General features: G+C 40.1%; 3 protein-coding genes across 4 annotated transcripts; 2 read left to right on the top strand and 1 right to left on the bottom strand.

The window, feature by feature from the left end:
* The first annotated feature begins 5,673 nt into the window (after nucleotides 1-5,673).
* On the top strand, nucleotides 5,674-51,737 carry RAB3B (RAB3B, member RAS oncogene family). The gene is made up of 5 exons (XM_010225002.2): nucleotides 5,674-5,757; nucleotides 11,177-11,404; nucleotides 42,572-42,690; nucleotides 50,686-50,810; nucleotides 51,055-51,737. The coding sequence occupies exons 1-5, from the start codon at nucleotides 5,737-5,739 to the stop codon at nucleotides 51,240-51,242; spliced, it is 681 nt and encodes a 226-aa protein (XP_010223304.2). The 5' UTR covers nucleotides 5,674-5,736; the 3' UTR covers nucleotides 51,243-51,737.
* A 3,779-nt stretch (nucleotides 51,738-55,516) lies between these two features.
* NRDC (nardilysin convertase) lies at nucleotides 55,517-81,574 on the top strand. Its single transcript, XM_088536627.1, has 31 exons — nucleotides 55,517-55,862; nucleotides 60,092-60,398; nucleotides 60,583-60,664; nucleotides 61,612-61,765; nucleotides 63,511-63,584; nucleotides 64,098-64,193; nucleotides 65,341-65,463; nucleotides 66,926-66,983; nucleotides 67,955-68,028; nucleotides 68,225-68,294; nucleotides 68,717-68,794; nucleotides 69,213-69,333; nucleotides 69,412-69,470; nucleotides 70,038-70,092; nucleotides 71,487-71,591; nucleotides 71,796-71,919; nucleotides 72,456-72,542; nucleotides 72,903-73,022; nucleotides 73,364-73,415; nucleotides 74,453-74,603; nucleotides 75,206-75,333; nucleotides 75,911-76,073; nucleotides 76,744-76,775; nucleotides 77,075-77,213; nucleotides 77,696-77,743; nucleotides 78,062-78,114; nucleotides 78,760-78,843; nucleotides 80,238-80,328; nucleotides 80,628-80,744; nucleotides 81,012-81,101; nucleotides 81,357-81,574. Exons 1-31 carry the CDS (start codon nucleotides 55,534-55,536, stop codon nucleotides 81,552-81,554), a joined length of 3,462 nt encoding a protein of 1,153 aa, XP_088392753.1. The 5' UTR covers nucleotides 55,517-55,533; the 3' UTR covers nucleotides 81,555-81,574.
* Nucleotides 81,575-82,383: 809 nt separating this feature from the next.
* OSBPL9 (oxysterol binding protein like 9) lies at nucleotides 82,384-139,366 on the bottom strand. Of its 2 annotated transcripts, XM_088536845.1 has the most exons (24): nucleotides 139,162-139,366; nucleotides 130,404-130,454; nucleotides 126,979-127,057; nucleotides 115,016-115,092; nucleotides 108,056-108,151; nucleotides 105,965-106,012; nucleotides 100,343-100,372; nucleotides 98,968-99,018; nucleotides 94,608-94,646; nucleotides 91,891-91,984; nucleotides 91,479-91,580; nucleotides 89,551-89,710; nucleotides 88,774-88,886; nucleotides 88,302-88,420; nucleotides 87,847-87,932; nucleotides 87,371-87,545; nucleotides 86,040-86,124; nucleotides 85,542-85,652; nucleotides 85,123-85,186; nucleotides 84,899-85,039; nucleotides 84,186-84,264; nucleotides 83,797-83,888; nucleotides 83,194-83,329; nucleotides 82,384-83,086 (listed from the first exon to the last, which is right to left on the bottom strand). In XM_088536845.1, exons 1-24 carry the CDS (start codon nucleotides 139,270-139,272, stop codon nucleotides 83,009-83,011), a joined length of 2,217 nt encoding a protein of 738 aa, XP_088392971.1. In that variant the 5' UTR covers nucleotides 139,273-139,366; the 3' UTR covers nucleotides 82,384-83,008. The 2 variants fall into 2 exon arrangements, with proteins under 2 accessions (XP_088392971.1, XP_088392981.1); XM_088536855.1 differs by lacking the exon at nucleotides 94,608-94,646.
* Nucleotides 139,367-144,179: the final 4,813 nt, after the last annotated feature.

Genomic DNA, 144,179 nt, shown 5'->3' with positions numbered 1-144,179 from the left:
CTGTCTGTGAAATAATTATTACAGTGAAGCTGGGGCTTCGTTCCAGTATTGAATATGTCAAGTTGCCTACACAAATTTGCTCCCTTGCTTAAGACATTAATCAGGACTGTTTAAATTCTTGACCACACAATGGTAATTTCAGCTGGAGTTTCAAGGGCAAATGTCATCATTTTAGGTGAAGGTGGAAAATCATTTGGGAACTGAAGTGTCCCCAGGGCTGCCAGTGGATGGCTCTGACCTGAACCAAGACGAGCAGCCATGTCCTACCTCTGATCCGCGATGCTCCCTAGAGATCCCTGAAGCTTCGCTGTGACTCTCCTGCAGCGACAGGCATTGGATATATCCCAGTTAAACCGAACTGCTGCCCTTGCCCACTTTCCACACACTCTCATTGCCACAGCTAGCCCATTGCCCTGGGGAAGATGTAGCAAAAAAAGTACGCCTCAAAATGTTGTAAAGGGAAAGGTTGTACTAAAGCTGGGTGAATCCACACCTAAGACAGTTGTTTAAGATCACCAGCTGTGCAAAAAGCTTTACAAGCAGAGAATGTGACTGTGTGCACCTGAGTTACGGTGACAAAACCAGCAGCCGCCACGATGCGTTTGATGCAGCCCCAAATGCCTGACTGTGGTTGCTGAGGGTGAGCCTGATCCATCACACTGGAGAGCCTTTTAAACACACACCCTTAATCTTGTTCTCTTTCTTGAGGGGATCACCTCTGAAAACAGCATTCTCAGCTCTTTCAATAGACTAGATTGGGGGTTTAGGTCCCTCATCTTGATCTTGGGATCTGTTTGTGGGATTTTGAAGCTGGGAGGATCAGCTGTGACCACTTCAGCTGATCTCCAGGCCAGCAGTTTAGAATAGTAGCTCATGATGCTAGCTCTGTCATCAGTAGGCTTCAGACTTAACAAAGCTATTGTAGAGAAATAAACTGCTACCGGCTGTGTGGAAACGGAGACGAAAACGGCCACGTTTGGAACAAACTTCCCGCAACCGGAACGGGGGGGGCCTCCACGGGCTCTGCCGGGCCCTGCGCGCCGCCCCCGCCCCGCCCTCGGGCCGCCCCAGGTGGCGGCGGGGGGGCGGCAAACGCCACGCGAGCGGCGGCCGCGGGACCGGTTCGGTTCGGCTCGGCTCGGCTCGACTGGGCTCCGCGCGATCGCTCGGCTCCTCCAGCGCCTCCGTCCCAGGTGAGGAGCCGCAGCAACTAACGGCGGAGACGGGAGCGGCGCGGCGGGTAACGGCCGGCGCGCGCCTCGCCTCAGGGCGCCGCGGCGGGAAGCGACAGGTGCGAGCAACGGCCGCCGCGCCTCAGCGCGCCGCGTCCCGCGGGCCGAGCGCCCCGGGAAGCCGGCGCCGGGAGGTGCCCTGGAAGAGGCTGTGCCTCGGGGGCAGCTGGGGAGAAACGCGTCAGGGAGCGCTTGTACGCACCTCCTCTGCAAAAAGAAAGGAGGGTTTACTGGGCGTGAAAGGTGAAATAGTGGTGTTTTATACTTAAAATAGACGGAGAGCCTGGGGGGATCATCAGACGGATCTGCCGGGCTGCCCTGCCGCTAGCGGGTGATTTTGGCCGGTCTCTATCGTTCTGTGGGATTGTTTGCTGCTCACCGAACAATGAAAAAAAATACAAGAAAGTAAAAAGCTCGGCACAGGTGAACGGTAGTGAAGCGAGCTCCTGGGACACGGGCGATTTTGGCTTTGGGCTGTTAAAGGGGGGAGAGCTGCCACGGCCGGCGAGGAGATCTCACCCGTGCCTCGCTGCCACGAGGTGAGGCCGAGCAGGTTCATCGTCCCCCTCTCATTTACAAAAAGCCTGAAACTGCCCGTTTCTCCAGCTTGTGCACTACGAGCATCGTTTCTGCCATGTGTTTTGAGGTGATGGATTCTCGTCTGTGCCAGCAGCACGGGGATGCCCTGCAGTAATGTGCCATACTGAGGGATCGCAGGCAGCCTCACCGAGACCAGCGTTTCCACTGTCCTTTGCCTCCCTTCTTGTCCCTGTGCAGCGTGTTGGGTAGATCTGACCTAGATTAGTGCCACTAACCTGACCACAAAAGAGATAAATTCCAACCTGTTTTTTTTTTTCCTTGGTATGAGACAATGTTTCATGTTTCTGTGCATGCTTTTTGATTCATTCCAGATTAAAATAATACTCCTGTATTTGGATTGCCTTTTTTTTTTTTTTCTTCCCCTCACTTCTTCTTTGTCTGTAGAAGTAGGAAATGTCAATGGAATGGCAGTTTTCACTTCAGTGTCTGATCATGAGGCTACTGGCATTAGGTTATAGTGGGTGAAAGATAAACGCATATGCCGCTGTATATGAGCGTATAATTTAAAAGCTTTTCCTTCTTACTCTTTGCACTTGCTATCTTGGAAGAGGTTATACATACATACATATATATATATATATATATATATATATATATGTAGATAAACATATACTGAAGCCTTGGTGTGATTGCTGTCTTCAAGAGTTGGTTCTGTCAGGACAATTTGTGATAGAAGTCAGATGAGAGGCAAATAAGGCAATCTTTAAATCAGACAGTTTTTGTAACTTTGACAAAAATGTACTGTCCTTTTGCAAGTCTGCTACATTTACAGGTAATAAAAACCACTGAACACTTCACAATTTATTTTCAATAGTTCTTCTTGATACATCTTACCTGTAGCAAGACAATGAGTGTGATGTATTTATCAGCACATGAGTTGTTAGCGTCCCTTAAGTTTTGTGTTAGTTGATGTGTGTTGCAAAGAGCTTTTCTTACTCTGACTTTTTTTTTCACCATAATCTGAACAGCATGGATCTTGCATCACACCAGCTAGTGGTAACACAAGGGAAGGAGACTCATGTCCTCCTAACCTCCCCCCAGGTCTGTGGCTGTTGCTAGTTAAAGGCTGAGGAAGTTTTTTTTGTTTTTTTTTTATATCAGGCTGACGTTGAGAAATGTCCTGACATGATAATTTCAACTATTCTCTATTCTGTAAAACTGTATCTTCTGCCTAAAGTTGTGCAGTGCTTAGAGAGCTCTTGTGCTTAACTTACTGCAGTGTGAGAGTACATGGTCTTTGGAATAAGCAGTAAGGCTTATGTTTGGGAATTTAAGCATGAGAATTGTCAAGGAGGGCACTTGCGTCCTAGTCCTGGTTAGCAGCTGGTTTACCTCACAGCAGGGAGAACATGGTAGCATGGAGATACTAAGTTCTTCACCATCAATTTTCTGCTTTGGAGATGAGGAAAAAAGGCAGCAAGATACAACTCCATCTGCCCTGCAGAGGCATCCTGAGCTGGTCATGGCTGCAAGCTGTTCAGATTTACAAATGGTTATTACAAGGCACTACTAATCTCCAGGTGCCTTGTTAGGTTGGGATGCCAACTTGTTTTTCTTATAAATGAAAGAATTCCGACCTCCTGGTCATACAGAGAAATCTGTAAATATTGTCTTGGGCATCCTGATGGGCTAGAGTCTACCTGAATCTGCATGTGACCTAAGTCAGTATCTCTGAATCGTGTGAATTTCGTCCTGTATCTGAGCTTTCTCTATCAACCACTGCATTGAGGGAGTGTGGTCACCGCTTCCTCTGCGCTGAGGCTCCCTCCCTGCACAGAAGTTAGCTAGTGCTTGCCCCCGGCTGGGGAGAGATCAGCACAGGGTTTAATGTGTTGCAGCAGAACTGAGAGGGGCTCGTCCTGTATTATTCTTTTTAAAATTTTATTTCATTATGCTACTTGAAGTACTTCATGCTACTTCAGTGTATTCAGTAATGAAATACTCGAGGTATTAAATCATTTCCGTTTTTATGCATGGGGAAACTGAGGCAGAAACATAAAGCCAGAGAGTTGATGTTTCGAATCCGTTATCTCTAACCATCGCTGCAGTGTCTGTAACAGGAAGCAAGTGCTTCAATGACTGTGTGTTTTGTAACAGGATCAACCTTTTCAGCTCCTGCTGTTCTCTGGGGACAAGGCTAGGCTCAGGGTCGGCCTTGGCAAGCCGGAGGTCCGTGACTCCCAAAAGTGGCTGTTTTCCCATGGTTTCCTGGCTCACTGGGATGTTAAGGCAGTTAAGGAAATCTACTCTGCTTTTGCTCTCCAGGGCAAAAAGAGGATATGAATCTCTATCATTCCCTGCATATGCTGGGAGGGCAGGGAACCTGGCTGTGTTAGAAGTCCTGCTTTGGAAAGAGAGGACTTTATGCAGTTAAATCTTTTTATCTCGTAGTGTAGCATGTTTGTCAACAGGTGTTAAACCAAGTGATAATAAAATGGCCACAATGAAATTGATCAAAAACAAGAGTGAAAATACAGAAACTTTTATTTCTTTACATTTTCGCCATTTTAAAAATAATGGAACTATGCCTTTCTTTGTGTGAGTTTTGCCATGGTCCCAAAATGGAGTGTAAGGATGTTGCCCATCTAGGCAGGAAATGGGAGAGGCATTGTTCCAGACATGGGAAGATCGATTTGATTCGAGGAAATCTTTCTAACAACAGTTCCAGCCTGCTGTGTGCCTAAATGTGAAGTCGGGGAGCTGATAGAAAGTGATGATATCCAAAGATTCTTGACTTGTTTTCTTCTACATCCAGCAAGTTGTAAAAAAAAAAAAAAAAAAAAAAATTCTCTCTCACACACACACGGAGATTTCCTTTTGTTTTTGCTCTTTGCTGTGTGTTGACTTTTTTTTTTTTTCTCTCTATGGAGCAGTTAATCTGTTGGGATGAAGCTTCAAAAACAAGTTTGCTGAAATGGTGGGCGCTGCTGAGGTGGGAGACAAAGGTTGTCACAAAAACCAATGAACTGTTTCAGAGAACAGGGTTGTGAAGACACAGAGAAATAGAATCAGAATTGAAAAATGTGGAATAATTTGTGCAAGAGCATGGAGCTGTTCTGTGTGCCAAGCAAGGCACACAGTTGTGTGGATTATGAGAAAGAGTTTGGTCCAAATTCTGGCCCAGGACAGGTAGCTACAGTTTATTACTCACACAAAGTCTGAATTTGTCCGAGTTTTTCAGCAGGCTCCATAAAGCCATGTAGTGCAAGTTGGGACAACGAAACAGCTGTTTGCCCTTTTTGACTGGAGAAGAAAAAGCACTTAGGGCAAAGTTAGCCTTTAGATTATATTAGCCATGAAGAGGAGGACTAAATGCTGTTAGATTTTTCTGCTCTAAACCTGGAATAACTATTACTTTAAGGCCTTTATTTTATATGGATGTTCTGCAAAGGGATCTGCAGTCATTTACATGTCCTGTTGTAGTTGGCTTTTGCAGCACAGTAACTGAGTAGACTTTGACCCAGGCTTAGCGCAAAACAAAAATACATAGAGATATGCTTCAGCTTCTCCTTGGTACCATTTGCTTTGCTGGCTTTCTGCAGGAAATGTGTAATGACTCATTTCTGAGGTTGTGTCCACTTCTAGAATTTACCTGGAAATTAAACATTAGATTAATCTCCATAATCTCTGATGGCTGCAGATATCTACTGTTAACTTAATATCTGTCAGTAACTCGAGCAGTGTTTCTATTCTTGTTGTATACTATGGGGTTTTGCCCCAGTGAAGCACATTCAGGCCCTTGCACGTTTTCACAATCTAACCTATCTGCTCATTAGTCCCCTATGTAATATTCTCATTATCCATCTTTATTGTAAACGCTGTAATCCTTTTGCTTCTACATCGCAGGTTCAACAGTGTGGCCACTCTTGATTCATATACTCACAGGAAAGCCTCCATCTGTCTCATGGATTATAGATCTAAATTGGTAACTATCTTTGCAATACTTATTAGCTGTTATGTTAGTTATTTGTAACGCATTTGCTACTTCTGCTGAATCTCTTTTGTAGTTCTAGCACTGTTTAAGTCTCCTTAAGGTCATGGCTGTGTTTTCTTTATGAGTTTCCTTTATTACATTTATTCTTAGGGCAGCATACATTGGCTGTAAAAAAAAAAAAATCCATTACTTGATAGAAATCTGATTTAAGTTTTAATTTAATTCCTGAAAAAAAAAAAAACAAACAGATGACAGAAGACATAAAGGAGTGAGATCTTATAACAGAGAAGTGCCGTAAATGTGTTGTTTGTGAACTAGGCTATTTTTGATATAGGTGCACTCCTTAAGATATTGTATGGAGGGAAAAAAAAGACAATATTAAGTCTTTTGAAAAGAGGATATGCTGCAAGTGAATAACATTTCTCACGGATTACTGCTAAGTAGTAAATATTAGAGATGAAAGGAATCTTTTGGTTTAGCCCTCTTTTTTCTTCCTCTTCTTCCCTACTCCCTAACTTACAGAGTAGTTCCCATAGTCTGTTCTATTTTCCAGAAGCATTTGCTGCTTTCCTATATTTCCAGAAGAGCCTGGGCAGGTCAATAATCTTTGACTTTAGGACTATATAGTTTTTCCTACTTCTGCCTTTACCGAGCCACATTATTTCTGTTTTTATGAAGTGACTGTATCTAATCTCCTGTTTTCCTTCCACATTTGCTAGTAACTATGGATATCCAAGGAGTCTAAAAGGTGCAGCTGCACCCTTCTCTTGTTGCCTGTGTTATCGCTAATTTACTTTAAACTGATGGTAATAACTTCATATTCTGTGTTTGGGTGTATTATTTATTTTGTTATCTAATCTTAATACCCGGAACATCAAAATAGTAAAATGGAAGTATGAAAAGAAAATTTTGACTATGCAACACAGGACTGCTCCCTATCCACAATAGCTTTGTCAGCCAGCAAAATAGCACGTCAGACAAACAGTGGAGGCTCAGTTGCTCAACATATGTAAAGCTAGGCTGGAGCTAATCTGAACTAGCATGCTATCATAAAAGCTTTGATGCTTAGAAATATGCAATGGTAATACTGAAATTTATTTTTATTTTTAGAAATACACAGAATTCATAACAGAGAACACATGGATTCAGTGCAAATATTACTTTATGTATAGCTTTAAGTTCCATCAGCATTGACTGCCTTTCCCTGTTGACTAAAGTGACTAAGAGCAGTCAGGAGGACCCTTTGCCAATGGTAATTTGGACTCCTTCCTTGCTATATTGTGAGAGAGAGTGGGACATGAAAACACCCATGCCTCTGAACAAGGATGTGTGGCTGTTACAGAAAAGGCTCAATATTGTTTGTTGCCTGTGAGCAGATCTAGAAGAACTATTAGCTTCTAGGCAAAATGCTAATGACTGGAAACATTTGAAGTCAATAGTTGTTTTTATAGAAGTGAATAGATGGCAAGATACGCCAGTTGATTTCCATCCGCTTCTTCCAACAGCATCAGTTTAGACAGTTTGTATATTGCTTTTCATAGGAGTTGGCTTAGGCACTAAATATTGAAGAGCTGGGGTAAGAGTTAACCAATGTTACTAATTTGTAAGAGCAGTAATATTTGGATGGTTCATGTTACCCTGCAAAACTATTTGGTTCTTTGCTACAGTGATAGTCACAAACCATAAAGAATGAAGCTGAGTGGAAGTATCTTGATGATGTATTTGAGCACTGGTTCCAGTGTAAGCTGATTTCCGTTGGAGGTATCTTAGGGCAACTGGCTGCTTCTTAAACTGCTTTAGACCAAAGTAGAAAACTAAGGCTGGAGAGACATCTTGACTGAGGAGCACGTTCTTGCGGGTCCAATAAGCTCTAAGTAAAATCTTTTATTGTTATTACAATATTCATAGAGTGGTCTTCCTATATGGATTCTTGGTCTAATAAAACATGAGCTCACACTATGGACTTTTTTTCCTTCAATATGTATCTTTTAGCTATGCAACAGCCAATTCTCACAAAACTAGAAGCAAATGGGTATGTTTGAGACTCTGATCCTGTTTCTAAAACATAGGGAGAATAAGTTGTCCGTATCAGCTTTTACCTACAGAGAAATGGGCTACCCAGGCAAACAACCAAAAGATGCAAGGGCTCATACTAAGGATTTCTCAGTGACATTCTCACTGGCAGCTTTTCTTCTTCCGCACAATGTGTTTTTTTTTGTGATGAAGTTAAATATTGTAGAGGAATTTCCTTGAGGGCTATTTCAAAACAGTCAAGATAGAAACCACTGCAAGCTTCTCTCTTGCATTATTTGGACGAGTTTGCAGGGAGCTGTCTGACATTTTCTCCGCTTCTCTCTCCGGCTCAGTGCAGGAGGCCGGCAGGAAGGGTGGTTACATGGACCTTTCTCTTGGTAGCACAGCGACTGCCATCCCTTCCCACTCTTTGGTCGCTCAGCTTTGCTTACTGGAGTAGACAACAGAACCAACTTAAGGAAAAAACTAGCCTGGAAAACTCGAAAAAATATTAGGAGGAATTATTTTTACCAGGAATCAGCTCACTGTGCAGTTATTAGCATTGGCATAAGCAGGAAACAGGGATGGGACAACAAGTGGGTGAGCAAAGGGAAGCATGAGAAGAGGAGACGGGTCTGCTCATTCCTTCCTCAAGGCTACAAGCACGTATGCTCATGCAGCCTTGTGAACCCTTCCAGACTAAATGCTTGTGGAGTACAACTTCACCAGCTATCTGCAGTCATTAGCACGGCTATCCTTCCAGTTTCACTCTACTGATCGGAGGAGGGAGAGGGAAAAGACAAATTGAAGCAAGGAGATAGAATTCGCCTTTGAAAATTCTGTGCTCTGACCCTGCCTCTAATAATTCAGTGAACCGAACTGCAGCATCTTCGCGTAGCACGGTCGTGAGCCCGCGGCAGCGACCGTTGTGCTTCTATGACAACAGCACTTTCTGTCCAACTGTCATTTGATCTTATTTGCTACATTGTGCTTCTAACAAAGCTGCTCTAGCTGGTCGTGTTCTGTAATTGCTTTTTTAACCGAGATTTGAAAGTAGCATTTGTAGCCAGGTTCTCTTTGGGTGACAGCAATGAGGGGGTTAATGGAGGCTGCGGTGTTTCAGTTAAAAGGCTGTCTTGAAGCATGTGAGTGCATTCCATGAGGGTAGTAGAAGAAAATGATATTGATTAGTGGGATACTTCTTCGTTAAAGGTCTACCTGTACATCTTCAAATGACCAGGTTTCAAGTGATGAGGACAAATCACTCTTCAAGCCCTGTGAGCAGAATGGAGAAGAATTTCTTTCCATGTTAGCAACTGCACGTGTGCGTTGGCATTTGTAGAAATCACATGTGGGTATGAGGAAGATAAATTACTCAAATATAGAACTTGTCTCTATCTTCTGCTTGGTGATGCCACAAATCAACGAATCATTTGGATTTATTATTTTTGCAGCTGAGTTTTCTATTTGAAACTGGCAGTGTATGCATATTTCCATGAGCATGTGCGTGTAAGTCAGTTGGTGTTGAATTCATCATTTTAAAAATTTCTAATAAGAACCACAAAGTACGAATAAAGACTTTTTTTTCTGATACACTAGTCAGAAGAAAAATTGTACTTGATTTTTTTGTAATGCTTGCAAAGGACCTTAATCTTATTTAATAGCAGTTGAAGTTAAGACCTGTATGTATCAGAATTTTAGTGTATCCTGTAGATACTCATTTGTGGGTAAATATTACCGTGTTCAGTGGAGCTATTGAGTCCTGAGCTATTGCTGAAGTTCTTCAGAAGCTGTCCTCATTAATGTGCAGGCTATGAACAACCTGTCTGCTGTACCAGGCCTTGTCTGTGTGAGAAAACTGCTTGTATTTACCAGAGCTGAACACTTGTACATACTGTACTGAAGTCTGGATTGAGATGGCTTTGGTTTGTTTCCCCTCTTTTGGGAACCTAGGTTAAATTGATATCCTATTTCAAATCAGTTTTGAACAGAATTTCGGTTTATAGACATTTAACTATATAGGATTTAAAAACTTCTTTGTCGTTTTGCATTTTTGTATTCCTTTTTTTCCCCATCCAGCAAGTGAGTGAAGTCCTGTATGTGGATGAGACTTGATAAAAAAAGGGAAGTATTCAGGTAAATGCTCAGAGTAGATGTTGATGGGAGTTTTGTTCCCAAAGATGCCTGTGAGTCCACGTTGAAGGAAATATTAACTTCTTTGAATGCTGACAGAGGAAAAGACTTCAGCCTCCTTCCAGATCTTGCATTCTGACATAGCAAGTCAATAACACATGTCCTAGTTTGGTGGGAGAGGCGCTGCTGTCATTGTCCTAGTTCACGCAACCTCCTGACTGATTCTTGGGGGCCAAGGCCGAGTTGTTTGACTTGGGCTAGGTTTTGAAAGGAACTTTAAAGATGAAAAGCTGGCATAGCTGTTACGGGGGAAATTCTTCCAAGCTTCTTTTTGCTCCTCTCTGTGATAAATCCAGTCTGTACCACAGCAGAAGGCAACGACACAAATATAGGGAAAAGGACACTGGCCTTTTCCTATCAAGTATCTGAGCTGTGTGCATTGAAGCAGATGGGTTGCTTGATGAGCTCCAGCTGACTCAGTATTTCAGATTCCCTGATTACTTTTCGGTTTCTGAAGTCACTTGCAGGGTCACCAGAGAAGGAGGGATCTTTGTGGCTACATCTTTTTTGTTTTTGTTGTTGTGGTGTTTTTTTTTTGTTTTTTTTTTGTTTTTTTTTTTTTTTTTTGCCACAGTCCTGAAAGTAGGTAAATGCTGGATGGATTCAAAGTTGTTAACTGAAGTTCTTTTTTGCCCACTGATGTTTTATCTCATCCTATGGCTAAGCTTTTTTTTTCTCTTTTTTCGTTTTTGAAGGAAGAGCTTTTATAAAAATCTAATTAGTGGTGCATGAGATAGCAATGCAGATTTCCTTTTATAGTTATAAAAGGTATAAAAGGAAATACCTGCCCCAGTGGCAGCTTACTACATTGTGTAATATGGTGCACTGTCGAAGACTTCGGTTTTTGGTTGCAGTACTTAAGTTTATCAGAGCAACAGAACTGGCATCCTGCCATTGGAGTAAAAATTGTTTTCCCACTAGTATATGAACCATTAGCAGTAGCCATCTGTTTTTCTTTTAAAAACAAAGCAGTGTAACGGGTGCATTTGTTGGGTTTGAAAATCTTACCAGTGCAAAGGAATAACAGAAATTAAAAGTCAGACTTTATGAAGAGGATTTCCAGATGCATTCCTCTTTCTTGAGTATATAATGCTTATGTTGTTAGAAAGCAGAGAGAGAAGCTAAACCCAGGATGTACAGTTAAGGAAAACAAACACTAACTGCTCTTAACTTTGTTCTGTTTCAATGTTTGTCATTTTCTTAGATGGCTTCAGTAACAGATGCCAGATACAGGCAGAAAGATACTTCAGATCAAAATTTTGATTACATGTTCAAACTCCTGATCATTGGCAACAGCAGTGTGGGTAAAACGTCCTTCCTCTTCAGATACGCGGATGACACGTTTACACCAGCCTTCGTTAGCACAGTAGGAATTGACTTCAAAGTGAAAACCGTTTATAGGAATGACAAGCGGGTGAAACTGCAGATTTGGGTAAGTACCAGCATTTTCAAAAAATGCTTTGTTTTAAACTAACAGAGGTGTGGTGGTAAAATATGGCTTCTTTGGAAATAGATTGTGGATTAGCATAGATTTATATTGCTCCTGTGGCTGAACTTGTACAGGTAAGCTGGAGGGTCCCTTTGCTCACAAAACCACCTTGGGACTTTCTCAGACTTCGAGTTACAGCATCCAAGGCTAGCAAAAAAAAGCAAACAAAACCTAATATCTCCTGAAGTGCAGAGCAGAAGACCAAAGGCAAGCAGTTTTGTGAATAGCTCGTGATGTTTATTTTTACAAAAAGCAAGTGATTTCTTTCACGACAGAAGTTGGCAAATTACTTAAATAGCCTTCGTGCTATGGGGTTGATCCTGGTAGTGCTTATCTCTCTGTGTCCCAGTGAATTATTAAATATGTTTTAAAAAGCTAGGCTAAGATTACCTTATTTTGAAGTACCAAAAAGCCTCAGCTGAATTCCTGAGCAAAACTCTCTTCTCTTTTGTAGAAAGATCTCAAAGAGTAGAGATTAGGCTATCATTCGCTTAAACAACTTCCAGAAGCTAGCTCAGTAACACAGAATATCTGTCTATTAATGGTTTCTCTCACAGGTTAGGTTCAGTATCGGAGGTGAGCACAGCATTCCATCCAACCCTTGCCGCAGCCAAGAGCACAGCCTTCTAATTGATCCATATGTAGCAGATTTAGAATTAATCTTTAATTATCAGATCTCAATGCAATAGTATAGCAATCACAACATTAATTCTCATTGTGACTGTCATGAATTCAGAGTGATAATCTAAAATGAGGATTTTTTTTTCCTCATTTTATATGTTTTTTTTTTCCTTCCTATGTGGCTGGGTGCCAGACACAACAAATGATTTAATGAAAGATCCTCTTTTTATTGCTAAATCCTGTCTTTGAAACCAGTGTAGATAACATGGCATGGAACTATTTGCTTCCATTAAGAGTTTGAGTTATGGAAATATTCAGACTTTAGGCTCACTAAGAAATGTAATATCTCTTTTATCCTATATTTGATTTTGTTAACCTCAGAACATGAAATTATCCAATGAATTGTGTAAAAGCAAGGCAAAAAGAACCATGAAAGATGCATGTTTTTTATAAAGGTACTGAAATTAAAATGAATTGGGAGAGTTTTACATAAATCTGTTTCAAAGGCTTTTTTGGGGAAAAATAGGCTTTAATAATGTTAAACTTTCCATGAAAAGGGATAGTTTGTCAGGCTGATTCTGCAGAGTGCACTAGCTAAAGTATCTGTAATACTGGAGTATCAACAAGATTGATTTGAACTTTTATTTTCAATAAAAGGTTCGTTTCAGTGCTTGACAGTTCCCGGGGAGACTTGTGCTCTTTATTTCTGTGCTCCTTGCAGGAATCCCTGATGATTTAAGAACCTTAACAAAAGCTTTAGGTGTGTACATCTTAAAACAAAAACAAGCATAAAGAAAAAGAAAACCAGAATATTTGGACTTGTTTACGTCCTACCTGTCATAAGCCTAAACATATAATGTCAATGTAGCTTCAGGTTACATGCAGTAGTGGAGCTATTAACGCACCGAAACTATGTGTAGGAAAGAAATTGTTTTTCTATCTACTTGTTTTCTAACTTTTTAAAATGATTTACAGTGTCTATTCTGACTACCAATGGAAGGTGGCAATGGCTCAATTTCAGCTGAGCCATATTCAGAGAAATATTTAATGGTAAAATGGGATTAAATTTACAACATTTAATGAAAAATGGTATATGTTGTGACTGTCACTTAACAAAAGCAAAATAGACTGTTGTAATTCTTTTTGCAAAACCAAGAAGTAAACAGTCATCTTTGAGAACAGCTGGAAGAATATTTATTTTTGTAAGCTATTGTGTACCAGGTAACACAAGTGTATTTTGGAATACTGGAAACTTATTTTGCAACGTGTTACAAGTGTGCCTTGCGTAACCCTTTCTGCTTCTGTAAAAAGCAAAGCCCCACATAGACACAGAGAAATGGACTCACTAATTATTAGTTTATCCTAGCAGCATGTGCTTGTAAATGGAAAGCAGTTACTGGATTGAAAGAGCTATAGGAAGGAACTTGCTACATTTCAGTATCTATTACTAGCAAGAATGGCATTGGAACTACATGTAGTGCGGTGGCACTGGTGGTGGCTGCTCTGCAGAGCTCCTTCCAGTGACAGACAAAATGGCTTGGGAACAGCTGAAGGGGGCTCAGTGGAGGTAAAATCAGAAGATAATTAAGCCTGAAACTACCTGGTTTTAGGGTGGGGTGCAGCTGTGAGAGAGCAGGGAAGAAGGCGGAGGTCAAGGGGAGCCTGCCAGAAGGTGATTGCTCCCCATTGTCTGCTGCTGATAACTGTTACCTCCAGCTGTGAGCATGGGACTCCCTGCTTCCATTTGTTCAACACTGTCACTTGACATTTAACACTTTGCCTTTACTTACAACTTTCCAGCCATGTTGATCTTTTTAATTTTGAGCATCGAAGATTCGTATTTGGATTAGGATTCATCCAGTTAGGATTGGGTTTAATATGATTTTTTTTCCCCTTAAGTGAGGAAGAAGGTGCAAGTGTTTAAATTAACCACTTGAAATTTCTATATAAAATCCAGAAAGTCACACTGTTAGAAACCTGTAATGTTCTTTGCACCGCAGACCTGCATCTCTTTCAGCACATCCATGCTTACACAGCTCAGTTAAGTGTGTGCAGCTGTGGCTGATGAGAATTGGCAGGCTGCAGATTTTGTACAAATAACCTTGATATAAGTTTCAAAGGAGGGAAAAAGATCTCCCAAATGGTTACCACTGAACTTTCTGAATCGCAATGACTTTCTGTGTCCACTTGCTTTGGCCTCTGTTGATAAGAAGAGCAGAATATCTTCCTTTGATTAAATAATCTTAAATAAATAAATTTAAGTTGATTTTTTTTTTTTAAGCTAAATAAATTCATACCCATTCAAGTGCTAGCCACCTGGCACGTAGACTCCTAACAGTGTGCTGATGTGTCAGCAAGTGTTGCAATCTGTCTGACCTGTCCTGCAGTTAGTATCTCTAGCAGAAGCTGATCTGTGCTTTTAAGATAGAGATCTAGTTGTTGTTTTTGTTGGGTTTGAGGGAGGCCTTTTTTGAATTGGGATATGATAAGCTGTCAGATGTAATGATCAAGAACAGAGTGCTGCTCTGTTCAGTTTTGATGTAATCAAAACCTGTTTGCTCTGTTGACATTAAAGCCTCAAGCACCCAAATTAGTATTTATAATAAGATTTCCTAACAGCTGTGCTAGGCACATAGCTGTCTGGGAAATGATCTACTCAAAAAAGACTTGAAAAGAATGTCTTTTCTCTAGAGTTCGGGGACATGGAGAAATAGGACATATCAAAGATATTCATAATGCTTTTAAGGAAGAATGTAGTTCCGCTGGCTAGAGAACAAAACAGTAAAGTGGTTCTGAGAGGGATCAAGTGAAATAATGTTTTTGCTTTTTTAAATGCTGTTTATATTACCATTTTTATTAACATGCAGTGAACAGATTCTGGAGTTTCTTCAATGTGGAATCTTCTAAAGCTTTTTCTTTTTGTCTTGTTTAAGAGTGGTGGCTGCATGTAAACTGAATAAATGACTTGTGAGTGAGAAAGTTCACTTTTTAATTAGATGATGTTTGGCAATTATCCTTTATCCTTTAACATATTTTATGTATACATTATTAATACTATGCAGATATTCTAATGTCTGCATAATGTAACTCTTAGAATTTTATAGCACTGCCATCTATAAAAATATATTTTTAGAAGTACTTCCTTATGGTAAAGTTATGAGGAGCTGATTTATAATCTCCCTCTGCATGTGTGGTGTACATGTGGATTATTTCCTGATCAACAGTTTTGTATTCCCATAGTTGCTAATTACTGATCAGAAAGGAAAGCTATTGTATTTTCAACTAAGTGTGTTTTCTTATTATGAGTAAATCTCAAAGGTAATATTTTATTCTTAGCAAATGCATACAGGTACAACTCAATACAGTGTTCAGGTTGCCTAGCAGCTGCACAAGGCTACCTGGTCCACATCCAAATAGAAGAACAAAAAATCAGAAAAAAAGGTTTTGATTTTAGGTGGGAATGATGCAAGCAGGGTGTTTGTTATGTTTTGTTTTCCTCTCCTGTGTGTATTGTGTGTCTCTTGGTAGTGAGTAATAATGGATAGGTACAGCAGATCTCCAGAGCGATGTATCAGTAAGATCAAATACTGAGGGGTGAGTTCTGGGCCTTCCTGCAGGCCCCATCCCAGCTAATTCTGTGAGTTCTTTGGATAACAGCACAGCCCGACTGATACAAAATCATTGGTAGTGGCCAGCCCCAAATCTTTGCATGCCAGAACACTTTGCACATCCCTCAATGCATAGTTCATGTGAGGAACTTTCAGAGGCCTGATGCAGTTTTCTTTTGTTCAAGCTAAAACATCAGGTAGAAGCAAGAGAAGTTTTTATTCCTCTCTAGACAACCCCGCGAGAGAAAAGCAGCCCACCCTTTGCCAGTGTGTTGCATGCTGGAAGGGTGCAGGATATTGGAGTTCCCAGTCTCTGTCATGTGTTTTACTTGCCTTGATTGTCCTGGGTTCTGAGCACCTCAGAATTAAAACTGTAACAAGTTTTTAGATGTGTTGTATTTCCATTTTTCCTCATAAGAGATGATGTATTTTTGTTCCAATTTTGCAGAGAATTGAAGCTCTTGGTGTCTGTGCTTTGGAGCATGTTGTCAAAGTCAAGGTTTGAGTCAGCTGAGTCCTCTTAAGTGACTGCATTTGAGCTCTTAACCCATCCCAGGTATAAGGTGAAGTCTTCAATGAGGCTTTGTGTGGTCAAATGAAATAACTTTAAATATTTTTGTGTTTTTTCTTTTTATTCCACATCTCATTCTGTAAGCACAGCTGGGAAGAATGTGCAAAGCAACATCATTCTGTTTTTGCAGGAAGCATCATGGCAAAGGGAAGTGTAGCAACTGCTACTTATGCTGAGTGGCAGCTGCCAATGAAAAACTGAAAAGCCTAAATGAAAGCAGACCCCAAGCTGTAGCTGCCCAGAAGGCAAAAATGCAATGTTTTAAAGAGCTTTTTGTGTCAGTTGTCACCTGAATGACAGGATGCTACTGCAAAACTCACCTGATAAGGGAGGGGATTCAAAGAAGTAATGCTGGAAGCTAAATTCATTTATTCATTTAAAGAAGGTAAGATTAGAACATCATCATACTTAATTGTAAATTTTAATGTTAATTGCACACTTAACCAAAAGCTAATTATGCATTTCAGATGAGAGAGTAATTTATTCCTCTGGCATCCCATTCGCATTATGTTTTTGATAAGTTCTTTATAAACAGTGACTTTAAATTTCTTTCTAAAAAAAAGAGATGAGTTCCGTAATTTCATAAATGGATGTGATGGTGATGGATATCTCTAAAGATAGGTCTCATTCTGCTCAGTAAATTTACACTTATTATGAGATCTTCTGGTTTGATATCTAGACCAAGAATTGAACTGGGCAAAGTCATGACTGTGAAAAGAGCAGGTGGATCCCTCTAAGGCAGACCAAGATTACTTCCTTCTAACAGCACTAAAGGTTTATTGGGTCCCAAAAATTACAGTCGTCGGAATGAGAGGCCATAAAGCCCTACTCTGATTAGATATTCTGCATTGTTTTCATACTGGAAAAGGAGATGCGCCCACTCCACATGGCGGCTCCGCTGCTTGGGCGCGGGGCGCAGCAGGGAGGATGATGCTGGCCTCTTTCCGGTGGTGGCCACTGACAGAGCTAGAGGAAACAGCCACAAACTGAAGCACCAAAAGTTCCACATGAACTTAAGGAAAAATTTATTAGCAGTGAGGGTGACGGAGCACTGGAACAGACTGCCCAGAGAGTGGTGGAGTCTCCTTCTCTGGAGATCTTCAAGGCCCGCTTGGATGCAGTCCTGTGCCACGTGCTCTAGGTGACCCTGCGTGTGCAGGGGGGTTGGACTAGGTGATCTCTAGAGGTCCCTTCCAACCTTAAGGATTATGTGATTCTATGATTCTATGCAGTAGCAGTGTTTGTAACTCAATGTCAGTCTTGACTATAGCTCAAGTAATAATTGTGTTCTAGGAAGAATGTGTGGTCATGCAACTCTGTTCGTAAGATTAGACTCGCAAGAGCAATAAAAGGGAGCAAAATAAAAATAATAATAAAAAAGTATGTTTTAAGAGGAAGGAAGAGGGGCACTAGGTAATTCTTCCAAAATAAAATACCAGCCAAAATGCTGGTGGACAAAACTTACCTAAGTTTTGTCTATCTACTTGCCTAAGTAGGTAGGCTTAGACTCTGTCAGGGCGGTGAGCCAGTGCATACTGAATATTTTGCAGCTCATTCAGCCGTTCCTTGTGAAATAATTAAGTATGGCCTGAGGGGTTGGTAATGGCAGAATCAAAATTATTGTTTTATCCTTATTTGTGCAGCGTTGTATGACATTGGCTTAAGCTAAATTTAGTGCTGCTTGCCACTGGAAGCAGTGGTCTGCCACTCTTAGGCACGTGTTTCCCTTCCCTCCTTTCTTCTTTGCCAACAGTCACGATTATTTGGTTGCAAAGCAGGCCATGCTTGCTCACTCATCTGACCAAAACTTGATCCTTTTGCTGCAGGGTTGGTTTTCAGGCTGGTGTAACTCACGCGCCTCCACGTCTTCCCTAGCAGTGACTCAAATCAAGGGGCAGGAGTGTGAAGTTCTTCCTTTCAATAACAGCTCAGAGGTAAATCCATTTAAGCCAGTACATAGAGATAGACAGAAAAAGTTAGAGTGGTATGAAAAAAAGTATGACTGGAAATAAATGTGTGTAAAGCCACCAGAGGAAATAAAAGAGCAAGGTTGAAAGAATGCCTGTGCTGATAACTAAGGACATGATTGATGGCAGTAAAGGTCTTAGACACTGGTAAATGTGTTGTTTGCATCAAGACCAGAAACCTGCGCTCCAGTAATGCCCCAGCACACCTGACTGGCCAGCATAGAAGGTGGTCAGTCACAAGCATCCAGTAAACTGATTTTTTTTTTTGTTTTGCCTTTTTGTTGTTGTTGCTGCTTCAAAAAGAAGGCAAACTGTACTCGTAAATGTATGTGAAGCAAGGAGGCAAAGACAAGGGGCAGCAACCTTGCTTAGGATGTAGGGGAGTTGGAGACAGATATTTTTTTTAATGCCATATGAGAGTCAGCAATTATTATGGCTTTTTTTCTTCCTTCTTTTTTTTTTTTTTTTTTTTTTTTTGCCTCAGATAATTCTTCAGTGCTTTGGAAATATTGGAAGTGCTGAATGAGTCAGTATGGAAGAAAAGGCTAAAAGATAAAGCAGGTGCTGTAAAACCTCTTTCATATAATCTCAGTTTTATGTCCAAGCTAGAACTGAAAACCAACACTCTAACTCGGCCTCAACCATTGATTTGTGCTTTTGTGGTATGCACATGTTCAATATTGCCAAAATTTTTCTCTGTTTAAAACATAAACACTTCGTACAGAGGTATCATTTAAAAAAATTGACAAAAGAAATCCTGTATTGCAGTTAGTGTATTTTCTCTCATATGTAACTGGATTTTTTTCCACCCTGCTGACTTGTGTACTCTGGAAAAAAAATATCTAGCTAGCAGAAAAGTTGGCATGTGCGCCAATGCAGAACCATTATCACCTTTGTGGCAGCAAAATCTGGATGGTTAGTTATACCATTATTCAAATGTTCTTCTCCTTATGTTTTGGGAGGCTGTCGAATTTATTTAGCAGCCTAAGCTTGCTGAGCCCTCCTAGATTGTCAGTTAAACAGTTGACATGGGAGGTTTATTTCTGTTTATAGTTAATCACCTCAATCCCATTGTTATCGCCTTATAACTGTGCATTAGAGTGAGGGCTGCTTTCAACTGCAGTCTCGGGTCTTATTTTGCTGGAGTTATTCCTTTTTGCAGGATTAAATTTGATTTCATTGCAAGGTGTAATCTCGTTGTGCTACATCTTTGCGAAATGATAGAATTATTGCCTGACTGCATCCAGAGGTACCACGTTGTATCCAAATCAGAGTGTATTTCTTTTAATTGCTCTAGAGCTTCTGATAGCTCAAAGATCTGAACCTATTCTAGCAAAATGGGCTAATGTCAGCTAGTTCAGTAAGGGAAAAAAACATTACATGGGAAAATTTCAAGGGGAATTCCTCTTGATGTAAGTCAGTGAGGCTTTGGAACAATAGCAGAGTTACTGGCCTCCTGACCTCTTGTAGGTCTTTTACAGCAGAAACCAGAACAGGTATTTTGGTACTTCCCAGTAGAAGACTTTCTTTCCCATTTTTCATAAGAAATTAGGCTGATGTGCCTCAATATGTTTTCCTGTTGTCAGGATCTTATCAGAATCACCCTGATGATAATTTTTTTTGCATTTCTTTCTACACTATGACTCGGTATATGCTGTATTTAAAGGTGTTTGGTTACACTGTGGTCAGTCAGAGGTTGATGCAGTGGCTGGTGTTTATGATTTTTTATCGCCTTTGACTGAAGAGAGCATGTGCATCTGTTGTATGTTTCTGGGCAAAGGGGATAATACAAGTCACATTTATAATTCTGTTGTTTACTACTGTGTCATTTTTATAAAAAACAAATAAACTGAATGACTGATTTTGAAACAGAACTAGTGACCTGAGACCACAAGAACAGGTTATCAGATGTTAGAAATTGTGCTTTAGGATCCTGGCAGTGGAGACTTCTTTCTTCTGTTTTCTAGCAATTTAACATTATCCTGATTTGGTGGCCACTGATTTTCTGTATTTCTGTCAGCAAGGAATGTTTTCAGCCTTGTGGAGGGAAGATTGTGCCAGTATCTATGAAGTATTCTTTGATTTTATTAGAATGGGAGGCTTGAGATGATCCTTCCAGGACAAGGAAAATTGTGACATTGCTCCTTATCCACAACAGAAGATTATGTTTTGTTTTGCTTCTTAACAAGATCCCCAAATTGATCTCGTAGCTGGTTATTGTGGTCAAATGCTGCTGAGGCAGTAGTGTAACCACAGTGCTGAGAGAGCGGCCTGGACACTGTGTAGTTGCATTGGAAGACAGCAACAGAAATCAGATTTGGGGCCAGATGCGTCATTAATTAGCAATGTAGCACCTTGCATTTTATAGTCGTTGGTGGATGCAACTCAAAAGTATATCCAAGGCTTCTCTGCCTTTGTTACAGTCTTGGCTTTGCTTCCTGCTTCCAAATGGAGCTGCTGGTCCCATGTGTTTTACCTAGGTTGCACATGGCACCCTGTGCTTCTGTCATGACTATATCTCATTTGAAAAATCCTCTGTTTCTTTGCTAATTCTACTTAAGATATGTTTCTTTGCTAATCATATCAGGTATTCATTGCTTTTCTGTTAGTTGCTGATGTGAGTAACTAAAAGCAGAGGAGGTGAGCGAGTTTGAAACTTCGGGGGAGCAGATGAATGCACTGTGTTATGAGCTGCTGTGCTTCCATAACAAAGCGATTGAACTTCATGTGTTGTTTAAGGAAGAGTTAATAAGGGTATATTTTCTCAACTAGCTTCTGCTTGGCTAGCCATGCTGACAAGCAATACTGACATTCGTCCCAGTGCTAGACTGTAAGGTCACAGAGGGAGAGTGGTGTATGAAGACACATGTGTGCACGTGTGTTACAGATATCTATCAAATAATACCATCTACATGCAATTGCTCTAGTTAGAGCAATAAAATAAAAGAGGATGTACAGGGGATCAGTGCATAGGATGTTTACTGGGCAGAATATTCGTCCTCATGCTGTTTTTGTATGGGTCTATTCAAAATTCCGGCTGCCGCTTCCCCTCCTTTGGTCTCCAGATCGGTGATAACGCTGCGGCCGCAGCGAAGCCGCTGGATGTTGGAGTGCCATGGTAACTGCATCGGCTGCGCTCGCCGCCAGTGCGCGCAGAGCCTCCCCAGCCCGCAAAGGCAGCAAGTGCTTTCAGTGCCAAATTGTGGGCGACTGGTGCGAGTCGGCTCTGATAAGTCCATGAAAAGTCCTTTACAAAAGAGTCCCAGATTCCGTTCTTCTAGGAGAGAAGAAAGATAAATGTGTCCTGTCAAATGTGTTTTGCATCTTCCACTCCTGCCTGCCCCCCCCAGTCTAAAATTGTCCTGTGTTATTGGAGGGCAGTTGGAATTACTGTCAAATACTGAATTGCTTCCTTACAGCACATCTCAACCACATGCCATATGTGTTTCTGTAAGGCTGTACCACTCTTTGTGTACTTTCCGCTCAGGTCCATATATTTGTTTTCTTTTTAGAGGGAAGAAATATTCTAATAGGATGCTGGTGCATCAGCTGATTGCATACAATAGTAACACTGGAAATTTTCAGCTGGAGCAAGGCTAATTAAGACCTTTTCTAAGTCTCTCCTGTATAACAGTAGAATGGCAGACCTTAACCCTTACGCTTCTGTTAACCAGCTAGTCTGACTTAGCCGGATTGTGAAACTGGCCAAAATGTGAAGAAAATCAGACCTTCCTGTGCCTATGTGTTTTTGTTTGTTTTTTTTTTCTAAACAAAGACTCTTAGTCACTTCTATTGTAATTATCAGCTTCAGTTCAATTATGGTCATGGTGAGCCAGCCCCTACAAAGGCTAACCGAGGCTAACTGTGATTTGGGACATGTATCATGCAACTTTTAGATAATTTGCAGACATAACTGTAAGAAGCAACTCTCAGTGGGTTACATCTCCATTATCTTCCTGGTAAACACTTTTGTTTGTATGGCGCAGTTGTAAAACAGAAGCTTTTTCAGCTGGAAGTCATTTCCACCCACGTGCTGCTCCCTTTGCACACAGAGCTGATGAAGGCAACGGAGTGGGGAAGCGAGGACAGAGCTGCTTGGGTTTGTGGATGGGAGGCTAAACTTCCTTGCAGTTACCCTGCTGCTGCGAGCTGCCTCCACAGCGGAATGCCACATGGTGGGTTTTGTCCCAGTTACTAACCGGACTGATAACCAAGCACTAGTTTCTTTTCTCTTTCCATGTGTCTAGTTTGTTCTCTTCTTATTTCTGAGGTGCCCAAGGCTGAAGGCTTGTCACGGTTAGGAATGTTGTGCTTTTTCAGACATCACTGCTTGCAGGAATGGAGGAAACTTATTTATGGTTGGCAGAGAGTGTATTCTGCCAGTGCGTAGAGAGAGCCTTAAGTGACAAGTTAAAGCTCAGAAGTTGAAATGCCACTGAGCATGTAGATTTACAGGTGGGTTTTGTTGTTGTTTGTTTTTCCACAGTGCTAACAGTTAACAGAAAAATAGAGGGCCTTTAGATATGCTTCCAATCTCTTACATCGATGTAAACGTGCGGGGCCTGCAGGACAGGCTAATGTCACGTGGAGGGTTTAACGCTGCACCAAGGCGGCCCCGTGCGTTCAGCTGCTTGGCACTGTCGCCCAGCACGGAGGGGAGATGCTTTGTGCACAAGCAGGAGCCTCGTGGCAAGTCTGGCTGAGCAGTTTTGTGCTCACACTGCTGTGGCATCTCAGCTTCTGGAGGCAGCAATGTCTCGGGTTAGGGCCCTTCGTGTGGTACTCTGCAGTGCTGACCTGCCCCAAAGCCACCAGGCTGGTGGAGGGAACTAGAGTAGAACCAAAGAAAGATCTTGATTTTTTTTTTTTTTTTGATCAGAATTCCTGATGAAGAGATCCAGAAAGAGGTAACAAGTGGGTAAATAGTAAGTAATAAACAGTGCCATTTTAATGGTTACATCAATTCAAATGGAAAGCAACACCCAAAGCAGTGCCTGTAAGTGTTGGCTTGCGAGGAACAAAGCGATTGGCCAGGGGTGGTGAGTTCAGAAGGGCTGAATTCTGCAGAGATGAAACTGCTATCACAGGAGTGTCAGTTTGTGTAAAAACAATGTAGAGCTTGCAGCTTCCCTGGCAGGTTGTTAGTGTCTGGACAAAAATCTTCCTGAGATGAGGAACATCAGACTTAGCAAAGCTCTTGACCCTCTTTTTATACACTCCTCCTGAGCAAGGATGTCTTCCTAGTTGTGAAACAAGGTCTAAAGCATGGAAGGGCATTGCATGGAGTAGTTTATAATAGAAATTCAGTGCTCCATTTAAGCAGGATTTCTATCCTGATGCTCATTTCAGCTGTTGTGCAGTAATTATGTGAGTGCCAAAAGTCCATACCTGTTTAAAGCTCCTTATCCTAGCTAAAATGGATCTCCTTTTTATTAGAATGCCTTCCTTCAAAAAAAGCATGCAGAAAAGGTCATTACTGGGGGGAAAAAAAAAAAAAAAAAAAAGGAGGTAAATTTGCTGAACTGCTTAGCTCCCCCTGAGGCTTCAAGGTTCGGAAGTGTAAAATTAATCATTTCCTTTCACTTATCTTCATTAACCATTTATTTAGGGACAAGAACAAACCCTTCAAAGAGGAAAAACCTACAGGAAATTCTGCCTTTGTGATATATTTTTTAAAATGTTCTGAATTGTATATGCACTTTTCACCCTGCTATGAAAGAGCTATAGCCCCCCTTCTCAAGTCTTATATACTTTTAAAATAACTTTAGATTATTTTCTACTAATTGTGCATAAGAATAACCTTAAGAATGTTGTTCTAAGAGACTGCAATAATTCCAAAGGGGACAAATGCAGCAAAGAAATATTCATATCATTGTCACATTAAAACTGTAATTTGAATAATTTTTCACTTAAATATGTAAATGGTCTGTACCTGATCTTTACTCTTTTAATAGCAAATTACGTCTGAATCAGTAGTACTTACAGCATCTAGCTGTAACTTGGACACAACAACGTATTTGTATCACTGCATTTTAGGCTGAAAGTCATTTGGCAGTTTTCCCAGCTGTAGAATTCGTCGTGGAAATGCTCTTTAAATGGCTGAGACCAGGAAGGGCAGCTGTTCCAGTTGCGTGTCAAAGCCTGACGTTGCTAAGTGATGGCAAGATAGTCACCTGTCCTACCGTTTACAAGACCCAAGTGCTTAAAAAGAAGGAAGCGAATAGCTTTATTTTCCACTAACTGCATACAAGATGTTTATTCACTCAGTGCTGAAAGTATCAAACCTATGCAGCCCTTTTAATCCAACTAAGACCTCCAAAGTTTTAAAGCTCCTGGAATGGCAGCTGTTTCTCTCAGCTGAGTGTACCCTCCAAATACAATATTATATTAACTGAGAAGGGAGATGGTAGAGTCAGTTAGTGATTAAAAAACAGTTTTTTTAGAAGGATAGCACTCTGTAACCTACTTTGAAGGCAGAGAAAGGGCAGTGTTTGTATTTAGTTATGTCAGAATATGTGAAATGTCCCCCTTTTTGATTATTCTTGACTTACCGTCTGCATATGTGAGAAGATTTACAGTATTTTTTGTTTTCTTTTTCTTTCTTGAAGAAGGAAAGAAAGATGAAATCTAGGCTATTGTATTTCCTAACTGTTCTGAGACTTACCGAAAATATGAGGAGCAGGGGATTTTCACTTCTAATTTGTCTACTTATTTTATGGATAGAAGAAATTTGATAAAGATTTAATTGCCCTTATATCACAGGTGAGTCATTTGTATTCGGCTGAGGTCTGTCTGCTTAATAAAGTATTTGTTCAAAATAGTCCCTCAAAGGGAGATGCTGAACAATTTATTCAGAGTCATGACTCACTGAATCTCTCTTTTTTTTTTTTATGAAAGAATTCCCAAGACATGTTAATTTTAAGATCTCATCTATTAAATTCTTGATTAATAACTATGAGTGCTGATTTGACAGCATATTGAGACTTGAGGGATTTGTGTAACTGGTGCTGTCTTTTCAGAGAAGGGAGTTTTCAGTAGAGGTGGACTTGCACAGATCCAGATTTGTAGCTGGGGACCACTGTGGGAAAGAGTAGAAATGCTGCAGTAGGTTGCCTTTCCATGAGATAACAAAAAAAGGCATGTCCCTGTTGGTATGGTCTGCCCTTCATCCAGAGAACGTAGGGTGGCTGCCTATCATCAGAGGAAGGGCAGGGTTTGCATGAATAATGAATAAAATTTGTATTGGCATCAGTGATTGTCCTACTTCTTACTCTTCAGAAATGAGCTTTTCTCAAGTTTCACATCTGTGCACAACACAAATTGCAAGTATGAATTCAAAGTGCAATTTGGGACTATTTCCAGCAGTGAATTCTGACTGTAGAAGCGCTTTCTCCTCGAGTCAGATGTTTCAGTTTTATGTAAAAAGTGTACGCTTTTGAGTTGCTTGATACTCTCGTTCTTTGCTTTGATGTTCCCAGACTATCTTTTGCAAGTTGCTGCAAAATTCTGTGCATTTAACATCGCTCTTTCGGATGACCTCTTCATTCACCATGAGTAATGAATGGAACAGAAAATTGAGTTTCTTTTATTTCATTGAGTAATGAATGAAAGAGAAAATTGTGCTGCTTTATTTTACAATACAGACTTTGCTGAAAATAGTACCTGACTATATTTTCTCTGGCTCTTTCTCTTTACTATTATTTTACTATATTAAATGTAATCTTTTTTTCCCCTTTGGATTTCGCTCCATCTATGTGCCCTGAAGCTTCAAACACCAAGTTTTGTGAGTCATATAAATGTTCTGAGACATTGAATTAAGTAGAAAGTGGAGAATGAGTTCTCAAAAGGTTGTGAATGCTGCTGACGTCAATCTTGGCTTGAAATATGGAAGAAGATATAGCTGAAAGATCTTGTGGGCAAGATTCTAAGGGCACTTATGCTAATTCTGTTGTTGGAGCAGAAATTGTGTTTTTATAAATGAAGGCAATAGTTCCAACCGAAGCTCTAATAGACATTCATCTTAATAACTAGATGATCTTGAGTTTTCATCTTTTACACGGAAATTTGCCTTCAGCAAATTCAAACAAAATTGCTTGGAAGTGACTAAAATTAATGGCATCATGCTTTCTACTTTTTCAGCTTGTGATACAATTCAGTTTTCTAGCTCTGCTTCTGCAGGATTCCTCAAATGGTGTAATTTGAAGTAGCATTGCAAAGCACGCTTTTTAGCAACAGCGGACTCTGAACATACTTAGAGATTTTTCTTGATTGTCTGCAAGAGAGAACTGGAGAGTGAAAGCAACAAGGAGTCATGAAGGTCAATATGTCTTAGGAATTATTTTGGTAACATAAAGCATTTAACTTTTAGAAAGCAGTAATGTAATTTTGTAAGTTAAATATATGCAGATTGCCTGTCTTTGACTTGATGCTACTGGATTTATCTTTCTATAAATTTAGTCGTAAGAGTTCTAAATGTAGCCTCGTCTTATAGGGACTAAGGGAAAAGGATGTATGTCTTCTGGAAACCTCAACTTTATTTGTTAACTTGTCATTAAAGAACTCTCCTGTGTGTATGTACACTTTGGCATTGATGAGTACGGCAGTTCAAGGCTGTCCAATGTTTGGCAGACTTGTTGAATTCTTTATCCTGAGTCCATTGGAACAGTTCATTGGAAGCCTGTGTCAAATGGTCAGTCCGTAGTGCTGCAGGGGTCACACTGAGTCTGGATGTGGGTCCATTGCTGGTGAAGAAAGAGGAGTTGAAGTTCTGCCCCTTGCAAAATCCAGCTCTGTGTTGGAGAGCATCTCACTGCAGCAGATGCAATAGGGTCGAGTTCAGAGATGCCGAACAACATCCTGAAGTGAACCCAGAGAAACGGACAGAGGAGAGTAATGTGATTGCTGGTTACCTAAACTGGGACAGCAAAGTGAATGCCTCTCCCAGGTCATCAGTACTGCTGTGTTCTGATACTGCCATAAAATCTCTCCACAGACTTTTCTGGGAATCCAGTTTTTGGCATTGGTGTCATAACATAATACGTACCTGTGCGTGAAGTATTGCAATCAAGGTCATTAAGAAAATATGAAATAATAGAGCTTAAAGTTTAGATATTAAATATAACCTAGACTTACATATGCAGGTAAAAGCTCAACTTGAAGGTAATGAAGAAGAGGCTGTCTAGTTGGGTACTAGTGCAAAATGTACTTTTGTTTTGAAGCTGAGAAGAAAATACTCTTTCTGAGTGCAAAGAAAGAAGTTCTAGCTCTTAAAGACTCCATATCTTGTGAACAGAAAAAGAAGAGGAGAGCGGCCCAGAGACCTGGAAGTGCTGCTAGGAATGGGATGTGGGAGACTGAGGTGAGTCGGTTCTCCAGAAGTGATAGTTCCCAGGTACTGGGGCACAAGCCATTCCTGATAAGAAGGAACCAATCCTCTATCATTTTTGTGGTCTTCTTTTTGTTCTAAATCCTTGGTTACCATTGGCAGGCTGTAATGATGGATAGTTCAAATGAAAATACCAGCAAATAGGATATGAGATAACTTGCTTGATGTGTATGATGGTAACAGATTTCCAGGCTTCTGACCAGGAGTGGTCCAGAAATGTCCTGGAGTTGCAGCAGAGAGTTTTACTAGTGAGGCAGGACCTGTGAGGGGCAAGTCTCTAAAATTATGTATTTAAGAAAAAGTTTTTAAATTGACAACAGGCTGCTGTAAAGAGAGTCTGTGGCACATTTTAATGGAAAATGTCTGATTCTGTGTGTCCAGCTGCATAATTAAGGGACATTTCAGCATCTCAGTTAGACAACCAGAGTCCTTGCAGGGAGGTCTACCACAAGCTGATTTATTGAAGATTGGCTGCTAAATTAGGAAGATTTCTCCCTGTTGGTGAGGCATTTTGTAATTGCACTTCACTGCCATTCTGTATCTATTCCAGAAACATCTATTTCTGATCACTGTCTCTGTAGTTCAGGACCAGACACTGATCTACTTCAACTGCTGACCCGAGGTGGCTGCCCCATGGTGTGGAGCACAGAGGCAGAGAAGAAGCTTTTGGCTTCCTGAAGCTACGCATTTCTGGTTAAACTGTATGAAAATGAATGTATGATGAAATGTGGCCTATCAGAAGTCCTAAACAACTCTTGTACCTCAGGCAGTGACACTCGATTATGATTCTCATTCCTAAGCTTCTTAAAGGTTTAGCATTTTTGAATCTCCTATAATGCTGTTTGCTTGACATGTTTAGTCAGGGATACGACGATGATCAGCTGAAGAGAAAAACAAGTTTTCTGATCAGGTACAAATTAAAGTTTCTTATAAAGAGAGCAGAGAGGCAAGGAAAGGTTTCCTGCTGTTCTGAAATCAAAATCATTAAAAATACTCAGATGGATTTAATATAAAAATGGGCTCCATGTCCACTTCCCAGTCAGCTTGAGACAATCCACTGTAGCTGGTTCTGCTGGCGGTTTGGGTACAGCAAGCTGAGCTCTCGGCTCTCAGCCTGTCCCCTGGGAGCAGTGAGCACACTGGTGCATGAGCTTGCACCTGATACTGGTTCTGCAGCTAAACTGTGGGATTAAATAGACAAACAGATCCCCGGCGTCTTGTGGGGGAGCAATGTGATCTTTGAAATCACAGCCTCTGCGCGTGGTGGGGAGCAGGTGGCTGCTGAGCCACCTGGGTGGCAGAGGGGACGTTGCTCAGCAGCCTCCGCTACCTTCTGCAGTGGGTTTGTGCTGAAGGGTCCAAAGTGTTCTCATAATACAAACGACGTTAAGAAATAGTTGGTATTGTAAGCAGGCACATCCCGGCTGGGCATATTGTGAAAATTTGACAGGAGCCAGATGTTTAACTAGGTAGAGTCCCTGATGAATCTAAATAATGTGATATAAATCACACAAGCATTACTAAAGCCGAGACTTCAGCTGTGCCTTATGAATTGCAATTTCTTGGAGGTCTTATTTGATCAGAAGGTAAATGTCTGTCTTTAATTGTAGATTTTTCCCAGAAAAGACACATATTCTGGTGGGTCGCAAATGACCCTTTTCAGCAAGTCAGATGATACTTTGGAGTAACACAGAACTGGTTGAAAATAGTTATAAAAAATATTTAAATCTCTCTCTCTCTCTTTTTTTTTTTCCCTTTCTTTTTCCCAGTGTTGCTATTAGAAAGCTGTTTTGTCTTGTACATCAAAACTTCTCAAGCAACACAATCTTGCTTTGGTTTACATTTCAGCTAACATATGGTATACATATCAACCCCACCAATGGGGAATTAATTTGATTTAAGTTGCTTGATGTTGATTACTAACCTGAGGATATGCTAATTAGAAACAATCCATCATGCCTAAAAGACAGTTTCGATTCCTAGCACAGCTGATGCATAATGTTAGTATGACATGCATGAAAGCTGTAATAGAAAATATGTTGGACTGTTCTGAAATTTTTCTCAGTGGTTAATCCTCAATGAACAGCAGCAGGAAACATTGTTGCTTGCAGCCCGACCATGCACTCTTCTGCATCAGTACGCTTTTCATGTCAGTACAAATGAAAACATTAAATACATCTAGCTAGGAAAGTACTTGGCCTTAGGAAATTGATAATTCTGGTAGCTGTTGTGATGGTGCTTTTATTTATTTATTTTGATTTCTATATTGCACAGGTATCAGAAGGAGGAAAGATTTGATGTGAGGGAGGAGAATTTTCACCTCAAATCAGGTTTCCATTCCACGTGGGAAGGGAATGAGTTTGTACATTCGATAGTATCATTGTCTGTAGGAATGGTGTCTGCAAGATGCAGACAGAGAGTGTTTTTAATGCTTGTGTTGGTTTTGTTCCTTTTATTAAAGTGTTTACTGCCGAAGAAAGCATATAAAATGTTTGACAAGTCAAAGAATTTGTCACCCTTTATTTTCCTCCATAACTTTTTTAACCAGTTTCATTACATACAGCAACATTCAAGCAAATTCAATTGCAAGGAACTTGCTGTCTTGATAGGAATGTGATGTTTATTCCTGTAGTTTCCTAGTTGTCTGATTCAGCTTTGGGCAGATTAGATGCTGGAAGACCCAACTTTGTTCTTAATCATTTTGTTCTTGTCGTCGAGCTTCTGTTTCAACTTTTCTGCTTCCTGTCCATGAGCTGCAGTTTTGGGACAGGACCCCTGTTTAATTCCACCCCTAAGTCTGCTCCTTCAGATGGTTTATCTGCAGCTGGAATTTGTTCTTCCTGTGAAATAGCTTGTCTGACTCCTTTGACATACACCAGGTTTTGGAATGAGGACTTGGTAGAAGAAATTTTATAGGTTTTTGCATATAGGAAATGACTTATTGGTATAAATTTATTCCTATTGATGTCAGGTGGCTTGGTAATAAGACTGTGTTGACAAATGACTTCATATATCACAGCATTGGTTCCTAAAAGGAGGAGACCTTAGTACAGGATCCTGGATGAATCACGAACCAGATTAAATGGGTTTTCACTGACCTTTCCCAGCACTACTGGAAGTGTAAACACCTGCTTGAGTTAAAATTTGTTGTCAGAGCTTGTGTGACCCCTTGTGCAGAGGTGTCCTCAGTCTGGGGGCATCCCTGCTTCCCACCCTCCTGCCGAGGTGTGAGATAACCTGTGGCTGCTGGATAATAACAGCCTTCATCTGCCCCCAGTCCTGTTGGGAGAGCATCACCAGCACTCCTTTTCAGCAAAACCTGTGATTATAGGTGGGGAGATTGTATTGCATGGGCAAAGTGCCAAGATAAATGATGCCTTCTATTCTGAAAGTTGAGGGAGACTGTTCAAATTCAGTGCTGAACTCCCACTAACAGTGTTTGATGGATAGACACCAACTTGGGCCATTGTCTTTTGAAACTGTTAAGTTTTTTAATTCACTGCTGTCTGTTCCTTTTAGATATATGGGTACATGTTGCTTAGAGAGGGGAAGCATAGTATTGTAGTGGAGAATTTTAAAAGAGGACAGATTTGGGGGTTCGTCTTTCCAAATTATCAGCAGCTTGAACCTGAACCTAAAAATTCATTTTGTTGGAGTATTCATTTACAGGTAGGAAGACTTGCTGTTGTACTGTATGGGTTTAGATCAGCATAGGCATGAAGTGCTGTTGTTCATAAAGTAAGTGATGACTCCCTACTTGATGTAGCTGTTCTTCACATGCTCCTAAATGATCACAGGGACTTATCCATGCTGTGATCCTGGCATCAATGAATGTGCTCAGCTTCAAATATGCAAGTTAGAATAACCAGCATCATTCTTCTTAGCTGTATGAATATGATATTGAAATAAAAATGAAAATCTCACCAAGTGGGCAGTAGATGAAGCGATGTTGTGTCATAGTTCTCTGTATGAGAGAACTGGCTAGGCCTGAAAGTATTTTCCTCCTAGCCAAAAATAACCCACCTCCTCAAGAAAATAAAAATCTAATGCACACAAGAGCATTAGGTAATAAACTACCATATAGTCATGAATAGCAACTGATCTGGGGAGCTCATGCAAGCAATCACTATAGACACAGCTGCTGCAGGAGAAGGGTGAGCTTTTTACAGCTATCTCTGCACTATGGTTTTGATACCACACCTGAGCAATTGCACTGCCTGTGCTATCGTGGTGAGCAGTGGAAGTAACAACAACATCTGTGGACTCCTGGGCAAAGGAGATCCAATTATGTATGTACAATTTTCTGTCTTGTATAAGAGCTTTTCTACAGAAGTGTATTAAGTGTACACAGCTATGCAGGGATCACTTTTGCCTCCCTCTTTTATGCCTGCTGCCTACCTGCCTAAGGGCAAGCCTACTGGGATCAAATACATACCTGGAAAAAAAGCAAGCAATTGTAAATTGTATTAGGTAGGTAAAAAATAAGGAGGTTATATTGGCCCACTCGTATTAATGAACAAATATCCACTGATGAATAAAATCAACTAACTGAACACCAGTGGTTGTTGCCCTTCTGGATAATTTTGCTGTTTCCTTCAACAAGCTTGCATGACAACAGTTAGGGGTACAAGCAGTGCTGAGGCAGCAAAAGCAGCCAGAAAAATAAAAGTAATTAATGGAGGCAGGAAGGCAATTGAATAGATGGGACAAAAACACTTGCTCATGGAAGGTCAGGAAGAAAAGGAGGGCCCTCACGAAGACTCAGTGGGAGTCCTTAAAGGATCTGGTCCTGTGTCCTTGTCTCTCTTTAGTACCATATGACATGCTTGCTTTTCATCATCTGAACTCCCTCTCTGGTGCTTTCACTCTGCAGTAGCTGAAATGTGCTTTGTAATTGGCATTTTTTGTCACTTTTCAGCAAATGAATTGGCTGCTAATCTCAACTGGGATCATACAAATCCAGAAAGCTCCATGTTTTTACAGCAGCATAATTGAGAGCAAAATCTGGTTCACATGCTTTGTCTGAGGTTACATTGGAAGGCTATGTCCATACACTATAGAAATGATTTCATTTTCAAATTGTGGAAACTGTAATGACTTTTGAAAAACAAGCTGGTGCCTTCTGTGAACAAAGAAATACTGTTAAAATCCTCTGCTGGTTATTGCAGCTTCCCACAAAAAAGAATCAAAGAGTGTGCAGTGCAGAAAGCACAGATCCACGTTGCCTTTAATGTGTTCGCTTCAGGTTGACAACATGAAGCTGGAAGGAACAATGGTGCCATGGAAACTTGTGTTCTTTTAAATCATTTTTACAAGATTGTTAAACTGTTTACCATGGCAATATCAAGCTATAATATAGCACATTCTTTCTGAATTTCTTGTTTTCGCTTTTAGTGTAATGATGTGTTTGAAAACTCTGGTGTTCAGCTATACTGCCATTGAAGCTTTCTGATACCTTCAGTAAAACAAAGCTGCTAATTATAAGCATTTTTTATTACTGTGCTTAGATTTTTTTTCACTTGTTCTTTGTCTTTTAGAGCTATTAACACCAGTAATTCTAATCTAAATGCAGTCTAATTGAGGCACAATGTGAAACCTGTACTCGATTTTCTGTTTTCATTAGATACTTTCATGAATTGTGTTTTCATCATTTGTTGCTCAAACTGAGAATCACGTCAGAAAAATAGCTTTTCAATAATCACTTCAATGTAGAAGTGGTAACAAGCCTGAAACAGGCTAACAATTCTCACTGCGGTCTGTGCAACTGCATCACTATACTCCAGAAATGCTCAAATTTCAGGTTGTCACAAACTGGTAAAATGGAAAGGCTCTGAGAGACTGTTGCTGCATACTGCAAGCTGTGTCATATGGCATCAAATTCCCATCTGCAAACATTTTTTTTTCATGGTTTCTGTGGATGCCTTTATAGCTGAGTTAAGCCAAACCCAGAACTGACAGAAGAAACTCTACACAGAGATGTATAGGTAAGATATCAGCAGAAACCCCAGCATAGTCGATAGTACTTCTGTCCTATTCCATGTGACCAAGATAAAATTACTTAACCATCATTAGTTACTAATGCTCCTTGGGAGCTGCTGAAGTGGAAGGTTATTCAGGTGGGAGGTAGAGATTACCTGAAGCCCTGGGCCCAGCTGACATCCCAGGTCTTGTTGATCCCAGGTCTGTAGCTGTAGAATCCAGCCCTGCATATATTGCCTCAGCCTGAAACAAGGCCTGTAAAATCTTGGGATGGCCCACAGGCACTTAGCTCATCCAAACATATCTCACCTTTATAGTTTTGAATAAACTAGCTCTCCCATTAGCTTTTGCTGTTTTTTAGGCTTGTGTCAGCTTGTCCCTTTTCTCTAGCTGTGCAGTCTCTGTAGCAGAAGCCATTCCTTTTTCAGAAGTCCCTGTGTATTTCCTGTACGATCCCTCCCATGTTCTTTTGTGGGCACAGAGATGAAGAATTCCTGTGTTTGCTGAATGCACTTTTAATTCTTGCTGGTTTACTTCCTTCCATGCTTGCAAATGTGGATGCAGTGAACGTATCACTGAACCAAAGATGGATGTGGTCTTGTTACAGTTGTTGCCATTAAGATTTTTTGAAAGGTAGGGCAGATATGGAAGTAGTTTGTCTGTGTCTAATTCAGTGAGATTAAAAAAAAAAAAAAAAAGGTTTTATTGCAAGTAGTCTGTTCGTTAATTAAAATGCAGGAAATATGTGCCAGAATGTTGCCTGTTCTTATCTAAGACATTTTATACAACAATTGCTGTCTGCTGATACAACTGACCTAATCAAGTAAGGCTGATTTAATGCAGTATCATTAGTGAGCTAGAAGGATATTTTTGGATTAGAACTGAGGTATACTTTCTTTATGTAATCATAAAACATATTTACATATATTATTTACATAATCTAATAGTATTTTACATAATCTAATATTCTTTGTATTTTATTAATGCTTCAAATGGGGATTCTTTTTGTATGATTTTCGTCCTTTCTTCTGAGTGGCGTTTGTGGTATATTTATACGTGAAATGGAAACTGATAATCTGTTTCCTGAACAACCAGGCATCGTTCCGCTCTGTGAAAAGGCCAGATACTGTCACTTAACCTGAGCATTGGTATAAAGCTTTAGGATCAGATCCTGATAGCGCCAAGGCTTTCACTGCTCCAAAATCAGATCAGCTTATAATTTTTTGGTCTCAAGGTTAGATAAAATAGATGAAACAACTGCAGTTCAATTTAGTTTCATGATGTTTTGAAATAGTTTGGTTGTTGCTTATGTCATGCCTTCACTTTGTTAAAATATCTTACCTCATTGCTAGATCTAATTCTGCTCACTTGCATCTTATGCTTTGCCAGGCTCTGCTGTGTTTTGGTCAAGGGGAGTGATTTTTGTGGACTGGACTGAGACCAAGAACAAGCACCAGGAGTCTACTCTCTCATAATAAAGAATTTGTACTCCTGTAAAAATCAACTTATTGCAAATTGTCCAGACAAACTAATGCCTACACATAAAAGCAGAGGAGTTCTCAGTACTCAGAGATTAGTTCCTGCTAAGGAAGTTGGCTTTCAATTGATAAATATTTCAGTACATGTTTTTCCAAACATAACGGGACAAATTCTGAAGCTGGAAAGCGTTTCTAAAAGCACGAAGGAAATGGAATGTAGAATTGTCCATGCTGAACCGAGCTGCAGGTCCAGAGAGCCTGGTGTCAATTTTCTGCCAGTGGACAGTCTGGGTGATTTCAGAAACAGCAAATCTGTGTTATCTGTGTGCCTGTCCTTATATGATGCCTGACACCACGATCACTTCAATGGCAGTTGATACAGTAACAGGCTGCTAGACCTTCTCTTGCTTGGGGTGATGCTGGGCAAGTTTCTCTCTTTTATGAACTTATGTTAGGATAAAATTGGTAGAATGTAATGAAGAATAGTGTGCTGTTATTGATCTGTAAAAGCTTCACACACGTTTAGTGTTCTGTACAAATAAGTTCTTTTGCAGTCCCTGTTAGGATTTTTACTTGCTTTAAATAAGATGATTTGGAGTTGTCATTAACAGCTCTTTTTACAGAGCTTTTTACAGCTGAAGGTGTCTTTCCTTCAGCTAGGCCTTGCTATGCATTTTGAGAAACAGATAGCATAGAAAATGCTGAATAAGAGTTATACTTCTTTTTGTTCTTTATTTATCTTGTTTTATGAGCTTTGACTTGTGTCTGAGCTCTGTCATCTTTAAAATTTCTTGAGTGTTGGAACATTAAGTGCCTTTGTATATCTGTTTAATGTTCTCCTGAATGCAGCAGTTGAGGCTCCAGGAAGGACCCAAAAATAAAGACAAAATCATAACCTTTGGCAGCACTGCCCCATTCTTAATACAGCCTGAGAACAGCATTGGAGGAGGTGGGAAAGGGTTCCCTAAGTGCTTGGGTTGGGCAATGCGCTGTCTCATGGCACCTTACATGGTGTGTGTCCCTAAGGAAAGTACAGAGATGGTGGCTATGAGTCACCTGGGGACTTTAAGAATCCAGTCTGCTTGAAAAGTGACATGTAAAGAATATTAGGTGTCATTACATGTAAGTACTATTCTTGAATAATATATTTGTTGTAGTTCTCATATTTAATGATATATAAACTATGGCTGCTGATGTTGCTTTTCTTTTACTGCTGCCCTTCCAGGTAAAACACACAGCTCCTGCCTTCTGGTGGTCACTTTATGATATTTCTATGGTTAAAGTGCCAAATTAAGGTAGCTTCCTGGAATTTCCAAGCTCTTTGTCTTACCATGTCAAGTGGTCATGTCTGTCTATAAGATTTTCTTCTAGAAGTGTGAAGCTCAGATTTGACTTTAATTCACTGCTAAATATCCTGAAATCTGCCCTTGGTAAGAACAGGCCGTAGCAGCCAGGCTTCCGGCAGAATACTAGAGGCTCTCGGTATTTTTAACAATTTTAACAATTAGAGCTACAAACAGGTCTTCCAGGGGCCAAGTACCTAAGTTTCACAAACACCCTTGGACTGAAGTATTTGCTCTGTGAATGAGTTTGCTGCTGGACTGGCCCAGAAGCTGCTGCGAGGCCCAGGAGCCGCCGCAGGCCTCTCGGGCCGGGCGCCGCTGGGTGATGGTGCTGAGGGCCAAGCCGGGGAGCTGCTGCCTGTGTTTGCACAGAGCGAGTGCCGAGGAGCCCCTTTCGCTGCCTCCTGCTCTTGCTGGTTACCATGACATTTGATCACCTAGAAATAGGCTCCAGGAAGTCTGGTTCTTGTTCGGCTGCTCTCACAGCTGGAATTTGCTCAGCTTTTGCCTACATATGTTTGCGGGGAGGGGAGACTGATAGCACTATAATGCTAATTCCTTTCACCTGTGCTTGCTACCTTCTGGATCAGAAAGCCAGGCTCCTAAACTCAGCTGGATTTGTACAGTGAATCATTTAACTTTGCCCTCCCAAATTTAGCATTTGTTTTTCTAACAGTTGATTTATGATGAATTGACACTTTCTGTTTTGTCCTGTGTCTCCCTGGGATGGCAGACTGCAGCTATGACCCACACAGTAGCATCGTGTCCATCCAGGGCACTGCGGTTCCATCTAGGATGTCTGAGCTTGGTTATTCGCAAGAGTATATTGCTGCACCTGAGGTACCCTTGCCGTGACTAATTTATCAGCTTCTTGACAAGCCTATTAATTAATACTGCTTGCAGTGGCTAACATGGCTCAGGCATCGTACAGCTGTGCTTAGTGGTGGATTAACAGAGTTAAAGGATGTGGAGCAGCATAAAAGGTCTGGCAAAGTATTTTTATATAAAAATGCATTGAGTGGATAAAATACTTCTTATTCTAGGATCACAGGCTCTTAATATTTTATCACATCTTTTTAGCATAGCAATAATGGTTTTGACAATTGCCTTCAGCATGTGGGTCTTCAAATGCATCATCTCTTATGAACTTCTTTTGCTGCTACATCCCACTGTCCATTTGCAGCTGCAGAAGTGAGCAGATACGTGGTGCCAGTTGATATGTATCTTTATTTCTGATATTTCTTATTTTTCTTTCAATGTAACAAGATCAGGAAGAAGAAGGAAAAAAAATGTCAAACTTATCATCGTATCAATCCTTTCCCAAGATAAATGAAGACTTTTCAGGCCTTTCAGAGTTTAAAAAAAAAAAAAAAAAAAAGTGCACAGTGAGGCTTTTTTTTTTTTAAGAATATATCTTTGTGCAGTTTGTTTTTCTTCTTTGCAGCCTCTCTCTATTAAATCTTTTAACAGAGAAACTCAACCTACAAAAGGATAAGAACAACAGATAATGTTCATAAGCAAGCAACCCTATTTCAGTCCTCTTTACTGCTTGACAGCTCAAGAAAGGCAGCTGCTGCTAATCTTTACTACAATCTTGAGGCATGTACAAAAAGAAAAATAATTTATTTTTACAGTTTTTAATGGGTCACAAACAGGAGTGTTTATCACAGTATCTTGGCCTGATTCCAGTTTGGAAATTAGTTCTGCTGAGAAAATGCACTCTTGCCTTTTCAGTGATTCACTTTTTGACCCAAATGGTGTTGATGACTGGACAGATACTGGTGAGCTCTGACAGGATATTCATATATTAAAAGTCTTTTATCATAAATTTTACATCTCTGGTGGCAGCAGTTAGTGTGGGAATGTTAGGAACAGCAGGGTTGTAGCTGCTCCTGTACAGGTAACCAAAATAGGATGGGAAAAGTGAAGGATTTGCAACTAATGGTACTGACTTTATGCAAGGGATTCTGGTTTTGTTACTGCTAGATGAGCTGAAGCGAAGACAGAAAAAGTGGAATATGTTTAAAAACACTTAGGAAGGATAGAGCCTTTATATAACTTTTTTTTTTTTCTGAATATTGCTAGTGTTGCTCAAATAAACCTGACTCTCAAGGTGTTTAAATGTGTCTGAGTAGGTCCTAGTGACTCTTGGGCAATGGGAGTACTCAGTAACAGGAGAAAGGAATAAAATGAACTGGAGCATTTTAATCAGAGCTAAACTCTGAAGGAGCCAGGTGTCATTTTGTTCCTGACCACAATTGAAACTTCACAGGCTTTTCATGACATCCCATATTTTCCATGTCTTAGCCAGTATCTCATTTTGCTAGCCTCTTTGTTTCTATTTCTAGCTGCCAGGAACAGTAAGCTCAAGTTAGCATTTTCTTATTAATGTCTCATCCCAGTCTGCCTGAGGTCACTTTCTTCACTGACCCGTGTGGTTCTCGTTGCTTTTTTCTTCCTCCTACTCTGTGAAAGTGACTTTTGTTTAGCTAATTCCTGGTGACTTCCACTCAGAAGTCTGCTTTTGCAAAGGAAATGTGCGTGTGTGGTCATGTCACATCCAGGAGCTCTGATCGAAGAGCAGGGCTCCTCTGTGCTGTGCACTAGGCTTGGCTTTATGCTTATAAAGCTAAAAAGGGCCCTTGGCCACAGTCTGAAATGCAGCTGCTGAAGTGCAGGTAGTTGGGCTGGAAGATGGTCATCTGGCAGCAAACATCAATAATATTGACTTCCAAAAAAAGTTAAGAAAATAGCTAGATAATTGTCTGTCTAGAAAAACATGGGTAGGAATTCAGATTTTCAGACCTACAGCAAAAGGCATCCAGTTGATTTAAAAACTCCAGCAGGTTTCCTTGCAAGTACTTCACTGGTTTTATCGAGACCGACAAACAAGCAATAAGAAAAAGCTGGCTGAGCTAATATCATCAGTGTTCAGGTGAAAGATGCTGTGAGTAGAGGGTGTCTGCACATCGCGCTAAAGCATTTAGGTCTTTACTCTTTCCTTATAATGACTACTGAATGCTAAACTGTCCAAATATTGTTTCAGTCAACCAATTGGATTTTTTTCTTCTTTATTTTGTGTGTGTGTGTGTGTGTGTGTCGAGGACAGGCACATATATAAGGACAGACTTGTTAGCATAATAGTGTAAAGATGCTGGCTAATTCCTCATCAGGGATGGCTGGGCAGACTTCTGGATGCTGCAGGCTCAGCCTGTTCCTCCTAGATGTTTGGCTAGACTGTTAATTAGAGCTATAGTGGGTTGTGCTGATCCTTGCCTGTATCTCATCTATTGCTTCTCCGTCTTTTAATGAGTTTGTCTTCTACCTAGAAATCTTGCAAACAACTTAGAGGGGGAAAAAAAAATAAAATCTGCATCTGCATTAATTATCTCCTTCATTAGCTAACTGTCCTACCCATCAAACTTAAATGCCTAGTTACCTGAAGGTTTCTGGTGTTTTAAACTGATGTGAGGGCAGTCATTGTAAATGCTAAAGACATAAAGCTCAGATCTGGCAGTTTATTTTCTCTCATTTATGTTGTTTTTTTTTTAAAAAAAAAAAAAAAAAAGCTGTATTGGGAGTGTGAGGAATAGATTTCTGTAGAAGCCAGCATAAAACTTGGTATGAGTCAGAGGAAAATTGAGCCATGTTATAACTGTCTAAGCAGCAAATATAACCTGGGGGGAAAAAATCATTTTGAAGTGATTATTACAAAGATTCAAATAGATTTGAAGAAATGTGATTAAAAACCTTTGAGAGAAGATGATATGCTCTGTACCTGGGCAGTGAAACAAAGCTAGGAATCTGTCAGTGTCTCACAGGGAGATGAATCACAAATCTCTGCACTGGACTTCACTTTTACAAATGCAAGGTTATAAAGAAACAGCATGTACCATGAAAGGGTATGGGGTGCCTTTCCTTTGCTTCCCTCCCTACCTTGTACACCCATTTGTGTGAGGTTCACAACTGAGCATAAAAAATCACAAATTGGAATTAATAAATTTCACAGTTTTCAGGAAATATGCATTGCCAAAGTTACCTTTGACCTAGAGGAACCCTGCAGACCGAATCCAGGTCCTGGCTGAGCCTGGGCACTGAGGTGGTACCAGCGTGGGCTTTGGCAGCCGTCCTGAGACCTGCTCGGGGCTGCAGGTCCATTCAGGCTTTCCAGGAGCACATCCAGGTGGATATACATGCTCAGAGCTAAAGCCTTGCTCTGAGCTTTTGCCGAATACAGTTTTCTTTTCAGATTGTTCTGTATGTAGCTAGACAATGTTTCTTGCAGTTGCGTAATGTCTGATCAATCTCAAATGCAGAACAGGGCTAGGAATGAGATTTGAGAGGTTGGAGAGCATGGGAATGCAGGTGTGAGATGAGAATTAAAAAAGCCTAACTCTCTTTGCGTTTGTGCCTTTTTGGTGGCTGCAGTATCTGATGAGATACTAATACTGATTTAGGTTTTCTCCTAATGAGGTATGAAGAAAGCCTCTGTCCTGTGGATTCCCTGGTGTCTTCGAGATCATCTCCCCTTAGTCAGACTTGGCCAAAAGTTCTTAACATGTTCAAAAGTTATAGTGGGCACAGGTCCCACTATTTTGTGTGGAGACAAATGACAGCTTCATTTCCTGAGGAAATCAGGCTGTAATAAAGCAACTGGCATGTCTCTCTGAATAAACAGAGCAATAATGTTGTTGCTGACACCTAACCTGCTTTAAGTCGTGCAGGCAGACCTTGGTGACACAGTTGGTTTAGTTCCTTAGCGGCTAAGTGAGGCTGTGCATCCTAGTAAGGGACAGGCCTGGGGTGGGTTTGTCACCCAGCGCTGTTTCTCAGCCAGTGGACCACCCTGTCTTGCTACAGACACCTACATTTCATGGGAAAATCCCTTCTCTTTCCAGATTTTATCTAAGAGAAACAAAAAAAAATGCCCCTGCATGATGTCTCCAGTGGGATATTTGGCCAGTGTTACAGCTGTGGATATACACTGCCCTGAGAATAGGCAGAGCCCTATAAGGAAGCTGCAGGGAGCTTATTTATAAGCAATTCCCTCCCGCAGAGCCCCTCTGTGATATGTTGGCACAGAACAACCAGTGATCATTAATGTTTTCCTTTCCTTGGGCTGGCTTACATGCTTCCTGGAAGGGCCAGCAAAACCAAGGCTGCAGCTATGGGAGCTAAAGAAGGTAGACATTTAAAGGTTGCACTGTGGAGATCTGCTGTGTCAGATCAGAACCTGATACTACAGCTCAGAAAGGTACTAAATGTTCTTTTACTGAAGCTATGTGAGTGACAAGTACTTTTAGAGGACTTAGTTTCTTTCTAGAGGAAAGAAACTTCGTTAAACTGGTTTTAAATCAGCAGCAGTAAATACTTTTAAAATGTGGGTTTTGAAGGTCTAACCACTGTTCATCTCGGAATTGCTCATCTGTAGCAATGAATACCTTGTGCTGAGTGTGTTTTTTGAAGATAAGGCTATTTGCTCCCCACAGCTGTTTCACATAGTTGCTATTTGCTGAAAGTGAATGAAATAAACTTGTTGAAATGATAGATATCTCCAAAATGAGCGCTATTTTAAGCATATGACTTCTGTCTCTGGTTCACAGGGCAGCTCTAGAAGGAATAGATTAGGTAGAGGACTGTTGATCCACTTTTAAATGCATATTCTAGGATAATTTTCATTGCATCAAGTCCCAGACTGTTGTCTCTAACTTCAGGTAAGACCTGAGTCACCCGCAGCACCCATGTCAAGGATCAATTCCCTGTCCCTGGCATTCAGCTGCAGTGCAACAATGTCTTTGGTCTGGCATCGTCCTAGACTGTTTTCCATTGCCTCTGCTTGGAAGTGTTGCTTTCAGTGAACTCTACTAACATTTGATTATTGCATTGAGGCTAAGGCAGAAAAGAATGATTAAGGGTTGACAGCTTTGATTAAGCTTTTAATTGTGCACGTGTCAAAGCACATTTAACAGCTCATAGTTGGTGCAAAAGCCCAATTAATGCTAAGACGTAAGTAGAGCTCATTTTGGTAGGAGTAAATGAATAATTTAAAATATATAATGATAAAAAAGTAGTTGCCTAATTTCAGATGTAGAACCTAACTACAGCTCCTCTTTCTGAGAGCTGGGGTCTCAAAGCCTAAATATTCCTGTTTCTTCCAGGACACAGCTGGACAGGAGCGGTACAGGACCATCACTACAGCGTATTACCGCGGAGCCATGGGCTTCATCCTCATGTACGACATCACCAGCGAGGACTCGTTCAACGCAGTGCAGGACTGGTAGGAAGTAACTTGCTACTGTTCTTAGGTTTGCTTGTTTTTTTGGTCAGTTGTCTCTTCACAGTTGCTTGTTGAGAACATTTCACATTCTACCTTTGCACCACTATGCAGCACCACATTCCTCTTCACCTAAACTCTGGGTTAAATACTTTGCATTTTTTAAGTCTTCCTTAGATGCAATTTCAATACCAAGTTCTCTTTTTTTTTTAAAAGGAAAAATATAATTCTAGTATAGTAGCATAGCATAGTAGTTGTTGCTTTTTAAGGTCCACACTAATTATACATTCCGTAATGCTTCGTTTGGACTTACTGAGGCTTCTGCCTATGCTGCTAAAGCAATCCAATGTTTGTTTTTCCAAGTCAAACCTCATTTAAAATCTAATAGGGATAAATCTTTCCAAAGTGCCTTGTCCTGTATTCTAAACTGATTTTTGCCACCTAAGAGTTTAGATACATGGAACAGTATTCACCTCACCTAGCTTCAGTCAGTTATAAAACCTAAACTTAACTGCTTACAACTTGTGTAGTTTAAAATAATTTTAGTTTTAATAAGTGGAGGAAGAGAAAGTTCCAGGACAGAAAGCAAACTTACCCCTTGGAGCAGAGGACTATCTGTTATCACTGACTATAAAGAGAACCTAAGTAATTAAGTGCTAAGTGTTAAATGATGGGACAGGGATGAGAAGAGAGCCATTATGTGGGAACTGTGGGGACTTACCCCCAAAACTAGCCTGTGAGACAGATAGATTCTCGGCTATTCTAAGCTCTTTTGGTTCCACTAATTTTAGTACAAACACAGAAACCAGAAAATGACCTCTGGACTTCCTGATGACAAAAAGCAGGAAATATTTTGATGTAGAGTGAGAAAACAATGAGACCAGATCAGTCACTTTAATGGCTCAATAGCTGTATAAAAGTTGTAACAAGGCATTTTTTCCCCCATGTTTTGGTGTGCTCTTTCTCTTCCTCCCCTGGAGGCTCCACTTAAAGCCCATGCCTGCTCCAGAAGAAACATCCTGTCTTACCCCATTCTCTGATCTGATTTTGAAAGCAGAACTGAACTGGGACAAGATAATTTTCCTACTCCCTGCCTTCTGGAAAAGTGTGTGTGCAGAGCAGGAAGATTTGAGGTCTTTCCAGAGGACCAGGGTGTGCATTGTCCCTGTAGCCATGCACGGTGCAGGGAGATTCAAGGTGTTTTCTCAGCGGGGACTCACTGTGCTGTCTGGGGTGGAAGTGTCCAAGCTGCTGACACAAGGTAGCAATACTGGTAAAGAGAAAGCTGGATCTGATCCTGCTGTGGCTTCCTCTCAAAGGGACCCTCAGACTCTTAACTTATCATTCCATCTCTGAATAGAATGTCTCTCTAGGCCAGAAAGTGACACTTCCTTTATAACGAGGGCCTTGGTATAAAGAACTGTCAAAGAAACTGAATGATTTGTTTCTAACTTTTCTGTGAAGGTCTGGAACACCGTTTGGCATTGGATGGTGGGCCTGGTTCTGGCTATCTCCTTGCTAGGGGAGACTTAGGAGGCATCACGCAGGAAACAGCGCGTGGGGTGGTGGGGGAAAGGCTGTGTTTATCCTCCAAAGAAGCACCTCCATGACTGCTCCTCAAATGTTACCCTGTTGCTTTATACTGCAGATAGGTTTGGTCGGCGCACAGAGAAAGGCAATGCAGCGGTTAATGGAACCTCCTAAGTCTCATATATTGACTTGCAGTGAGCTCAGTGACCTGCCTGGAGCGTGTGACAGCAGCATGTAGGTGACTTTTAAAATTCTTTTACCTAACTGAGATCAGAAGGAACCTCTCCAGGAAAGCAAGCTAGTCATGGCACTGGCTCACAGAATCAAGCTCAGTCTGAATTTTATATTGAATACCTTCGCCTGTTGCAGGTTATAGTTCAAAACAACGTGGCACTACACTTGGCACCCTCTCCTCCAGACTCAAGTGCAGTCACTGTTCTTTGAAATGTGCCTATGAAGGGATTTTTTTCCCTAGGAGTGCAGCTAGGAGAATATCTTTCATTAAACTTTAAATATTTTTAGTCTGGTTTCAGGAGGATACCAGTTACATAAGTTCACACTGTTCATTAGTTCACTGGTTTCTCTCTGATTACTTTGGTTTGCCAACCTAACAAACTTTAGTAAAAGGCTGGAAGTCTCAAAGATGGCTTCAGCCACACTTGGTGAAAACTTGTGACTGGGGCGAAGAAATGTCCTAAAAGACAGCTCTTTCTTAATGGTAAGGAAAAATCAGCTGTTATCTCTTGTGGCGGATACTGTCCAGCTGGCCAGTCACTGTGTCTGCTAGCCAGCCGTGCGGCAAACACGTGGGTTGCGGTGTCACCAAAACAAGGAATGATGAGGGGCTTTGGAGAAAGGTGGCTCATGGAAATTTTGGGGAGGAGGAGGATTCCAGCTTAATTATAAAAGTTTCACATGTGAGTTTAACAAAAGCAAATCATTAATGTGCTATCTGTATCAGAGCAGAGCTCCTTTAAAGGTGTTTTTTTTTTCCCTCCTAAATTCTGTGTCATTTGTAAGTACTGCTCTTAAAAACATTTGACTTTACCCATCTTTGTAAGTGAATGCACAAGAGGCCAGAGACAGCTCAGGGCTATTGGCTTTGCTGCCCATGGTCTCTAACAATCTCTACAGAATTTTTGGCTTGGGATTTTATCAAATCCAAGTTTAACATACATTTATTTTATGTGCCTCTAACTTTCAGGCTGTTTTTATTCTACATGCTTTGCCATGTTTTCTGAAATCTGATAGAATGAAGATAAGGTGATATGAGTCACATGGATTATTTTGAAGTGTATATAAGCATAAGGGATTAATGTGGTGTTTCTCCGGATCGTTTAGAAAAGCATAGCCCAGACAAATGTCAGTCTTTTTATACAGATGCAACATTTCAGTTAAATATATCAAATTTCAATCCATGAGCTACTCTGTTTTCAAGCTCGTGCAGGTGACATTTAACCTGGAACTTTGCATCAGAAATGGTCTAACATCTGTTCTGCCAACGGCAATGGTGCAAGGGTGTAGGAATAAGGAAAGGTCAGCTTTGTGTGCTTAACTTCATGTCTTCCTTTGCCACGGGGCTGCATGAACATCTCTGCTCAGAAGAACTTGGCAGCAAAAGGACAGAGGTGAACCATCACTGCTGGTGATGACTCGATATGTCGGGAATCTTTTCAGCCATCAGATTTAAGTTTCCGAGGCCAAATAACGCAGTGGGGCAAATGTAATGGGCCTGGGGTAGCCCATTTCCTGCCTTTCTGAAGCTCATCCACAGGAGGGGAGATATGATGAGTGTGGCCCAGGCAGCATAGCTGTGTGGGCAGAGTCCTCTAGCGGCCATGGCCCAAGAGATGCTTTTTCCCTTCTCCAAATTTCTCAGGGTACAAGAAAAGCCAACAAAAGCTTTTGTCTCTTGTGGATGCAGCTGTATGAGCCCTGGCATTTGCAAGGATAGCAAGTTCATCTGACTTTTGTACCCGCCCTGGAAAATAACTCTCTACTACTTGAGTTGAACAAAAGCTCTTTCTGCTCAGGGCCTTCACATCCATTAGCCTGGTCCTCTCTTCAAGTGTGAGAGGGCACCCGTGTGTTTAATGATAAGCGGGGAGGCTTCGCTCTCCTGCAGTGCTTCTGATCACTGCTTGAGATAGGATGGAGCAGCAGCAGTTCTGATGCAGCCTTTCTCTCTTGAGTGCCTTGTTAGTCTAGCTGGCTAGTGAGGCGTTTTTCAGTGTCCTAGTACGGTTAAGTGAAGAATACTGTTAAGCTAAATGTTTATCATAAATGCAGCATGGTGCAGCAAGCTGGCTGATGGGACCAGTATAGTGACCTACACAGGGAAGCCAGCTGAATGTGCCTAAAAATGAAAATATATTTATGTAAACAAAACAAAAAAGAACAAATGCTAAATATTTTGAATTAAGTAACACTATTTCATCTGATTCAAGTTAATTTTTAAGTTAATTTCTTTCATCATATTTTGCCTAAACATACATTTATTAAAATCAAAAGGTTTAAAATAAATCTCTGCACATAACTCACCTGCCACATGATCAGGGGACTGGAATCATTAAGCAAATGCAGCCAAACTTAGGAGCACGTGTCAAGAGAGTCACCCATAATCACATACAAAGTGGTACCCCTTCTGCTAACTTTTGGCTGCCGGTAATCCCAACCCTTTGCCCTTGGCTGATAAGAATTTTCCATATGAACTTAATTCCTAGCTCTTAAAATTGCAGCCATTCACAAAAACCTCATTACGATTTGAGTTAGCGGGCAGCAGCCATCCCTGTGTTCTACATGAGGGCCTTCTCCAGGCCAATGCGTGTTCCTCCTTGATGGTGTCCGGCCTGTGGCAGTTTGGAGATTGAGGTTTTTAAGATGCTGTGTGGGCAGCTGGTCACTGTGAGTCCCAGCCCATCTCACTGCTTTCTCTTGTACCATCTCCTCCCGCAGAGTTCCCTACAGAAACCAAGCCAAAAGCTCGAGCAAACTCCTGAACCAGAGACCTAGCACCCCAAGTAAGCTCTCACCCATAACAAATGCTTTTCTTCTGCAACTACAGGAATCCAGGCTGTGCAAAATCAACTTTGTACCAGTGGAGGGAGTTCTTCTTCCTAACCTCTCTAGTATCTTAGGGTTTGTGTCCTCTATCTCAGAAATTGTCATAGCAGATTGTGTTCCATGGCCTTGCTATTCTGCAAGCATTTTGTTGAGCTCCAGTGTCCCCTCAAAAACTGCCACCAATGTGTGGTGTGTTTTACCTCTCATCCCTGGCTCGTGCAAATGTGCTTGTTTGAGCATCCTCATGCTCTGGCCACACCTGCCCCCTCGAGGAGCGAGAATATCTTCCCTACGGGTCCTTCCTTGGGTGAGCTTTCTGCCAGACATCCTGGAAGCGGCATTCCAGTTTGCTCTGCATCACTCTGAAAATATTTACACTAAACCAATTGAAGGCACTTTTTCATGAGTACTTGTAAATCATGGATTTAGACAAGCTCCTCAAATAATCTATGAACCCGAGGTACAGCCTTTCCTTCATTCACATGGATCATTGCAATTCATGACAATTATTTTAAAGTAGCTGAGAATGTTTAATGCATTTGGGGATATTTAGGACATGGTCTTGCTCTTTCACTGGGAAAGCTAGACTGTTTGAGAAGATGTAAAAGGGAAGGTCTGACGCATTCTTCTTATTCCAGTGTGTCAAGAGTACTGTCAGGTTATTTTGAAAGAAAAAGCATAAATAAGCAAAAGCAAAGGTAGATTTTAGCTGTTGTTTGGAGAGAAGAAAAGAAAAAAGAAAACAAAAAAAACCCCTTCTTGTTCTGGTTGAGTAATAAGATGCTGTTCCTGTAAGGTAAGAGGGCTAAAGTTTTATGGCTTTCAGGCCAGTTTCTAGACCTTCTAGGTAGGTTCCTCTGGTTGTTAATATATGATCCTGGCTTGATAGTTTTCTGTGGAGATAAATTAGTTTTACACCTCATCTGAAATAGTAATAAAACTGAAATAAACTCAGCATTCGATATAGTTAATAGAAAACATTGTGGAAATTGTGCTTTGGACAATCTAGGCAATTTCATAAAAGAGATGGAAAAACTGATTAAATTGAAATTAGATTTAGATAGTGCTTGAGCTTGCAAATAGTTGTATTTATTTTTAAGATGAATATCTAAATGAGGTGGTTGTTTTATCTATGTAATGGTGAACCTGAAATTATTTTTTTCCTAATCATGAAGCAATAATAAAGTGCTTCATCATAAATTTGTGGAATTCACAAGTAGGGGATAGCATTGCTGTCACGTCACAGGAACACAGATTATTTTTTCTGGAGTGCGTATTATACTGCTCTGACAGCTACTGAAACATCTCAGTTACAGAAGCTTCTTTTTGGTTTTGTTTTGTTTTCTTCTTCCATTTGTCTTTCCTGGAGCTCCTTGAGATTTATTGTCATTCTTTTTGGATGGGGATCAGCTTTTAGGCATTCTACTTTATTGAGGACTTTTTCTTTTTTTTTCCAAATAGTAAGTGTAAATGGCACATTCTGGGAGGGAGGGTTTTCACCAGCTTGTATGAAATCACTGAAGAGAAGGTCAAGATTCTCAGGGAGATATTTGGTGCTTTTTCCAAATAATTCTGTGTAGATAACTAAGATTTGGCAGCAAATCCTCGTGTGACCTTGTCAGGGCTGAAAAGCTGTTACCCGAGGAGAGGAAGGGTGCAGAACAGGAATGTGACTGCTGCTTTGAACCGAACCTGGGGAGACCGACTTTCCTTCCTTTGCTTATAGAGGAAGAGTGGCAAGATGAGATTAGTCTGCATGTGGACATTCAGGTGAAATTGGAGGAGCCAAAATGGCACTTGAAGTGAATGTTTTACTAGGAAGTTTAAGTTTCACTGCACAAAATCCTTTTTTTTTATGTTTGCATTTTGCAGTGTAAGGCAGAGCTTGTGTTTGGTTCAGACTTGTGTTCTCCACTGCAAACTATATGTGCTTCTTCAAGGCAGTTTGCAGAGTGAGATGACCCCCTGTTTCACAAATACCATGGAGTAATGTGACCAGCTGCTTTATATGGCAAAGCAACTCACAACTAATTAAAAAAATGTCATTAGTGAATCTGACCTGGAGTCTGCTGCTAATTTAAAAGTGAAGGAGTTAAGTGCCTTGTTGTTAGGGGAGTTCAAGCAAACTGAAGTAAAAATCTGAGGAGAATCCTGCCTCTTCAGGGAAATCTTAGGTTTCCATTAAACTAGGATGTCCTGCATGGAAGGGGGGGATGTAGGGACAAAGAGCAGTGTTTGGAAGAGGGATGCAGAATGAGCTGGTAGTTACTTCTGGCAGAACAGCCCGAGTGCCTTTGGGAAGGAGGGAGGCTTGAAAGAGAGAACTGAAGATAAAATACATTGGGCCAGCCCAAAAAAATGCATGGAAACGAGTGCCAGAGAGCTAACGCGGCTCTGCTGCTGGGGCTGGTGGAAGAGACCAGCCCCTCAGCATGAATGTAAAAACAAATAGAAATGAAACAAAACTCCATCTTATCATAGAAGCTTTGTAGCAAGGCCAGGGGACAAATACAAGGTGACGTGTCCTTGGATCCACAGAGAGTTCTGTTCCAGTGCCAGCGTGAGGCACGGATAGCAGCAGAGGTCCTGCTCGATACATGATGCCTCTGACAGCAGTGTCAGCGTTTGTCAGGTACTTGCTGTCTCTTACTGCATCTTGCACGTTCTGCCTTAGTTATCACTTAGTCTAGCTGTGTCTACTAGCTCACAAAATCTTACCTTGAGCCTATTACTTCCCAAGTTGGTAAAATCTGTTTCTGTTTAGCGATTTTTTCCATCTAGGCAATTTTCACACTCTATGGCATAATTCATGCTTATGGAAAGATGATTTGTTGTTTCCATCTATATTTGACTCCCAAAATACAGCTATTTGTTGTGGCAAATGACTATCTTTTTGCCTGCTCTGAATCAGTGCTGTTACATGCTTTACACAAAATTGTAAATCTAGTACAAAGACTTTCTTTTGTATTGTATGGCTTTCCCTGTAAAGACCGTACCCTTAAGAGCTACCCTTAAGAGCTATGATTGATTGTATGGCCTCCAACAGATTACAGTTATAGGAAAAAGAGCTTTAGAAGAAGGTGTGCCTTTTTTTTTTTTCCCTAGACCTTAAAAATAATTCAGTTCAGCTTTTTGTCTAGTTCCTAAGATCTTTAAAACATTTTAGAGTTCATAGAAAGAAACTTCACTGTTGCACAAAGTTAAGGAGTAATGAGATAAAATGTAATTATAAATGATACCGGTAGTATTCTTGCATTATATGTAAGATTTGCCATTTGTCTTTTAGTCTACATGTAGTCTTTAGATGTGGATGTTGTGTTTATTGGTATTTGTTTTCATATTTGATATATAAAGGCCTTTTGGCATTGCTAATGGAAAGTAACCATCTTTCCTGTCCTGCTACAGGGCCACGCAAATCAAGACTTACTCTTGGGACAATGCACAAGTGATCCTGGTTGGAAACAAGTGTGACATGGAGGATGAAAGAACTGTTCCTTTGGAGAAAGGGAAACACCTGGCTGATCAGCTAGGTACGTGTAAAAGCTTTCTTCCTTTTTTCTTTACTCTTCCCTTCATTATAAGGCACTCCTTCCAGCATTAATAACTTAATAATGGCATCACTACTATGTATTAGATAGAAGATTAATGTTTTCTAGCTAGGTGTTTTACATTCCTTATTGCTGAATATCATCATCTTGTAGCATCTAGAATGGTATTTAAAAAATCATCTTCATATCATCAGGTTTGATTGACTTTCTGCTCTTTTTCTCACAGGTTTTGATTATTTTGAAGCCAGTGCCAAAGAAAACATCAACGTAAGACAGGTGTTTGAGCGTCTTGTGGATATAATCTGTGAAAAGATGTCGGAGAGCTTAGAATCCGACCCCTCCAGGGGCACTTCTGGAAGGAGCATGCGACTCACAGACAACCCACCTCCTTTGCAGCAGAACTGCTCCTGTTAGTGACCTTTCTCTTTGAGAAATGTCCCCCTCCTTTCCTGATGAAATTTTCTCTCTTCATTTGTGGTGTTGCTTTATCATGTAGTGCAAAAGCAGGAGTATCTGTTATAGGAAACTGGTATGTTTGTTTAATGTCTGAGAATGCTTAATATTATATATTTCCTCATCCAATAATTTAACAAAATTCTGAATAAATATTGTAAGTGCACCTAGTGTTAGTGTGTGAATTATGTTGAAGAACTGTGTAGTATTGTAAACTTTATTTCCACAGAGAATGTTGTTTTTTAATTATAAATTATTTTACTGCAGACAGAATTTTACTTCAACAACAGCAAGAAACACGAGTGCAGCTCTGTTCAGCACCTTGCTATGCCTTGTTCTTTGTTTCTAGAGTCACAGGACCTGGGGATCCTGCAGCTTTTTCATGCTATCTTGCAGTTTTTATCTCTGTAGGTTTGGACCTGCCCTCTGCCACTCTCTGATCAACTGCTTGCTGGAGGATATTTTGCAGGATGAAGGGAAATGAGGAGGTGGCTGTCACAGGCTTGACTGGAGGCAAAATCTGCATGTAAAACTTGAAACAGTGCTATCAGACATATCAAAATATTTGAACCAAAATGTACCAAAATGTAAGTGGTAGCAAAAACTGCTGCTCTCAAACCAAAAGCACTGACGAACTGTCAATTATAACACCTTTTCTTATTTAGCTTTTTATCACAGAGTAGCACTTTAGAGGCTCCTTCTTGAAGGATCAGATTCCACTGTGCCAAGGTTTTATACAGAGATGGCTCTTCTCTAGAGAACTAATTAGCTAAATAATAAAAATATATGTCAAAAAAAATCTTTAGGGTTTCAGTTAGACTACCATAAAACATGCTTTTTGAAGGATTTTTGGATATTGCAAGAGACTAAAACGACTGATTTGATTTTCAGGCCTAGTGTATTTCTGCAGCACACTAGAGTACCCGGAGGAACTAGCACATTACAATAGGAGAAGAAACTGTGGAAGATGTGCAATAGGAGAGTGTAAGGATATAAATAGACATGTATATACACATATATGTATATGCTGTCTTGCATATCATCCCTTCAGGAGAGCTGCTTGAGCAGGCGTGTATTGAAAAGCACTTTTTTGTCACTGAGACTTGGAATTCAGCAGGTATCTGTGCAAAATTTGTATTTTTTTCTGATCAGGGAGGCTGATTGTTGGAACCTATCAGTTTGTCAGGTAGGAAACTCCTGGCAATGGTGTTCCTGTGTTTTAGTGACACTGAGGGGAGACAGACAGGAGACCTCAACACAAGGGGGGAAACCAAAAGCGAGGCTGCAAGGCAAGGAAGTTCAAAGACTTTTTGGCCTCACTGCCACAGGCATCCTGGAAAGAGAGAGAGAGAGGAGCAGATTTTAAACCCCCCCCCCCTCCAGGCAATGCTCACTTACAATGGGGAGGTTGCAGCCTGAAACTTTTCTAATAATTTTAATATTTCATCCAAGGTAGAGGAGATTCAGCAGGATGTTTTGGGGACATGACACTAGAGCAGGGGTGGGACATTTTTTTTGTTAGTTTTAGAATGTAACTTCCAAAATCTGTAAAATTAAGACCGCTGTATACAAATGTGTGGGATACAAATTAAGGCTGCTGTATACTATTGTGTGTATAGAACTCCATGTGTGTTAGCCCCGTGCAGAGCCTGGAGGCTGCTTCTGCAAATCTGTGAAATGGCACAAACCGCACACGCCTCTGCCGATGAACAGTTGTTTGCACAAGCCGCCTCCAAACAGTGACTGCAAATTGCATCTTTAAGGGGGGATCCGGGATACTGAGAGAAGTTCGCTGTCCTTAGGTGCAAATTTGAGAAAAGTTCTACGCCTTTACTTTGGGCCTGTGAACTCATCGCTTCCTGATATCAGAAAGTGGTATCAAGTGTCTGCCACTGCACTGTGATTTACTGGATCATGACATTGGCAAATGCTTTTGTAATTTTGTTCTGTCATGTCTCAAAGTGTAATAGTTCTGAAATAATAACAGTATTCTGGAGGAGAGTACAACCACAATGATGTAGCTTGACATCACCGTGCCGAAGGATTGATCCCTTTGCAACAGTTTGTTTTTATGTTGCTTTCACAAGTTGTTTCCGTGACCTGTTTTGGGCGTTTATGATCTAGTACAGAAAATGAAATCTGTGCAGTGCTAGAAATGTGTGCATTGTATTTATATCCCCCAAACTGGAAAATAAAGAGAAATGTAGTCACCAAATGTGGCCAGAGAGCTTGTTATGAGCTATACTACTAACATCAGCCAGTCTTTTGACAGGTGTGTCTCAAGTGCTCTTAGAGTAGATCTTGGAGCTTTTTTGGCAGTACAATAAACCTTAATCCAGCAACTGAGAATTGTTATGAAGGGGGGCTTAATTAACTGAGGGGCTTAATTTGATCAATTAAAACAGGCAGTGTTGGGATTCAATTGCAGTAGAAGTGAGAAAACTTGTGTACCTTGCAAGGAGAAACGATTTCTAGAGTAGGGAATGATCATTTAAGCTGTGATGGGATCATGGGAGTACAGGAGCCCTCACCAGCACAAATAATGATTTTTTCAGCTCAGCAACTAGGTGATTAAAAAAAAAGGCTTTAGAATAAATGACACCTTGATTTTTTTTGTTTTACTTGCTGCTACTTTTTCTCTTTTTCTACCCCCTGTAATTGTGATCCAAAGTGTGCTAGTCAAATGAGATGATTTTTTTTTTCCTAAGAAAAAACGAAGCAGTGAAAAAGATAGGAAATCTGAATGTCCTGCAGGGGAGAAATCTACTATCGGGGGCAGCGTTTATTTTGAAGAAAAAATCGTTGCATGAAATCACCACTTACACTACCCAAGCATCTTCAAGGGGGAGGTGTCTGGCACCTCCTCATCTTATGTTTGTATTAAAAGGAGGAAATAATAGAGAGGAAGCCTTTGCTGGCTCTTATCTTTAGCGATGTATAGGTGATTTTAATACAGGCAGTGTGTCAGTCACAACAGGTAAATGTAGCCTGGTGTCAGCCATGGCTCTTGGCTTCCCTCTTGTGGAGAAAAGCAGCCGTCCCTCACGGACGGGCCCCGTCATTCGCTCTGACCCCCCGGCTTTGTCCCAGCGTCGCTTCTGCAATCAATGTGCACTTACACCGCCCTCACAAAATAACTACCCGTGCTGAGTAGCTTGAATAGCAGAAACTGTAGCGCTGCACAAGGGATGCCTCGATGAACAAAACAGCAAACGCTGAGCTCGCACTAAAAAGCGTTACAGAAGTCTGGGGGCCTTGAGGGCGCTGCGGCAAGAGCCGCAGCAGCAAATGCTGCTGGTCGCCTGTGAGATACAGCTCGTGCAGGCACCTCCCGGGAGGTGCCTCAAACACGACCAGAAAGCGGCAGCTGTGTCGTGTGCTGCCTTGCTACCCACGCACCGCCCGTAAAGGCAGGTTCACAACCTGGGAAAGGCTCAGAACTGGGCATACTTGTCCACGGAAAGAGGAGAGCCTGGCTCTCCGCGTGGCAGCCTGAGGAGAGGCCCCGCTTCGGGCCAATGTCACCGTTAAGGGGGATGAGAGCGGCCCCCGGGGCCTCCTACGGGCTCTGCAGAGAGCGCCGCTCTGCGCTGGGCCGTGACACGGGCCCGGCCGCGCAGCTGCGCGCCCCAACCCGGCTCCTCGGGGCGCCCCTCGCTCCGCCGTGCCGCCACACGCCACAACATGGCGCCCACCGCCGCACCGCCTCCTTGGAGGCTTGGTGCTCCCTCATTGGATCGTCAGCGCTGAGCGGCAGCTGCTCTGACCAATAGCTGAAGGACACTGTGGGAGAAGGCCGGCCTTCCATGCTGGCTCTTGGACTAATCCAATGCAAGAGCGGGGGGAGCTCTGCAACAGCAGGAGGCCTCAATGTCGGGTCGGAGCGGCACAGCGAGAAGCCCCCGCGCTCTGCCTCTATCTCATCCCTTCCTGTCCTCGGTCTGACTTCTGAAAGCGGCTGCTCTTCTCCCTCTCGTCTCTTTCTACTAATGGTTTCCCCCCCCCCCTCCATCCGCCCACGCCACCAGCATCCTTCCTACCAATCAGAACGCGCCCTTCCAACTGCGGGGCCGAGGATTGGCTGGCATGTCCCTCCTGGCGCCGCTCCGGGCGCTGATTGGTGCGTGCAGCGAGGTCGTGGCGCCCGTCACCGCTCCCTCCCCGTACGGCGGAAGCTGCGCGGGCGGCGTTGGCGGGAGGGGCGGGGTGAGGAGGGAGGCGGTGGCAGCCGGGCCCGGTGCGGCGGCGGCGCATGCGCAGGCTCGCGGCCGCCTTCGCGCGCAGGGGCCCAGTAACGTGCGCGGGGGCGGCGCGGCCCCGCAGCGCGGCCCCGCACAGGCAACCGGTGCCCGCCGCCATGCCTGGCAGGAACAAGGTGGCGGCCGCCTGCAGCCGCCCCGAGCTGCCGGCCGGGCAGCAGCAGCAGCAGCTGCCGCCGCCGGCCGACGGCAGCGGCCGCGACGCCGGGGGCCGCTCTCCTCAGCAGCGGGAGGCGGGGGGAGCTCACGGCGAGCGCGGGCCGGGCGCAAACCTGGGCGACTGCGACATCGTCAAGTCCCCGAGCGACCCCAAGCTCTACCGGTGAGGGCGGCGGCGGCTCCGCGGCCGTTGGGGGGCGGGAGAACCGCGGCCTCCCCCTTGTTTCGTAGCGTGACGGGCTCTTCAGAGCAGGTGCTGGCCTTCCTGTTCCTTAATTAATTTAGTGAAGCCTGCTAGTTTGCCAGGTTTAGATGAGTCTCAAAAGTGGTGGTTTTTTTTTTCCCCCTCCAAAATACACCCATGAGTTGAGGTGAATATTAATTCTGTGCAGTCGAATCAGCTGCCTGGAGCACAGAGAGTTTCCGGCCTGCTCCGGGAAACAGCTGGCGAGCTCCAGCCCTCTGGATGCTGCCAAGCAGGGTATTCCCGAAGGGACATGGCGATAACTTTTCCTCTTAGGCAGGAGATTGCCCATATTTACTTATTAAAAAAAAATCTTTATTCTTCACAATGTTTGATGTGTGCAGCCAATGCACAGCCCCCCCGAGCCTAAACCCGAGGCCGTGTTTTGGACTTGCAGTGACATTGGTTGTCAGTGAAATTCTCTGGCTGCCTTAAGAGGACTGCCCCCCTTGGCAGAGGGGAAAAATTACTCCTTTCCTTTTCGTCCTGCTTCCTTTGCTGCCTTTTCCTGATGTCTGCCGGCTTGTCCTTCTTACCTCCTCGCTTGTGCTGCTTTGCAGGAGGCCTGTCTGTCTGTAAAGTTCTGTATAGAGGCTCCTCCAGCTTAGGAAACTTCTACCTTTACCACCTGGTAAACCATCCTGGTAAAACACCAGGGAACATGTTTGCTTGTAGCATGGAATAAACTCATCAAAATCTCTCAGAAATCCTGCTCTCCATGCTTTACAGGTGGGAGCTAAGAATCACTTATTTTCAAATGGATTGATGGCAGTTAAGCCTTGCACAAAACGCACGCGGATGTAATGCTTCCCTTAGCAAGGAGAATGTGGGTGTTGCTGAAAGTAAAGCATACTGGTGTCAGCTAACTATGTTCCAAATCTTCCAAGCAACCTTAAGTGCAGATGATCTAATGATGCTCCCTCCCCCTGTCTGCGTGTGGGGATATACACTGAATATTTTTGACAGCGATCTTAATTTGTGACAGCAATCTAAAAATATAGCACTTTTCAACCAAATTATCCTCTCAAATGTGCTGACCCTGGAAACAGAGGAGTGCTGACAGGGGTTGTGCAGAGTATATTTTCAAAAGGGATTGTCTTGAAGTGTTGCTGTTCGTGATGGTGCTGTGTGTCAGTGCTAAAACTGATAGGTTGCCTTAACTGAGTGTTGTTTACCAAAAAGTATGTTTTCTTGGACAACATCCTTACTTGGAGTTCCATAGGCTTGCATCGCTTGTTTTTAGTCATTTAGGAAATTAAAACGTCTTTGTAAGTATTTATCACACGCTGATATGTATTTCAATGTTTAAATCCTGAACAGTTATCACTGACATAAGGAAATAATTTGATGTGAGAACAATCCTGCTTCAACCTATGCATGATGTTTATTGGTAGCTTTAGGATTTTTTATTTTACTTAGTTTTATTTATATCAGTGCCAGTATACGGCTGCTAAAAAGAAACTAGACTACATTTGCTTCTATGTTCAGTGATTGTGTTATTCTCATGTGTATTTTGCATACTAACTGATGCCTATGTATTGGTTACACTTGTCCTTTTCCATTGGACTGAAACATGGAAAGAGTAAAGAACACCTGTGTCGGCCGGTGCCTCTGTGCAGTTTAACCCAGGCTGTTCTAGATTCTCTTTAATTGAAACCTGAGAGCAAGATCTGCTTAATTCAAAGGGTGCCTTGCTGCTGGGAGCCTCTTCTGTCCTAACACGCAGCACCCACGAGCCTGGGGATGAGTAATGAAAAACTGAAATCCTCTGCTCTGTTGGTATAATGGAGGTACGCGGCAAGGGGAAACCAGAGCTATTATGCAGAGCTGGTTAAACGGCTTCATGGCAAACCTGTCTGGAAGAGCAGCTCTGTTCCCTGCCCTCTGCTACTATGTGTTGATCCCTGGAAGGGGAATATCCTTCCTGGATGTGAACAGCAGGAGGGAAGCGGTGGAGACGCATGGGGACGTGGACGGTGCTCGCGTTGGGGGCTCTCCTTCGAGTTCCCCGTGGCCCAAAGCGCCGCGGATCAGCAGTGCAGTATCTGCTCTGAGGATCCCTGTTATGGGTTCTGCATTCTGAAATGCAGCTGCGTGACAGCCAACGTGTATATGGTGCAAACGCCCTCAGCTCTTCCGAACTTACAGCACGTGTGGATGCTTGACTTCGGACCCAGAAACTCTGTATCAGATCTAGTTACTGTCTCTAGTTTGTGCAGTTAGTCCTAGTCTCTGCCAATTATATGCTACTATGCTATAGTTAATTTAATAAAAATTAACAAAGCAACTGTGCTTTCACTTGATTGGATCAGGTTTATACAGTAAATGGCCATGTAGAACCCCAAACTGGTGTTAATGATCACGACACTGGGCCAAAGTGTTTTCTGTTCCACCATTGGTAAATGGTCATAATTCATAAACTTAACACAATTTAAATATTGGTTTCTTAGCTGCTCAACTCTTGTCATGAAACCTTCTCTACCCCTCTTCTCCAAGTGCTTTCCTGTGAGATTCTGCTGGGAAAGAAGTAGCCTCAGTAGCTTGTTTTCAGTCTGGCCTGTGATCTGCAGTGGCCCAGTAAGGAGCCTGCAGCTCGGTGTGAGCAGTTGACACTGATTTCATATTTTGAATTGGAATATTGATAGTATACTTGCTTTTATCAAGGGAAACACTGACTTGCTGCAATATCACAAATGAAATATGTGAGAAACTTCAGGAACCCTGGGTTTGGAAAATACACAATGCACCTTTTATTTGGTACTTAAACCAGTTTTGCAGACCAAGCTACACAATAAAGCTGCTCTGCCCAAGTAAACGAGTCATCTCCCTGCAGCTCTCGGATCTGATCTGAACTTGCCCAGACTTCTTGCAGGTTATGGGGGTGGGACAGGGCTGTGGGCTAACTTTGTACTGCAAGGCTTTGTGCTGAATCAGGTGCCACCTGTCCCTATTTTACCACTGCTTTTGCTGGCTTAAATATTAAAACCGTGACTGTTTGGGATCTGTCGAGAAACTTGTGCAAGATCTGGTGTCCAAGTAGCGATACTTGCAATCCCTGCTCTGAAAAGCTGTGGAAGGGTATTGGACAGAGTAGGGTTGTGTATATGTTTATATACATACACATATATGTGTGCATGTATACGTATTACTTCATGATAGCAGCATAGATGCTTTCAAGTATTTTATTAAGATTTCAGAAGAGTCCTAACATTTGCACAATAATTGTCCTTTTTCCTGTGGAAAGCATTAGTAAAATCAGATTAAATGTCTCTGGGACCTATTTAAAAGCCAAGAAGAAGATCCTGACTGCCACATAATAGATGTTTACATGAACTTGCTAGTGGGAGTGTAATAGGCTGATAGGCTACTAATAGACTTTCTACTTTCAGTAACATTCTCTGGAAATTTGTCTTTCCCTATTCTGAGTATACGAAGTTTTCTCTAACAAGGTGCTAAATAAATATTTCAGAGAGAGGAACAAATCTCAAGTCCATATTCCTAACCTTACAAGAAGAAGGGCTTCCATTACTATTCCAGGTTGCTTCTTTCCTGTTCCTGTGGTGGTCTGGTCAACTGGAGGCTTGAATGTGCAGTGAGTGGTTTGCTCTGGGAGTTGGTATTTGGCCCTATCTGCTTGTGAGAGCCTGTCCTGATTACCTACTCCACGTCCATCCTGCGTACAGATAGCATCCATTCACCCCTAAAAAATACAGAATTTTCACTCTCCTCAGTCTCCCTCTTGTGCCTTGTGATCCCATGGCTGCAACTCCTTTGGAGAGGTGGTCTCTGCCTGTCCCTGACTACCTGACTTCAATGCGAGTTTAGCCTTTTTCATAAATTTAAAGTTTACGATAGCTGCATGACAGTGATTAATTGAACTGTAAAAGTGATACATTGCTGGTAATCATTCCAACAGCATATTGGCTGATGCTGTATGGATAGAGCATAAGAACTTTAGTTTATTGGAAACAGATTCATATTTTTGCTTTTCCCCTGTAAAGCTGCTCATCATTTTAGGTAATCTTAGATTTTTATAAGGAAATCTCAGTTGAAGAGTACAGAGCTATTGTAGAAAACATGAATTTTCAGAAAATATGGGAATTTGCTTGGGAAATGAGCATAGTCATTGTAAATAATTATTCTTTCAGGTATATCAAGCTGCAGAATGGCTTATGTGCACTTTTAATTTCGGATTTAAATAACCTGGATGGTGCCCCATCTGCCTTATCTTCAGAGGAGGAGGATGACGACGAATCCGAAGAGGAAAGCGATGAGGATGACGACTCTGGAGCAGAGATTGAAGATGGCAGAGAAGACTATGATGAGGAGGACTGTGATGAGGAGGACGAGGACAATGATGGAGATAATGAAGATTTCAATGATGCTGATGATAGTGAATTAGAAGAGCTAGCTGAAAAGGAAGAAACAAGAAAGAGAGGTTGTACGGAAAAACAGGTAGGTACATAAAGCTATAGAGTGAAAAAAATAACTGAAACTTAGATCTTTTGGCCTGAAACTTAGCTCTTTTTTTAATATGTCTGTCCTGACTGATTTGTCTCATATTTCTGTCACTTTCTTGGAGCACTTCTTGAAGAATTAGTTGAAGAGGATTTTATTGAGTGTTGTGTTTTTTTTGTAGTCTGCAGCCGCCCTGTGCGTTGCTGTTGGCAGCTTCTCTGATCCTGAAGATCTGCCTGGATTAGCGCACTTCCTGGAACACAGTATGTGTCTGCTCCTGTTTTGTCTTCTCCAGCTTCTGGGCAAGATGAGTTCTGCTAGCTTTGAGTTTCTGCAGTATTTTTAGGATGATTTCCTATTTCAGCTACCCTGGAATTTATTTTGAATAGTTAGATAAGTTTTCCCCCCAACCCTAGTAAACACGAGGGGACGTTGTTACCTTTGGTCTTGTAAAATTGCAAGTCATTTCTAGCTGGAGCCATAGACTGCTTATCTCTGTAGTAAAGGATGATGAATTAGTAATACAGAAACGGAACCGCACAAAGCTTCCAACTAGACATCTTCTAATGTACTACTCTTGACTTAAAGATTGGTTATGCCTTGAAGAGGCATTGCTGTCTTAAGTCCATTGGAGTGTCTTATGCTAATTATCGCACGGGTTACACGATCTGTAGCTAGAGAAGGTGCATGTTCTGCTCTGCCACTGTCTACTGTTGTAGTCATCTATTAAATTTTGTGTTTTAAAATAACTTTATTAAAAAGTGTGTTATATCCCAAATTATTTAGCAGTTTGTATAGTCAAGCAGTAAAAATAGTATTAACCAGTTACTGAGAGCATAATTTATGTTATTGCCAATGGAACAGTTCATCTAACCATGTCTTCAGGCTGCCTCTTAGCTTTGCTGATTCCAAACATGAATCTGTTTCCTGGAATTTGGCATCTCACGTCTGCTCTTTTGCCTCATGTTCAGAAGAGATGCCAGAACCTAAAATTCAATTTATTCTTGGAATTGGGCCCTACCAGGCCAGACCTGACAAGGACAGTGAGTCAGTGCTTGGCTGGAGCCACTGTGCTGAGCTGCACAGGTGCTATGTGTGAACTGTGGGACAGTTATGGCTACGCTGCGCTGAATAGGGCTTGTCATAGCTGCAGTTAGGGATAAAAAATATCATATCACCTTCCTAAATTTGCTGCTTTTATTTCTTCCAGTGGTTTTTATGGGCAGTTTGAAGTACCCGGATGAGAACGGGTTTGATGTGTTCCTGAAGAAACACGGGGGCAGCGACAACGCTTCAACGGACTGCGAGCGGACGGTCTTCCAGTTTGATGTGCAGCGGAAGTACTTCAAAGAAGCGCTCGATAGGTAACTGCTCTTAAGTGTTGTTGGCTATTAATGACTGTATGTGTTTCAGTGTAACTGCTCAGTTCTTCAGTTTGGGATAGTTAATGCCACTGCTAAACCTCCATAGATCCTTGTACTACAACCGAGCACACTGAGCATGAGGAAATACAGTTTCTCTTTAGATACTTCACTGTTTTTTGAGCTGGTGGCTGTACAGCTGATGTATGATGACACAGAACTTGCGTGTGAGGACCGTATGTCTTAATGCCCGTCTTTTTGATGGCTTTACCACACTTAACTTTGATGACAGCAGAAGTCTTATTAGTTTATTCAATATGACAACCGTTCAGAGGGGAAATGCTCCCAGAATCTTTATTGACTCATCCCTTGACCTAGCTATCTGGATAGAGTGGTGGGTTTTTTTTTTTAAAGCTAGTTTATCAAGGAGGAAGAGCCTTGATGATATGTGTGCCTCAAGGGGATGCGTTTAGCAATGCAGGTTATTCAGTGAAGTCTGTGTCTTGTGCCAGGAGTATTTATCTTGTTCATCTGTGCTACGGGCTGTGTTGGGACAACCCCTGTACCACAGCTGTCTGATCAGCAGCCTTCTGTGTGAGGAAATTTCTGATTCATGGGCACGTCAGCTGAGTACGCTTGATGCTGCAAAACATGCCGAGAGAAGAGTAGACTCCAATATGATTCTGTTCTAATTCCTCCAATGAGGCCAGACACTGGAGTGTGCATGTTTTACCAAGCATGGTTTAAGTCCTCCTAATCGCACCAAATTTGGCTTTCATTTGCAGATTAGTCTAGTTTTTAGAAATTTGCAAGTGCAGAACCAAAAATGTTGTTGCAATCAATCACTGGAGCTCAGTTATTGGAAGGAAAACACAGAAAATAGGATGCTATTGTAAAATAGCATCTCATACAAAGAAGATAAATGGGTGCTGATGATTTCTGTTTATTCAGCAGTCTTGGAACCAAAGAAATTGAATGACATCACATTTCAAAGCAGTAGAGGGGAATAGTCTTTAACTTAATGGATTGTATAGCTGTAGAACTTAGTCAATAACATTTTCCTGTTAACCTTCTGCTTCAATAAGTCCGGTGCAGCATTAAAAACATACAGTTAAAATAGAAAGATTATCTGGCGTCCTTACACAGAGTCTCCCATCACTGCTACCTGTCCCCTTCTGTTCTATTCTCCAAGGCTACAAGAGAAAAGGGGTATCTGGAAAACAACATTCACACTTGTGTTAGGTAATAGAATTGTAATGGATATAAAAACTTATGTTTCAGGGCATAAATCAACCATTTGTTGCCTGGAGTTAGGAAGAAACTTTCCCTATGGTCATGTTGTTCATAATGAACAATTGAGGATTCTTGCATTTTTCCTCTGAAGCATCTGATACTGGCCACTGTTGGAGACAGGAACCAGACTAGATGGATCACTTGTCTGATCTGGTATGATCATTCTCAGGATGTGAAGGCAGGTGCCCTGCATCCTCTAGTATTATATCCTACTGTATCCAACCAATTCACTCCCATGTTATGGAGCAGGGGGGCCCTGCCTTTTGGTTTTTGAAGCTATCACAGAACTGGCTTAATCTTTCCTTAAGACTATGCAGTCCAGAATTATATATTTTGTAATAAGTCAGACAACTTTATAAACTAAAAATAGCAGGAGATGTTTGTTCTTGTATGTTTGTTTTTGTCCTAGCTTAACAAACATTGAAGAAAAGTGTATGTTTTTTTCTCTTTCATAGGTGGGCACAATTCTTTATTCATCCACTCATGATCAGGGATGCAATAGATCGAGAAGTCGAGGCTGTAGACAGTGGTAAGAGCTTCTTTTGTCTGTTTGTTTATCTCCTCTTAAAGAAATGATATCTGCCTGACGACATCGTGTGCTTCTTGTTTCTCCTTTTAAACCATTCTGTCACAGTTCATTCAGCTTGACAGAGGGATTGAACTCTTAGATTTCTCTTTAAGTTTCATGGATATTGGCAGCTATTTAGAGGAGAGACACTGAATGTAGTGCCACCACTAAGAGAATTTACCATGTCAATTCTGTAATCAGAAACTAATTTTTGGGGGTTGGTTGTTTGGCAGCAAGCAGTAAGACAGTTAAAGGAATGTATTGGTACTTAGCTCCAGCCTAGCCCCAGTGCCACCTCCAGCCCTCTGTGGAGGTAATACAGAGAGTGGGAATGACTCTACCTTGGCTCCTAACCCTAACACCTGTAATAACTATGAATTTGTGTGACTCTGATTCACAGAGGAAATTTTGTTTTGCATGGAAACGTGACCTTGGATTTTGATGAATGACTTTACAAATTCTTAAAATTAACAGAGTATCAGCTTGCAAGACCCTCTGATGCAAACAGAAAGGAGATGCTATTTGGGAGTCTTGCTAGGCCTGGACATCCTATGAAGAAATTTTTTTGGGGTAAGTGCTGCATTAATGCAATAAAAATGGTGATAGTACTGCTTAATTTTTATCTGCTTAACACATTTTAAGTCAGTGAATCATTTATCACAGCAAGTACTAGACTTGCTCAAATGTATGAGAACACTCTTTCATTTAACACTGTAGCATTTGGGAGTAGAAGCAGCTGCCTTCGTTTAAGATGGCTGGTTCATTCTGGTGCTGCTTTTTTGCTGACGATAAAGCTACTTTGCCTTAGGCTAGTAATCCTTGTAACTTTTTGTTAGTGTAAAGGTAGACAGATGACTTGGAGAACACTTAAGCTTTTTTTTTTTTTTTTTTTTTTTTCTTTTTTTTTCTCCTCTTTCCCTATTAAAATACCTTAGAAAGATGAAGTAATTTTGGATTTGAATCTAAGGAAGCTTTTGAAAATAAATATTTTGTTGTTGAGGTTTCTGAAATAGACCTGCACAGCCATGTGAGTGGAATAGAAGGAAAATTTGACATTCCTATCCTGGACCATATATCCTAAACAGAGTCTTAGATCCGTCACACTCATTATGCTGCTAGAAATAGCAAGAATAAATTGTTAGAAATAAATTACAAAGTGTGATGGGTAGTAGAGATGGAAAACTTTGAAATGTAGATGAAATTTCTGAAATCCCATAGTGGCATATACTAAAAATGATATTTTCCCTCGTGCTTTAAATGCTTTTTTCCTCCCCCATTTTGAAGGTTGTGTGGGTGAAAGAATAGCTGGCAGCATACACAAAGAGCTGCGTTGTACAAAGTATAGGTGAGCTGTATAAAGAAGTACTTTCTCCTCTATTGTCATAGAAATATCAACTGTTCTTACAATAATGGAGCTAGAACCTGGAAGTTTCATTTCAGTTATCATTCCTTTACCTCCAAACTTCTAATGATACTTTTTGACGTGCTTACTACAGAAATTCTAGCTCCTGTTAGTGGGGTGTGGGCGTATATTCAGCTCTGCTGACAATAGAAACTAAAACTGGCTGCTCTTTCCTCTATTCCACATACATGAGACCTCTTTTTTTTTTTTATCGTAATGTAAACTCTCTGACAGTGGAGGAAGAGGAATTGAAGGTATATCTGGCCTTGACATAGCCAGTATCTAGATAACTAACCATTTTTTTTACGCTTACAGGTAACGCAGATACGCTCAAACATGAGCCTAAAATGAATAATATTGATACGTACACGAGACTGAGGGACTTCTGGCAGCGCCATTACTCCGCTCACTATATGACTTTAGTTGTCCAGTCCAAAGGTAACGCCAGCTGTTCCTTGAAAGCAAGTTCTTTGCTGTCTTTGGAGTGGTTGTTTTGGCTTTAGCTTAGCTGTAGCACAAGCCATTCAGTAGATTGCCCTGTCCTGCAGGAGGTGTTTATATGTAGATTTTTAGCTTGTTTTCCAAATGAAAGGAGGCTCATACAATTGTGCTGTGTTGCTGTCATCCTGCCACTTCTCGAGAAACTCTTAACTGAAGGAGATGAATGGGTTCCAGGTTAACATGAGGGGTGAAGTCTCAAAGGTATACTTTTAAACAAAGGCTTGTAGGAACCTGGGATCTTATCACTTAAATGACTTAATACTGCTTCTTTTCCTGCAATCAGCAGTGAACCTGCACAGAAGATGATGGAGAAACTGACACTTGGATGTCTCAGTTGTTTTGTTCTTTTGAAAAGGTCTTTTTCAGGAGAGGCTTTAAAGTAAAACACATTCCTGTACGGAAAAACGTAGTTTCCCCATAGAGTGAAGAATGCTGTGCATATGCCTTGGGTTTCATTTCAGCAAAACCCTTCAAACCTATTGCTACTTTCTTCTGAGACTAAAAAGATATAAATTGCTTAGAACTTACGCAGGTACTCGTGAGCTGAAAAAAAATAGCTGAGTACATTGAAGTTTAGTTTGTGCTCAAGTGTTTTGTTGAATGCCTACAACTGATTGCAATTCCCATCTATAAAAGGGAGGTGGTAATTCTTTTATTCTCTACCCTTTTATTTTCTGGCTAGACTGTAAATATATTTGGGCACTGTTTTTTCCTTTAATAATCAATTTACGTAGCAATGGATGGGACTGTTTCTTCTGGTGTTCAAAAAGAAAAGGATGGGAAGTGATAGCCAGGCAGGTCACCTTTGTGAAATTTCTTTGTTAAAGCAAAACATAACTTGAATCCTTTCTTTCCTTCTCCCGCTCCCCCCCCACCTTTTTTTAAACACAGCATCACTTTTTGAATACTTGTTTTTATGCACTGCTCCATTTTTGAAAAGTAAATGTCTACTTCTTGACCTGTTTTCTTTAGAAAAGAAAGTAGAAGGTTAGAGTTCTGAGCACTACAGGATTGTGATTCGGTGCACAAATTGCTGTGGATGCACTAGATTGTAGGTGATGGAATTGAATCTAGCATGTTCCAGTGGTTTTGTTAATTCTGAAGTTGGTAGTTCACAATCATATCTGCTGGTACCAAGCTTTAAACCCCAATTGTCTCAGCCCCGAAATACTGAAAGTATATACAGAAGCAGAGGTATGGCCAAAGGTAGAGTCTAGTGAAATTGAAAAGCTGGCTCAAACAAGCTCTGAAGCTTATGATTTATAGCTTGCTAATTTTAACATATGCTGACTTGCAGCCTCTTTAAAGTGACTTGACTGGTTGAGGTAAGATAAAATAATCTGTCTTAAATTTTCAGAAAGTTAATCTCTAACTTACTTTTTTTTTCACTTCTTCCTAGAAACACTGGATACACTGGAAAAGTGGGTGACAGAAATCTTCTCTGAGATCCCAAATAAGTAAGATTCTTCTGATGCAAAATGACATTACAGACTGTAGAATTCTCTGGGTACAGTGCTCAAAATGACATTTTTAATCCCTTTCCAGAGGTGGTATTTAATATGTTGTTTAATATGTGTTTATCCAGAAAAAAAATGAACTTTGGGAAGTTAAAAACTGTCTAATTGCTTCAGGAAAACTTTGTGTATTTAGCCTGCAAACTAAGTGCTTGTGTGGCACTACTTTGCAGTAGCATTTGCTTAATCTGTGCTGATGACTTAAATTTATGATAGAACCATTCAAACATAGAGCATCATTTTGTAATTTTTATCTCTGCTTTTGACAAAAATACTTTGCAGCAAAATAAATTAAGGTGGCATGTTGAAAAGGATGTTAAGAGTCATTTTACAGTGACAAATAATTAAGATTTGGTCTATTTTTCATAATTTGTTCTGATGTGGGGTCCAAAGTGGGATTTCTGCAAAAACCTTTCCTAACTCGAAGAGCATTTTGTTTCCCCTTTCATTTTCCAGTTTTGCAAGATTCTTATTTCTGTGGTGGGAATGCACTTGGGCAAGTCTAATGCCCCAGAGTGCCACATTAGTCTGTTGTTTGTGTGCCCAGCCCTGCCCTTCCCCTGTTGCTCCTCCTGCCACGGCAGCCGTCCCGTCCCGCGGGCTCCGGCCGGAGCGGCTGTCACTGGCCTGGCTTCCCAAGGCTGGGAGCAGGGCTGGTGTCGCTGGAGTTGTGAGCTGAGTCCTGGTGATGGCCAGCGAGCTCCGTCGTGTGGGCAGAGGGCAGCTAAACCACGTTCCCTTCCAGTCTGGACCGGGGGGATCCCGAGTTGCACCTTTCTGTTAAGAGGCATTTTTGGGTTGCCTGGGGTGACTCCTCTGCCACTTCAGCCCATGGATGCTAAGATGCTTGTGATTACCTCTGCACAGCCTTGATTCCTTGCCGCTAACAGCCACACTTTATTTTTCCTTTCCAGTGGTTTGCCTAAACCAAGCTTTGGCCATCTGACTCAGCCTTTTGATACACCAGAATTTCACAAGCTCTACAGAGGTGAGTAAAGCAGATTTGTCTGAAAGGTCTGAACACACAGTTTCATATTTCCCTTGTGTTTGCCAGGGATGTGGATACTTTGTAGACTAGTTCTAAGTGGTTCTGAATAATTTCTCTCTTCTCTTTATGCATCATGCAAAATTTCTTATCTTCTGCTAATCATGTATTTGCATTCCTTAATTTTCTTTCTGCTTAGTTGTTCCAATCAGGAAAGTTCACTCGTTGAGTATCACCTGGGCACTTCCTCCACAAGAGCAGTATTACAGGTAAGGTGGAGCTGTATTTTCCTTGCACAATGTTTATGTTGGGGATATCTTTACTGATTTGCACAACACATCAAAAAGTCTGACTTATCTGTGTTACAGCTGACTTTCCCTCAGAATGGGAATGTATTTAAAAAGAGTTATGTTTATGCAGATACAGTTCTTGCATAATTTCAGTGATTGGCACACAACCAACTTAACATCATTCCTCACTGACTCATATCAGTTGTTATATTCTGAACTCCCACATCTCTAGCTTGTTATCTTAATGCTATCGGTAGATGGAATACTTCTCATGAAGAAATAGCATATACTGTAGTCATTTGTGAATTGATTTGCATTCTTCCTGTAATAAGTGTTACCTCCTGGCATTTAACTGCCTTCTCTCTTCTTTTTTTTTCCCTTTTTTTTTTTTTTTTAAATAGAGTGAAGCCACTTCATTATATTTCCTGGCTGGTGGGACATGAAGGCAAAGGAAGTGTTCTTTCTTTTCTTAGGAAAAAGTATGTATTTTTTCCAGCATAGTAATCAAATGCTTTACTAAAATTAAAGGTGAACTCCTTTTTTTTTTCTTTTTTTTTTTTGGTAGATAAATATAATCAGGCCAAGTCTGCCTTACTATATTTTGTAGTGTATTCTTTGAAGCTGAAAATAGTCCCAAATAAGAAATAAATGGTTTCTGATCTGTATTTGTCCAGGGACTGTTGGTTCCTGTGACTGATTTTACCAGTTCTCCCAAAGATACCTTAGCTTTTTGACTTATTGTCTTAAATTCTGTATTCTAGATTTCACATCGTAGCATGAAAAGCTTTACATACACTAAAAGCAGATGGGAAACGATAGAAGTAAAGCTGTAATTTGCTAATTGCAATTAAATGTAAGTAAAGCTGAAAGGGGTAATGAGTACTTAACTCTTTATAGATTTTGGGCTCTTGCATTATATGGAGGAAATGGTGAGACAGGATTTGAACAGAACTCTACTTACTCCATCTTCAGCATTTCTGTGACTTTGACTGACGAAGGTTACAAGCACTTCTATGAGGTACGGTTTAGTGCTACTTGATTTTCTTAATGCTTTCCTAATGCCTGAAAAAGTTAATCAGTTCCTTTTGGTCTGCAGGTTGCCCATGTTGTATTTCAGTATCTGAAGATGTTGCAGAAAAGAGGGCCAGATAAAAGGTGAGAATTTGACATCACATCAGCTATCCTGAGATTGTGCCTCTCCATTAGCCTTTTGTTTATAGCATGTGCACTGTTTGGTGGGAAAGATGCATCAGTTTAACTGCATTTAAGTTTGCAAAATGTCTTTCTTGGAGCTTTTAACTGTTTTATTATGATGTGATTCTTAACTTTATTAAGCCGAAGAAGTGTAATGTAAAATGCAGTTTTGCATTGATTTAAGAGAATAATAGGGGGATGCAACTATTTGTGGAAGTCAGAAATGTGGTACTCTGGGGTTAACCCTTATGTTAATTTGAAAGTAGATTTTGACAATTTGTGACTATGTCTGTCCCTCTTTGGAAAGCAATTGCCAATTATGAAACCCATTCAGCTGTTTGGATGAAAGGAGGTGTGTGTGTGAGTGTGTGAGAGAGAGATTTGTACATGGATTTTGTACTGGAAAGAGTCGCTGTGGAGAAACTCACTCTTGATGCCTTTCCTAGAAGACTGCTTTTTTCAGTTTATTGATAAATGTGGTGAAGCAGTGGAGAAGTCCACTTTGAACTTTTTCTCGCTCCTTCACAGAATATGGGAAGAAATCCAGAAGATTGAAGCTAATGAATTCCACTACCAGGAGCAGGTATGTGTACTGTTTTCTGTTGGGGTATTGGTAACCCTGAAAAGGGAATCTAATTTCGTTGCAGATGGTCTAGGTCTTTTCAAAGACTAAGAGCTGCCAGTCTGCTGTGAGCATCAGGATGATAGAAATGCCATTTCTTGTTGTTTTTTTCTTTTACCTTTTCAAATCCTTGTGTCTGTAATTGCATTCAAAATGGCAGATGAGAACTATGGAGTGTCTTCAGTGATCTTCAAATACTAGAACAAAGTGGTGCAGACAGCAAGGACTGCTGCCAGTAATTCCAAATAGTGTATAACAGAACAGTGGATTTTTTTCTAGGAACAACTTTATACCAGCTTAAAGTGCATCGTTTAAATTTGTGGTATTTTAACAGAATACAGTTTCTATGCATTCATTAGCAAAATGCAATTATTAAAAAATTGGAATCAACTAGCATTTCTTAGCAAAAGCTTTGCCCCTAACAATAGAGAACAATTAAAACTCTTAGGGCTTAATCTCTTAGGGCTGGCTATGTAATATCAAGCACAGCAAGAACAGCTGTTGTCCTGCTGGCAGTTTTATGGTCAGTCCATAATCACTGGAAATGAGATTGTCCCATTTGAACTTTGACTTGATCAAGATGAAGCTCTGTAGTACCAAAAGCTTCGAGTTTGTCACCTTGGTTTTTTTGGATGCTCCAATCTGACCTTTTATGCTCCCCAAAGCTGTTACACTAACAGGATATGTACTTTCCAGTAGCAAGTCAGAAAATACAGGGCACAGAAAATACAGTTCACACTGGAGAAGCAGCCATTACTAAGAGTCCTGCCTGCAGCAGGACTGTATCCAGACCCAGAATCTGTACAGGATGATGCTAGCTGGTTCAAAAAGGCATGCAGCAAAAAGCTCTCCACTAGGAAGTCTCACACAGCTAAAGGACAGTCTGTGCTTTCATGCCCAAGAAGCAGGACGTTTTTCTTCTCTGGATGTCCATCACCCCAGAGAGCCTGGAGGAGGGGTGGAATTGAAGAGATGCCCGTGTAGCTCCTCAGCTTGTTCCTTCTGGGCTCCAGATCACTTTAAATCCTGAGTTGCTGGACTCACTTGTGTTTCCCAGAGAAAGGAGCTCATACTGGGATTTTAACTTGGCAGATTTAATGACTATAAGCATATGCAAAAGGCTGTTCTTTCTGTAAAGATGATGTGTCTGATGTTTCAGGATCCTCACATAAGTCCTGAGCATTTGGTATGGTCATGAAATATATTTAGTTTAATAGCCAAGACTGAAGGCAGTAACAAACACAGCTTGCAACCCATGCTTAATACACCTGACCACCCAAGCTGTTCTCAGCACAGAAAGTTGGCGTTCTAGTTTCCCAGTTTTGTGAAAAATAGCTCTTTAAATGTTTTTACAGACAGATCCAGTTGACTATGTGGAAAGCCTTTGTGAGAACATGCAGTTGTTTCAGAAGGAAGATTTTTTGACAGGAGACCAGCTCTTGTTTGAGTACAAGCCTGAGGTAATACTCTTCCAACTTTGCATGTAATGGTGAAGGGAGAATGTAAGCACACTGGGGTGCTTTAATTGCATCACACTTTATCCAGAAGGCAAATCTCTTTCTAAGCTTATCATGTCGTGTTCTGCATGTGTCCAGATGAAGAGTTCTTGGAGGGTGAGGCAGAGCGGGGCTGCATTTGGGCTGACGCCTTGTGCTGACTTGCAGGTCATCGCTGATGCCCTCAACCAGCTCACGCCTCAGAGAGCCAACCTGGTTCTGCTCTCCGCAGCCAACGAGGGCCAGTGTCATCTGAAGGAGAAGTGGTTTGGAACGCAGTACAGTGTGGAAGGTAAAGCAGCAACAGGAACGTCGGGAATGATTTGTACACTAGAGCTTTCAAAAGGGTGAGAACATAAAATACAACCACACAGAGAAGAGGGTAGATGGCTGCTCAGCGCTAAACTGACCTCATCATTACTCACATACTCTGTCCCGCTGCGTAACTGCTCTTTGTTTAGTGTCAGTGGACTCCATCTCCCTGGTTCAGCAGTGCTCTGGGAGGCAGGGGCTGCAGCATGTCCTCCACACGGAGTGGAGGAGAGGGCAGCAGCAGTGAAGGGTTAGCTGGATTGCTAATGCGTGCAGCCTTGCTTTGCTTTTAACCAGGGCTGCTTTGCTGCTGCACCAACACAGCGTTAGGAAGGCGTTGAGACAGAATTCTGGTGGACCAGATGACACTTAGACACTGTGTCGTAGCACAAATGTTGTGGAATGATGTGGAAATAGCAAAGTTAAGAGATGAAGCAACTGTTCTAGAGACTGAAATAATAGAAAGAATAATAATAGCTTTCTGTTAAACAAAATACGTTTCATGTTTTTTAATAGATATTGACAAATCCTGGAGTGACTTGTGGGCCAGTGACTTTGAATTAAATCAGGATTTACACCTTCCAGAAGAAAACAAATACATTGGTAAGGCACCTTAGCATGAATAAAATCTTCCCTCAATAGTTTATTTGAAAACTTGCTAACATTTTGATACACCTTTTGTTTCCATCTGAATATCAACTTTTTAACTATGCTCGTCAGCATTTATTTAGTACTCTTTTATTTAGAAATTTGAGAACTGACTGTTTCTAGGATGCAAGTTTATGGATCATGTAACTGTAGCAGAGCAGGCCTCACGCAGTCAGGGAGACCTACACAGAGCTCTAGCCACCTGAGGAGCGAAATTTTAATTGCTTAGCACTGCATGAATTCTATGTATGTGGCCTCGCTGTGGCTGTGAAGTGCAGTAACTTCCCTTTTTGGTTGTGTGTGTGTTTTTTTTAGCCACTGACTTTGCTTTGAAAGTTGCTGACTGCCCTGAGACAGAATACCCGGTCAAAATAGCAAGCACACAACAAGGTTGTCTCTGGTACAGGAAGGATGACAAATTCAAAATCCCAAAAGGTAAGTGGCTTTCTTTTTGTGTACTTCACAAACTGAAAAATAATAAAAAGAAAAGCAATGGGCCCTTGAGTAGTGTTGGTGATCAGTGGGGCCTGTGGCTGCTTCTCACCTCTTGTGTGAGTGCTGCCTTGCTGGCCATTGCACATACAAACAAGGAGGGTTTGCTCAGACTTTGGTGTTAGTATCTGTAGTCCGTTTGCTTTTCTTTTTCCCTCAGCTGTTCAGAAACTTTCCATTGGTCATGTCATGGCCAAAGAATAACCTGGCAGAAATGTATTTGGCTTTGGAAAGCTGCTGCTTATACAATTGCTCATTTAGGTGTCTATCTCTCTCCTCACCAGCTTATGTTCGTTTCCATCTGATCTCTCCGTTGATACAGCAGTCTGCAGAGAAGTAAGGATTATGTTATTTGTGCTTATCTTGTGAAGTAATTAAATTCTCATGAGCAGATGAAATGAAAATGATTTATTTTGAAGTGGAATGAAGTATGGCTGCCTTTGCTCACATTCTTGCACTTCTGCCTTGGTTTTATCTGTAGTTAGGTGAGGGTGGTTTTGCTGCAGAGCGTTACTATAGCAAACGGTCTGGTGTGTCATTCCCAGAGCAAGTTTTGGAAAATTAATGTTAGCAGCAGCAGCACATGTGCCAGAAGGAAGGGCCCAGGTAAGGAAAAAGGGAGGGAAGAGGCTGTTGACAGCGTTTGGACCAACTGTTTGTTGTGTTGACCTTGAAATTGTAGTTCTGCACGTGCAGCACTTCTGCTAATCATAGGCTAGCGCTGTCATTTGTGACAAATTTCGTAGTGGTTTTACTATAATTCTTCTGAGACCTGCACAAGGCATATTCTGGGAATGCTTTTAGAAATGTTTGCATCAGGACTTAGTTGGTTTGAATGTTGGAGGCTGGGCAATAACAAAAATTTGGAAGTACAGAAGTGCAGTTCCTTGCAGTCTCCTTCTCTGTATCTTATTTTTATTTCTTTTTTTGTTATAGCTCAGTAGATAAATAGCAATTTGTCTCAAGTCTTCAGCATAGCAGAAGCTTCTTCAAGTAAAACCAAGGACGCCTTCTATTCCTTTACACAAAGTGTAAAAAGCTCATTTTCTGTGTGACTGTGCCATGTTTTGAGCGTTGGTGGGTTACAGTACACAGTCCTGCTTTTTGAGAAATCTTAAATCGTGTGAAGTTGGAATCAGTGCAAAGGTTAATACAAATTATTTTTATGTAGTTTTGGGTGTGTTCTTGGCCAAGTGAACTTGGCATTCTGTATTTCCAGGTTTTCTGAAAACTGGTTTTGAGGCTGATTTTATTCAAGTATCCATTGCTGTTGGAGAGCTTTTTGTGTGTACCATCAAACTCATTGGCCTTTAAATTTTTTTTCTCCTATTCCATCCTCCTTTTGTTTTGACTCTGCCCCCTTCTCCATGCAGCATAGTATTGTTTGACACGTTTGTGAACATCCTTTCCCACAACCTCGCTGAGCCAGCTTACGAAGCAGACGTCGCCCAGCTGGAGTACAAGCTGGTGGCCGGGGAACACGGCCTGGTCGTTCGGGTGAAAGGCTTCAACCATAAACTACCTGTGAGTCCTGCTCGCCTGCAAAGCCCCCAGCTTTTCAGTGTCGGTGCTTTTTCTGCTAGCAGCAGCTGAGCTGCTTTTCTGACTTGCCTAGCAAATTCAGTTTCCATATTATTAGAATGACTTAGGAAGTTTTTAGTGTATAGATGGGATATTTTTAATTGGAAAATTGGCATTACTGAACGTATGTTCAGCTATAGGACAATGAAGAAAACACTTTTCAACTGATTACCTGATAAAGACACAGTTCTGTTCAGTTCTACAAACTAAAATTACTGACTTTTGCCTGCCTTCCTTCAAGTATTAAATGTACTTGCATTAACTCTAATGACTCTTCCTTTAAACTGGACCGCAAAAACTCCTGTTTATTTAGGATATTGAAATTACTTAATTCACTTTTTAAAACTGTTGTCCTTTTGAAACCGACTATAATTTGGCTTAGGAGTGTCTAGTGAGGAATGTGTCTTAGAGACTTGAGGAATGTGCCTTAGTTAGACTCTGTGGCTTTTTATATGTTGATCAAACAGGGATCTTTTTAATACATAAAAAAACAGGTTAGACTGGTCATCTTTTTGAAAAATGACTGGATGCTGTTTTCCCTCCAGCTTTTATTTCAGCTCATCATTGATCACTTGGCTGACTTCAGCTTTACTCCGGCCGTTTTTGAGATGATAACAGAGCAGCTGAAGAAGACCTATTTCAACATCCTCATCAAGCCCGAGACGCTGGCCAAGTGAGTCGCTGTGGGAGGGCCAACGGTGGCGGCACCCTGGGGCTTGAGGCTGAGCCAGAGAGCTTGGGGATCTCTGCCCTGAGCTCGGGGGCTCTCCCAGCTTCGCTGGTGCCTTAGAGAGCTCGAGGTGCCCAGCATGGGGTGGGTGGGGGTGAAGGCAGGTGCCGCTGAGCCTGGTGCATAGGGAGGACAGGGCGAGCACGTAGCGGTGTTCCTGGCTACCACCTCCCCGGCTCCGGGACATTCCCGAGCCAGAGATGGGATCTCTGGCATGAAACAGGCTTTACTGGCTGCCCAGAGAGGCTGCGGAGTCTCCTTCTCTGGAGATCTTCAACACCCGCCTGGATGCCACCCTGTGCCAGGTGCCCTGGGTGTCCCTGCTGGAGCAGGGGGCTGGACTAGATGATCCCTAGAGGTCCCTTCCAACCAGCGATCCAACTGATAGGACTGGACTTGATGATCTTGAAGGTCTTTTCCAACCATGATAATTCTATGATTCTATGAAGCTCAACCATTCTGTGATACTGTGAGGCAGCTCCTGGCAGTCTGAGACGTTGTTTTCCTCCCCGTGCTGCAGGGACGTGCGTCTCCTGATTTTAGAGCACAGCAGGTGGTCCATGATCGACAAGTACCAGACACTGATGAACGGCCTTTCCATCGAGTCCCTCTCGGCCTTCGTCAAGGCTTTCAAATCGCAGCTCTTCGTGGAGGGTCTCGTACAAGGGAACTTCACGAGCAGAGTGAGTAGCTCTGCAGCAGCTGACCCTTCTTGGACCTCGTGCTTGGCAGGTGCTTCAGCGCCCGCAGCTCGGGAGCGCCGTGCGGATAGGCACCGCGGAGCCCTTAACTGCCCCTTGGAATAGAGGAATTTTTCTTTAGGAGTTAGGGGGGAACAGCCAAGAGGAGAAAATGTGGCGAACATACACATATAGCCTGTTTCTGCCTTGGCCACAAGTTTTTGTATTGTTTGAAATACTGATTTATTTGATATTCACAACTTTTGAGGATGGTGCTACAGTGGGAGGCTTCCCTCAAACGACATTTTTATGTGATGTTTTGATTGCCAGCGTGGTCTGGGTAAACCTCCCTGCACCTCTGCTGTCCTGGCTGTGCCCCGCGCTGTTGCTGTGGCTGATGCTCTGCTCCGGGCTCTGTACTCTCTGTGCTGGGAAGCCAAAGTACAAGACCCTGATTGGAGACTTGGGTTTTGCTTTGAGGTGTCTGTCCTGGCACCTCGAGGGCGTTTGGGAGAGGGCGAGTCCTTGGGGAGGCTGCAGGGACCTCGGGGCCAGAACGTGGCTGTGCTCTGTGTGGGGATCGCGTGCTCAAGCGCTGTGCTCTAGCGTGTGCTTGTGGTTTGGGGCTAATAATTCTCTTCTAAATGAAACTTATGTTTATGCTTTCTCCTAGGAAGCAAAGGATTTTCTGAACTACGTTGTTCAGTGAGTACCTCTGACACCAGCACAGGTCTTTCTAGGGAAAAAAAACAAGTTAAGATCCTTTTTTGCAGGAAGGCATCAGGGTGGGAGCAGTATCAAAAATGTCTTCTCCTGTCCCAGGTGCAGAGCTGCCAGTGCTCCCTGGAGGTGGTGGTTTGTGGTGGCAGCTCATGTGGAACATTATTCCAGTTCAGGGAAAAGGAAAATAACATCAGTTTGGGCATGTAAACACCTGGGGTGTTTTATTGTTTTTGGCCAAGATGTGAGCTTGTTTGACACGTTGCTGTTTGTGCTCCCTTCAGAAAGCTCCAGTTTGCTCCTCTGGCCCATCCCTGCCCCGTCCAGTTCCGGGTGGTGGATCTGCCAAACGCCCATCTGCTCTGCAAGGTGAAAACTCTCAACAAAGGTGATGCCAACTCTGAAGTAACAGTTTATTACCAGGTAATGTCTTAGTTTTTAGTCTGCACAAGTTTATTCCTGCTGATCCTTGCTGATGCTGTAGTTGTATTTATGTCCCAGTCTTGAGAGTCAGTCTCTGGACAGGGATTTTACGGCACATGGTGAAAACTGGCACAGAGGCATCCCCTGGGCCTCAGTGGCCGCAGTCCTGCGGGCTCCCAGTCCATGTGGGGGAGCAGGTACCTGTCATCGCGCTGCTCTCTGCCCTTCTCCTCAAACCCGCGTCTCTCCGTGCCTGTGCTAGGGGAAGGTCGCTGGGTTTGGTGCCTTAGTTGTTTCCTCGTTGCCCTACCACTGATCTTGTGGTCTTGGGTGAAACGCCTCTCCTACTTGGTGAATTGTAATTTCCTTCATGCTGCAGTCCAGGCTGAGGTTTGTATGTCACAGCTGTCACAGCTGTCACCTTCATCTGGACCATTTCACACCATGAAATCACCTTAAACTCTTCTCTATTTTCATTTCAGTCTGGTGCCAGGAATTTAAGGGAATACACCCTTATGGAGCTGCTTGTGGTGAGTTGGTTGGTGTTTGTGTCATTTCAAGCAGGCTTTTTTTAGTAGTTGTAAGCATGGAAGAGTCTTGCATGAAAACTGTGAGTGCTTGGAGCAGTGCTAAGGCCCTGGGGCTGAAGGAGACAGAGGTGGCAGTAGTGCTCACTCTGACCAGACTGGTTGGGATGTTGCCCTGCGACGTTTCCCAAGTGCCACCCTGGAAGATTGTGGCCTGTCCTAGTGCAGTGGGTGTAGCTGGAAGGGTGGCGGTTCCGTCCGCGGTCGGGGTGGCTGCAGAGCGGTGTCGCGGCTCCTGCCACGCTCTGTGCTCCCTTTCAGATGCACATGGAGGAGCCCTGCTTCGACTTCCTGAGAACCAAGCAGACCCTCGGGTGAGTTCCCTCTCACTGCATAGCTCTGTCACCTGCCTTTGCTCTTCCCAAGTAGTTTCACTTTGGAAGCCTCTTCTTGCTCCATGGCTAAGTCCTATCTTACTGCAACTGAAAGAGCATCATTACACCTCAAAACCAAGAGCTCCCTCCACACGAACTTCAGCCTAGTTGTTCTGGATTCCAGTAAGAACTGTCTTCATTACCAGTATGCTGACTTGGAATTAATGAGCAGAAAGTTGTTCTGCTTCCCAAAGAGTTTGCCATCATAGAATCATAAAATCATAGAATGCTTAAGGTTGGAAGGGACCTCTAGAGGTCAGCTAGTCCAACCCCCCTGCACACACAGGGTCACCTAGAGCATGGAGAGCACTGTGGCCTGTTTTAGTAGCCACTTAGTGGTAGTTAAGACTCCATCAGAAGCATCCTGTATTCTCAGAAACTGGAACCAGCTTTTCACAGCTATAGATGCATCACTTTCTCTTTGAACTGGTGTCCACGAATTCCCAAACAGAAATAACTTTGCAAGGCTTAAAAAGATTTCCTAAAATGGAGAAAAAAATGAAGTGCTTTGATGGAGAAAGTAATGGAAGATGTAGGTGTCAGTTGTGCTCATGGAATGAGTTTTTTGTGTTGCTTTGCTTTCAGCTACCACGTGTACCCCACGTGCAGGAACACATCTGGCATCCTGGGCTTCTCCGTCACGGTAGCGACGCAGGCAACTAAGTACAAGTAAGTGCTCGGGGTCAGCGTTTCCAGCCTCCGCTGGCTGCAGCCATGGGGCCAGTGAATGTCAAGTTTGACGATTTTTGCTGTGCGAAGGGATGCTGTAAATGGCTCCTTTTGCAGCTGCAGAGGACCCCAGCATGGCTCCGCCACGTGCGGGCTGGGTTTCGCAGCAGTGACGTCCCACAGGGTGGCCAGGGGCTGTAGTGTGTTAGGTAGCAGGTGTATGAGACCTTCTGGCTACAGCAAGGTGGCAAACAAAGTATGTGGCCGTAGTGCCTGCTCTATTTTAGGTGAGGAATTATTCCTTCCAGCTGAGGAATTATTCCTGAGTGCAGTTTGCTTAATCTTTTCTTTTAGCAGAACAGGTCACGGCTGATTAAGGCTGCTTTTGCCTGACCTTTACATGCACCTGCTCTCACTTAAGACCCAGACGCAGTAACGTTCACTTGTTTCGGGCCAGCAGCTTCTATTCAACACGGGCAGTTGTGCATGATCCTGAAGGGAACGTGAAAGCAGCAGCGCTTGTATTAAATTGTGACATTCCTGGCACAGGGATTGAAACGAGCAAAAGTCTTAAGTTTCAGAAACTGCGGCAGTCCTGACTTGCATAGAGATAAATAATGCACAGATTAAGTAAAAATAGCACACTGCACTTCTGAACATACCCGCCCAGGCGAGACCACCACGTAGCTTTGCTTCTGACCTGGTTTCAGCAGCGACACCACCCTGGAGGTTTGTTTAAACCTCCAGCTAACTGCAGGTATTTCCTCCAACGACCTGTACTAGGCTGCCTTCAGTGTTAAAGCAGATCTATAACATATCTGCAGCTTATGAAAAAGCTTCGCTCTCAGTGCAAGTTCAATTAGCAGTGAGTACTGCTACCTGAATGACACTTGGAGGATTTAGCTGTCATCTGTGGAGGTTTAATGTTTCAAAGGTGCCACAAGCCATCACATCACATCCCCTCTTCCTATTTTTATCTGAAGTGATTAGAATTGAACCGTGAGGGCGCAGGGCTTGAGCTGAAGCTGTGGTGCTGCCCCAGCCCCCCGTCCAGCTGTGCTTAGTTCCCCACAGCCTGGTCCCCGAGGGCCTTAAGGCCATAGCAGCTACCCCCACCTTTAGGGAGTTGTAAAAAACCTCCTTAGTTGTGTAAAGTCCTTCTCTTTGAACGGTGCTCAATATAGCTCAGCTCTGAGCGCTGGTTCTTCTTCCTGAGAACAAGGGCGATGGAAAGGCTGGTGGTCAGTGGTGGGTGGCCCTTCCAAGGGGAGGGAAGGGGCAGCGTCCCTCCCTTCCCTTCTGTTTCCTTTATTGCTGTTCTGCTACTTTACATCTTAGTGTTGTTTGCCTTTTTTTTTTTTTTCCCTGAGATGATTTAACTAATTCTCTTTTAGTTCTGAATTGGTTGACAAGAAAATAGAGGAGTTTCTTTCTTGCTTTGAAGAGAAAATCAAGCATTTAACCGAAGAAGCTTTTAGTACCCAGGTAAAAAGTTGATCTTGGAAAGCTTTCCCTTTAACTGCTAAATGGTATTGAAAGTGGAGGATGTGGTTACAGGTATTGACTTATTTCTGAGGTTTTCTGAACAAAGGGCTCACTTTTGAATCCTGCCTCTCTGTCTGCATTCATTCTGTTGACATTCCTCTAGAAATTTACAGTTCAGTCTGAAAACCATTAACTGCCTCATTCAAGGATTTCTTTTAGTATCACTGCCTATAAACAATAGATGGTAAATTAGGATACTTTAAACCCTTTGAAACCAGTTTTCTTTTTCTCAAATGTAGGTTACAGCCTTGATAAAGTTGAAAGAATGTGAAGACTCCCACCTTGGAGAAGAAGTAGATAGGAATTGGAACGAAGTTGTGACCCAGCAGTATCTCTTCGACAGGCTTGCCCGGGAGGTAGGTCTGAATTAATTTTGAGGTACAAGGAGTGTAATTTTCTTTTTTTGTTGTTGTTTTTTAAAATAATGCCAAAGAAAACATAGGCACTGAACTTTTTGCCAATATTGGATTAGAGCAATACATGGGCCCTGAACATCCCTGTTCTTGTTTCAGGGCTGCTTTATCTGGTGGGATGTAGTTCATAGAGAGAGCACTTTGATTTAAAGGAGCTGCTCCCTCACTGTGCTCTTTATGTGTCATCCCTGTGTGTTTTGTGGGTTTTAGATCGAAGCTCTGAAGTCTGTTACTAAGTCAGACCTGGTGACCTGGTTCCAAGCTCACAGAAGCAGTGAAAGGAAGGTGCTCAGCGTTCATGTGAGTGTTGCCTGGCGCTGCCATGTGTCCCCTTCTGGACTGCCCACCTCTTCCCACCGCAGCCCCTGCCGGGAGCTCTGCGAGGGTCTCTGTTTTCATTTGTTAACTATCCACAATACTGTTCACTTTTCCTACTTTCCTGATTCACAGTAGCAATCAGATTGCATTGAACTATCTATTTTTTCAGGGCAGATGAGCACTGAAGTGTAATTTATAAAAGTTAGAGAATAATTTCTTTTTTGGTAATTCTTCCAGGTGGTTGGATTTGGAAAATATGAAGGGGACTCAGAGGTTACAGCTGCCTCAGAAGCACAGAATTCTTCATCTGGTGAAATACCTCATCTTACTTTCTTACCCCCATCCTCCTTGATGACTAATGTTACTTCCATCAAGGACATCAAAGCTTACACATCTACTCTGAATGTTCTTCCTTACCATAAAATATTAAAATAAAAGTGACATCTTGCCCTGCAGTGATGTGTAAGACAGGTGCTTTTTACAACTTAAACTTTGCAAAACTGGTTTTATTAACAAAGCTGCAGTGGTAGCTGAGATGAAGTCCAACCAGGTACCGAGGTAGCTTCCCTGGAGCAGTTTCCAACCAGCCTCTCATTAATGTCCACGTTTGTTAAGACCAGGCCCAGCGCTGACTTCGTGGTGCTGGAGAGAGGGGACTTTTCCCTTCCCTAGCAAACACCGTGTGCTGCTCTCCAGCTGCCTTGTGTTCAGGCTCTCATGTGCATCAGTCCTACAGTGCTGTGGCAATTGCTTACCAGAAGTTACATTTCCTCAAAGAAAATACTCTGCAGTTCTCCTGTAGGAATTACAAAGTGCATGTGGAAGAAGGAAAAAAACAAAACCAAATACCAACAAACCTTAAGGCTTCGATCTTAGACTGCTTTTATAGTTTTTATGTATGTGCAAAATAGACAAAAATGAGGTCAAATCAAGTTAATGCTAATTTAAACTGGAAGGAAAAGTAGTTTGTTTTCTATGTATAGCTGCTTTCTCAAACATTATTTAAATTCAGGCTAAATCACAGAAATGCAAAGGTTCCTACCCCTTAGGCTAGTTATTAGAGAGGTAAGGCCAGAAGAATTCTGCTCCAAGTGGTACAAATTCTGTTCCTTGTGCTAGTTTATCAACTACTTCAGGAACTAGGTTTAGCTACAATTTCTATAGAAAAGCATGTGCATTTCACATAAGACAACTGATCATCACTCAGCTGCAAAAACCATCTTGCTGGAAAGGTTTATTATGAAATAAATAAAAGTCCATAAGAGAAGTTTGAAAAATCTATTTTATGAAGCTTTAAGATGCATTGAGTAGAATTATCTATGGTTACATTTTAATTTCTAAAATAAAATAACAAAGTTATTTTGGGCAAGACACTGAAATGCCAAAAGAGTTGATTATCATACAGGTGGAAGATAACATTTATGTAGCATTTTCTAACAAACTGTCCATCATTGGAATCCTCATATTTACACATTGCAAACAGTAGCTAGATTTAAATGCCATCTTGCTTTTTGTTGTTGCTGTTTAATTATGTAGGAGCCAGGAATATTATGCACCTGATACCAATTGTCATGGCCTTTACAGTGGTTATACAAAGTGTGTACAGCCCCGATTTTCCATGCTTTAGAAGTATTAATAAAAGGGCTCCAGCAGCCTGAATATACTACCCTTATAGCAAAGTCCGGTATAAGTTACTGCACAGCCAAGACGTTTTCTGTTTCAAATAACTGCTTATCTGCATCAGTAAGTCCAGTATCCCTGAGATAGGAACCACTGTAATTGGAGGGCAGGTTGTCCCAAAGTTACATACGTGATAACGGGCAATGATCTTGGTATCAGATGTAGCCTCTGCTAAGCCAAGGCTTGAAGGTGCCAGTGTCCGTAACCACTTAATGTTTACTGGCAGCAGCAAGTCGTTTCAAGAGTGGCTCATCGTAAACCCAACATTCTCCATCTTCATGGAATAACTAGAAAAAAGTGAGACAGGATAATTAAGATTTTTATGACTACATTGGAAAGGAACAGTAAAATGCTACAGGTCAGAGGACATTGATGCTGTTTGAATAAAGCTCACCCTTGTTTCCCACGAGGTCTCATTCTCCTTTCTGGCTCTGGCTTCAGCTCTTTGTCTCTCTTCAAGCCTGTGCTTTGCAGCTGTAGCTGCATCAATGTCTCTGATTTTTAAGTTGTAGGTTACATCTTTCCACAAGCTTTAAGAAAAACAAAAAACACAAATCTGAATGGAGACTGCTTTATGGAAGCAAACAGTGCTAGGAGGTTGTAGAAACATGTTACTGGTTGTTAGTTATCACGATTTGTTTGAATTAAGGTAGGCTACCTTTATCAAAAGCACAGAAATGAAAAAAACATATACATACACACATATATTTATTGAATCACAATCACTTTGCTGGAAGTGGGAAATTTGGAATGAGACTCTCTGGACCTCCCTGGCACACTGGGGCCTGAGAAGGATGTGACTGAGAACTGCAGGTCTTCTCTTCCCACTAAAAACCCAGACCTGTTTGGAACATGGTTTTGTCCTGTGCAGGGGCCCACGGCACAGCTTGGTGCAATGAGTGGCATTAGGGACATCCAGTTAGTCGTACTGTTCAGAAAGGCTTGGGTGCTTACTAAGTACAAATGTCTTAATTTTCAGTTTAACTCAAGTTCTTACCAGCGAGACTCATATTCTTCTTGGTCCTCCAGTTTCCTTACCTTCTTCTTAATCGTAGGCATTTTCTTGGTATCTATAAAGACAGCATTCTCCTAGAGAAATGGTTAAAAAGAAAAAAAAAAAAAGTTCTTCATATATACTTTTCATGTGTATGCACTCCTGCTTGTCAGAACATACATTAACATATTATTCTCTTTATTTTTATAACAAGAGGAGAGTCAGACTACTGTAATAATAAATTAACAAAATAAATCCAGGATTCTTATCATGAATTAAGCATTCTTGTGATCTTTGGGGACTCGTTATAGGAGTTACAACTACTCAAGCTGGTATTTCAAAACCTAGTCCTTTCCTTTTTTGTTGAAAAGAAAGAAAAAAAATAGCTTTACCCCTGTTGTGTATTTTGCGTACATGACACCATTCCATTCTCCTTCAATGGAGCAGAAGGGTTTCTTGTCAGTGGGAGAACTAGAGAGAGAGAGAAAGTCATTTTTCATTTGCATTACACTAACCAAAAGAGCCCAAAGGATCCAAACTTAATCGACACTTGTTCATGTAAAAGGCTTAAAGTGACAATCACCGATACTGAAAAGACCAAAGTTCTGTTTCCAAGGGGAGGGTTTTTAAATATATTAGCTCAAGTGACACAAGCCTTAAAAGACAGTGCTGTGCCAATATACAATGGGTCTTGCCTTAGGTTTGCAGTTAAAGCTCAGCAATCTAACAACAGGCTTTCAACACAGTACTATTGGAAAACACAAGCACTGTTTTAAAAGTGAGATGCAAAGTGCAAGTGCCACAAAGTGACTTATAACCAGTTTATAAATGCCCTTTGGCCTGTCCCTTTCTGATATTTATATTACTGGTAGAGCAGCCCTCAGAGATGAGATTCTTTGACAAATTCTGTGTGCACAGGATCTAACTAAAATGCACCAGAACACAGGTATAAATAAATATGAAATGGGCTGCAGCAGTATATTAATGACACCCCAATAGGTTACTGGGTAGAGCTGTTTCAGGGTTTTACACTGGTACATAAAATTGACTTTAAAAACAACCAGGAGATAGCAGTGAGATCAACCAAAGACAGAAAGCAGCTTACAAAATTTCAGCTGTAATTCTGTGCTTCTTTCCTCCATAAAACGGTTTTGTGTGGAAGACTATGGAAGCATTATAGCCTGTCTTTGAGCAACTAATACTGCATTCTCCACCAAGTTCAATCCATGGTACAGTGAGAATAGATCTGAAATAATAAATGTATAGTTATAACCATTTAAGTACTACAAGGCATTAAAAATAAAAGTATCAGGTAGAGCATTTACTTGCCTTCCATAACCATTAGGGAAGGTCAAAATATAGTGTTCATCATAGTCTAGGCATGTGACGCACCCTAGCAAAGAAAAACAAAAATGCACTTAAAAACATCCTGGAAAATTCCTAGAAAACTGTTCAAGCAATCTCCTGACATATTTCACTAAAAGCAGGTAGAAAATAAAAAGGAAAGGTGAAGAGCTGTATTTTTCTCATAGATGCTGACTATGGGAGAAGTGTGGTGCTCATGAAGAGACTGGGCCCAAAGGGATTCAAGCGCACTGTGTGTAAATTTTCTACACAGGGGATCTAAAGCTTATAGCTAGGTAAAATCTACATGTATCAAATGCTCCTCAGCTTTGAGACTGACTTGAAATATTTTCTGTATAAATGGGAGAAAGTTAATTTCTCTCATTAACTTCATGTACACTTACCTTGCCCTATATTATGAACACCAATAGACATTCCTAGGAATTTTGACTTGGTCCATATATGAGCATTGAATTGTATCCTCTTGTTAAAACACTCTGCATAAAATGCTGAAACTGAAGGGAAAAAAAATGTTAAAAAGACAGCAGTACTTTTTCCAAACTACTCTATCGGGAAATATTGCAAAGGGCCTAATACTTACGTGACTACAGCTTGCAAAATGTTTTTCATTTCCCAGTCTTTATAGCAAAAACAGCTTTTCATAGAACCATAGAATGTTTAAGGTTGGAAGAGACCTCTAGAGCTCATATAGTCCAACCTCCCTGCACATGCAGGGTCACCTAGAGCACATGGCACAGGGTGGCATCCAAGCGGGACTTCTAGCACTCAAATTCATACAGAAAACAAACGGAAGACCTACACTAAAAACTGACTTTACTATTGCTCCTATCCAGACAAATGTACAGATACCATCTGTACTCATAGAGTTACGGTCAACTTACTTGGAGGATGATGAGAGACCTGCTCTGCCACAAACGTTACACTGCTTTTACTGACCCAAGGAATTGGTCCTTCTGAAACTGGTTCCTGGAAGATAATAAAACAGTTTCATTCATTGATGGTCTTTTCAAAACACCAAAAAGTGAATGGATGCTTTTGAGGCAGCGTCCACATTTAAAATAGGCTTCTAAAAATGTACTGCAATATTCTTAATGCAGTTGCCTGTTCGCTAATTTGAGTAAGGAAAAACTCCTTATTTCTAATCCTAAAATGACCCTCCAAATTTTGTTGTCTCTCTCTCTTTCTTTTTTAACTATAAATATTTAGAGGCATGATACTGAAACCCCAGTTAAACTGGAACAGTCACATATAAACCCTATTACAAAGTAATGCTGAAATCTGCTTAGTTTCTTATTAAGTAATAACAGGTGGGTGGCAGAAAGTTTCCATTTTTGCTTCTCAGCAAGCCCCAGATGCACAGTAGTAATAGTCAGATGTTGCACAGCTCACACCCATATAATGCATTCATTTCCTGTGGCAAAACAGGAAATGTAACTCAGAAGTTAGAAGCACCAACACAAAACTGTCTTCTGCCAGCACACCCCAAATATTCACCACAAAAACAACAGGAAGATTTACTCAAAGAGTAAATGTGAAGAGGAGCAAGAGAGAGAGAGAGAGAGAGAGAGAGAGAGATACATTTCAGGACTGATATGAATAAAAAGGAGTAGAAATGATGATTTCTTTAAAAAGAAACTTAATCTAGAAGTGGGATGTGGGACTGCACACATTTCATCCTAGAAATTTGTGTGGTTCCACAAAGTACCTCTCATAAAAGACAAATATCGCTAATATCAAATACTCATTAAATTGGAAAAATGCTACACCTCAATCACCTGTAGGACATACTGCACCGAGGTTACATGAAGTATTTTAGCAGAGCCAGAATAGGGCGCCACTGATAAGATGCAAGTGCATCACTTAAAATGCAAGGGATTAGAGAATTGGTAAGATGAGAATTTTGGAAAGAAATAAATTCATGCTCAAGTCCTAGAAACAATTCAGAAAAAAAAGCACTTCCAACAAATGAAAAGGTTTTTAGAGATAATAATAAACAAATTACCACTCAAATTTTGCTATGCAAGATATTTAAAATATCATCTGCCCAAGGAAAAGGAGGAAGGAAGAAAAATAAGTTCAGCTACTGCCACATTTTTGTCAATTTTGCTACATAAGCATAGCATAAGACATTCCAGTCAGTACATTAATAAAGCTTAGAGAATTACTTGTGTTCATTCCAAGCACCAAAAAAAGATACCACTAGAAAACTAACCATATCATCTTCACCTTCAGTGCCTGGTAATACCCAATGGCACCGGAAGATCTCGCCCAAAATGGGGTTGTAAGGCTTTTTAGCAACCGACCCTTTTCTTCCTGCATGGAAAGCTGAGAGGTACCATTTAACCACTTGAACCATTCGTTCCTTTGGATCCTTCTGGTCACTGATGCTACATGAAACACGAGAGGAAAAAATAAGGCTAGGCAGCATGTCACACAAGCAAGTCACTGCTTCCTAACAGCAATCTAAATGTAAATACTAACGTTCCAAGTATTTTTGCCACAAATGCAAAAGATGTTTTCAATCGGTAGAAGTTTGACTAGACTACTGTGTTTAACTACTTTGACTAACTTTCAGGTTTAGATTAAAACTCCAGTATTATTATTCAAAATTAGTAACATTTCTTGGCCAGCCCACAAGAGCCGTAACAAAAACTTAACCTGTTAAAATGCTCTTTAAAAATCAAGTACCTGACAAATAAGTCCGGATGTGCAAAAAAGTCAGCATACATTTCCAACAATGATCTTCTTTCCAGGATAAAAGTTGGAAGAACCACCTGGGAGAAAAAAAAAGGGGTGGGGGACAAAAGCTCTTTTTACATACTATTCATAAATAGCTTACACATCATCCAACAACACTCCTCTTATCCCAAGTCTACAGGCAAGGACAATGTCCAAAGCGAAAAAACAAGTTATTTTCCATTTTCAATCTATTTCTCCAATCTACAGGCTTTTAGCAGTTAGATATATTTATTCTACTTAGATTTTCCTCCACCCAGTAACAACCCCAATTAATAAATGTATCACACAAAAGAGATTAAAGCTCAACTAGGTCTCAGAACAAGTATACAGTTAGGATATTACTTTAATATTGATTTACACATAGTTCAGGTTAAGTCCCTCAAATGAGCAGTAGGCAAACTTACCTTTGTTAGATCCATTCCTAATCTAACTTGTGACAAGAGGTGCATGATAACACTCTTATGTTCTTCTACCGATTCTCCTTCCCCATCATCATCTCTGTCATCAGGAGGATCAAAAAGATCTAAAGAAAAAGACCAAACAGCTTTCATTACTCTTTTCTGAAAGATATAACACCTTCAAAGAATGTCTATATTTAACTTAGCATGTATATTAGGTGTCAAGAAAGCCTTAATCATAAAACAAAGATTTGTCTATATTTAACTTAGCATGTATATTAGGTGTCAAGAAAGCCTTAATCATAAAACAAAGATTTTAAAGTCTTCAAATTTGACAGTTCTCCATTAGTAAATAAACAGCAGATACACCATCTTCCACAAGCATTATGTCATATATACAAGCATACATACATCAAATAGTTTATGACAGATATCAGAACCAAGAGCTCCCTACTGAAAGTTAACACAGTTCTCTCACCAGCATCATTTGTCCCATTAGACATGGAAGAATTGAGGGACTCTGTGGTATCTGGACGTTTCAGACTACTTCCTGTGCTGCTGCGAGTCAGAACGGCAGCAGACCCTGAAGAACTGAAGAAGAGTATTAACTTTTCATTATTCACAATGAGCTAATTCAGACCAAGTTATTAGAATTGGATGCACATTGGCATCAATTTCCTAAGGAGATCAGTGACAGACATTAACATATGCTACCTGCTGACTCACAGAAAATTTAATGCCTAGGAAAGCCTGCAGGCTCAAGGTTATAAGGTAAAGGCATAAAAATGACTAATTCCTCTTCGAAACATACACCATCTCATAATATCCCTTTTCTAATTTAAAGAAAAAGGAAAAAGGAAGACTGTAAGCAGAAATTTTGAGGAAAAGGGAAATCAACTTCTTGAAGATTTTCTAGTAAGTGTGAGGAGGATCATTTATTTCCCAAATTCTGAATCAAATACGTATGAAATACCCAATGGTCACATATCAATTCTCTTTCTGAGCAGGTGGCTTCCCAAGTTTGATCTGCTTTAGTTTTGCCAGTGCGTATGTTGTGTGCAATGGGGAGGTACAAGAAGAATAGGGGAAGACAGACAACTGTGCTGTGGTGATCTGTCACATCCACATGATCTGTCACATGACAAAGCTTATTTCTGACTGTATGACTTATTTGCTTTTTTACATTAACCCCTAGAAGTAGACAAGCCATGCATTGTTTTCTGCAGTCTGAGTCTACAGTTTTTCAGCTACTTACTCTATACAACGCTTTGGGGGAGAACTGCTCTGATAGAATTCATCAGCATCGTAGAACTCATCCTCACTGCTCGAGTAGGAAAAATCCGGGACTGTATTTGGAGAGAGATTGACATGGCTTGGAGAAGTTAGGCTGCTGCTAGGTGCTGACTGTCCACTTCCTGCAGAGTATTAGAAAGAATTACAGATTTAATAAAACAGAAGTAACTTTAAATCCTCCAGTCCTAATTTATGAGTAGGATAGATCAAATTAATAAATGAACTCAGAAGATAGGATAACTTAGAAAATTGAAAGTGATAATTAGTCTGGTTCAGGTTGAATTTCATTTAACAGATAATAAAAGAAAGGTCTACCAGGAACATGACAACACAGAACAACAATAACATATAAAGAGTTTTCTCTCACAGTTGTAATTTAAAAGCAAAATAATAATTCTGAAAACTGGTATAGATTTATAGAATAATTTATGTTGGAAAGGACCTCTGGAAGTTATTTGGTCCAGTTCCCCACCTGAAGCACTGACAACTTCAAAGTTAAATCAGTTTGCTCAAGATCACATCCAGTCAGATTTTAAATATCACCCAAGATGATATCACAATCATTCCAGGGAAATTTTTTCCAAAGTTCACTACCTTCTTATTAAAAAAAATAGCTAAGATGACTGGACAATACAAAAAACACATCAGGAGAATAAAAGTCAGACAGAAAAATGAAATTTTATGTTATATATATAACTATGACTTTTTTTTTTAATTAAAAGATTAGCTTTTTTAAGGGGTTATAAACAGATGATTATAACAACTTCATACACTTTAACAGTGCAACTTGGAATAGTGTATGGAATATTGATCAGTTCATTTTAAAACAGATGCTACTGGACTTCAAGCAAAGAAATATTCAAAGACTGAAGTAAATTGTGTTAAAGAACAATTCATAAAATTAGCTTATATTTAATGTAAATGAGCAGGAGAGTATATGATAAGGACATTCGAAACAATATAGGATATAGAGAGGATTTCATCATCTTTTTTCAAAGAACAACATTTTCCCTATTACATTAGGTAATACATACAAAACCAGTACACAAGCAAGACTTTCCGTCGCATCTTAATTACATGCTGTATAATTCATTTCACATGAGGTGTTTGAGATCAAGGACTCAGAATTTAAAGACTTTTTATAGTTAGCAGTACCATACATGATAGTTAATTATTAAAACTCCATGGAAAGAGTATTAAACCTTGAGCTTCAAAGGTTAAGCAAAGCTCTAGCTGTTAGCATCCAAGCTGACACCTCCTGCTGGGAAGCAGATTATCTCAGAGCTGCTTTCTGCAGGGTTCTTATTGCTTCTTCTGAAACAACTGCAGGTAGGTAGTGAATTAAGATAGATATCAGGTCTAATTTAAGATGACAATTTCCATGTTCTTTCTACATTCTTAAATCATATTGAAGACAAGAGAAGAACAGACAAAAAGGAAAGAGCATGTGGTAATATATTTATCTATTTCCAATTCTTTAGAAATAAAGTTTTACAAACCCAGTGGCAATCATCCAGATTGTACTGATATTTTCCCCTCACTAAGACTTTAAGTCAAATAAATACTATAAAAATACTAAAAACACTATAATCCAATAAAATATTACAAGTTCTGTAATTCAATTTCACTGCAGTTGTATACCGTCCACCTTATTCCCAATCACATCAGGACAAAATGGGTGAAATTCTGATGAGTGATCACTGGGAATATCAGTATTGCTCACAGAGAGAGAGAGAGAAGACTAAGAGCAAAATTTCTAGTAGTTTAAACTCTTCCTTTATAATCGGCCAATATAGCATTATCATAATAGACAGCTGCATTAGATTATGGACACTATATATTTAGGCTTTGTTTCTTGTACTTTGGCACAACAGTCGCACAAAACTGTACCTGTGCTGTTTGGTGTTGGAGTCTGGTTTCCAAGTGATGCTACCACAGGTCCCACTGGTAAGGATGAGGGTCGCTGCTCTGATTTGCACAACTGAGCAGGTTCTAGGGGGAAATTCTCGTATGTTAAACAACACATGAACATCAGCCCAAACAAAACAAACATCCCAAAACCCATGTTTAAATAGGAGAATTTTTGCTTTTGTTGGAAAAAATGCATTTTCTCATTATTATTGCCTAGCTTTATTCATTAGTTGTCAAAGAAGACATTAAAAAAAAATTGCAGGGCAGATCATCTGTTTTGCAAACATACCCCAGAAGCTACCCACCATTATGCAGCCTATGCATTTAGGCTGCAGTTTTATCCTCCTCTGTTCTTTACTATTCCTGCTACATTCCTTTCTATACATCATACCTGGAGGTATGACAGTCTGGGAAGGCATTGTGCTGATCACCGATGGTTCCAGAGGACTAGGCTGATACACTGCGTCAACAGGATTTATAGTACTCTGAAATAAAGTAAAAAAGTACATTTTTTTCCTTAATTAGGGAGGAAAAAAAAAAAAGAAAAAAGCATAGATGCTAAGAACATTGTGAGCACAAGAAATACCCAAATGCAGGATAGCAAAGTCCTGAGAGAGGAAAAAGGACACACAAATGGACAGCAGAGGACATAAGAAATACTTCCAAAACAGTAATACTTTGATTCTTTACACAAACTTTAAAATACTAAACTGAATTTGCTACAGATTTCAGTTGTGTTATAAAGAGTTCTGTATTTCAAATTTTATCTTCAACTATGATTTCCATGTTCATTAGCAACTATTGTGTGCAGGAAAAAAATTCTTCAGCAAACAATTTGTCCAGACAACACTAAGTCAATGCATGAGTTAAAACAGGATATTTGCACATTTTCAGCCATAAAGTGGCACTTTGTTGCTAAAATTTCTTTGAATACACACTGACAGTTTTCAATATATCTCCATCTACAGGAACATCTCAACTTAGTACAAACTCAAGCTCTCTGAAAGCCAACCACCAACCCAGTTCAGCACTTAAAAGTCACTGGCTTCAGTAAATATTTTTGACTTTTAGATTTCCAAGATGCTTGCTGGATAAGTGACTGCGGCTTTTAATTCAAATTAGCATGGATTAACCTTGCTTAACTGACCTTTAACTTTGTTAGAACCTAAGAATTGCTCCTCTATAGGATAACATGCAAAAAAAAAAAATCCTGCTGTTTTGGGGAAAAGCCATGTAAAACCTCTCTCAAATATCTGTATTTTAATTCTATCCAGGAAAACTATCATTTTAACCTTCCTCCCATCTTCCAACACATAGATGACTTGCTTCTTGTCTCTTTTCCCAGCTAACCCTTACTCTGAACTGAAGTAAACTCCTAGCATCAGAATCAGCAACCCAATGAAGATACAACCCAATGAAAAATGCATATAATTGAAAACAACACTACTATTTCCTGCTTATAAAACTCCAAAGCTTTGGCTTCTGATGTGGCTTCTGATTAACGTGCGAATAATTAATCCAGTTACATGCACTGCTACTCCACAACATTCTGCCACATGGTTTAGGAAGAGCCATCCCTCATACATTACTTCCAACTATTCATGCAGATATGCATGCACCATAAGTAGGTCCCTGTCCCATATATTTCATAGTTAAAATCATTATCACACCTGAGAGACCACAAGGAGGAAGATGAGCCCTATGATAGACAAAATGCCATTGTTATTTCTACCTGCCCTAGCTTTCAGGAAAACTAAAAACAAAATGGTGCAGAACACTACAGAAAACACAGCAATCATGTCTCTGATTCTGTATGTAGGTTTCTGACCTTACTCTTCAATATTTCTCCCTCCTGCATCATTAACTAGTTTTGCCGTAAGTATTTTGGGGTATGCCTTCATGGTTTAGAAATAGGCAAAGTTATATCTAAAAATACTTCCTATTCTTTTGTTTTAATAACAATTGAAAAACAAAAAAGTCAAAAAAATCATATATTTTATATATATATATATATATACTTATATATATATATATAAAAGCTTCCCTTCACCATGATATCAAGCTCACAGTGCATTTCTGAACCTGAAGCAATATCCTGACCTTAAACCTAAGCTAATTTGAGCTATCCTGTCAACCTCAATGGCCTCAAAACTGAAGCCTTCATAATCACTGCTGCATCACCTTAGAAAAATACGGCTTTTCTTTTTTTAACATACCCTAGCCCAGGGACATTCACAGTAGCAGCTAATAAAATTTAGGACTATCGAAAGTCTTATATCTATACTGCATTTCTGAGAAAAGATAGAGCCAAGGGGCAAACACACAGAGCTGCAGAACAGCTCTGCCCTGGAAAACTGCAGGAGCACAACCTGCCTTCCAGGACAGGCAATGGAACATGCTCCCTAACTCCAGGAGCTGCATGATGCAACTCTCCACATATATCTACAATAAGCATTAAAATAAAGCTTGCACATCCATCTTTACTTCAAAGTTCACACCAGAAATACCATACTACTAAAACTGCATGTCATAGAGCTTAGGAATTACCATCAAATGTAATTAAAACAAATTATGATTTCTGAGACGGTTAGGTTATTCTGAAACCAACTTCCTAAGAAAAATATCAGAAAGGTTTTCAAGTGACAAAAACAGAACAAAGAAACAGAAAGTCACACATGACTGAAATCAAGGATGACAGAAGTAATTAAAAATGAGGAAGATAAAACTTGGTGTCAGATGAGCACAGTAGAGAAGACAAACTACCTGAACCAGCTGGATAGCAGATCTATTTTATACAGAAAGATATTTTAGATGGAACACAAAACTATTTCTATCTCAATGATTGCCTCTTTCAGCTCTTCAAATGGCAGATTTTTATCTAAGTGTTCAGCCATTTAAAACAGTCAGTATAAAACCAGCTGCTATATTTTGTAACAGCAAAAGTGGCAGCCAACCTCAGCAGCTAACAACTCAGCAGTTTTTTAACATGAGACTTGAAGCAGTAGATTAGAGAGAGAAGGAGGTATGTTGCAAAGTGAGTGGAAATTCAGGTCTCTGTTCACATGTTCTGCAGAAATAAAGGCAGATAAATATTAGATGTAAACTTACTATAAGTCCATCTGCGTGCTTCTCCTCATTATTTTGGTCCTTTAGGAAAAAATGTTAAAAATATCAACATATCAATCTTGTATGACTTATCAGTTCTGTGTTATGTGAGAGCTATAACAGTTCAGCTTCTCTCAGAAATGTTCACCTTTTCAGCCATAAAACGTTAATGTTTCTAATCATGTGAAATAGAAACCAGATTCAGAAAAAAAACAATCTTATACATTGTCACTGCACATCTGATAAGTGTGTTCTGAAAATCTGTTCACACAAATTTGAACATTAAAAAAAAAAAATAAAATCCTTCCAGACTGCATAATGCTATTACACCTTACAATGTAGGTTCCTGTTAAACAACTGGGAATCCCCCAGAACCTGGTCTGTAGTATTGATGAGTCCCTAAATACACATCAAGCTCTTGGTTTCTTTGGAGCAATGGGTAGCATATAGGTCAAGTTTTCAAAATCACTTCTGGCTTTTGAAAGGCAAAAGTGCCTCTTTAAATTAAATGTTTTAAAATCTAGTAAAGCTTATCTTATTAAGAGACTAGCTTTGGCCTAGAGGCTTATGTGAAGAACGGGCTATGCATGGAAAGAACTGTCATCGGGGGAATTACACTAGCGACAGGCAAGTTAGCGTCCATTGAGAGGGAGCACAGTTTTAACACTGTGCCAGCAACTGCATTAACTTCTATTAATGCACTCAGTCAGAACTCTTTGTTTCTGCCACAAAGTTCATATTAGCCAGCACATCTATCCATAGCTTTGTTCAGTATAATCTGTAAGAGATCTGCAGAGTATTTCTCCAAATTTCCAGTTGTCAAAGTTATGAAGAAAAAGAGAATCAAGAGAAAAAAAAAAAAAAAAAAGGCTGTAAATAATATTGAAAGTGAAGTTAGGTCATGAACTTAGGCATATGTTTTGATACTTAAAATGGCTTCAATACTACATGCTTATACACTTTGCAATAGGCTGCCCAAAACTGCTAGTTGACATTTCCTAAGGAAGGCTTTTAATTACAAAAAGGGGACACTAAGAGCACTGAGTCCCACCGGGTTACAGAGTGACCAACAGGAATGCCACCTATGTCCAAATACATTAACATTTTTTCTGCTCACAATATTTCCATGTTATACTATCATCTCTTGTGTATGAGAAATAAAAAAAGACTGCTATCCATGGCAGCAACCAGCAAGCTGTGCAGCATGATGATGGTGTGAGGAAAGGAGAAATGCCACAAAGCTAGACAGGCAAAATCGGGATTGAATGGGATGAAAAAGGTAAGGTAAAGATCCAGAGCTTAGTATCTAAATAATAAAAGTCATTAAATGCATAATATACATTTGTGTTATAAGACTGCAGTTTAGCAAATCACTGAGAAACCACTACACACACATTTTATATGCACAGATCATCAGCAAAACCAGGCAACTCCAGCTGTCCTTTACACAAGCTAAAGGCTTCACCTATCCGTCCCACTTAGTTTTTTGATTACCTCTTGGTAAGATGTATTTGCAAAAGCACTGTACTATATTATATACCTATTGAGCTGGTATTTACTTCAATATTCATTATGGATTTTTTCATATTCCTATTATTTATAATAATAGAAGACAGGCTGTTACAACTCCACAAAACAGTGCAACTTAGCGCACGATAAGAAACCGATTTGCCTCAATACATCAAAATCATGCAAATAATAAATGGCTATGTATTTGAAACTGAACACATTTACAGAAAGCAGTGTCAACATATGCAAGCAATCAACAGGCAATCATGAAGTGAATCCCCTAATACGAAAGGCCCTGGAGAAATAAAAATGGGAGGGGTATTGACAAAAAGGTTTTATTTTAGCAGCCATACTTGCCTTACAGCTTTGGGGAAAATAAATAAATACGTAAAATAAATAACTTTAAAAAAACTTTTTTTTTTTTTTTAAATAAGGTTATATACTGAAGGACTGAAGAGAAAGCTGCCAGTCAGAATCAAGAAGTTTTATATAAAGTTTCGCATATATGCAACTGACAGACTTACTCTCTTATTTCCTACAGCAGTAAGAAATCAGGATACCAGTAAAGCTCATGGAAAGGTTATTAAAAGGTTATTAAAAGAGCAGGAAGATTTAGAGAGGCTGTGCCTGAATCAACTTCTTCCATTTATTGAATTAGTTTCAAAAAAGACCCTGACTCCACATCTACCTTTGTGCTTATATGCTACCTGGAGCCATGAACCTGATCAAAAAATTGGCCACTACAAGTTCAGTTTGCCATTGTTAACAAGCTACTTTTCAACAAAATGTAAGATAGATCAGCTTATTATCAACACAAGATTAACTCATCCATAGCATATTAGAGAAAAGGAATCCAACGGGCCCTGAAAGCCAACTCAGCTTCCTGGAGTCGGCTTTGACCAAGAATCTGAAAAGCAGACTATAATTCTGCTCCCAGCTTTGCTACTGTATTGCACAATACAGCTAAAACAATTTCACAGGAACTGACCCTCTGTGACTTTACAACAGTTAGATACATTTATATGGTAAGTAACCAAATACCAGGCAGTCACTTGTTACACATTAGTTCTCCAACAGCTACTTCAAGCAACTTACAGGCCTGCTCTGCTTCCAAATGCACCAGTGACACACAACCTGCTGGTACTGTGGTACTAATGCAATTCTAAATATACCCAGTACCAAATGATAGCAAATTATTGGGCACTGACATGACTTTACTGAACCACTGACACTTTACTGAATGAGTACTGAACCCAGAGGAACCTGATCTTGCAGGGTTCTAAGCACTTCAAATTTCACAGGCCTCAAGACTCTGTAAAACACGTTGGGCATCTAGAAATGAAGACAAGCAGCAGCATTCAACCAGTTAAGCAGCAGTTCAGCCAGAGTACAGTGCTTATGCCTATTTCTGAATAAATTAGATTAAATTCAGTCTTAAATTCTGAAAATGGTGTTAGTCTCTTTAAAGTTCCTTTCCTGACGCATAAACAGCTCATAGTTAACATACTCTGCATTTCACATATGAAAGCCTGTCAGAAGCTGAAAAAAAAATCCAATATGCAAATCTCACTATCTTTAACCAGATAACAAAAAAATTAAGTGCTGGGAAAGCCTAAGTGCATTACCCAATTATTTTCACACATAATTCCTATTTCAAGAAACTCCAAGATCCTCACGAACTTGCAACCTACTAAAAGACTGGTCAAATCAGTTTAGATTAACATCATTATTTTTCCTTTTACTATCTATGCTGGTCACATTCTTAAATGAAGCAGAAAGACTAGTTAGTTTCATTCAATTTTTGTTCTGTTATCCTTACATTTGTAGAAGGCTCTGATTTAGACTAATTGCAAACTCTGCAAAACAAAAAATTTACTTGGCTTTTCCTACAAGTTGAAGGGAGCTTTAAAACTTTAGAAGTTTTTTTTTTTTTTTTTTTTTTTTTTTGCATGTGGAGCTTTTTGGAACATGAGTTTTCTGAAAAGCAACTTCAGGTCAGTAAAAATTGCCCTGCAAATGCAAATATAAAGATCAGAGGATCAAGAGAAGTTTTTAAAGCAGATTCAAAACAGTACCAATCCTGACCTAGTGACCCAGGGGTATCACTGTAGCTTGTGAGGAAGCAATCAAAGGCTTTGGAAGCAATGCTAGTGGTGATGCTATTTGATGGGCCACAGCAGTTATTGATCTTATCATTTATAATAGCTAACATATGAAAAAAAATCGGAATTTTCAAATGAGTCAATGAAATATACACTTATACACACGGCTTATCCAAAACCTGAAAGTACATATCTAAAGCTTCTTCTCAGGTGGGAAGCCTGACCTGATGAATGCAGGGATGCTAATACTTTAAAAAGACATTTGCAATGGCAACACAGCAAAAATACGGCACAGCCTTTAAATATAAACTTTATGACTGTCATACACGTTTTTACTATTTGTAGAAAGCCAAGAGGTGTTTTTTTGTGTAGGACTTTCCCCCCTTACCTCTAACAAGAAATTGCTTATCCTCATATTTTAGAAGCTTTACAAATTACAAAACGAATAGGTTATATTGACTATAGCCTATACGTTTAGAACTATTTCCCTATTAAAACCCACATAAAGGCAAAAGGCTGAATAAAGTAATTAAAATTTGGGCTGTGAACACGATTGTCTGCTATAGAACTCAATAGTACTGAAACATTACTAAAATACTAGTAAAAGTTAATCTATGCCATTTTAAAAAGTATATTCTGGAACATGTGTGATAGAACATATTCTAAGATTTCAACTGTCCGATAAAAAGTGAGTTTTCACACAAACTAATACCATATAATTACAGTTCAAAAAATTTTTACGGTGTACTTACTTTAGCAATCTGTAGCAACACAATGCAGTGTTTTATTGATTCTACCATACTCTAGAAAAATCAGAAAATAAAAACAAAATCAGCATCTTATATTTTGTTTTTACAGATATCTTAATAGCTTACATACAATATTAGCTGAAATATTCAACAAGAATTAAATGGACCTTCACTTCTGTAGAGTCCTATTTTACCTTTCCCCTGCCTCTTTTTTTTTTTTTTTGCTGAAGACAATAGCACAGCAATAGAAAAATCAGAGCAGCTATAAGCAGATAACTTCTGAGCCAGTAGCATACCCACTGCATTTGTGCAGCACTGCTTTTTGTTGTTTTATTAAAGATATCCCAAATTCTCTGTCAAAGCTCAAACTAAGGGGAGAGGGAAAGCAAATAAAGTTGAGTAACACAAAAGCAGTGGAAGCTCTTGACAAAATGAAACAATGCAAGTTCTGATACTTAACATATCATGAGATACTGCAAAAGGAGAACAGCAGAGAGTACCATGAAAGTGCTGAAGATGAGAAGCAAAAATGGAGACACATGGCATGAAACAAGAGCTCTGGGAAACATTAACATCAGCCTGTCAGGGTTCAGGATGACAAGACTGGGAAGCAAGGAGAGAAAGTGATGAAGAGAGCAAGAAAGTTTTGATAGGGTTAAAAAGCAAACGAAATCTCCAAACAGCATTGAATAACATATTAGTTAGAAAGACCTAGTATGTGCCTTAAAAGAGGCAAAAAAAAAAGTTTATAGAAAAGCAAGCAGAGCACAAATCTGTGGGTAAATGGTGGATGGAAAGGAAATAAGGGAAGGACAAATTTTGATACTGGTGTAGGAATCAGCGGAAATTTCGTAATATTAACTAGAAGTTTTACCCTGTAATGGAGGTTTATATCCAACACTGCAATTTCTCCATAAAACTATAGCATTATCCAGGGTCTACGTTATCAATAATCCCACAGGGTTATCTTGTGTCTTCAGAAGTTCAGCTAAAACATAAGCATGCTGCCAGGCATAAGCCACCTGCACAGAGGGGCAGCTGATACGTTTCTGCGCCACATTTCCAGGCTACCAATGCCTCTACATAAATATTTTGGGATTAAAAATAAGATTTCAAGAAAAAAAATGTAGTTTTTTTTTGTTTTGTTTCAAATTTATATTCAGTAAAGTCGAACCCACCCAAAAAAGCTGAAAATAAAGTTTTCACCTGACCAAAACATGAACACTTGCCCTTGAAACAAGTCTGAATTTTAGGGTTTTTTTCCCCCCACTATTGCTCCAACATTAAAAAGTAAAATTAAAACCTTAAAAACATTCACGAGTGAGGCAATATTTTTAAGAAACCATATATAACAGATCCAAAAATTAAAGAAACTTACACTGGTTGTTTCTTTGAGACTTTCAATTTTCTGCAAAGAAATTCCAAATAATTTGGTTAGAGGAAGAATTTCAAGTCTCTAGTTTTACTTAAATACTGTACTACAAACATTCTGTTTAATTTCGAACTAGGAGAGGGGTAGAAGAAAGGAAGCAACCTGCAAACGACAATGTTTGTAAGTAGACATTTAGAGGTTTTACTCTGTAATGGATAAGACCGAAATCAAACTGATGATTACAGTTTAAAGAGGATGCGTCTAGGACCTCTTGAGTAGTGACATATTTACCCATCTTAGTCCATACTTCAGTTCTGCATAACATTAACAGCAAAAAAATGGAATTCAGTGTAAGAATTTCCTCAAACCTCAGTTTGTACCCTTACATTGCATACTGAATGATGCACATTTCATTAGCTAATATTATTTGAAAATACCATCATTCAAGCATAATAGTTCCCATAGTTTGGGAAGCCCAATTTAAAAAAAAGTGTAAAAAACAGTACACACATTTCTTGTTCCAAGTCACCAGTAAAAGTGCACTGGAAATCTGCCTAATTAAAAAATTTATCTAGGAACACTTGTTCATAAAGATTTCCTCCATGGAATTCAACTTTAGGCATGGAAAAGGCATTTGCATGCCTTTTTTACACGCATGCAGAGGTCTGCATGACCTATTTAAGAAGCATATGCATCCTGTTGATGTCCTTGCACCTATCTGCTGAGGGCAAAATTATTAAATTGGACTCAGCACTGAGCCAAAACTAATTCAATTACAGAACCTCTCTGCTTTGATTAACGTGAAGGCCTTGTGGGACTTCAATCACAATCTTCAGGATTCCTGAAGAACCAAAACGTGCAAAGTAACTTTTGTCCCCACACAGCATTGCAAGCCCAGATTCTACACTATAGGAAAGTCACACCCATGCAAGTCTACAGGAACAAACAGTGTCAGCTTCTGTGGATAAAAATCTAGATACAGCTTTCCAGCTAATGCCTGGGGAAAAATCTGCCTGTAAACTTTGTTTTACTATTCATACATAAAACAAATATTTTCTTCATTTTCCACAACCTATGCTTAATTGGCATATGGCACCTACTCTCTTCCACTGGATATATTTGATTGACCTAGCAAACAATATCTGGAAGTTACTATATTATAAAGCTAAGCATATTTATTTCTGATACAAGCAAAAATATATGCCAATAACTATAAATTCCTCCTTTCTTTTCCCTCTTATTTTCATGTCTCTAGCATACCTCAAAACCAAATTTTATCAACATGTATTGAAAAACTAAAGCATTTTAAATTTGACAATAACTCAGTGAAGTCCTGGGCCTTTTAGCACCAAAGCAGAATAGGCAACATACCCAAATATACAGATCTCGTCAGCTGGAACACTGAACAATCAAAAAGAATCATTCATTTTATAGCTAACTGTAAGCAGGCATGAGCCTTTTCAATTATTTTTCTAGTATATAACAATATAATTACGCATTGAATAGATTAGTATCTCATTCCTTTCTTTGATAAAATCTTTGTTGAAAATTGGAAAGCAATGACAAGTCATATAATGTGATTATACTGTTTCTCCTCCTAGCCACTTGCAAATTAAAGAGAGATTAATTGATACCTAGGCTAGAGGATTTTAAATTGATCGCTAGGCTCAGACAAAAAGGTAATTTGTCCAAGATCACACAGAAAATCTGAGGTCAACTGGTTACCCAAAGTCATATAGGAATTACAGAATTGCATTTTTCTCTTTCCTTGTTAGGCATTTTAACAATTTATTCTGATCAGGCCAAGTAGTAACAACAAGTAGTTACAAACAGTATACAATCAAGTAGTAACTTGTAGTTACTACTCAAAGTAGTAGTAACAAACTACTCAAGTAGTAAACTACTTGTTTAGTAGTAGTTTGTAAGTAGTAGTAGTAGTAACAAACAGTAGTAGTAAATCAAGTAGTAACAAACAGTATACACTCAACCATTTTCTCTCCACACTTTTACATTCTTTGGCCACCCCACAAGAATGCAGCATAGAAAAATTACAGTATTCTACCTTTTTCATACAAACTCAAAATTAAAAGAACAGTGCAAGCAAGTCAGACCCAGAGAGGTCCTACCTAAAATGCACCAGCCCTGACCCTTACGGCTAAACAAATGAAATAAATAAAATGAAATAGTCTGAACTTCTAACTAAAGTGCACTGGACAGAATGTAAAGAAAGGGACAGATTTGTTTTTTTTTTTTTCCTAGGGGTTATCTACTTTATGCACAATGTGTACACTTCATTTGTAAGAGTTTGCAAAACACGGATATGAAAGTCCAGGGTTTCATAAGCAATGAGTAATTCTAGAGCTGGGAAGGAAGCAGCCATAAAACAAAGTTCACGAACTCTCCTCCATGAGATTTTTATATAAACATACTATAGACCTGACACTGAGGGGACAAAAACAAGCGGAGGATCACAAGCAACAACATCAGCTTGCTTACAAAAGCTTGGGGGAGATGTTGGGATGAGGCTTGTACCTCATATTGACTCTATAGAGCTAAGATGCTGTGCATACACCCTATCTTCATTCTTTTGCTCTTTTTCTTATATCTTTTTTCTTCTATTTAGACACAGCTGCTCTAAAAAAGCACTAAAGTAAAAAAATAGATCTTTCATAAAATACAAGTTGCAAATAAAATCATAAAGAGGCAAAACAGGAGGTGTGTTGAAGATTTTTAGAAAAAGCCAATAAAAATAAAACCAATTAATGTCAGTTACTACCTAAAAATTACCTCTTTTTTTCTCTCTTCAGGATCCCTACTCTACCTTGAAAGTGGGGGAAGACAAAATTTTAATACATAGTATTCTATTTCTAAGCAATAAGTAGATGTATTTTCAAGCCAGGCATCAATTTCCTGCAGACATGCATTATCTTCTGCATCCCTGTCTCCCTCTATCTGTACCAATGTTGAGAAAAACATCATTGTTTCAAACTGACTTAGGGTTGCTGAAAACAGCCCCATCCAAAACCCAATGCAACCAAACTGCAAGCTGCCATTGAAACCATTTACCTGCTGCCTGTTATTTCTGTGGCATCTCATTTTTTAGGAAGCCACAGATGATCCAACAAAAAGCTAATTTTATTTCAAGGATTAGGATTTTTGCCTTATTCCGCAATCATGTGGCTACAGAGCTGTATCAGCTTGTCCAAAGGGAGGGAGTAGGAGCATGTAGGGACAGCTGGCCTGTAATCAGTCCCAACCTGAAGTTCTTTGCTCATTTCGGGCTTTATTTCACAAAAAGTACTGACTGTGAGCCAGAGCTGTGCAGACAACAGCTACACTTTTGCCCGAAAGCTTGTCAAGAAATGTCAGCTTCGTTCAGCTTGCCCTATATACATTTCTTCACTGCTCTGACACTTGGATGCTTACAGTTTTATTTTCCCCAAGTTCTCTGTGGTCAAGATAGTTTCAGGAAACTAAACAGAAATGCAGTTCTCATCAATAATACTGATGACACTAAGCAAATAAGGTCCAATGGCAGTACCCTCAGATTATTCCCCTTTCCTTTCTTTCCCAAATAATCATATATATAGCTGGTACTGTATCAGTAGCTTCCACAAAACTGGTAGCACTGACAATTATAGTATGTTTGCAATCCATATGATCCTACTACATCGTGTTAGCTGTAGTTCTGCCAGAAGCACCAGTGTAAGACAGGGGCTTTGTGATAATTGTAGTATTCCTCAAAGTCTGTGCAATTCATCAAATATGTATCCGCACTGTCTTCTTCCAAATTCAAAAAAGCTCCATGCCTCAGAGGTATAATATCCAAAAGATCCTGAAACATCTTGGAACACCTATAGCCTATGCCATTATCTTTAAAAGGCAAAAGATTCTGAAATTAAAAGTTTGTCTAATTCTCTGCATACTGACAAAAACAGCAGGTTTTAAAGCCCTGGCCATAAGCAGTTGCAGAAAACAGCATGCAGCTCTGAGAAAAACATCACGTTCAGACAACCAGGTCTTGCTTCACCAGAAAATGTCCTGCAGGTTAGACTCACAACCTGATAACTGAACCGTATTTACATAAACAGGAAATGCTAGAAAAATGCTAGAATTGTTATTAAATCTCTGCTTTAATCCAAGAGCAGACATAATCAAAAACGTAATCAGAAGGTTTTTGTTTTTTATTTTTCCTAAATAAAGAATAGAATCTATAGTAAATTACAATACACATCAAGCAGAGAAGATGACCCTCTTCTAAATCAGCTTCCTCCTTTTTCTGTAATGTCTGTTCTGTAGATACCTTGCAGCTATGGAGGAAGAAATCATCTAACTCCTAACTTAGCACAATATGTGAGACCTCTCCAGGGATCAGAAGCACTGTAACACGGAAAGAAAAAAAAAAAAAGCACTGCCTGATCTGCAAAATAGCATCTGGAGAGAGGGCAAAATTCAAGGACAATTTTCCTCAGTAAAAAGCATAGGAAGGAAAAATACAGGTCTTACTCTTTCTAGACAGCTGTCTAGAGACTAAACATGCTTAAGTGGAAAATGCCTGCACTTCAGAGTTATTTTTAAAACCTGCATATGCAACAACAAATAATAAAAAATAAATAATAATAAAAACAACAGAAACAGACCATCACCACAAAGTCACTTGGATGCCGTAACGCATCAGACTAAACGGGTTACATATGCAAGGTCACAAACATCATACACAACTGCATAGGGAAGCAAGCTTATCACAGAGAGCCATCAAACTGTTTTCAAAACTGAAAAAAAAAAACACTAAAAAACACTGAAAGAAAAACAGCTTGTTTTTCAACAGCAAAGGAGAAAAAAGTACACCACTACTTGAATATATTTAGGTTACTATATTTACTGAAACAAAAGCAACTCTTCTGTAACAAACGCTTTATACATTATATTTGCATGCTAATTCTTTCCTCGCCACCACACATTCACATACAAAATCAGCATGTTTGCTTATGCTAAACCCACAGCACCAAAAATACGTGCCAGGCTTTCTTAAACACAGTGACTGGACTTTGACCTACAAATTTCTTTTGCAAATGGTATGGGAGGGGATACAAATGAAATAACCACCAGTTAAATGAATTACTGTCTTCCTATAAAGGTAATGCCCTCCAGATTGCCCAAAACTGTGGTTTCCTTTCTCAACTAAAATCAATGAAATAAATCATTCTCAGAATTCCAACACAAACCATGTTAATCACAGAACTAGGTGGGATGCGGACTAATGATGTGATTTTTCTTTTTTTTTTTTTTTTAAGAATAGCTTTGCTACTCCCACAAATAAATCAAACATTAACCTTTGCTAAAGATTAAATAAATAGCAAATTTAAGTTAAAATGCTTTAGACGATATACTATATAAACTGAAACTTTTAATGTTTCAAAAACAGTCAGTATTGCTAAAAGATTAAGCTCATCTGCTACTACTACACAAATTACACTGTTATCAGTTACTTAAGATGTTTTAAGTGACTTTGACAACTTGAGGAATGTGAAAATAGATTATTTAAAACTTCTATGCTCTATATCAAATTGATGAACAAATCCATCACATAAAGTAAAATAAGCAATATTTAACATAAAATATACTTGCTTTTCTCTGCTCATCATCTTTGCAGTTCTGAAGTTTTTCATCAAACAGCTAAAAGAAAAAAAAAATTTGTGAAAACACCAAAAATGCTGTTTTCCTATATAATATCAGCTAGAAACACTGAAATGTCAAAAGAAAAAGCATTTAACAAGTTTTGAAGGTATATGGATCTTGGTATTACCAACCAGTGCAGCTATTACTTAATATTTCTTCACAGCATTTGCAGTACAAAAACTCCTCAACTCAGTTATCACATTACCCTCCTCTGCAAGACACAGGATCTCAGCTCTTGAGGCTAGTCCCAGAATTTGAGCTGGCACGATTTTGCTGGGGTTTGAACAATAGGGTTAGGTAACAAAAGTGACATTCCTCAGAACACCTCGGATCTTTAGGACATCAAGTGTGCTTACCACAACAGCACCTCAAACATTATCAACCCTCCCCACTCAGTTAATATCAATTGCTGTTAGATTTATATGTGTTTCTTAAAGACCAATAGTAAATTCACAGCACTGAGTTATATATATATATATATGTATGTGTGTGTGTGTATATATATATATTTTAATGAAAGTGGGATATGAGGTGCAGCTAAACAAATTCTTACTGACAAGATTGTCCATTTAATATAAGCTGAGCTTAAATAAATACAGCTGTCTTTGAGAGCACTCAGATCTGTGGATAGAAAAAACCATCAAGCACAAGTTGTTCAAAAAAGAAATACGATTAAAGATAATATTCAAATATGTTCATCACAGCCATCCTTGCTCAGAAAAGACACTGCATTTTTGAGGAGCGGAGTGACAGTGCTTCACTTAACTGTCCATCTAAAACCTAGTTACTTATGTAACTCTCTCTTGAGAGCCGATTTCTGGTTCTAAAAAAAGACTGTAGTCTTAGTCTCTGTCCATTCTTAAATTTCCTCTTCTCTCATTATTAGATCCTATACCTCCTCCTCACAGTTGTCCTCAATAACAAGATGTTCAGATTTAAATACCTTCCTTCAGTGCAGCGTGTTTCCCTTGCATTCTCTTCCTGCTAGATGGTCTGGGAGCATGAGACAGGGATAACTCCTGAATCAAGTCTTTGCAGTTTAGCTTGGAATTCTGTTTGCAGCTCCTGTCTACCTCCATTTCTGCCTGTATGTACTTGTTTCTCTCCAGAAGGACTTTTTTTTTTTTTTTTTTTTTTTTTTTTTTGCTGAATTGCAGTACTTGCTCAGGAGTATCAGCAAAAAAAATCCAAACCAGCAGAATGGAAACAATCTAAACGTAATTTTAATCCACTGAATCATGGAGAAAAGAAACCTGTCCTAGCCAGCAGGAGAAAAAAAAAAAAAAAAAGAAAAACACAACTGTTTTTCCCAATAAGATGGGTGCTGTGAGATTATGATCTTATCATCCCTTACCTCTCCTCTTACTTTTAAAATACACATGCACAGCATAAGAACTGCAGAATTTCTACAGAATGCTTTTACTCTAGGACAAAAAACAAATATCTATCACTACTTAAACAAAGTCTCCAACTATCTGTAACTGTAATTACACATTACATGACAAAGTTTTCTCAAAATAAATTCTGAAACATTATGAGCTAGACAATGACTTAATTTTGTCTTAAAATTAAACTCATCTCAACAATTCCATGAAGTTATATATATGATTGTATATTTCAGTTGCTGCAAAGAATTCTATAAAATCTTTTTACGGTTATTCCAATTTTCTAACTCTATTTTAACAATCCTAAAATCTGTTCTAAGAGAAACCAATAATTGCATTTTCAGCAAACTTATAATAACATTTAATTTTATTACTTCTAGTGATAAACTTTTTATTTCGGAAATAATATCCTAATCTATGGAGAAAAAAATCTGACTTCAGCAGACTTCACAAGTGAAAGGTATGCTTTTTCATGTTCATTTTCTGCTCAACTAGATAAGCTCTCTTTGCCTCCCCCACTTACCAAAATATATTTAGACTGTAAAACACAACTTCCTCCTGCTATCCAGCGACCTTTCAGTCAAGCCTCAAAATCCACACTGATTTGCAAGCTCAGAGTACAGTCAATCAATACACCCAGAGTTTGCTAACATACCTTCAGTTGATCTATCAAGATCTGTAAGTATGCATCAGCCTCAGTAAGTTTCTTATCAAAATCATGAACACTGGGAACAAATCCTGAATCCACACCCTAGAAGAAAAAAAAATGTCAAATATATAATTAAAGGTTTTGAAAAAAAATGATAACAAAAATACAGTTTTGCCTGCCAACTGGCTGATAAATGCTATTTTGCCTCCCATCTTGCAATGTGTAAACACAGGCACACAGCTGAGCATATTTCTCTTCTACATGCAGTTAAATAAGTAACAGTAATTTGCTACACATTTTCAGCAATGCATTTAATCATCACATGTCAAAGTATATGATTATTTATAATCTAAAAGATCATTTTAAATAGCATTAATTAGAGTTTCTTTGGAAAACAGGAGAGAGAAGTCAGCTTTGCTGCAGAGTGTCTCATAATTCCATATTCTTACATTTCAGTTCAAGGCGACAAAACGATACCCAAATGTATGACAGCTCTTTTCACACTTCAAGGAGAACCTCTGCCAATTGAAATACAACTCAATTCATATCTGCATAGTGAGAGACTGGGCAAATTAATGATAAGCTTCTTCTTAAAGATGAATTCACTTCCCAGTAGAAAACTTTGGACAGATTACTTGATTGTCGTAGTTACTTTAAACCTAGAGCAATTTGCATCTTTTTCACTGCATTTGATTTGTTACAATTTGCTGCATATATGCTAACAAGGACTAAAATACCACTGCCCTGAGAATGATTATATTTTCTTTGCTGGCAAATTGGTTTTCCTTCATAACGTAAAATTCACAACACATGCTTCTGCATGTAGTATATTCCTCATATTTAAAATGGAAAAAAATGTTTAAAAAACTTAACAACTTCTATTGAACTACCACATTTTTAAATATGAAAGAGAAAATTGATAGAATTCATGAAATCAATTACTTTTGATATCATGCACGTACATGCACTGAAATTTAATACAATTGTTAAAGCACTCCTGGCCTGAAAACTTCTGCAGGTTAAGTTCAGTAAATAAAAAGACATCTAAGAGACAAAGAAGCAAATGTCCTTTACAACAGAAACATAATCCTGAGACCTCAGAGCAGTGTTATAACTTTCGGAGTAGCCTAAATATATTATCTACATTCACATTGAATTAAGATATGACTTATTCACTTCAAAATCTTAAGAGAACATCAAGTGTGCTGCTTTCAAGTGAGGGGAGACTAAAACCACCTAATGTAAGAATTTACCAAAAGAAACTAAAGAACAGGACAGTTTGTACAACCAAGAAACTTTCAACACTAGCTCATCAAGTGTAAATCTGATCGGGTCTAGCATGCACATTAAAACATTTCTGGAGGTAAAGCTTCATACATAAGACTGCAGGAACTATACAGATTTCTGGTGATGGTACCACACACAGAAGTATAGTTTATGGTGCAAGTTATCCGTTTGTTGCATCAAAACACTGATTTTTATTTCAGTCACCAGTCTAAGACTTTGAATATGGAACAAGTTAGTACTTACAGCGGTGTCTTTAAAGATAAAAGACTGTTCTTATATTCCAGTCTTTTAGCAATTAGGCAAAAGCTGATTAAGACATTGTGTTACAATTGAATAGAAGATCCACATAATTAGAACAAAATTCTTGTCCAAAAAAGCCCAATTAGAAGGTTAAAATTCCAGTCAACATAAAGAGAAAACCATAAAAGTAAATATAGGGTTAAGCTGATGCAATACAAAAGCAAAATGCAAGTGAAATAATTTTGTAAAGACAGGCCTTAAAACTTGTTGCATTTCACTGACTTGCTCTGGCTTTGTATAAAGACAGCTTAAGTGGAATATGATAATTAACTGAGTAAATTTATTAGTGTTTGTTCTATGAGATTAATAGTAATTGTAAACTTTTATGGAGTTTCAAAATTAAAAACCCAAAGATATCTGGAAATTATCAAGAACAGCAATAGCTCAGGGGAGAAAAAAAAAAAAAGTGGCTTACAGTGGCTTATTGAACATGTGAACTCGGAAACTGTCCACCTGAACTAGCAACCAAATTTGGAAACAGCACATCTGAACTAGCAGTCACATTTTTGAGAAACATTTATTATGTGCTGTTTTCCTATTCACAAATGGACAAAAGAGACTGCTCATAGATTGCAAAATCACCAGCCTAGGAGGCAGAGTTCAAAACAGCCAAATATGACCCTGAATATCCTGAAGTTGGTCCCACATTGAGAAAGGAATTGGAATAGAAGACATCCAGATATGCCTTTCAAACTGCTGTGCTATGATTCTAAAAATAAGTATCTTCAAATTAAAAAAAAAAGAAGAAAATAATAGTATATCGATAACCAGCACCAAATATATGCTTTAAGGGAATTAGAAGTTGTATGAGCAGGTTAGAGAAGCAAGCAACTGATAAATCTATCAGACTGCTTTACAGGACACAAGTCAGGGCTGATGTTTGTAGGAGTGAAAATGCACAGCGCCCAGCAGGACACCGACCTACCAAACAGCAGAGGGATCTGCATGATACTCAATAACTTGCAAAGACCTTCCATGCTGGTTTGAGTGAAAAGTCTCAAGCCAGGAGCCTAGCAAAATCATTTCCTTCACACACATCCCTTTTTTTAGGGTGGAGGCACAGGCAGTAAGGAAGAGCAACAACAAACTATAAAATAATTTAAAAACATATTGTGAATCCTATTTCCACTATGGAACTACTAGCACTCATAGACCACTGAGGCATTTGTATTCAAGACTTACCCATGCTGAGAATTCCAGCCTTATTTAAATTAGCCCTTTCAAATCAGGATGAGATGAAAAGATCACATTATCCTCAGAAGAAGCATATTTGAAAATTTCTGATGTATTTATCAAATAAAAGCATTGCATGGGGACCTCTGTGGAAAATGAACTGCAGTGAGGTCAGAGAAAAGAAGAAAAAGATAGAGGCAGCAGTGAAGACTTGACAGCCAAAAGAAAACTTTCCTAAAGAGAAAGTTGTCCAGTGGACTGACTTTCTTATCCTTTTAAAGATATTTCCACGATAGCCTTCATTTAATTAGGAGTTCAAGTCCAGCAAAAAAATCTTGGGAGAATCAGCTTAGAGAAGCGAGTGTTTTCCCTCATGACCCCACCCCAATTCTACAACAGAAATACATCCCGTATCTAAGGCATGTTTGTTCTTGTGTAGTAGCACATTGCATGTACGAACCCCTGATAGAGAACAACAACAAAAAATGACAGAGCAACAAGCAAGCCACTAAACAACGGTATCTTCTTGCCATTTCTTTATGGCAAATATTAACCTTTTTTTTACCTGCTAAAATTTTACACATTTGTTTTTAAAACTTATTTCAAGAGTTACAGAAAGTAAATGAACCTTCCAAACAGTCAGATTACTGTACTCTTTTTTTTTTTTTTTGAAAAAAGCATTACTGTTTTGCAAAGGACAAAATGCTTAGCAAAGATGTTGTACAAATACAGATACTATCAGGTCAAGGAGGGAAAAAAACAAAGTCCAAAACTTACACAAACAGGTGTAAAATTCTGCCTTTAAAACATAACTTTTGTGTCAAATTCACAGCAACTGTCAAGAAGATATAGATATCCTACGGTCCCATCTCTTTACTTGCATCATTTAGTATGGATGTGGCTAATCCACACACTACTGGTTCACTATGGCTACGACTTGCAAAATCTGGAGAAGGGGAACATGCCAGCTAACTCTATACCCTTGCACGAGCTTGAAACATCTATATTGCATGTAATCTTCATTTTAAAGAATCTGTTCTTAGTTTTATGCAAATGTTCTTGACTCTCACTAGAAGCCATATCTGAAAGGCAGTGAGTAACAGCACAGTTCATGTTAATGGAAATGTGTAAGAAAAATATACTGTGTTTTTTATTTTCATCTGCAAATTTTAAAAGTTAATCAAAGATTTTGGTTAACATGACATTAAGTGATCTGCTGCTAGCAGCACAGTTTCACAAGCACTTTAAACCAGCAGAAGTAAACCAGAAAGAAAATCAGTTCCCCTGTTTGTTCTCACCCTTGCTCTGCTTTTTCTTTGTGTCAGCACAAACATTTGCATTGCCACATAGTCAACTCTATAGGGAAACTAACCTGGGTTAATAGCAAACTAGGAAGAGGAGAATAGCAGGGAGAGTGGCTTTAATTTAGGTCACTCCTAACTCCAGTTCCCAATTCAGCTGTATATTCTCACCGCACTGTCACTACACTTTTGCAAACTTTGTAACCTGCAGGTACTTTAGGACTCTCATGTGGATTTTAACTGTCCTATGCGCTCAGAAAGCAAGAAAGCCCTCTTATTTGAGGAATATGCACTGTCAGATTTATATTTCTTTGTTTTTAAATCAAATTAGTAGTTGTGTTTTATGAAATTCTCTATAACCTCTTTAGCTACCACTTTCAGACACTCACCAAAACCTTGCAGCAGCACTTGAATGAAGGAGGGGAAAAGTTTATTTCAGGATATGATATTTAAGGCAAGAATGAGCATGAAAACTTGAGCTAATGGCTAGCGGGGAAGGAGGAAGCAGGGCTGTCACTTCAGGTGGAGGCATGACTGCTACAGACAGGATCTTTTTTGAAAGATAAAGCTACCAGTCTACATATAAGCATTGCAAAAGGCTGAACGTCTGTATTAACTTCATTTATCGCAGAATTCCTTTATGGCATGAGAAGAGAACAGTTTCTGGTGCATTTTATTAAGTAGCTTCATCTCTTAACAGCGTTCTTGCACTTTTAAGAATGCAGAAGAGACGTTACTGTGGTCATAGAAAACATGAGTTATCTTTAAGGGATTTAGGCATGAAGTTCATGTAGCACGAGGGATAGAGGATGAAAGCAAGGTATTTAACCACACGGGAAGTCTAGAAGCCCTTCCTCCTTGAATGAGATTGTTTGACAGATTCTGGTAAGGAATAAAAGAAAATTTTAGATATCACCCTCCTACCTGTGCCCAAGCAAATAAGAAACCCAAACTACCATATATCTTTACCACATGCACACTCTTGCCCTTATCTCTTGTGAGGAAGGTGCCACTGATGGGCTGCCTCTGGAAAGTCACTGACATGGCAATGCCACAACAGCAAAATCTTGAGGGCTAAGGGGAAAAACAGCCCCCAGTTTCAGAATGGCACTGCCAACGCTATCAACTGTCTCCTTCCTAAGAACAGCTCAGTAGACAAAGCCAACATCAGGAGAGCCAAGCACGTTCAGGAAACCTTCTGGCATAAGAATATACAATAATGTAGCAAGCAGAGCAACAGACTTCAGCTTCAAAATTTTGAAGAAATTACATTACAAGGATATGTGAAGAGTTTCCTCCCTTTTTTGATTCATTTTAATACAGTATTACTACCACTAGTAATACTGCAATATTATCAGACCTCTGGGCAACTAGGAGCTCCCTATCCATTCCAGCATATTTATGACTCAGTTCTTCCTCAGTTCCTTGCCTGTAGTTCATTCTTGCAAGTTCCTGCTTCTTTTAGAAAAAAAAAAATAATAAGAGTGTTTCAAAACATTTCCATTATACAAACCTAGGGCCAACCCTGGCACAGCATTAAGGTAAAAATAGAATTAGTGAGGCTCAATCAGAGCTGACAACATCCAGACACTGCTTCGTCTCCCTAGTCCCGCACTAATTTGCTCTCTTGCACGCAGCCGGTTTACCCGGCACGCGCACAGCCGGGCTCAGCATCGCAGCGCTCACAGGTGCCGCTGACACGATGGAGAAAACTCACCCGGGGTTCGCTCCCAACTCCCGAACCAGGACAGGCAGGCTGTTCGAAAACCACGCGGAAATCAGAAACAAAACTCAAGAATGAGAAATAATTTTGGGCAAAAACAGTCGCAGGAAGGTTTTACGCGGCAGGTATCCGCACGTGTCTGCTCGCCCTCCCGCGGAAAACCAACCCCCGCAGGGGCACGCGAAGCCCCGCGGCTACCGAGGTAACGGTCCTGCCAGGAACGCGTTTCACGTCGTCGTCCCGAGGAAACGGAAAGCAAAACAGTACTGAAAGCGCCGGGTTCCGGCCGCCCAAGCTAGGCGCATCGGCGAGGGAGGCGGGAGCCGCGGCGGGGACGGGACGGAGCCCCGCGGGGGCCTCCGCGCACTCGCTGCCCCGCACCGAGAACCGCATCCCGGGCTCCGCGCCCGGCTTCCAGGTAGGGAAGCCGCGGGGTGGGGGGAGCCCGGCGCCTCCCCGCCTCCCTCCCAGCGCCGTCTCCTCCGCACTCACCCCGGCCATCCCTCCGCGCGGCGCCGCGGGGCGGGGAGCGGCCGGGGGGCGGCCGCCGGGCCCGGCAGCGCCGGCGGCGGCGGGGGGTGGAGCCTGCCGGCCCCACCGCTCGCCTCAGAACTAAGGCGGCCGCCGATTGGCTGGCGGGAGCGGCCGCCCCGCCCCCGGGGAACGGCGGTTACCGGGCCCGCCGCGGCGGAGAGAGGAACGGGACTGGGGTGGGGAGAGGGCAGTTTGGGAACCAAACCCCTCTATCTAGGACGAAGTAATCCCGAGGAAAGGCTTCAGGTTAGAGTTTTTCCTAGCTAAATGTCACACGGAAGATAACTGCCACCCTACGCAGTGGATCCAAACACAAGCTATTTTACCATTTTTGTCATCAAATATACTCAGTTGCTGTTTCATTTTAGTCTGTAAATACGATGGTATACTCATGTATAACGGTCTTCCAAATGTCTCATTCTGCTTGACTTGGAAAGGATTAACTCCAACTTTAATGAACAAAGAAATAAATGTGCAAAAATCAGTGTGGATACATGACAGAGGAGTCTCATACTGAGCTGCAACAGAAAGAACAGAATCTAATCTCTGATACCTATATTATTTTACCATATCCGAATGTATCGGCCATAGACCAAGTAGATGTTATATAAGGTCTGTTTGGGAAAAAAGAGTGAAAGTGAAACTTGCCTGAAGCTGAAGAGTGTGGCGGAGAATAGTGTCTTCTAAAGCGTGAATCCACTTCTCTCTCTCATCGGCATCTCGAGCTGAAAAAGTATTCAAAATAAAGTATTTTAAGTTGTATATACTATAAGCAAACAGATGTGATATCCTCACTAACTATGGAAATTAAACCATATCTATAATTGAGTACATAATTTCACAGTTGTCTTGTTTCTTTTTTTGTAATTACAGCTATATATTGTTGTGTTAATTTACACTATAGAAAATATGTTTTAAATAATCAGGCAGGCAAAAGAACTTTTATGCTTTGGTAGAAATAGCATTCTAGTAATGACTCCACATCATAAACATTTTCAGTTCCAGCTGTAATCAGGATTTAACATTCCTTTACTTGAGAATTTAAGCTTGTTTATAACAATTTTTTTCTAAGTCATACCATTTTTCTGATATTACCTAACAATAATAAAATTCAAACACAATTTTGGACACAATTTCACACACCACCACCATCTCAGTGCACTAAGGTGGACTTTGTATATACAAGACTCTTCTAAAACCATTTTTAATCAAGGTCTTCATTCCTTTTATAAATATTGGCCTAAGCATTGTCAATTAAACACACAAACATACAGGATATGCTTATAAAGAACAACTTAGTACCACACATGAGAAGAAAAAAAAAAAGTACGGTGTTTCTGTATCATAAAGTGCCATTAGGAGGCAATTTCTTCAGTTTCATCACTGCTTGCAACCAAGTAACAAACATGACTTTTTTAAAACCTGAGACAATTTTAAATAGCTGTAGATCTGTCCTTCAGTGGGAGGCCCGGCCAGGCCACGCACTGCACTGCTTCTTTGCATGACCCTCAGAAGTCACATCCTCCCCGACTTGATTCAGCTCATTCCCTTGCCCCAGAAAGAAAACCCACGGTGGTGTTTGTGACCCCAATCACTAAAGGTAGGCGAGCAGAGGCAGGGGGCAGTGATCTGCCGCCAGCTCTCCTGACCTCACTCGGAGGAAAGACAAGTTCCCCCTGCCTTCCTGCTATGTGAGTGTTTATCTGACTCTTGTCCATCGTTACGGATGTTAATGTGGAGACAGTTCTCATAGACATTCCTCACAATTCATCAAATCCCAAATATTTCAATTACATTTACAACTGCCAATCAGGATATCACATATACAGTATGAAGAAAATAAGACTTTACATATTCTCATAGGAAAATGAGATGCACAAAATTCTTTTAAAAATTTTCTTAATGAAGACAAGCTGTTCAATGTGTAATATTCTATGTTAGTGCAGACACCAGCTTTGAATGATGAAGCACAGAGAATAAGCTGAAGTACATAGTAAGTGTTAAATTTAACACAATCCCAGTTAAAGCTGTCTTTCACTAGAACCTGAGTCATATGTTAACTGCAACATCTACAATAATATTTTCATATTTCTGCAACAAACTTGTTACATCGTTTTCATTAAGAATCCAAGTCAGGAAGTAATGACAAGCAAACATGATTATACATCTCAGTTGCAGTCAGTGATGGTTAAAGTAATGCATTAAGCCACAATTAAAGTGGGTAGTGGGCAGCTTTCACAGCTAGCGGGATAAGGAAAAGGGGATGGAAAAGGGGGATGGAGAACAGATCAAATCAGATTAAGGGCTATTGTTGCCATTCACTGGCATGTTCTTTCCAATACTCCTTTTTTTCCTCTCCTCCTCCCCCAAATACAGACATGTCTTCCCCCCCCACTTTACTTTGCTAGTCTGAAAGAGCTCCTTGCTGTGCTGAAAGGACATTTAAACAAAACAGCAAGAAGAAAACACAGAATAAAAAGCAAAAGGAAATTAAAAAAAAAAAAAGGTTACAGGCATTAAGCAGGCTGTGGAGATAAATCTGTGCCCATGCACAGATTTAGCAAAGCTATTGACAATTGTTCTTAGTTTGGCATCTGGGGGGAAGGTATTTAAAAGAAACAGGAAGTCTGCTAAAATCAAGGAAACCTTAAGCAGACTAACACCTATTATGAATTAGAGAACAAAGATTCCGATCTGACTTATTTGTTATGGAGGTCAAAGAAAATATCCGTAAGTTATTATACTGAAATGTACTATCCAGACTCAAAAAGTGCTTTATGTCCAGTGCTCTCATTATCCTCCATTAGTTTCCATGGCTCTTACCCTTTGCAATTCTATGGCTCAAACCCACCCCCACTCAAACCCACTTCAAGTCTTCTGCATATATTTAATAAATGCTCCTTTAGGAAAGTATTTGTCACTTCTTCACATCTCCAAGCCAACGAAGATTATCTCTTTTGGCAGAGGAAGGGACGAGAGAAGAAAAAAATCATTAATTTACTAGTACTTAAGCATTCAAAACTTTTTAAATGGGTGTTCAAAGTGGTCAACTTGGCAATGGTCAAGTTGTTTCAACATGTCTAAGGTTTTAGAGTTTGTTTCCTGGGTTTTTTTTTTTTTTTTTTAAATAGTCACCTCCGCCTTGCAAGGGGCATTTAATTGGCGAACTGTGTTACCAGCACTGACTAGTTGTAATTAATTGGATACCAAAATCCTGGGCTCAGGGTTTATTATCCATGATATTTAAACTAAAAAATGAATAATTAAGTAGCATACCAATGAATTAATGTTTTTATTGCAACAGACCTTCCATGGCCTCCCATACCGCCAGCAAAGTTCACTATATTAGTTAAATACTAATCTCAATATATAATAGTTCATTAATAGAGGTTATCTCATTAAGACTTGCATATCAAGTCATGTACAAACAGTTTATGGCTCACAGCAACAGGGAAGATCTAGAAACCAAACAACCAGTATGGCTGAAAAACTAAACTCCCCTTCCCAAACACATGAATAAAATAAGCTTCCAGAGCTCCTAAACCCCCCAAAACAATTTTATCCTGTTTTTATGAGAGTTCAGCAGAAGGAAAAAGGGAAGCTTTTCCTCATATACTTGAAAAACAATGCCACATCCCTGTGTCCTGCTGCAGACATGGCAAACCTGTAGCATAGCATGATCGATCTGGAGACAGAAGACAGGAATCACATCAACCCTGTCTCTGTCACTGTAAGTCCAGGAATGCTGCCATGAGGACCCTGCTTACTGCACAGAAATGGTGTAGCCTTTTAAGCACTGTCTGTTCAGGACACTGGTTTAAAATTTCAGACCATCTATAACCAACAGCAAACCTGGACCCCCTCCATGTCATCTTTTAGGAAAACCATGAAGAAGACAGTAGGATGCAGTTTTTAGTACAGCAAGCCAAGAGAACAGTTATATTAAATCTAATCAAAATGGCTGCCATGAGATTAAGTGCAAGTAAAAGCTCCCTAATGGTAAAAGCAATTTAGAACTGAACAGCTGCCAAAGATCACTGATGAAAAAAAAAAAAAAATCAATGGAAACATTCAAAAAAGAGATTAGCCAGCACACTCAGAAACAATTTATGGAAAAAAATCTACACACAATGGCCAGAGATCATTATCCTTTTACCTGTAGGGAAAGCTGCATATCCAAGGCATTTTTCATTTTAAAGATGGTAACTGTGGCCAAAGACACAGTTCTAATACCTTTTCAGCTGAAAAAGCTTGTGTTGCACACTGTGTAATATTCACTCGCCATCAGCAGATGCTGGAGCCTTTTCTCAGTGGCTAAAGGACAAGTACTCCTCGCTCACTAGACCTGTGCTCCTTACCCAATTGCCCTGAAATCACTTCAATCTTTTCCATGATTTGATCAGGCTCCATTTTTAAGTTAATTCTCCCCCTAATTCTTATGGGAAAGCTATTCCAGAATTTCTTTCTGCCAACATACTTAGGATAATTATTTTCAAGACCAAGGAATTTCACTAGTATCTTGTTTTTTATAAAAATTGAGGAAGAGTGTCTGAAACCTTGCATCTAGAAAGAGGAGGGGCAGAGGGAGAACACAGAAAGAAGAGGAATCAAGTTACTTCTTCCTAACAGATCAACATTACAAAAGCCAAATAAGAAATAACAAGACATCTACACAAGAAATACCTAGCACTCAAAAAATAAAAGTGGTACTTCAGCTGCTTATAGGCAATTAACACAATTTTACACTAGTTGAAATAAAATAAATTTAGCAGCCCACAACACTACATGAATATTTACTGTGGTCTTAGTCGGATCAGATAGTGCAGTAGTCTTGTGGTCCTAAATTCAATGTGTAGCACACACAAAAATACAAATACCATCTGCAGTTCACAGAATGGGAGAGCTCCTCTGCTCTGCTCCATTTTAAGATGCTACCATCATTAACTCCTTTTTTGCCACAGTAAGATTTGCCAGTGAACATTCACACACAGGACCTCCAAAGCCACATACAGCGGTCACAGAACAGTTGAAGCTGGATGGGACCTTCAGAGACCAGCCAGTCCAGCCCCCCTGCTCAAGCAGGCTCACCTAGAGCAGGCTGCCCAGAACCCTGTCCAGCTTCGGAATATCTCTAAGGATGAAGACTCCACAACCTCCCGGGCAGCCTGTTCCAGTGCTCAGTCACCCTTACAGTAAAAACATTACACAAGAAGAGTGAACTGTATTTCAGTTTGAGCCCGTTGCCTCTCCTCCTGTCACTGCGCACTGCTGGAAAGATACTGGTCCTGTGCTCTTTACACTATCTGAAATGTTTGCATATGTTCATTGCTTTATGGAAGAAGTTTGAATCATTACTGGTTGAAATGTAGCAACTTTACCATCATTATATCAATTAATCCATTTTTACTTTTTTTTTTTTTTTTTTTTTTTTAAGCAGAATGAGCATAACATTTATGAGTTGTTCCCCTATGCTTATCTGCTGTCTCTTTTCTGTCTATAGTACATCCATATAAAGCTACCTGTATAATTTATTGTGACGTCTCAGGCATGACAGAGAAAACAATGGGGCACTTTGGATAGTCACAACTCCATTTATGACCAGTGTGCAGCAGCACATTTGTAAAGCATGTAACTGCACTATGACAAGATTTTGCATGACAACTAATTTTTGTGCATTTTTGTGATCTCTGCCTCACCAAGCTTATTTATAAGATATTTTATCCGCCATTTTGTAGAAAATAAAGATTGTTACCTCTCATCGAAGAGGCATGAAGACAGAAAAGTAATTATTTTTAAACAAGGAAAAAACCACAGGAGGGAAAAAGTATTAAAGATAAGAATCATGGCTTCTATGGGGTATTTCTATCATTCAGAAGATGAGATGTTTTCACAAGTCCCAAAAGAGGCTCTGGTCTATGAATTTCCTGAATTCCAAAGTCAGATAAAACAGTGATTTTAAAAAGTTATATTCTAGGATAATAAGAAGTCAAATGAAATAGAACTATATAAAGTACTCTCTACCTCCATTAATTTCCTAAATGCAAAATAATTTTTGTAACTTAGAATTCCTATTATATTCTAGTATTTTACTTACTTTGTTGTGAAAAGGGATTATATGTACTTATATAACATATACAGACTGTTAAAGAACTGCATGGAACAGATTACTTTTCCTGGCCTAAGCTCAATAGCATCTAAGGATTGGATATAAACAAGTTCAGCCACTCCTCTCCATGATACAGCACTTACCACTAGCATTTCTAGGTCACGCTCAGCAATACTTGGAAGACAGTACATAGAAACACAGCACCCCAGAACTGCCTTGGTGGTGCCTCTGTGTGTTTGTATATGTGCACGTTTGTCTACATGGTCATAGGGATGAAAGAAAAACCTCAAGAATTAGTTCAAAATCACTGGCTGATTTAAAAATACACCATGCTGCCTCGAAGTGAAATGCGTATTTTATTTTCATTCACTGTGACCTACTTACAGCCAGAACTCAGGAAAAAAAATCTATTTCGCCCAGAGAGTCAATAGAGTCAATTGTGCATTTTATTCAGACAAATCTTCCACTGTTTTTTATTCTAAATTCCTGCACTTTTTTCAACCAAATTAAGAACCAGTATTCTACACTTACAGACAAATCACCAGATCACTGAGGTAAAATTCTGACTATACTGAGATAATAGGATTTTTACCACCAATCTCAATGGAGAGAGTATTTTATTCATAGCACCCAATAAGGTGGAAGAGTCACAATCCACACAGATAGAGTCAAGGGGCTATTCCATGGCTAAATAAATGGTCTTTTAAAGTCATTGGAAACCTCTGAAGCAATAGAAAAGGCATGCAAAGTGAGGTAGACAGGGGCTCACACACACTTACCACAATGCCATAATTTCATTCCTTACACACACCTTTCTAGCAGATGCAGTTCCAAATCAGTCAATTGATTGCAGACAGTCTCAGTATGTTACTTACTCTAGAACTTTGGGGATGTAACACTTATTCTTCCCCCTTATGCTAGTATTCCTTCTGCTGCTATTCTCCACCCAAAAATCAACTTTTCTTTTGTTCTGTGGGTGGATTGACCAGTCTGTTCCCCCCATATCCATGGAAGACTCTTAGATGTCCTCTAATCTTGTTTACACAAGACAGCCAGTAGTCTCCTGTGTAAAATATATTAAAAAGGTTAATCTACAATGCTGTGAAACCAACTAAACTGTTGTTACACTGTTACCTAATTACTCGGGCATGGTTTCTGAGCTTCAGGATAAGATACCTGCTACATTACCGAGTACTTCACATTCCTAAAAACTGCTTCTCGTCTGTTTACAATGATCAGTAAAAATTAGGTGGGTTCGGACAGCAGAAAATCACGACTATTGGTGTTTTTCCTTCGTCAACTTATGTTGCAGCTCCCTGTCATTTAGAACCATAAATTTAAGAGTTGCCAGTTCCCTTCATTTAGAAACAGGGCTAGAGAATCTGCCTCCGCTCTGCTTCCCCACCTTTCCTCTAACCACTTAGATTGCCAAAGAAGTGAAAGTTCAGGGTAACTCACTCCTGGTCCAAGGTATTCAAGCCCAGCTAGAGTGACTGTCATGGAAACAGATATGGTCACATCATCCTCTTCCAAATGTCACCACGCAGAAAATAAATTCAGTACTTCACAAGTGCCACAAGCAAGGAACAGCACCCACTTTGAACCTTGTCACTTGGCCCTCATTGGTAAGACAGGAGGCAACTCAGCTCCCAAAACTATTACTGTGTTTGTTTTTTCTTTTTCTTTTTTTTTTTCTTTTTAGCTCAGAATAATTGGCTGTGTTGCTGTCATTTACACTAACAATCTTGGTAGATCTAGGCTTGCATGACATCGCAGAAAGCAGTTAATAAAAAATCTCATCAGTTTGTCAAATAAAAGACAGGCACACACATTCCTGTGGTTTTGAGGCTTAGTACTGAAAATGTATTTTTTTATGAGGACATTTGCAGTACCTTGTTCCCTATAACACCTGATTGGGCAGATCTTTAAGGGTCTAGGTCAAACACCCTACTTGACCTTCAAATTAAGAACCTCATTTCATCCAGACCACAGAAAGCATTCTCTCTTCTAAAATTGTAGTCAGAATAGAAATGACAAAAGAAACTACATGCAAGTCTTTCCTCACCTGTATATTTTAAAAGTAAAAATATACCTGCTAAAGCTCATTTTACATTCAGTTTTCTTCAAGCCATCCTTTCTGTTTTCAAAGATTCAATTTTTACATTTCAGAGCGCCACCTTATAAGGGATTAGTAAATAACCCAATAGCATTTTTTTATCCACAACCTATAATAATTCACGTGACCTCCTCACAGTTCACAGCTTTCAGTTCTGCCTGATCCTACCTCAACACCAGTTGACGGTTTAGGCTCGATGACTCTTTCTAGCCCAGTGATAACTCAAACTGGTAGGCCAAAATGTTTCTCATGCTTCCAAACAGTTTCCTCAGGAATGCAGGCAGGCCCTGTAAAAAGGCCTCGTTAAAGTTCTTGTCTCAGACAACCATTCCCACTTCCCAATACACAAATTCCCTGCTCATATACATTAAGGTAACCCTTTGCCATGCAAATCTTCCTCTTTTCTCAGCTGGGATGGTAGGCAGTCACGAATGAAGCTGGAAACTGGGGCAGGTTGGGGAGGGAGACAAGAGAGTGATCTATCTTTGCTGGCTGACAGCATTCATGTAACAGGGCACGTTTCACAGCAGCATTCATGCTTCATCTCTCAAAGAGTTTTGTGGCAGGAATGGGAAAGGAAAGACAAATGCTAAAGTAAGATCATCTCAGATCAATGCACTGAACCACCTCCAATTTTTCAATCCTTTGTTACACAGAACGGTGGAGATGAGACTGACTTGTCTTCCAAAGAGCTCTGCTGCCTGCTGCAAGACTAACTGCAGAATTTTCAGGTAGGAGTTCTAAAAGAAATCTGTATTCCTGAATATGATGCATTAGAAAAGTGTATCAGTGAAAAAAAACACTCATTATTTCAGGTTAGACAGCAGTTCAAATACAAAGAAGGCAACAATAGCCTTGCTGGACTATCTTGAACATTATGTTCCCATGTTGAATTTAAGTCACTAGCAGCCCAGAGAACAGAAAAAAAAGCAGATAAATGATACAGAGGACAGAAGAACTGACTTTCCAATGGAAAGCACTTACAACAAGAGGATGATACAAAGATGTCTGAAAACAAACAAACAAAAAATCCCAGTGTTTGAAGGTTATGAACATCTGTAACTGGGACATGTATTACTGCAAGAAAGAAATACACTATCAAGAAAGAGCTTCCCAGTAGGAAAGTCCTGTTTAGATCTTCAGCAGTTAAATGGATTTTTGCATACAGTCTGAACAAAGCCATGAGAATGCATTCAATCCTCAGTTCAGAAGTCTTGGGATCAAGCCATCAAACTGGCTATACTGTATGACAAAAAGGGGCGGTGAGGAGATTAATACATTACTTGAAATATATTTTGAAACTGCTGCAGACTTTCTGCCCCTCCCTTCCTCCATCCAGGGTGAATAGGTATCAATACAGCAGCATGTAATAATAAAGCAAAAGGGAACAAATCTTCTGGGCACCCTGGCAGAACCAAAGCTAAGCAGACAATAAAATCAGAATATGCTAAATATAAATGAATATTTATTCAAAACACTTCTCCTTTCTACCACGGTATTAAGTATATGGTACTATTTGATATTTATGTAATCATTCCTCAAAGCCTGCACATTTTTTGTAATTATAACTTTTTAACTTTTAATAATGTTCAGCACAGACATAGCCACTAGGAATCACCGTAGCAAACACAATAGAGAGGGACTGTCACAGACAGCAACACATACGAGCTACATGCCGGAAAAACTCAAGAATTTCCCAAGATCTAGTGACAGGTAAATTTTTGTGGGAGCTGCTGAAGTTTTAACACTTAAAAATTCATTTACACATACACAAGCACAGTTACATGTGAGCAATATACCTGGGAGAAGTCTATCAAATGTCTTTACATGCCTTATCTGCCTTCATCTCATCACTTATTTTTCAGTGACAGACAGAATGCAGTTTTGAGCAAGCAACATCACAAAATAATTAATTCAGCTAGTAAAAGGTTTTTCCTTCTTCTCCCAAATACAATCACTACCTGTCTTGAAAATGTCACCAAGGTCAAAGGAAATTCAAGTCTTCATCAATCAGTAATTAAAGCCTGGGTATAAGAAAATATTCTTCTTTCGGAGCCTGAAAGAGAAACTGTTCCACTGCAGATGAGATCCTGACCTACCCACAGGTCAGCAGATTATGAAATTCTGACTTTTTTTTTTAAGTTTTACCGCTTAACTTTTATTGAGCTCATATATTTTTCTTCCATTCTATCTTCCCTTTCCTAACTAGACTCCACATTGCTTGGACCTCTGGATGTCCTTGCAAATGAAAAAAAGGGAGGTGTCAGGGAAGGAATAGATTGTGTCTTTAAAAAAAATGCAGTTTTTGAAGCAGCCTTCTTCAGAAGGCTGTTCTTGCATAAAGGATAAATATATTCACAACTATGACTATCTCACAGTACAGAAGCTCAATCCGTATAACTTAAAAAAAGAAAAGAATGTTAGAAATACTATATGTATGTATTCCCAGAACACCTATAGTATTCTACATGTTCTGAGAATATATTATTATATTTACATAATTATCCTTTAACCATTCATGACTGATGTTTACCTACAATTCACATAGATTTATAGCACTGTATAATATCAAATGAAATTAACATCACAAACAAGCATTTTATAAATATGTCACAAAGATTGCAGGAGGCATATAATACATATTTACAGTGATTTTAAGAACTACAGACATGGTTTCACAGAGCTGTTTGTTTTATACTGAAATACCCCAACACCAGTATTTTAACCGTCTTTTTACATTTGCAGTTTACAGTCCTGTATATACTGTGCTTATACTACTCCAATTTGCTGTAAATCATGTATGTTATCTTCGAAATATGCTAACAGTAAAGCATAATACAGAAAACAGTGTGCATGATCTTAGTTCTAAACTACAGAAGCATACACATATCCTGACCCAATATAAAATGCATGCAAATAACGACTTAGAAAGTATGATATATTGTCACAAAGCTGGTGTTCAAAATTGCATTATTTAGTGCAGAACATTACTTCAATCAAATACTCTTTAAGACAACTGCCCTAAGAACAATATAGCTTAGCAAGAATGAGTACAAATAAAGAGATACACTAAAACAAAGGGCTTTTTTGCAACTACAGATGAGAGATTTCTAGATTTACAGGCATTAAGTTCTCAAATATTAAGCAGTGTTTAGCTTTATAGTACTGAAAGACTGCCAGAGTATAGCATTCCATTACCTGCATTAGCAATTAGCTTGCATTTTATCAGTTATCCTTGAAAACAGTGGATTTAAGTACTGATGTCAGCTCAGCATTATGAAGGTATGTTTATGAGGCTTAATGCAGTGAAAAGCCAGAGTACAGCAGCAGCATTTAGGAAAGCTACAATTCCTTGCAAGACAAGGAATACATACTACAAAGACAACCCAGTATACAATTAATATTTACCATTAAAATATTCACAAAAACACACTAGTTATTAATGTAAGTAATGTATCAATGTAAATCATTGATTTGCAAATATATACTGCACAATATAGGTTACAGAATTGTTCCACCTTATACAGACTAATAATATTTCTTACATGCAAACATGCCTCATTGATATTTACATTTTCTATCTCTATGCAAAACAATTACATGCTTTAGTTACTACATTTTAGAGAAAGAACAAAAGGACTAACAAACATTAGTTGAAAGTTATTTTGTCAAACTCCCCTAAGATTTTAACATTAGAAAATAAGTTATTTAGCCAATATTTTCACAATATTTTGTCCTACTGCTGCAGATAAAATAATTTAAGGAATGCATAACAACAATATAGTACCTTACCCTTTCTACCGGTGAACCATAGCATGCAATGACGAAACATAGCAGTGGCAGATGGCATTGGTGTTAGTAAATGTGAATAAAAAGGATAATAGCAGAGAAATGACTGGCAGACAAGACACAGAAATGTAGATGAAAAGAATGCAAGCTTGTAATTCTCGAAGCAAAGCTCCACCTTTAAGCCAAATGTTTCCTCTAGTCTCCTCATAATTGAGTATTAAGTTCTATTAAAATACAAACTGCAACCTTCTGACCAGTCTTGATTCTCTTCACACAGAAATGCATAATTGTATCTTGATAACGAAGATCAGAAGCGTTTTGTAAGCACAACCCATAACCAGAAGCCTATTACTTTCTGCCTTGGATTGATTTATTTTTTTACATTTTTAATCTCCAAATCCCGCCAGAGCTACAGCCTCTTTCTAGCACATATGTATTCACTGCAGATGTAAATCCCTGCCTAACCTGCAGCACCCCTGGATCCAGAATGTTCCCAGTATGCTCATTCATGCTGCTCTGTTGCCAAACATTTAAAATCATCCATCAAATACAAGAAGCAGTTTCTAATATAAGAAAAAAAAATCTCTCCTTTCAGCTCACCCTGAAAATGGAAGGTTTTCTGATCAACAGTTATTGTGAAGGTGCTGTCGTCCTCGTCGTCTATACCAATCACAGCTCCCTGTGAAACAAAGAACAAAATCCTGATAAGGCAAGCAGTGACATCAGCAGCCGGCACTCTAGCACTACACCCCTGGAATGCAAAAAGCAGGGAGAAATTAGACACTAACTGCACACCATAATGAGCAGAAGGATTCTGTTTGGCCAGAGAATGTAAGTCTGCTTTTTTAAAAAAGATTAAATCCTTAGTTGTAGATAAAAGCAGTGATTATTTGTATGACTTTGGGATTTTCTGGATAATGATATGCATCTTCTACTTTCGGAATGGAGGTGGCTCTATACTACAGCATCATTAAAGTAAACAGTAATCTACTATTCTGTACTAAGCATCACTAAAGTAAACAGTAATCTACTATTTATTCTGTACTACATTCCAACCTATATTTAAAAGAAGAGTAGGGACCAACACATTATAAATACTTCCCACATATAAAAATATTAATACATAGATTTTTTTTAAAAAAATTAAATGATCTATTTTTCCGTCCCTAAATAAATAACTGCAGTGAGTCAACACAGTATATCAAAAGCAGCTGTCTTCTAATTGTTGATGAATTATAAACAGGAAATGCAAGTGAATGATAGAGTGAAGCTCATCTGTGCTCAGCTGTTTACATACCTATCCACATCTTCCTTCCCTCCCCCACCAAAACACTTAACAAATGATGCAGTTTCATTCAAGTGAAGAGGAAATGTAAGAGTCTGTATGGATTTGCAAGAAATTGCAACACTACTTCAAAATGCTTCAAGTATCACACAGATTTAATCAGTTTCTACTCTTTTGCAGCAGTTATAGCATTACTCTTTTCTGTCGTTCCATCTCCTGTTAAACAGAAAGACATCACTGGGATGTACGCATACTGAAAGGGTAAGTTCTGCTCTTAGTGTCCAAGAGAACAGCAAGTAACAACAGTAAGAACCCCTACGAGGCAATTCCAACGAGCGCTTCATTTCATTTGGTCAAGTATCATACAGCAACTACAGTGCAGAGAGTTAGATGAATAACCAGGCCAGCCCAAACCTAAGAATATCTTGGATAGAGATTTAGGGGCAGGGGGACCTGAATCAATCTTGCTCACACAGAAAACTTCATGGCCCCTATATGGGCTTCCCGGCAGATGGGTCCAGCTCATGTAGGGCTGAGCCTATGACAGGCAAACAAGATGGAGTAACAGGTCCTATTTAAGAGTAACACCTATGGAACAGGAAGGTGCATCTCCAAACTGTTTTTCTCCTCCCACTGTCAAGACCGTATCACTTATCTGAAGGACTGTTTTCCAAATAGGTCTTTCTAGGACAACTCCAGGATCAGGACATACCAACAAGCAGATGACCGGCCACCACACTCTGGCACACAACTGCTGTCTGGCGATGGCACAGGTGCCCGTGACAGGCCTTGCTGGGCCAAATGTATTTTAGCAGAGCAATTTTTTTAGATCCGTAGGTAAAATACACCTAGGATTCTTGTAAGTGCATGTTTTGGTACGCAATAAATGAAAATTCTACTACCAACTGTAAAAAGTCATAGTCTAGCTCCTCATGATCAGCTACATCAAAAATCTCTAAGCTAGACACCAAGAACGTGACAAAGATACTTTCCTCAGAGTAACCAAACCAGAGCAGTTTTGGATCCTGTGGCTCATAACAACTGAAACTTTAACCTTTAGGTTCCTCTCCTGCATGTTTACTAGCAAGACAAATCAGAAATTCACTTATCAACAATATATTCTTGATTCAAGGCTCTGGTGATCCTTGTTCTTCACTCTTCTCAGAAGAGTTCTGAGAACTCCTGAGAACTCCTATTTTTATCCAAACTGTTTGAATTACATGTTTGTTTATGTTCACACCTACAGTTACAAATGAACAATTAAACCAAACAGAAAACCTCTTAGATAGAATTTCAAACTGCAGAAGTCCATCTGTTCAGCTCTTGCTATTTCTATCATCTGCCAAAAAAGCTGCTTTACAACAATAGTAGGAAAAAGACCACTTCCTCCACCAAAAAAAAAAAAGTCTACACAAACATTACAAATATTCAGAGAAAGTAAATCAACAAATCTTAGGGAAACTCCAAAAAGCAATATGGGGTGGGAGGGTGGCAGATGGGGGAAGAGAAAGGTGCTGCTTTTTCCTTAAATTAATAAAAAACAGATCATGTAACTCTGAACAGATTGTTCACTTTTAATATTCGTTAAACTGACAGGCTGAGACCCACCTCCACACTGACAGGCTCACAATACTATTGAAGTAGACATGGTTTTCAGACTCAATTTTTCCATGTAACACATCCTTATAAACATCCTTATGAATCTATGGAAGTATAGTTTTGTAGACAGTAGTTTGAGTTCACATTACCTTTAAAGACATTATAAATTAAAACACCAATAGATTAAAAAGAAGGAAGAAATGTTCAGCAAGATACAGAAATCTACATGAATGGAGACTCTCAAGAGATTAGTAGGACCCCATTATTAGGCCTATAGAAAGACGGGAAAGGAGTAACAACACAAGGAAGGAAGAAATGGGAGGAAAGCAGGGCAAAGCTCTGCTGCAGCATATATGAGACAGCGTGTCAGACCACAGAGCCCCTTCCCTGTGCTCCTCTTCCTTCAGTATTCCAAAGAGTTCCCATTCCCAATCCTTCATCCTCCTGACTCTCCCCCAAGCAACATCAGACAGCTTCATACTGAGTCAGACAGCCTATGAGGGAAAGGACTGACACAAGAAAATTTCTTGCTAAGTGTATGCCTAGAGGTACAAAGTGGGCATGTACAAAGATGTCACCGTCACAGCAAACCTCCATACTGCTGCTTAGGGTACAACAGCAGCATTCAAGGTTAAAAGTCCTGAGCAAAAGGATCTCAGTTAACAGCTTTCCCAGTCTGCATCTCCTCAGCCCTCTCTTCCCGATTTGTGTTCTCCCTTCTCTGAGATTTCCCGACAGTTGCCTGCTGGCTTCTTCCTGCCCTTTCCAGTCCTACTTTGTTTTCCTTGCTCGAGCCTGACCACCTGCTGCCTGACATTAATACGCAGCACTGCAATACGCCAAACGAAACGCAGTCAAGTGGCAGCACAAAAGAACATCCCAGCCGACCAAATGGAGGACACAGGAAGAGAGCAAAGACAGATCAGAAGGGCAGAAGTTTTTCTACATCTTCTGTAGACAGAGAATATAAATGCATATACACATATTTGCACATAAACACAAAAAAAGAAATGAGAACTGCAAATCACAACTTTTTCATAGCATATGTCACTACTAATCCATCTTATTTTGTCATATAGCTTTCTCCACGAGGTCTCATATACATAGTAAGTCATTATGCACCAAAGAAAACAACACTTACTCTGAGTCTAACACATCCTCGGCGTGATCCTCTCATCATTTTATCTTTTGACTGAAACAAGAAATAAAAAATCACCAGATTAACAAATTTAATCTGAATTTCAAGAAAAAGTTATTTAAGACAACTGAGAAAAAAGCAGTTTGGTATAATATTTTATTGCCTGATTAAATGAAACTGATAGTGTTACAACAGTGCTCTGACACAAAGGAGAAAACATCATGATGGTATGAAAAGGTAGTCCTTCAGAAAACAGGAATACAGTATCACACTTCAGAAAGTTTTGTAGATACATTGAAAAAATAGAAGATTCAATCTGCACCTTTATGAAAGCAAGATGAGATGAAGAAAAAAGGCACTCAATAGGGAATAATAAAAACTGGCAGAATACTGATACTGTGTCTTCCTTTCTCTCCCACTCTCGTAAAAGTGGCCATAGAAAAAAATCCAGCTGTGTAGCAACAATTGTATAAATAAAATTGTACCTCTATCAGAAAGTTTCCCAGATTCAGCCCCCTATTCCATACAGACACAAATCTCATGCTCAGGCATGCTTCCACATCTACTCATGAGGCAGCACAGTCTGCTTTTATTGCAACAGTTGGAAAAGTTATCATCATAGCCATAGAAAAGCTATGGTTGTGTTAGATAAATTATAAGATCCCAAATCACAAAACAGAGGAGACCCACTTCTTCCTGTGCTTTATCCTGTAGCCTATCCCACCTTGCTGCTGAATTCCTGAATCTCTTCTTTGGTATCTCTATCTGAAGCAATGACAAGGGAACTCTAAAACAAGGCAAGTCAAACTAGGCAGGTCTAAGCCGCCAATTTACTGCTTGAACTTGCCACATCTTAAACTTTCAGCTATGACCAGCACTGGCACAGGTAGATTTTTTGACTATCTTCCTGCCAGCGTCACAAGAATTAAGGGGCAATTCTGGCAAGCCATGTAACATGCACACACAAACCCTTTTGAAGAGAAAAAAAAAAGTTTGGAAAACTCTAAATACTTAGTTTTCTCATAGCATTTAAAATATCTTCTTATTTTCAACTAACTGCCCTGTCTTTTTTTTTTTTTTAATGAGAAATTTGATGCAGTTGTAGTCTTCACTCCAAGGACAGTTCCACTCTAACATAACCCCTTCTTCCTCACCAACCAAGTATCTAAAGGACACCATTGTAACTGATGTAAGGAGATCTAGTCCTTAAAATGGGAGAGTGCTACTAGGAGCTTACTCCTCCCTCTGGCGGTTTCAGGAAGAAATACTGACACAATCTTGACATGAAAGTAATTTTCTGCACTGAGGATGCAACTCTGCAGCCATTAGGAGCAGCCCATCAAGATTAGGGCGGTCTGACTGTCTGGATCACACACTGCAGGCCCTCCTGCGTGCCAGGCAAGCACTCCTTCAGGTTCCTGTGCATATCCAGGAACTAAATCAAACAAAAATGTGAAGGTAAGAAAAGCAACAATTTGGTTTTGTCTGGTTTAGACTCCTGAAGTGACTAAGGGAGGGGAGATGAGAACAAGTGCCACTGCAAGCTGGGCAGAACTGCACTGATTCAAATTACACAGATTAACTGTCATCAAGACCGGGAAAGAGAGTGCAGAAGCCTTAAGGTGTTTTTTTTTATTATTATTATTATTTCCTTTAATGGGATGGAAATTAAGTTTAAACATTACAATTCTTAATGTTCTTTCCAAAGAACAACTTGGCAAAAGCATGTCTATTCTGGTAAAGCTACCTTAAAGACACAGAATAAGTTCTCAGCTTTCACACAGAGCTTTAATTGTTTCATACTCATTATAACGAGGCTGGTAAGTCTGTTCCTCCTACCTAAGTGAAACAGGGCACCTACTGCTGCAGAGGCTGGGCTCCCTGAGCACTACCGCATGCAGGGACCGTCACCATCGGTGGCATCAGGACAGAGTAGAACTTCCACACATGGCTGCAGGAGGCCACTTGAAAATGCAGCTCAGTTGACGTTTTAGTCTGTTGTTCCCTCTGCCCTGAAAATAAGATTCTTGTACAAATATTGCCATTCTGCAATCACTTTTAAGGATTAAGGTTCTATTGCACTGAAGAAAAATTTAAAAAGTCACATCTTCCTTTCTATATATATACTAAGTTTTAATACACAGTTATCTTTTTCTCAGTGATCAGTTTTCATAGCTACACAAAATGACATTTTCAATATGCTTAAGAAGCAGTGAACTGATTTTTATGATAACAGGCTTGAATAGATTACAAGCTGACAACAAGAGAGAAATTCTAGAAGCTCAAGTAAGATTTAAAAAAATGCACACTACCACTTCACAGGGAACATAGGTATCTGCCTCAAAAGTGGCTTTAACCATTTTCCTTTTTACATCCACAGAGCAAAGTTGATGCACTACCAAAAATATCTAATACAAGGCATTCCAGGAAACCTACAACTCCTTGGAGAAATTAAAATAATGCATAACTTCTTTAAACCCTTTAACCATTCTGAGTCTGGTGCAATTCACTGAGGGACACAGGTGACTATAAGGCCACAGAATTGCTGAAGATGTAATGTCCTCTAAGTGCAGATGCCAAAGCTGAAACCAAATAGGTGCTGTTGGTATAGCTGAAGCTTTGACTTTTGTGGATATAGCCACAAAGCAGGAAGCAAACCACTACTGCAGATAACTGAAGATGCCACAGCACCACCATTAACTCCTAAAGCAAGATCCATGGATGTAAAAAAGGTGTTTTCTTTTTTCCTAACATCTTTACAGTGTGAGAGGTGAAATAAAGCCATGCTCAGCGGGAATACATCCCCGATACTCAGAAAGAACAGACAGTACAAACCTAACCCATCACTAAACGGCAAGCAGAAGCAAAAGTTTTTAAAAAGCAATCTACGTCTTAAGTGCTCAGAGTTTCAGTTACATCTAAACAGTAACTTTATTTCAGAGAAAGTTCATGTTCATATATGCACTGACTGACAAGAAAGAAGGCTGCCACAACTGGCTTCCTAGAAGCTATGCGCAAGTTCAGGTTTGCTTTTTGTAGAGCAAGTGCAGGCAGAGTTACCACCCAGCACCACAGGAAAGATGCCTCAGGCAGGCTGTAAAATTTGCTTCACAGAATAAGATTAGTCTCTAAACTTTGTCTTCCCAAAGTTCAAATTTGTCATATTCAGATTATGTGTTAGATCCCAGATGACGCACATTACTGCTCAGTCTACGTCTCCGTTGTGGAAGCGCAAGCTCCTATTTGTAGGGATTCAATGTGCGTAAGCAACGCTTACTATTCGACATTTTGGTTTCTTCCTCATCCTATCTCATTTGTCATCCAAGACCAACAAATGAAGAAATACCTCTTTACCCTCTCCCATGTCCCTATCCTAAAGGGGAAAAAGGCTAAATGTTTTCACATATGAGGAGTTCATATGTACATATAAGGAGTTCACATAAGTGAGTTTTAACATATAATGAAAAAATAGTTCAGAGATAGAACTTATATGCACGCTTAAGAATACACACATAAAACTATAATAACTTATATGCACGCTTAAGAATACACACATAAAACTATATAATATGTACCGTTGTGCTTAGAACTTTCTGTTTATAAATGTTGCACTTGACTTAAAGGATATACAAAGCAAAGCACATTTGAAAACAGCAGTATATATTAAATATCAAATATAAGGGAAGCATAAAAAGAGATGCTTGGGACCACAGCAAAAGCAGGATAAATTGGTTTGGGACATTTTAAGGTTTACTTTTTATTTTATTGATTTGGATTTTACAGGTTTAATAACACACATTACGGTTCATAAGTATATGCATCCGGACTGTTATACAGTCCACTGCTTAAATTCTAATCCAATTACAATATATTCAGTACATCAAAACCTGTCATACAAATAGTTAAAACTACATATAAAATTCGATTTGAATACTGTTCAATAATAGCCATCTTAATACTATTATCCTATGTCCATCAATCCAAAATATTTTCCTTTTTATATGAAGTTTGCTTGCAGTTATGTCTGTTTTTATTAGGCTCACTGACCTGTTTTCAGTTCACGTGCAGTTTTACCAGCAACGGGAGGTATCACATTAGCTGAGAACAGAAAGCAAAGCCCTCAAAGGGAACGTTTGTACAACAGCATACATTTATTTTCTGTTTTCTAGGGACTTTTACACATAGCTGTTGTTTAAGAAACCAGTTGAGAAAGCAGGAAAATTAATTCAACTAAAATTCTCTCCTCTTAAGACATTGAGCCATGACTCCAGATTTGGAGGCATCATTTGAAATCACATTAGAGATTTGCTTCCAGTTTCAAATGTTCACGAAATTACAACAAAATTTTAGCCCCACTCCTCAAAAGCCAGATTATACATTTCACAAGCAGTTCTTTCAATGCAATGCAACCAATATAAAAATTTCCAACTGCAATCTTTAAAAAACATGAGGCAAAATTATTTCTAGAGGACCTCAAATGTTGCTTCCTCAGAAAAGGTTTCACACAGATTTTGCTCTTGAAAGAGTTCAACCTGCATATGTTTTAAAGAGTTTTATAAAATGACTAACGGGAACAACAGAAAATTAATTTTCTTAACCTGCATTTAAATCTGTTCTTTAGGAATGTATTCATAAGGAAACCACAGAAGAATAGGAGGTTACCAAATAATTTTTCAAGAACTCATCGTACAGAGTTGATATATACAATAATATTTTCTATCAGTCCTCACTCAGAATGCAGGCAGCCGTTTAAGTCTACAGTGGTATGAGCAGTTAGGTCTCCTTCTGGTATCGTCAGACATCAAAAATGCACAAATGTGTTAAATATTTTATGGAAGTTATTCTATGGAACTTAAAAGAGGAAACTGCACTGCAGACTGACCTTCCTTTTCACTGACCCTTGTTTTAGAACAGCTATGCCAGTTCAGCTTTCAATCTATTATACGATATTTATTTTAAAAGCACACTTAAAATGAGATTTTTAAGAAGGATATTTTTCAACCTCGAGAGAGTCTCTGGATTATTTCTACAAGATTCTCAGGTTATAGCTGATGCATATTTAAGCCAGCGCTGCTGCCAGAAAACACAAAAAAGCAAATCTCATTCACCTCCCTCTTCCGCCCTAGCCATATCTTTGTCTTCATGCTATCTCCAACACAATGCCAACACACACTTTAAACAGCCATGCAGAAACACCAACAACAGGAAACATTCAACTGAACACATGTATCAGCAGAAAGTTACTTTTCATCTGGAATCCAGCTCAGGGAACATCTTCAAAACTCCAGTGCAAGCAGGAGCAGAAATGAGCCCCTAAGAGACCTTTCTTTTAAATATTGTCCTCTCTTGCTTAAGGCTGCATTCAGTTACACTCCATAAAAAGCATAATCCTTCATTAAACTTCCGTGAATGACACAGGAAGACATACTTCCAAGAGAAAATATTGGTGTCTCCACAAATTAAAGAATACTGGGGTGGGCTGGGGAGGGGGAGAAGACACCTAGGAAACCACCGGTTGAACTGATTCAAAACGGCATGCAATAATTTACCATTTGCCAATAAATCAAGCAATAAATAAACCTAACAATAACATAAGAATTCACTTGAAATTCAAATAGGAGGAAGTAAAACAAAATTGATATGGTCTACAAAAATACCTAAACTCTAAACAGAATTGAATTTGGATTTTAAAACTCTGGGAAGGAGAGACAGAAAAGATTTAAGCGACAATATCAATGGACTTGCATGCAAATGATACCATTTGCTGTTACTAGACCATTTATTATAACAAAAACAGGTAAGATAGTGTTTGAACTATTAGTCTGGGTTTTACTCTCTGGAATATATTCATAAGGAAATTTAAATAAAGGTAATTACAAGTAGATTTAAATTTTTTTTTTCCTCCTTCAAAATGTAAATGTTACAAACTGTAGAAGAAGAAAGCAACATAAACGTTTGCATTGTAAAAAAGCTATTGCAAAACTATTTGGAAATGCATGTCCAAAACATTTGCATTCATACTGCCAACTCATAGTACTAGCATTCACTGCACTCCAACAAAGCAGAGGAAAAACACACAAATTAAAACACAAATAAGTTAATATTACATTCTGATTTTTTGTTTGACTCAATATCTTTTGCTTTGCTTCTTGAAAGCTGTTATCGTGTCAGAAAAGCAAATTTATTTTACTTCATTTGCTTCTGATGCTCATATTCACTACACATTCAGGTTAACATTTAGTCAGTTTCCCAAACAACAAAGCACACTAATCTGGGGGCTTTCTTCCCACAAGCTCAGGATTATTCTGCACTAACTCTGAATGTTTATTCCACATTGAGGGTACTTTTGTGCAGTCTGTTTTAAGCTACTTCCCCAAAAGACTAAACAGAACAGTATAGGGACTCACCTATGAACAGATGTATTTTTCTGGATCTAGTTCTGATAGAAAGTTCAGCCTTATGAAAAGTTACTTCTCTACCATTTTCAAAAGCCCCTCTGTCAAAAGTTAATGACATTGGACCTGCTGGAGAGAGTGTTTCCAGCATGAGCATCCTTTTGGATTGAAACAGGCTTAGGGACTGTGCAAGAAGTGATGAACAGGTAAGAGCAGCTGAGTAAAACAATCTTCCATCAGTGAAGCTCTTTCCAGACTGCCTATCAATGCAGCCAGCGAGAACCTCACTCTACCCCACCCATGCATTACACTCCTGGAGATGAGCCAGTTTCAGGCTCAAACCACATGGATACACGAGCAAAGCCTTCCCGTAATACAACTGTGTTGCTTCAGACTGAAACAGGCTCAGAGAGAATGGAGTTCATGACTGTCTATACCCAATCAGATAGATAAGCCTTAATATAAAAATACAAGTATATAACAAATCATAGAAGAAGGCTGTAAAAGGCCATTTCCCCACAGACATAACGCTCCCAAGCCTGCTAAAATTCCATATTAAAGTTGCTTATTTACCACAGTCTTAACTACGGTTCAGGAATTATTACTGTAAAGATGGAGCTGAATGAAACAGCATCCTACTATTTTCTCAGTACTGCTATTAGTGAGGCTGTGATCTGAATTCTCCCTCGTACCCATGATCGAGCTGACCACACAGCCCTATGAGCAGTTATGCCGGCAATGCAGGAAGAAGCATGCGAGCAGCCAGACCAGTATTTTCAGCAGCTGGGCTTTGAATAGCTTCCATTCAACAAGACACACACTCTCACCTACAAAAATGAGCACAACTGGCATAACAAGTACTTGACAGAAGCATGTGCAGAAAAAAAAAAAACACACAGAAAGCATTTGAAATTAAATGTTAACTGTAGGACTTTGTTAGGAGTAAAGGTACACAAACTAGGGGAGGCAATTTGATTTCTTGACCTGAAGTTGAATCGCTAGGACAGGTAGTTAAAAAAAGACTTTTTAATATTAGGAACTAAAATTTTGCACTATAAAATAATAAATTGTACAGTATAAAAGTGTAAAGCATATGTAGAGATACATAGTCACAGGAAAGAATGAAAATTAACAACTGATATTGATTAGACTGGTGAAAATCACTGAATGAAAGTCATTGCAATGATAAGTGTTTATTGCACGCACATTCAGTAAACATCAGCACAGATTTCTATTTCTGTAACTGAGAGAATCACGCCTTTGTACCTTGGACCTTTCCTTACATTACACTGACTAATTCATCTCACTCAAACAGCTGATGTATGAACAGCCATTAAAAAGGAACTATAAAAGCACTTTTTCTTCCCTACTCATATTTCAGTGGGGATAAAGTAGGGATTTTAAGGGTATATTAACTGTATCTGGTCTTAATAGAGTCCTTAACATGTTTATACAGAGTCTTACAAACTCCTCGGGCTGGAAGTCAAAAACTCTTTACTAGGAGAGCAGGAAATACAGATTTAGGGGGAAAAAAAGAAGTTTTATAGATATTGCTTCTGTATGCATATACTTTCTCAACTCAGAAGTCATCAACATCACCACACAGCACCCCAAGTTAGGCCATTCACCATAAACTTCATTTGTTTTCCAGAGGTTAACTTTGTGTTTTATCCAGTGCAGTGAGAACAACTGCGCTGTTCCAACTTATCTGGGAGCACGTGTAGTTCTGCCAGCTAGCCTTCCAACTTTAGGGCACATCCTTGGGAAAATGAAAAGAAGCTGTACTGCTAAAAATATTTGTAATTTAATGCTTATTTCATACGTGAATCGAAAGTAGATAGGCAGGCAGTATCCACCAACAGCACATCAAAGCACCCTATCAGCCTCGGACACTTCCAAAGTTCACGCTGGGAAACTAGGAAGGGGAGCAGCACAAACCTCCCACTGGGAAGCAACCTGCGGTTCAGGCAGCGAGCTCGGGCCGCAGAGCTGCTCGCAGGGAGCCCTCTGGGGAAGGAGGCAGCCGCCCGACCCGCCCAGGATCCCACTGGGCAGGAGGGAGCAAAGGCCGAAGCACCCTGAGGGAACCGGCCACGAGGGGCAACGGCCGCAACGGCCGTTACCGCCCAACGACCCCGCCCCGCGCCCCCTCCCCCGCCCCGGCCGCCAACAATAACAGCGGCGCTCGCCCCCACCCATCAAGCCCGCTGCGCGGCCGCCCATTGGCTGCTCCCGCCGCCTCCTCCTTCGCCATTGGCCGCCGCGGGGCTCACGCCGCCCCGCGTCCTCTCACCGCCCCCACCCTGCGCCTCAGCTGCCCGCCCCGGCCGGGCCCGGCCCGACGCGGCCCGCGCTGTCCCTCGCACCGTGTAGTAGGAGAGGAGCCCGGCGTTGTAGTCGAGCACGAACCAGCGGTACTGCCAGCCCTTCATCACGTTGGTCCATTTGCTCAGCGGGCCCTCCATGATAGACGCCATCTTGGGCACCGAACCGGCACCGCCACCGGAGAGCCGGGCACGGACACGGCGGCGGCCGGGCGGGAGGGAGGGAGGGAGAGAGGGCGGGCGGGGAGGGGGCGGGGCACGCAGCGAGGGGGCGGGCAGGAGGGCGTGGCTTGCGCGCGCATCGGGAGCGCCCAACGGCCGGCAGGGCGGGGCCCGGGGTAACGGACAGGAGGGCGGGGGAGGTGGCGCTGAGGGGGCGAGTGCCCCTCGCCGGGAACCGCGTCCTCTCGTTGTTATATCTGTGCGTTGTTATATCTGTGCTCTGTTGTCTCTACTCCTTTTATTTCCCTCGTTGTTGCGCTTTACCCGCTCTTTAGCCGGCCCAGAGCTTCCCCTGGGGTTTGCGGAGCAAGTGCAAGGGTCCATGGTCCCTCTTCCACACGGTCCAGGGCCCAGAGCGTATAAAACTACACCCAGAACTCGCATGGGAATCGCTGTCTCCTCTGGCACGGGAGGAGCCTTTTAAAGGGTAGGGCTGACTGAAACAGGATGCAGCCTTCCTGCGGATGCATCCAGGAACGCGGAATGAATCCCCCAGGAGCGACGGACAACCATAAATCTGCCCCCATGCAAGGCACGTTCTTTGGCGCTGCTCTGCTCTACCCTAAATAGTCACCTCGGTTGTACCGTAACACAAACTTCAAAGGACCCAAAGAGATACTTATGCAGCCTCACACCGGGTGCTTTTTTATCTATAGAGTTTGTTTTTATTTCAGAGACTTAAAGTATTCCAATCTTTTTTTTCCCCTTGTTTCAACCGGATGTGAAGGCAGCTTTTTGTTTTTTTTTCTGATTATGATATTAAAAAGTCCTGCACTAGAGGGCTGAGTTTATTGTCTTACAACAATGCAGCTTACATTCATACCAAATTAGCAATTTTTTTTTTTAAGAAATATCACCTGATTTCCCCTTTTGTGAAAAAGCAAGCAAAGCAGAGCTATGTATCTTGCAAATAACGCGTATATCCTATTTCTAATTTATCTTCCCCTTTCCCAGGTCACATCGCTGGCTAGTTTGTTACCAAGTGACATTTAAAGTCTTGGCTCATGCCTTGGTGGGACACCGGCTCGCCCAGGGGTGCCCTTGTGCATGATATTAGCAGTTCAATCCAGCTGATGCACAATTCAGTGTTGAAACCGGGCTTGCCGGTTTTGATAACATTCATTGTCGAGCTGGATATGACCTCAGTAGCCTGTTTTCTTCTTTAGTTTAACTGACCTAAACAAAGCACTGCTGCCTAGAGATTATACCCAGGCAAGCAAAACAAAAAACATAGGATGGTGCCAGAACATTACTAGCGCTGCCATTTAAAGCTTTAATTGAACTGCAGTTTTATTATCTCAGAGCACTGCTTTTCACTGCATTATGCCACAAGAGGTGAAACTATCCAAAGAGCTTGGATGAAAAATATCTCTCAGCTTAACTGTGAAAAGGCCATCTTCAGGCAGGGCATTCTCAATGAGAAATTTGCAGCGGAAGAGCTTTCTATTTACCTTGGTTTACCAAAGGCTAAATTTGTTGAACTTCAGTGTACGTTTTTTGTTCTTTCTCCTCTTTTACTTGGTTGAGGGGAAATATGCCAATGACTTAATTCTGCCAAAGAAAAATATATATATGTATATTCTGGCTAGCTCAGTTTAACAAAGCCCTGATGACTCTAGAGTAGATGGAGCAGTTGTGTCAACAGATGTTAAAGGGGAATTCCTCTCCAGGCTTGTTTTAAAAATAGTGTGTCTCTATTTTCTTTAGGTGATTTAGCAGAGATTAGGAAATCACGGTTAAAAAAACCCCAACATCATACAAATTGGAATAACAGGTTATACTTTCATGGGCATTTACCAGCATTCAAGATGAAGTATCTCATGTTTTTATATACTTTCCTAACATACCATGATGATGCATCTTTTGTGTATATCAGATTCCTTCAATATGTGTTGAGCATTTTTGTAAGGATATGTCTGAGGAAATTAGACTTAATAGCTATGTCCTTCTGATAAAGATTCTAGGTGCCCAGTATAATTGTTTTAAAGATCAATGCAAACAGTTTACTACAAAAAATCAACAAACTGAAATCAGCTGATACAGCGAGCTGTATAACTTCTCTTTATGTATTTTGTATCAACATCATCACCACCAATTTCACATGAAAAAAAAATTTGAAATATGAATAAGTTACTTCCAATTTTGTTTTATGATGTTCCTTTTATATCCAATTTGGAATGATTATGAACAGCTTCATTGTGACATTTTTTCCAAATTTTAAATTAGACTAGTATGTTGTCCTCTTTACCATTAAGTAGGACACTTACTGTCATCTGTAAGGCAATCGGTCGAAAGCACAAGCTGATACTTTGTGCTGTCTTGGTTTTATTACTGCTCCTTTCATTGAAGGATCTTGCCCAGCATCACTGTCCAGCCACACAGAGGCCTCAACTAAATCATGTTCCTGCAGGGTCCCGGACACACATGAGTTTCCTGACCAGGGGCCTCTGGAGCATTCAGACCGTCCCAGCAGGAATGTGGGGGGAAACCTCAGATATGCCCCATCTTTACTGTGTTTTCTAGGACATTCCAACTTGCACCCTGCTTTTTTTTTTTCCTGTCTTTTCTTTCCCTTTGTCCAAGCTTGCCAATAAATTGCATCTGTTGTTTGCCCGCTACAGTCAAATTTTGTAGGGTTTCTGGCCAAGAGAGAGGCATGCCCATTTAGAATAAATCCTGGAGAGGGACCGGTGCTGGGGAGACTGAGAAGAAAGAGTAAACTGAAGGAAAACCTGATCTTTAGGAAGAAAATGCCCCTGAAATGATAACCGCACTACCTTTGAAGAGCCTCAGTGATGAAGTCGTGTGGCTTGTGGGTTTTCTCAAGGGTATCTGAGACTGTGACTGGCCGCACTGAAAGAAGCTGTAGCTTGTGGGAACAGCTGCAATTGCCTGGGGTGCTGCAGAGCATAAGGAAGCCATTCGAAGACTGAACAAATGATAATGTTTTCTCCCGTCCCCCATGATGTGTGGGCTAACAGTTTAGTTGGTGTTTCTTATCCCATCAGGGTCATTGTATCAACTCATCATCATCAAGAAAATGTGTTTTAGCCTGGTAGGGGATGATCCTTTTTCTGCTTGTTGATAGCAAGTAATGTCTTTTATTTGTACCCTCAGGAAATAGTGTGATTTTTTATGGGTAACATGCACTAATAGATCAAGATCAGGTAGAAGATGAAGCTTTCTGTCTTATCTTCAGTCTCCTTTTGCCATCCTGTAAAGTTTTCTAGTCCATCTATGCATATGCCAAACACGCTATGTAAACTGACACACATTTTAAGGCTCAGCATTTCACAAGAATTACATTTCTCAGCTTGGTGACAGGCTTTGGCATTTAGGGTGTAGGGTGTACTCCTTTCATAAGGCAGAAGACTCCCCCCACATCCTTTACCTGTCACCCTTGAGAGATCTTTCAGTGTTCAGAAATGGAGGCACTAAGAATAATAAACATAATAGGAAAAGTGTTTTCTAACAAAATTTGTAACTTAAATATAAATCTAGTACAAAAGAATTGAAGGATGTGTGGCCTTTGTGAGTTCCTAAAAGCTGCAGATATACCTAGCTGTTAGAAAAAAAAAAGCTGGATTTAATTTTAATCTTAGTACTAGTATGATATTATTATAAAACCTACAACAAATCATAATTTAGTCCTTAGAACAACAAGTCTGATATCTTTACTGAGTACAAGAGCTCGGATTTCATAGTGTGCTGAATCATATTTTATGCTCCTAATGCACTGCTTAGATGGGTAACATCTCTTCATTTGATTTAAGCATCTTCTCATCTTGTGGGCAGAATTTATTTAAAATTTAATGCAGAAGTCCATGCTAGTCCATGCTATTTTCTCAACCACAAATAAGTGTTTGATTTCTACTCTAGTCTCCACAGAGACTTTGCAGAGCTATGGAGGAATGCTGCTTGACTGGAATGTTTACTTCACCGCAGCGCAGCGTGGTATGCGGCCCACTGGTACAAAAAAAAAAAAAGGCAAATAAATCTAATCTCTTTTCCCTAAGCTTTCACACCATCACCTCTCTTTATGTGTTTGGCCTATGAATATGTTTCAAACAAGGTTGCTTGCTCCTTGCAGCCAATTCATTCTGTAAATATGCAGGAGACACACTGTCTTCTCTCAAAATTTACACTGTTTATAGAAGAGTTTGATGCAAAGTAGTTTTACCAAGGGAAAACAGTAAGAATTGATATGATAATTTGAAGAGTATCATCTCTAATCATAAGCACCATATGCTTTGTTTACTGTCAGGAAGGAGTATTTATTTTTATCATATATTAAATTTATTCTGCTATTAAGGGATTCTGCAATATAATTGTCTATAAAACTACTATGTATACATATACAAGTAGGTTCCAAAATATATGCATACTATTAGACTGTCATGGGCAGTATCTATGCTTTATGGTTAAATTTTGGAGGAAAAATATCCCCCTCACCTTTTTATTTTACAGGTAGATAGCAGAAATAATGTATTAGACTTGAGCATATATCTGAGTATGTTAATAAAGACATTGTGAGTACCAGCTGGGAAATCAAAAGAGATGAGAAGGACAATAAAAGTAAACTCAAAAGCACCTAGAGCTGAACAATCAAACATAAAACACAAGCATGTAGAAAGCATTCTCCTGTGGGTGCTTCTTTTATTCATTTGACTCCATACTTAACAGTATTAAAGAGAGATCAGTTAAAATTAAGCTTCAGTAGTGTCAATTCAGAATCAGCTCCTGGTTCCTTCTGCAATCATATCTGCATTTCAGTGCAGATGCCAAATAATGCCAAATGCCAAATAATTTTGTTCAGATCTAGAATCACTCCCAGTGAT

The sequence above is a fragment of the Tinamus guttatus genome, unplaced genomic scaffold (assembly GCF_059628265.1).
Source record: "Tinamus guttatus ecotype Peru unplaced genomic scaffold, ASM5962826v1 Tinamus_guttatus_pri_ptg000044l, whole genome shotgun sequence".
In the NCBI taxonomy this organism is placed as follows: domain Eukaryota; kingdom Metazoa; phylum Chordata; class Aves; order Tinamiformes; family Tinamidae; genus Tinamus; species Tinamus guttatus.
Note: the sequence above shows the minus strand (reverse complement) of the source record. Positions and strands in the feature narration are given on the sequence as shown.

What these genes read in the sequence shown, in the direction of transcription:
- RAB3B (XM_010225002.2), top strand. Translation starts at nt 5,737, where the DNA reads ATGGATTATAGATCTAAATTG. An exon ending in GGGTGAAACTGCAGATTTGG is followed by an intron (nt 11,405 to 42,571) that starts GTAAGTACCAGC and finishes TGTTTCTTCCAG; the next exon opens with GACACAGCTGGACAGGAGCG. An exon ending in TTCAACGCAGTGCAGGACTG is followed by an intron (nt 42,691 to 50,685) that starts GTAGGAAGTAAC and finishes GTCCTGCTACAG; the next exon opens with GGCCACGCAAATCAAGACTT.
- NRDC (XM_088536627.1), top strand. Translation starts at nt 55,534, where the DNA reads ATGCGCAGGCTCGCGGCCGCCTTCGCGCGCAGGGGCCCAGTAACGTGC. An exon ending in TTCTCTGAGATCCCAAATAA is followed by an intron (nt 66,984 to 67,954) that starts GTAAGATTCTTC and finishes TTTCCTTTCCAG; the next exon opens with TGGTTTGCCTAAACCAAGCT. An exon ending in ATTTCACAAGCTCTACAGAG is followed by an intron (nt 68,029 to 68,224) that starts GTGAGTAAAGCA and finishes CTTTCTGCTTAG; the next exon opens with TTGTTCCAATCAGGAAAGTT.
- OSBPL9 (XM_088536845.1), bottom strand. Translation starts at nt 139,272, where the DNA reads ATGGCGTCTATCATGGAGGGCCCGCTGAGCAAATGGACCAACGTGATG. An exon ending in GAAAACCTTCCATTTTCAGG is followed by an intron (nt 115,093 to 126,978) that starts GTGAGCTGAAAG and finishes ATACTTTTTCAG; the next exon opens with CTCGAGATGCCGATGAGAGA. An exon ending in TAGGAATGGATCTAACAAAG is followed by an intron (nt 87,933 to 88,301) that starts GTAAGTTTGCCT and finishes TTTTTCTCCCAG; the next exon opens with GTGGTTCTTCCAACTTTTAT.